This window comes from Chiloscyllium plagiosum, unplaced genomic scaffold (genome assembly GCF_037043375.1).
Source record: "Chiloscyllium plagiosum isolate Xiang-an unplaced genomic scaffold, Cpla_swu_hap1 HiC_scaffold_26, whole genome shotgun sequence".
In the NCBI taxonomy this organism is placed as follows: Eukaryota; Metazoa; Chordata; class Chondrichthyes; order Orectolobiformes; family Hemiscylliidae; genus Chiloscyllium; species Chiloscyllium plagiosum.
Window position 1 is genome coordinate 14,216,947 of NW_028270164.1, and position 144,179 is coordinate 14,361,125.

The 144,179-nt window shown below is 43.2% G+C and overlaps 4 protein-coding genes across 6 annotated transcripts in view; all 4 read left to right on the forward strand.

Moving 5' to 3' along the window:
- Positions 1 to 3,596: 3,596 nt before the first annotated feature.
- Positions 3,597 to 31,210, forward strand: LOC148145086 (uncharacterized). The gene is made up of 6 exons (XM_087973499.1): positions 3,597 to 3,725; positions 9,386 to 9,721; positions 10,023 to 10,059; positions 13,923 to 14,023; positions 18,255 to 18,310; positions 25,829 to 31,210. The coding sequence occupies exons 1-6, from the start codon at positions 3,686 to 3,688 to the stop codon at positions 26,018 to 26,020; spliced, it is 762 nt and encodes a 253-aa protein (XP_087829625.1). The 5' UTR covers positions 3,597 to 3,685; the 3' UTR covers positions 26,021 to 31,210.
- A 229-nt stretch (positions 31,211 to 31,439) lies between these two features.
- On the forward strand, positions 31,440 to 88,270 carry LOC122562928 (CMRF35-like molecule 7). Of its 2 annotated transcripts, XM_043716229.2 has the most exons (7): positions 31,440 to 31,626; positions 48,881 to 49,210; positions 59,873 to 60,196; positions 66,717 to 66,777; positions 80,701 to 80,807; positions 83,083 to 83,138; positions 87,738 to 88,270. In XM_043716229.2, exons 1-7 carry the CDS (start codon positions 31,476 to 31,478, stop codon positions 87,861 to 87,863), a joined length of 1,155 nt encoding a protein of 384 aa, XP_043572164.2. In that variant the 5' UTR covers positions 31,440 to 31,475; the 3' UTR covers positions 87,864 to 88,270. The 2 variants fall into 2 exon arrangements, with proteins under 2 accessions (XP_043572164.2, XP_087829621.1); XM_087973495.1 differs by lacking the exon at positions 48,881 to 49,210 and having other exon boundaries at positions 31,441 to 31,626.
- Positions 88,271 to 119,230: 30,960 nt separating this feature from the next.
- On the forward strand, positions 119,231 to 125,504 carry LOC122563084 (CMRF35-like molecule 5). Its single transcript, XM_043716495.2, has 3 exons — positions 119,231 to 119,420; positions 120,785 to 121,102; positions 125,066 to 125,504. Exons 1-3 carry the CDS (start codon positions 119,378 to 119,380, stop codon positions 125,152 to 125,154), a joined length of 450 nt encoding a protein of 149 aa, XP_043572430.2. The 5' UTR covers positions 119,231 to 119,377; the 3' UTR covers positions 125,155 to 125,504.
- A 6,931-nt stretch (positions 125,505 to 132,435) lies between these two features.
- LOC122563085 (CMRF35-like molecule 5) overlaps positions 132,436 to 144,179 on the forward strand; it is an 18,215-nt gene continuing 6,471 nt past the window's right edge. The window contains exons 1-2 of one of the 2 annotated variants that reach the window (XM_087973500.1): positions 132,436 to 132,730; positions 135,734 to 136,051. In XM_087973500.1, coding sequence (XP_087829626.1) covers positions 132,691 to 132,730; positions 135,734 to 136,051 — 358 coding nt within the window. In that variant the 5' untranslated portion in view covers positions 132,436 to 132,690. The remainder of the gene's footprint in view (positions 132,731 to 135,733; positions 136,052 to 144,179) is intronic. The other variant, XM_087973501.1, reaches the window with a different exon arrangement.

Genomic DNA, 144,179 nt, shown 5'->3' on the forward strand with positions numbered 1-144,179 from the left:
AACAGAGCAATTCAAGGTCATTTTCTAAATAGATTCATTATTACTTTTGCTGTTGACACATTGAAAATTAGTTTTCACTGCCTTGAGCGCTGACTCTGCAGAGCCTACTACAGAGGGGACCCCAAATAGCTGTGGTCTGCTGTGTACTGCACACTCCACTGTGCAACAGGGTCATCTTACAGCAGGAGAAAGTGAGGACTGCAGATGGTGGAGAGTCCTGATGAAGGGCTTATGCCTGAAACATCGAGTCTCCTGCTCCTCAGATGCTGTCTGACCTGCTGTGCTTTTCCAGTACTATCTTTTTTGACTTTGCATTTTACAACAGGGCAAGCACACAGAGCTCCACTCCTCCTCAGATCAGACTGAGTTATGTGAACTTGAGGAGGAAGCCATGAATGTGAATGAGTCCTAGACAAATGTACTGGACTATCAGGGTCAACCTTATATTGGCACGGTTTGCCCAAGAGTGAGGCACAACCACGAACACTACCTCTCTAATGCCTCTCTGGGATGTCGACCTATTCAACCCATTCTATCACACACAACCAAAAGTCTTACTTCTTCCTAAACTGAGGAGATTCCAAATCTCCTGGTTAATTTTTTAAAAACTTTTTTTTGCTATTTTCCCCCCGCACTACTGCCTAACAACGGTAGTGCTTATATTTTCCCCAACATCCATGTTGTGTGTGCGAAGGTTGAGACACGTGAAAGACAACAGGTGTACAAATATTTATTCATTTCCCACCACCAGGAAGAAAGGAGACACCAGAGTGGCTAGTAATAAGCAGTGCCCTTCACATCAAAGGACAATGCTGCGTGATCAAAATGTGAAGGGGAGGGCAGGGAATAAATCAAAATAGAGTTGGTGGGGACCAAAAGTGTCTTATTCCTAACACCAAATCATCTGAGGTACTTTTTATCCAATATCCGCCACCAACAATCATTAGTTTCCAATTAATCAAATTATGTGCAAAGTCTATTGAGGGCAATAACACTAAAGCTGAGGAAGTGAGGGGGAGGATTAGATCAAAATGAAGTTGGAGGGAGAGTTAAAGCACTCCATCCCTGTGGTGCATTAATTGCATAATATTAATATTTCCTATTCAACCTGTTCAGAAATACTATGACTCACCTCTGGAGCAGGTGAGGTATCGTAAACCCAGGTCTCCTGGCTTAGAGGTCGGGACACCATGACATCACCTTTAACCAATTATTTAATATTGATATTTTCTAATCAACTGTTCCGAAATGTTATTACATGCCTCTGGGGCAAGTGGGACTAGAATCCAGGGATTTAGTTAATATTAGCTCTGGCACTTACATTGGTCACTTGTGTCGGCCTCTGTGAGTACAATCAGCTGAGAAAATCTGTAGGCAGGGCATTAGCCAACAGGTAAAGAGAGCTAAATTTGTTTATATTGGAATGCAAGTTTATTCAAATTGGACAAAAGATATTGGATTGCCTTAACTGAAAACTAAATAAATGAAATACTTGAGTTGGAACCCAAGATCAGTGCAGTGTAACGCAGTAACCCAGAAGACAGGAATATTCTGTTCCTGAAAACTGACAATTGGAGTTGCTGAATTTCCTGACTCATCCCTTGCCAGTCCACACAGCCATCTTGTGTGTTTAATATCCTGGTGTAAGAAAGACATGATACCCTGACATAATGCATTTGGTATTAAAACATCTTTGCCCTTGTTTATGTTCTTTTCTCATTTTTTTACCTAAGAACCTGTACTGAAGTATCTGTACCTAGGTAATTTTGTACCTAAGATCTCACTGTAAGTGGCGACTTTCACTGTATTCATGTGAGTACATGTGACAATAAAGCTAATCCAATTCAAAACAACTTGTCATGATATACCAAGTTTGTCACTGTAAAGCTAATAGGAACAAATGTTTTCAGGACCTTCTTTAATCCTATCAGATCTCTCCAGGATAATAATCTTTTTTAAATGTAAAAACCAAACTTCCCCAGAAGCTGGAAATCAGAAACAAAATCAAAAGTTGCTGGAAAACCTCATCAAGTCTGTTTAATTCTGAAGAAGGGTCATTGACCTGAAACGTTAAGTCTGTTTTCTCTCCACAGCTGCGGCCAGGCCTGCTGGGTTTTTCCAGCAATTTCTGATTTTTAAATTTAACTCTTGTGGTTTCATGTATTTAGGAGTTGCCAATTACAACTCTTCACACTGGCTCTGGCCAAAGTTTAACACGGCAAACCTGAGAAGGTCTGGAGCATGAACATGAACATCAAGAGGAATATCTTGGCCTTTGCTTGGGTAAACTTTAATCTGATCAGGTCAGAAATAGGGTTTCTGACTCTGATCAGTACATCTGGACTAATGTGTTATACTGTCTATTGGCCCACCCATCTGCATTCCGCAGATACCATTCCCTCTGTGACTCCACGCTCCCCCCCCCACCAACCCACCCTCCACTCCGGGCACCTGCCCTTGCCACTGCAAGAAGTGCAAAAATTGTGCCCACATCTTCCCCTTCACCTTCGTCCAAGGCTATAAAGGATCCTTCCACATCCAACAGAGATTTACCTGCATTTCCATACACATCATCCACAGTGGCCATTGTTCTCGATGTGGTCTTCTCTACATTGGGGAGAAAGGATGCCAAATTGGGGAATATTTCAGAGAACATCTCTGGGACACATGTGCTAAACAACCCTACCATCCTGTGGCCGAACACTTTAACTCACCACCCCCCCCAACTCTGCCAAGGACATGCCTCATCCACCACTAAACTCTAACCACCTGATGCCTGGAGGAAGAAAGCCTCATCTTCCATCTTGGGACCCTCCAACCACACAGGATCATTGCCAATTTCACCAGTATCTCCCTACAACAACCCCCCACCCCCACCCCTCCCCCCACCCACCCACCACCATTTATCTCTCCTCCTTAGGCCATCTCTATTCCAGATGAAGAATGCATGCTCGAAACGTTGACTGTTCTGCTCCTCGGATGCTGCCTGACTGGCTGTGCTTTTCCAGCACCACACTTTTGACTCTGATTTCCAGCATCTGCAGTCCTCACTTTCTCCTAATAGATACATTTGTCTTACAAACAATATACGCTTAGGCCTTTTCATGATAGATCCACCTTGAGAATCAAGGACATCCTGGAGTAATAGTGTTGCATAAGGCAAGATTTTGTTGACAGAACCTGCTGAGGGAATCAAAGACATGTTGGTTAGCATTTTTCTACACAATAAATCATGATTTAGTTGGGACAGAAAGGCTTTTCTTGTACCTATATGCAACGATTGTAAAATGTGTCTTAAAGAACAATGTCCACAATTTAAATGATTTAACAGCAATTGTAGAGGTTATATGATTTTACCACAGCTTGCAATAGTCATTCTGTCACTAACAATTAAACAGTTGATCCAATTCTTCAAACAACACTAAGAAGGAAAACAATTAGTCTTTTATATAGCATCAGAGTGTTGTACCACGAATGTACTGGTACTTATTTATTCAAACTAGACATTTTGTAAAGTCTGAGGGTGTCATAACTGAAAACTCTCCTTTCAGTCCTCACATGTGGTAATTCTAAGCTCATGAGTGTTAAAGGGAAGGAAATGACTGGTTAGAGAGTTCATTCCAGAAGCAGGGCCACTGAAGTAAAGATTTGAGTGTGGAACGTGGAGCTGTAAAACATTAAAACAATGAGTTTCACCTTCCTCTTGTCCATTGTTTTCCTATCAGGTAAGAAAGTAATGGTGTTTGGATTTTTGGATTTTTGGGACGTTTGGATATATGTAATTAAGTGACTGATAAAGTATGATCAGCAGAAAATGTTGCGACATTGAGAGAGCTGACAATAAATGTATTCTGCTTTCCAAAAGTGGTTTCTTTTTCAAAATCATCAATGATTGTCTTCAGGGAAAAAAGATTACCACATCTCCTATTTTATGTACAAACAATACAATGAAATCTTAGTTTTACGAACTCAAATCTCTGCTTTATAACTTATTTTCTTTTCGTTGATTTAAACCAGGATGAGGTGAATTTTCTGAACGGACAGATTACTGCTTGTGCTGAATTAGTAATAATGCAACTTAAGAAAGGGTTTAAATTCTGTCGTTCAAAGCACTTTATATTGACTGACTTGTGCAATTGGTCATAAGGTTTTAGTTCATTGATCAGTTGACAGATACCAACCAAATTTGAATTAGAGCTTAATGCAAGGAGTTGTTTGAAATCATGATCAATGTAGTGTGAATATTAAGTAAGATATTTCGTATTCATCACTTGAACGTCCAAGTTCCTGTAACATACACCAGAACAAATCAAAGAAATAAAATATCTTGTTATTTTTGAATGTCTGTTAACGACATTGAGATTTTATTCTGGAACATTTGAATAAACTTGCTTGGTGACAATGTTTAACATGGGAATCTGTATTAATGCCTTAACTTATAAATTAATAAAACAGCTTTGTACTCATATTGACTAAAAATCAAATCTGGTGTGCTAAATAGATAGAATGTTACAACTAATTGTTTGCATAAGTTACAAGTCTCTGACTTTTTATCTGTAGCTATTATTGATTTATTTAGCTGAGGTTTAAATTACAATGGATAATAGACCACATTTGTTTATATATTTTAACACTGATAAACAGAGGACTCATTTAGTTCCACTTACATTGTCTTTCTGACTAGAGAATGATTCTATATTCCTCCACTCCTAAAACCACCCCTAACCTAACCCTCCACACCACCACTCCGAAACCAAGGATGGTATTTGAAGACTTTTGCCAGACACAAGAGTTGTTAGTTATGCAAAACAAAACTCCTGCTAGGTAAGTTGTAGGTAAGTTGTAGGTAAGTTGGGAAGCCCCCATCACCAGAAAATATAAAATTAAGAAATGATGCACAGATATATTGCGCCATCCTTTCTCCATTATTCCTAACAATTTCATTTCAATGTGAATGGAATCCATTCTACTAGAGCTAGGGCTCTGCAGAACCAACATAAGTAAAGTTGGGACCATTTCAAGAGCCATTAACATTGAGATTTATGTCAAAACACATAGAAACATTGGTCTATCCTTTAGTTGTAGAAGATTATAACAATATGAAAATTGATGCAAAAATATTGAATAAATTATTCTTTATACATTAAAGCTTTATATATTAAATTATACTGATTGTCTCAATATGTTTGGCTAATAATGTGAACAGATGTCAAAGTTGGTTACAAAAGCAGTTTCACTTCTTGTTTCTTGAACTCAATGGGACAAAATATGAGAATGGCTAAGAAGAAACAAACCGTTCTGTGAATGCACCGCAATCTTATTCCGGTTCATTTAAACTGTGTCCAGACTCATGACAGGCAAAACGTTCTAGGTGCAATCTGTGAGAAGACTATAGTCAGCTACATCTGTCCCAGCTCTGAGTCTCTTGCCTCCCCAGAACCAAGTCACTCATTCTAGAGCTGCCTCTGTTCCATCTCTGCCACTGAATTCTGCATCTGCTGTGTCAGTGCCATGACCTTCTTTGCGGTAAAATAATTCCAGTTCTACTCTTCTACGTGCCTGAAGCTTTAGTGCTGCTCCATTACATCTCAGCAATATAAAGTGCCACATATCAGCTTGTCTGCAAAGATAAGGCCAACGAAATGAAAGTTTGGCAGCACCAGTACTGCGCAGTTGAGTGACATGACATGCAGCAGTGCCAGTGGTGAACAGTCCCTTCTCAGGCTGCAGGCAATGACATGCTAGGGTTCCCCATTGCTCGGCAATTAGACCACTGCTGTTCTTGATCCATGTTAATGATCCAGGGCACAATTTTAAAATGTGCTGATGACACAACATATAGACACACTCAGAATTGTGAAGATGACAGTGATAGACAACAAGAAAGCATTCACAATGGAATGGGCAGGCAGGTGTCATATGAAATTTAATGCAGAAAAGTGTGAAGGGATTTGTTTTGGTATGAGGATTGCAGCGACCATTGTTGACTATGGCAAGATAGGTTGTGGAACTGATTAATAGATGTTACAGAATCCTGGGCTTCACAAATAAATGAATAGTGTACTAAAGCAAGGAAGCTATAGTGAACCCGTTATAAAATATTAGTTCAGAATCAATTGGAGTACCATGTCCAAATCTGGGCACCTCACTTTAGGAAGGCTGCAAAGATATTTGAGGTGGTGCAGAGAAAATGAAAAAGAATAATTCCAAAGATGAATATCTATAGTAATGTGGACATGTTAGTATTGTTGTCTTTTAAGGAGTTTGAGAAGAGATTAGGTAGAGATACAATCAAAAACATGAGGGATGTTAACAGCGTAGCTACAGAAAAACTGAACACTTTGGCACAGGAGTTGAGAAACATAAAGCATCGAATTAATGTGAATGGCAAAAGAACCAAAGGTAACTTGATGTAAAGCTGTTTTACAGCTCAAGTGGTCAGAATCTGGAATGCACTGCCTGAGAACATAAAACAGGCATGTTCAATCATAGCTTTGCCAAAGATCATTACCTGAAAAGAAATGAATTGCTGGACTATAAGGAAAGTGCAGGGGAGTTAAGTGCTGAGTTGCTGCTGCATGGCTCCAGCAGGGAAGCAATGAGCTAAATGGTCTCATTTCGAGCAATGCATTCTATGATTTAGTGAAGGTTCTGAAACCTCACGTTGTAAATCTAAAGTGACAGTGGATTGGAGATCAAGATTTGGAAGGTTAAGAGGATGAACTTTGGGGCCATTTGATTTGCTGCTCCTAGTATATTTTAGAAATATACTGAAGTAACAACAGGATCAATCTCACGTTGAGGGGCTATCATGCACTGAATGATACATCCAATTCACTCGGAATGTTTCTCTATCACAGTAACTCTTCCTTCAACCCTGGGGGCAAACTTTACTCTCTCACCGCTTTACCCATGCATTGTCCCATTCTCAAAATGTATGGGTTTACTGTAATTTACCAAACCATCATCTCCCAGACCGTCCATAACCTCATCACCTCGGGGGATCTCCCATCCACCGCCTCCAACCTCATAGTCCCACAACCCCGCACCTCCCTCTTCTACCTCCTGCCCAAAATCCACAAACCTGACTGCCCCGGCCGACCCATTGTCTCCGCCTGCTCCTGCCCCACCGAACTCATCTCCGCATACCTTGACACCGTCCTGTCCCCCTTAGTCCAAGAACTCCCCACCTACGTTCGGGACACCACCCATGCCCTCCACCTGCTCCATGATTTTCGCTTCCCCGGTCCCCAACGCCTTATTTTCACCATGGACATCCAGTCCCTGTACACCTCCATCCCCCATCACGAAGGACTCAAAGCCCTCCACTTCTTTCTTTCCCGCCGTACCGACCAGTACCCTTCCACAGACACCCTCCTTCGACTGACTGAACTGGTCCTCACCCTGAACAACTTCTCTTTCCAATCCTCCCACTTCCTCCAAACGAAAGGAGTAGCCATGGGCACCCGCATGGGCCCCAGCTATGCCTGCCTCTTCGTAGGATATGTGGAACAATCCATCTTCCGCAACTACACTGGCCCCACCCCCCACCTTTTCCTCCGCTACATCGATGACTGTATCGGCGCCGCCTCGTGCTCCCACGAGGAGGTTGAACAGTTCATCCACTTCACCAACACCTTCCACCCCGACCTCAAATTCACCTGGACAGTCTCAGATTCCTCCCTCCCCTTCCTCAACCTTTCTATTTCTATCTCAGGCGACCGAATCAACACGGACACCTACTACAAACCAACCGACTCCCACAGCTACCTGGACTACACCTCCTCCCATCCTGCCCCCTGTAAAAACGCCATCCCATTCTCCCAATTCCTTCGACTCCGCCGCATCTGCTCCCAGGAGGACCAGTTCCAAAAACGCACATCCCAGATGTCCTCCTTCTTCAAGGACCGCAATTTCCCCCCCGACGTGGTCGACGATGCCCTCCACCGCATCTCTTCCACTTCCCGATCCTCCGCCCTTGAACCCCGCCCCTCCAACCGCCACCAGGACAGAACCCCACTGGTCCTCACCTACCACCCCACTAACCTCCATGTTCAGCGCATCATCCGCCACCATTTCTGCCACCTCCAAACGGACCCCACCACCAAGGATATATTTCCCTCCCCTCCCCTATCAGCATTCCGTAAAGACCATTCCCTCCGTGACTCCCTCGTCAGATCCACACCCCCCAACAACCCAACCTCCACTCCCGGCACCTTCCCCTGCAACCGCAGGAGGTGCAAGACTTGCGCCCACACCTCCCCCCTCACCTCCCTCCAAGGCCCCAAAGGAAACTTCCATATCCGCCACAGATTCACCTGTACCTCCACACATATCATCTATTGCATCCTTTGCACCCGATGTGGCCTCCTCTATATTGGGGAGACAGGCCGCCTACTTGCGGAGCATTTCAGAGAACACCTCTGGGACACCCGGACCAACCAACCCAACCACCCTGTAGCTCAACATTTCAATTCCCCCTCCCACTCCACCAAGGATATGCAGGTCTTTGGACTCCTCCATCGTCAGACCACAGCGAAACGACGGTTGGAGGAAGAACGCCTCATCTTCCGGCTAGGAACCCTCCAACCACAAGGGATGAACTCGGATTTCACCAGTTTCCTCATTTCCCCTCCCCCCAGCCTGTCTCAGTCAAATCCATCAAATTCAGCACCGCCTTCCTAACCTGCAATCTTCTTCCCGACCTCTCCGCCCCCACCCCAGTCTGACCTATCACCCTCACCTTGACCTCTTTCCACCTATCACATTTCCGACGCCCCTCCCCCAAGTCCCTCCTCCCTATCTTTTATCTTAGCCTGCTGGACCAACTTTCCTCATTCCTGAAGAAGGGCTAATGCCCGAAACGTCGATTCTCCTGTTCCCTAGATGCTGCCTGACCTGCTGCGCTTTTCCAGCAACACATTTCCATCTCATTTACTGTAATACAGTCAAGCTTCACACTCCTGCTCCCAAATGTATGTTCCCTGTTGAGATCTCATATGTCTGTGTTGGACATGTTCACAACTCTAGACCCATCAACTTCAAGTAGTCTTAGAGCATGATATTGGATGCCATAATCGAGCCTGTCCTCATAGATTCTAACTTGGTAAGGGCATGGAATGCCCTACCTGCCAATGTAGTTAACTCAGCAGCATTAGGGAGATTTAAACAATCTTTGGATAAGCATATGAACAATGAGGTAGCGACAATGAGGAAGGACAATGAAGGAGACAGCCAGTATGAATGAAGGAGAGGAAAGCCAACAAGGTCATGGAAAAATAATGTGGAACTCAAAAGAGAAGGGTATATCAATGTTAATGTACTTTTGTTTCTGTGATGCGTAAAATATAATGTTTTAAAGTTTACTATGTTTTCACATTTACAGTTACGCACGCTTCAATTAGTGGACCAGGAGATAAAAGTGGACACGTGGGAGCATCTGTCACAATCCAATGCAGTTTTGACACATATTTTCAGAATTATCAGAAGTACTGGTGCAAAGGCTACTACAAGAGAAGCTGTACTGTTTTAGTACAAACTAATGGCCCTGAAAAGAAAAGTCATGATGGCAGAATAAAAATTACAGCTGATAATGCAAAAGGACAACTTACAGTACATATGGACCAGATAACGAAAAGTGATAAAGGATGGTACTGGTGTGGAATAGAGAGACCTAACCTTCTGGATCCATTAACTCCCATACAACTTAAAGTTCTTGAAGGTAAGGCACAAATATGTGTTTATTTGCTGCACATTCAATGACATATTTTTGTTCAGTGTAGGTTTATATAATTTGATGTATAAATTTGTTACATATTTTGCAAAATCTCTGCGATCCTGATTTATCAGTAAAGTTTTAGAATTATAGTTTGGTTAAGAGTCAAATAGGACAACATTACAAAACCATGTACTGCGTTTTGATCGTTCTCATCAAAATTTCATTCACTGTACATGTACCTTGGCACAGATAACGTGAAGCTAATGAATGACCAAATAATACTTTTATACATCATTTTGAACAGGTCGAAAGGATTATACTAAGGACAAGGAAAGACTAAGGTAAATGACCAATTTATTTGAGCAGTGCATCTTGTAGATGGTACAAATAAAAAACATAAATTGCTGGAGAAACTCAGCAGATCTGGCAGCATCTGTGGAGAGAAAGCATAGTTAATGCTCAGACCTGAAACATTAGCTCTATTTTCTGTCCATAGATGCTGCCAGACCAGCTGAGTTTCTCCAGCAATTTCCATTTTAGCTTGTTTCAGACCTCCAGCATCCATAGTTATTTAGCATGTTGCAAGTGGTATACTCTACTGCCAATATGCACTAGTGGTGGAGGGAGGGAATCATTGAGGTTATGGATGAGGTGCCAGTATGCAAGCTGTTTTCTCCTAGATGTGTTGAGACACTGGTGTATTACTTGTGAGATCTGCACCTTTCTAGGCAAATGAGTAATATTCCATCATACTCCTGACTGGTGCCTTGTCCAGGTTAGGTTCTGATCAATGGTAACGCCAAGGAATGATGATAAAATTGATACTACACAAATAGAAGAGATCCCATTTCCAGCAGTTTGAGTTAAATTCATGCACAGCTTCATGAAGGAAAAGACAGTTTTTGTCACTGAACAAAAATCTCTCTGTCCTATAGAATTCCATTGTGTTACATACAGCAATAATGCCTCAGTAATATGTAAGGTAGATTTTAGGTGGTTTTGTGTGCAATGCTGGTTTCAGTATCAATATAATTATGTATGTGTGAGATTAACCATTTTTTCTAGACAGTTTTCTGTTATGTATAGGGTGTAGCAAAGAAAGTGAAATTATGTCTCTTTTCTGTCATAATTTTACAGTTAATTCTACTTCTAAGTTTAGATCTAAATGGAGACAGATGTGACGCCGTACAGAAGAAGGTCACTTGGCCTATTGTCTTTATGTTGTTGACAACTGGTTTTTATCCAACTATCTACACAGTTGCCTCTTTACAATTCTGCATTTCTGATAAAGAACATTGTGTATATATTAGAAATGAAAATAATAAATTGGAATTCAATGTGCAGTGCCAATCCAAGTTTTCAATATGTGCTTCGAATAAACAAAGCTCTTTGCCAGGAGCATGAATTCATTAGAACTATCCCCATTACTACCAGCAACTCAGGAGAGAGGTAAAGTCACCATTGCCTACTACTCAGTCATTAGAAACAGACAGCTGGTGGTGGTTTAACCTGAGGATCACTTTCCCTCAGACAGAGGGAGATAGTGAGAAGGAAAGTCCTTCATGGCAGCCTCAGCCAATGACAGGAATTGAACCCATGCTATTGACATCACTACATTGAAAGACTAGCTGTCCAGTCAGCTGAGCTAAACCAAACAGCATTCCCTAGGACTAAGCAGCAATGTGATTTAACCCATTACAATATCCTCAAATAAGCGCCACTGCATCAAACTAAGTTTGCATTTAAATAGCATCTCTAAAGTAACAAAGTGTCCCAACATCCTTTGAGTCAACATTATCAACCTAAATGTGACTTTGAGGAACATAAAAAAGATATTAGCAGAGATGACCAGGAGTTTAGTCAGAGATATAAATTTTAGAACACATCTTAAAGAAGAAAAGAGAGGTAACAAAGTGAAGAATGCTGAAGAGGGAATTCCTGAGCTTATAGCCTAGGCATCTGAAGGTATGGTCATCAACACTGCAACAACTGAAATTGGAGACCCTCAGCAGCCAGATTATAAAGAATGTAAATACCTTGGAAGAGATATTGCAGAGATATAAAGGTATGATACTATAGAAAGAGTTGAAAATGAGGATGAGTATTTAAAAAGAAACCAGCAAAATAACTTACAGAATTACATATCTTAAAAGTACATTGTTAAGCAATATCTGCTACAATTTTAATTAGGAGCTTTAAGGAAATGTAGCCTTCCCACTGTACTTTTAATTCAGCATTTTAGAAGTCAACCAAACTCTAGAACTGAAAATAAACCGTTTTCCAAAAAACATTTATAATATTCACCATAACTCTCCTTAACAACAGTTTGAAATGGGAAGATAATTTTGTGGTTTAACAGATATGTGTTGATCTCGTATATTCCCCTGGGTTGCTAAGCGATCTAACACTTATGTAATCAATGCTTTCCTCTGCATGGTCTGGGAGTAACCGCATGTACCTGCCAACTGTGATTCACTGCTATTCTGTTTGTACAATGGTTAAGCGACAAAGTAATATAACTTAAAGCTCTTAATTGTCTTACAAATACAGAAGAAAGTCCGTACTGGGGCTTGCCTGATACTTACCAGAATTAGTTAAGTACTGTTCAGTAAATGTACTGTTAGTTTAAATAGTCTGCAAATTATGTTATGTAGCCTGGGATTGAGTTGAGGGACATGGGATTTGCTAGACAAAAGAAAAGCGAGATTCACCACTCTCTACATTTTGACAATCGCACACTGTAATGGTAATGGAGTTACTGAGCAGTTCTAGCATTCAATCTCCATTAGTTACCACTGGTGATGATGAGTGGCAAATCCCAAAGTATTGGGATATTTAACCCTTCCCTTTGAGTTAATGTCAGAAAAGTTAATGATGAGAGCTGCTTAGTAATGCTGCATTTTCCAAACATTACTGAAAACAAACTATTTGTAAAATAGAGGGATTTATTTTCATTGATGTGATTCAGTTTTGTACACACTGAATGATGGGACCAAAAATACACATAAATTTTGGTACATTAAAAAATTTTTATGAAAAGAGTCATGCTGTTTGTCTGAGAATAGACTGGCACTTACTGAGAATAGACTGGCACGAATTTTAATTCATTAGTCATCAGGAAATAATGCAACATAATTAGAATTTTTAAAAATAGGAGTCAAGCGGAAGTAGCAGAAAGGCTGATGGCAGGAATGTTCAACAAGACAAATAGTAGTTTAATGGTTTTTACAAATTGGCATTCATAACAACAACATTTTATATTGATGTAGCACCTTTAATGTAGTAAAGTTGCCATAGTCCCAAAGGACCAGAGGTCTGTTCTCTCGTCAGAGATGACTGATGGTGGTTTAACCTGAGGAGCACCATGCCTCAGGCAAGGGGAGAGATTGAGAATGAGGAGCTTTTATGGTCCCTCATGTGGTATGTAAAATATTTCCAGGCATTTAAGAGGAGTATTATCAGATAAAATGTGACGGAGCCATAGATTGAGATACAAGGCATTATTCATGTATATTATGTGGGTGCAGCTATTTGGACCAGAATTTATTGCCCATCCCTCGTTGTCTTAAAGAAGATAGGGGTGAGCTGCCTTCTTGAACCACTGCAGTTCATGTGCTGTATGAGACCCACAATGTCCATATGGAGGGGATTCCAGATTTTGACCCAGCAACAATGAAGGAAAATGAATGCCTCAGAGGGGAATTATGAAATATAGATTACGTGGCAATCTGAAGGTGAAGAGCAGTAGAGTTACAGAGAATTTTAATATTAAAGCTAAGCTCAATGTTATATTACCAAAGTTAGTTCTAGTGTTAATTACAATTAAGATACTTATTTCACCGGACACAAAGTAAAATAATTCTAAGAATTAAATAATGACAAAATTGAAATAGAAAATGCTGGGAAACACTTAGCAGGTCAGGAAAAAATCAATGGAAAGAGAAACAGAATTAATCTTTCAGGTGATTGAGCTTTCATCAGTTGAAATAACAACAATCTGTTGTTAAACTGAAATAGTTGAACTATTAATACAGTGACATTAGATAATAGTCCACTCCATAACCCTTTGATATCATCTGAAAGATTTAGCAGGTATTGAAAAATGTTGCACTGTTCTATATTATTATCTGTTATGGTATATGTGTGGATGATTACATTTGTCCTTAAACTCATATCATTTCTCTCTGCTTTTACACAAACCAAGACTTTTCCTAACGTTGGGAATAATCTTTGGAATTCTGATGGTAATGTTTCTTGGACTTGTGATCCTAATTGTCAAAAAAATAAGGAAATACAAAGCTGATGGTAAGTGCTAAAATAAAAATCAATTTCCATACAAAATAAACTTGTCTCTCAAACAAACTAAGCAAAAAAAAGTCCTGATGTGGAACAAATTTTAATAATTGTGTCTTGATTTACTATTGAGATCATACCTACATCTGCACTTCAATAGAACGTGCATTTTTGTCAGGACAGAAATCTCCTTGTATTTACACTTCAACCTGGCACCAAGTTCAGTGAAATACAGAGCCAAAAATGACGGTACTTCCTTTATCTCTTTGGAAGAATAGGAACTCTGTTGCAGCGCCCATTCACTACAATATAATGGTGACAGGATTGCCAGTAACATTGTGGCAATTTGTATGTAGTGCATAGCAACATGTTTTGTTTCTTGCTGATAATTCTAAAGTGTTTGGGAGTCATTTTAGCAACACAAGAGGTGATTTTATTTCTTAATTAAAAGGACCACTTGTTTGTATTTTCTTTATTTGTTGTGAGCTGGGAAGCAAAGCCATGGTCCAGTTTGGTACTGGATGAAGAACTGGAACAATTATAATTTCTCAAACAAGTATGAAAAGCCAGATGTATGAATGAGCTATCAAATGACCCTTTTGTAAATAGAACTATCATTATTGAGTCAGCTGATAATAATCACATGCAGAATTGCAATTAAATTATCCAATTGTTATAGTATTGAGTTAGATTCATTTAGAATATTCCTCAATCTCAAAGATGTATAGAAAATGAAAAGAGATTCTGTTTCTACAGCATTCTCAGAACATCCTGAGAAACTTCACAACCATTGAATTGCATATAAAATGTTGTTATTGTAGTTAAGTAGGCCCAGGTATGCAGCAATGTCCTGCAAACTGCAAATTAAACAAATGACCAGCTAACGGCGATAATTATTAAAGAAGTCAGCTCACAAATGTAAATCACACATAGCGGTCATTTGTTGATGACACAAAGTGCTGGAAAAACTCAGCAGATCTGGACCTATTTGTGGAGAAAGAACCAGAGTTAACAATTTGAGTCCAACAAGATTCTTCATCAGAACTCAAATCGTTACAAGGAAGAGTCATGCCAGACTCGAAACATTAACTCTGTTTCTCTCTACATGGATACTTTCCAGACCTACTGAGTTTCTCTAGCACTTTCCGATGGTATTTCAGATGTCTAGCATTTGCAGTGGTCTGCTTCTATATTAATGTATTGACAGCACTATGTTGCCATGGGGCAGCCTTTGAGTTTAATTATTTAATGCTCCAGGTGAAGATTTGGACTGGTGCAATGCGCAATCTAAAGGTTTGCAGTTGGTTAAAGAGAAATTATGTTCTGTCAAATATTCTTCCAACCATCGGAAAGGCTTTAATAAAAAAAAGTATCTTAATTCTTGTACAGGGGGACAACATGAGCAACCCTCCAGTCCTCTGGCACCTCACCTGTATTTAAGGATCCCCCAAAGATGTCTGTCAGGGCCCCAGCTATTTCCTCTCTCACCTCCCTCAGCAATCTGCGATAGATCCCATCCAGTCCTGGGGATTTGTCCACCTTAATAACGTCTCGCATACCCAACACATCTTCCCTACTTATGCCAACGTGATCCAGACTAATCAAACTTGTATCTCTAATTTCAACATTCATCATGTTCCTCTCCTCAATGAACACTGATGCAAAGTAATCATTCAGAATCTCACCCATTCTCTCAGGTTCGACACACAGCCTTCCTTTGTTATCCTTTAGTGGAGCAATCCTTTCTCTAGTTACCCGCTTGCTTCTTATATAAGAATAAAATGCTTTGGGATTCTCCTTAATTCTGCTCGCTAAAGCTATTTCATGACCCCTTTTAGCCCGTTTGATTCCTCATTTAAGACTTGTCCTACTCTTTTGATATTCCAGGTAAAAACAATGACTGCAGATGCTGGAAACCAGATTCTGGATTAGTGGTGCTGGAAGAGCACAGCAGTTCAGGCAGCATCCAAGGAGCTTTGAAATCTTTTAAACAACCTGTTCAGACACACTTCTGGAGCAGGTGGGAAGCTCCTTGGATGCTGCCTGAACTGCTGTGCTCTTCCAGCACCACGAATCCAGAATCTTCTGATATTTCTCCAGGGCCCATTCTGTTCTTAGCTGATTAGACCTTCTGTACACTTGCCTTTTCCTTTTGGCTAGTCGTATGACTTCTTCTGTCATCCAAAGTTCACGAATCTTGCCTTTCCTATCCTTTGCCTTCAACGGGACATGCCTATCTTGCACTATCTTTAACCTATCTTTGAAAGCCTCCCATATATCAAATGTGGACTTCCCTTCAAATAGCTGTGTCCAATCCACATTTCCCAGTTCCTGCCTAATTTTGATATAATTGGCCTTGGCCTAGTTTAGTACTCTTCCCTTAGGACCATTCTCATCTTTGATTATGAAATGTGGAAATGTTTCTTATTGCAGGACTTTTACTTTGATTCTGAAGTGGTGATGGTGCTGTGAACTATTACCGAATTGGCCACATGAATACCCCACAGACATTCTTTGCACTTGTGAGTCTGTTTAAAGTCACATCTTGTGCAACCTAACATGGCCAATGATGTTGATTCCCACTCTTTTGACATTTTGACACTATCTTCCATACAGGATGAATCACTGATGTTTCCTCTCAGTATTAGATAACTTTGGTTTCTGCCTGCATTGCAAATTGGATTGTTTGTTTTAATCTTAAATCCTTCTTGGAATAAAGAAACTCTGATCATTTCTCTTTCCTGACACCAACTACTATATTGTCTCTAATTAATCTATCTTTCAAAATCCTGTTTACATAACATCTTTCCAAAATGTATAAATCTGTTATAAGGTTCCTACTGATTCTCCCAAACATTGAAATCACTGATTAATTTTCTTCAGTCCCATCGTTTTTTGTGTGGGAAAAGTACACATAAATGCTTTAATGAATGCATCAAATTGGGTAGTGCTTTTCTTACGCCATATAAAAATATGGTAACCTTTTGGCATTACTGCGTTGTGTGTAAGACTGAAGCCCAGTCTATTGCACAGAAGCTGTTGCTTCAAGAGGACCCACTTCAGGCCTGCGTGTTTTCCATGTTACCAAATAGCCAAGGTAATAGAAAGCTCTCTATCAGAGCTATCATCCCTACCTACTGTTATAGTTGACTCACCTGGGTGAACGAGAAGGAGAATCGACGTTTCGGGCATAAGCCCTTCTTCAGGAATGAGGAGGGTGTGCCAAGCAGGCTAAGATAAAAGGTAGGGAGGAGGGACTTGGGGGAGGGGCGTTGGGAATGCGATAGGTGGAAGGAGGTTAAGGTGAGGGTGATAGGCCGGAGAGGGGGTGGGGGCAGAGAGGTCGGGAAGAAGATTGCAGGTCAAGAAGGCGGTGCTGAGTTTGAGGGTTGGGACTGAGAAAAGGTGGGGGGAGGGGAAACAAGGAAGCTGGAGAAATCTGCATTCATCCCTTGTGGTTGGAGGGTTCCTAGGCGGAAGATGAGTCGCTCTTCCTCCAGGCGTCATGTTGCCATGGTCTGGCGATGGAGGAGTCCAAGGACCTGCATGTCCTTGGTGGAGTGGGAGGGGGAGTTAAAGTGTTTAGCCACGGGGCGGTTGGGTTGGTTGGTGCGGGTGTCCCAGAGGTGTTCTCTGAAACGTTCTGCAAGTAGGCGGCCTGTCTTCCCAATGTAGAGGAGGCCACATCGGGTGCAGCGGATGCATTAAATGATGTGTGTGGAGGTGCAGGTGAATTTCTGATGGATATTGAAGGATCCCTTGGGGCCTTGGAGGGAAGTGAGGGAGGAGGTGTGGGCCCAAGTTTTGCATTTTTTGCGGTTGCAGGGGAAGGTGCCGGGAGTGGAGGTTGGGTTGGTGGGGGGTGTGTTATTTAGTTTTACATTAGTGAACAGTGATTAAACAGTGAAGCAATATCAGGATTTATTATAAAATTCAATACAACTGCCTGACATACTATTTTACCCAGCAACAAGTAACTAATATAAACCAGTTTTACATTCCAGTTTTCTTATATAATTAATTATGAAACAACGGTTTAATTTTTTTTCTGCAACTTATGAAGTATGTACTCAATACTTTTCCAAAATTGGCTCACTACTCTCGCCTATCCTAATTTTTCATCTAATGTTGAATTAGGAAATCAAAAAGAGCAATTCAGTTTTAAGAAGCAGCATTTAATAAAAGTTGAAAATAGTTCTTCCTTCTGTTTTATTCATGACTTTTATGTTTGCATTTTTTTTAGATAACAGAGAGAAGGAAACAACAATAGAAAATTCTATCCCAAAGTCAAACTCCGTGGTAAGGCTGCAACTTGTTGACAATGCTTTAATACTTGTGTGTTTTAATACTTGTGGAATCCACTGGCCTATGAAGTGATGTATGGACACGATAGATATGCATGCTTTATGTATTCATCTGAAAGTCCTTCAAACCAGATCTTTCAGAAGTCACATTTAGAAACATTTCTACACACAGTCTTTGGGAAAAATTTAGAAATCTCAGCCAACAGCAGTTAATGCTAGTTCAATAGTTTATATTAAATACGAAATTTTGCTAGATTTTTGTTGACCAAAGGAATAAAAGGAGTGACAGCAATGTTGAGTACACAGGGGAAGTTTGCAGATCTAGGCCTGAATTTTACACACATTTTACATGGTAGACGAGTGTGGCCCTTGCCCACATAATGGATTTACCAGTATCCTAATGAAGGGCTTTTGCTGAAACATTGATTTTCCTGCTCCTCGGATGCTGCCTGACCTGCTGTGCTTTTTCAGCACCACTCTGATCTAAACTTTTACCAGTATCAGGGAAGGTACTGCACAAGTTGCTAGTCCAACAGTTGTTCCCTTATTAAATGAAACATATTGATACATTGGAGGCAATTCAGAGAAGGTTCATGAGGATGATCCCCAGGATGGAGGGATTGTCTTATGGCTAAACAGCTTGTGACTTCCAGTCACTGGAGTTGAGAAGAATGAGAGGTGATCTCATTGTAACATATGGGATTCTTAAGGGACTTGACATGGTAAATACTAAGAGAATGATTCCCCTCAGCATAGAATCTCTACAGAGGTGGAGGCCATTCTTCCCATTAAGTTTGCACCTATCCTCCAAAGAGCATCCCACTCAGATCAACGCCACCCACCCTATCCCTGTACCCTATATTTACCATGGTTATTCCACCTAGCCTGCATATCCCTGGACTCTAGGGCAATTTAGCATGACCAATCCACCTAACCAACACATCTTCAGTTCTTTACTACAGGCCCCCCAACACATCTTGTGGGCGGCATGGTGGCACAGTGGTTAGCACTGCTGCCTCACAGCGCCGGAGACCTGGGTTCAATTCCCGCCTCAGGCGACTGACTGTGTGGAGTTTGCATGTTCTCCCCGTGTCTGCGTGGGTTTCCTCCGGGTGCTCCGGTTTCCTCCCACAGTCCAAAGATGTGCAGGTCAGGTGAATTGGCCATGCTAAATTGCCCGTAGTGTTAGGTAAGGGGTAAATGTAGGGGTATGGGTGGGTTGTGCTTCGGCGGGTCGTTGTTGGGCCGAAGGGCCTGTTTCCACACTGTAATGTAATGTAATGTAAATGTAATGTAATCTTTACTACAGGCCCCCCAATAGCAGCAGGGAGATTGAAGAAAGCATAGGTCAGCAGATTTTGGAAAAGTGTGAATGTAGTAGGGTTGTTGTAATGGGTGACTTTAACTTTCCTAATATTGATTGGAACCTCCTTCGAGCAGATGGTTTGGAAGGAGCTATTTTTGTAAGGTGTGTTCAGGAGGGTTTCCTAACTCAGTACGTTGACAGGCCAACGAGGGGAGAGGCCATTTTGGATTTGGTGCTCGGCAATGAGCCAGGGCAGGTGTCAGATCTTGCGGTGGGAGAGCATTTTGATGATAGTGACCACAACTGCCTCACATTCTACATAGCTATGGAGAAGGAGAGAAGCGGGCACAATGGGAGGATATTTAATTGGGGAAAAGGAAACTATGATACTATCAGACATGAGTTGGGAAGCATGGACTGGGAGCAATTGTTCAATGGAAAGGGCACTATAGACATATGGAGACTGTTTAAGGAACAGTTGTTGCGAGTGATGCACAAATGTGTTCCTCTGAGGCAGGAAAGAAGGGGTAAGATAAAGGAACCTTGGATGACGAGAGCAGAGGAGCTTATCATCAAAAGAAAGAAGGCAGCTTACATAAGGTGGAGGAAGCAAGGGTCTTGCTCAGCTCTAGAGGATTACAGGCAGGCAAGGAAGGAGCTCAAAAATGGTCTGAGGAGAGCCAGGAGGGGGCACGAAAAAGGCTTGGCATGAAGGATTAGGAAGAATCCAAAGGCATTTTACATGTATGTGAGGAATAAGAGAATGATCAAAGAAAGAGTAGCGCCAATCAGGGATAGCATAGGGAACTTGTGTATAGAGTCTGAGGAGGTAGGGGAAGTCCTAAATGAGTTTTTTGCTTCTATCTTTACTAAAGAAAAGGATCTTGTAGTGAATGAAACCATTGAGGAGCAGGTAAGCATGCTGGAACGGATAGAGATTGAGGAAGCTGTTGTGTTGAAAATTTTGACAAGCATTAAGATTGACAAGTCACCAGGGCCAGACCAGATTTGTCTTCGGCTGCTTTGGGAACCGAGATATGTGATTGCTTCGCTACTTGCGAAGATCTTTGCATCTTTGCTCTCCACCAGAGTTGTACCTGAGGACTGAAGGGATGCAAATGTAATTCCTCTCTTCAAGAAAGGAAATAGGGAAATCTCCGGCAATTACAGACCAGTCAGTCTCACGCCTGTTGTCTGCAAGGTTTTAGAAAGGATTCTGAGGGATAGGATTTATGACCATCTGGAAGAGCATGGCTTGATTAAAGGCAGTCAGCATGGCTTTGTGAGGGGCAGGTCATGCCTCCCAAATCTTATTGAGTTCTTTGAGGATGTTACTAGACAGGTTGATGAGGGTCGAGCGGTAGATGTGGTGTATATGGACTTCAGTAAGGCATTCGATAAGATTCCCCATGGTAAGCTCGTTCAGAAGGTCAGGAGGAATGGGATACAGGGAAATTTAGCTGTCTGAATACAGAATTGACTGGTCGACAGAAGACAGCGAGTGGTAGTGGAAGGAAAATATTCTGCCTTGAAGTCAGTGGTGAGTGGTGTTCCACAGGGCTCTGTCCTTGGGCCTCTACTGTTTGTAATTTTTATTAATGACTTGGATGAGGGAATTGAAGGATGGGTCAGCAAGTTTGCAGACAACACAAAGGTTGGAGGAGTCGTTGACAGTATAGAGGACTATTGTAGGCTGCAGCGTGACATTGACAGGATGCAGAGATGGGCTGAGAGGTGGCAGATGGAGTTCAACCTGGATAAATGCGAAGTGATGCATTTTGGAAGGTCGAACTTGAAAGTTGAGTACAGGATTAAAGACAGAATTCTTGGCAGTGTGGAGGAACAGCGGGATCTTGGTGTGCAAGTACATAGATCCCTTAAAATTGCCACCCAAGTGGATAGGGTTATTAGGAAAGCATATGGTGTTTTGGCTTTCATTAACAGGGGGATTGAGTTTAAGAGTCATGAGATCTTGTTGCAGCTCTATAAAACTTTGGTTAGACAGCACTTGGAATACTGCGTCCAGTTCTGGTCACCCTATTATAGGAAAGATGTGGATGCTTTGGAGAGGGTTCAGAGGAGGTTTACCAGGATGCTGCCTGGACTGGAGGGCTTATCTTACGAAGAGAGGTTGACTGAGCTCGGACTTTTTTCATTGGAAAAAAGGAAGAGAGGGGACCTAATTGAGCTGTACAAGATAATGAGAGGCATAGATAAACTTCATAGCCAGAAACTTTTTCCCAGGGCAGAAATTGTCAACACGAGAGGTCATAGCTTTAAGCTGTTTGGTGGAAAGTATAGTGGGGATGTCAGAGGTGGGTTCTTTATGCAGAGAGTTGTGAGAGCATGGAATGTGTTGCCAGCAGCAGTTGTGGAAGCGAGATCGTTGGGGATATTTAAGAGACTGCTGGACATGCATATGGTCACAGAAATTTGAGGGTGCATACATGAGGATCAATGGTCGGCACAACATCGTGGGCTGAAGGGCCTGTTCTGTGCTGTACTGTTCTATGTTCTATCTCTGGACTGTGGGAGGAAACTGGAGTTCCCGATGGAAACCCATGCAGACAGGGGCGGACGTGCAAACACCACGCAGTTATCCGAGGCTGGAGTAGAACCCAGATCAATGGCAATGTGAGGCAGCAGTGATAGCCATAGTGCTACTGTCCTGCTGAGAACCAGGGGGCATAGTCACAGAAGAAATGGGGGTGAATTTAAGTCTGAGATCTTCTGTCAGAGGGTTGTGAGTCTTTAGAACTCCTTGGTGCAGAAAGCAGTGGGGGCAGAGTACTTGTGTATATTTAAGGCGAAAATAGATCAGTCGGGGAATCAAGAGCTATGGAGAAAGGGCTGGAAAGTGGATATGAGGAATGTTAGATCAGCAATGATGCTATTGAATGATGGAGCAGGCTCAAATGGCCTCTTCCAATTTCGTCTGGTGTTAAGGTCTTAATAGAGTACCTTAAATGGACAACTGGTAAAAATGTAGTGCAGCCAAAGCAGGAAACTAGGAGCGGTGGGTAGAAAAACAGTAAAAATGACAATAATAGCTGGAAATGAATGTACCAGTCCTACCAGACTTCCATTTGGAAACATGCAACATGCGCTGACTAGTGCACATCACTTACCATTTTCATTAGTCTTTACTTCTAGATGGCAATTAATACCCACTAAAAGGCCTCATCCCATTGCTGTCGAGATTTACCTATTGGATGGGAGAGGTGCACAACAGGGACCAGCTGGCATTTTCTCCCTGGCTGGGTATTGGCAGGCAGAGGGTATCCCTCAAATAAAAGCGAATTACAACAGAAATCTGAAACGGGCACAGATAATGCTGGAGAAACTCAGTATGTCTGGCAACATCTGTCGAGAGAGAAACATTGTTGATGTTTCAAGTGTGTTACAGCTCCTCCTCAGACCCTTACAAGCTCGTGGCGGGGGTGAGGGGGGGCATCCATTCTAATACTGCTTCAGGACTTTCTCTAATGCTGCTCTGGGTCACAAACTGCTGAAAACTCCTGGACACATGGTAGAAATATTATCAGGAAAATACAACTGCTGCTTGTCAACTTACTCCCTTGATATGGAGAGTCCTGCAGGTGGAATGGTGATTTGTAAGAATAATGAAAACTCTATCTCTTCTCCACCTTGGAACTCTCAACTCCAAGATTCCTCCCTCTTTTTTCTGATGCTCATCTATTATGCATGTTTCCAAGCTAGGCCAGATCTAGGTTCTGAAGCTTAGGCCTCTTCTTAGTTGGAAACAACTTTGAAGGGGAGATATATGGCCTGTAAATATGCAACCTGATCAATTGCTAAGATATCTTTATGGAGTCAAACAGTTAAAGCAAGGCCCTTCAACCCATTGAATTCTCATATTTTAAACCGTGAAAGAAGCTATGCCAATTCTTGTCATTCTAATCAAACCTTTGCAACATGTGAGTCAGGAAGGCAAAAACAGGACACGAGATAGCTTTGGCAAATAGAGTTGAGGAGAATCCAAAAAGATTCTAGAAGTACATTAAGGGCAAAAGAGTAACTAAGGAGACAAAAGGCCCCATAAAGATCAAAGTGGCCTCCTATGTGTGGAACCACAGGAGATGGTTGAGATATTTAATGTGCAGAAGGACACGGAAACTGGGAACTTGGGAAAATAAACAGTGATGTCTTGAAAAGTGTTCATATTACAGAAGAGGAGATGCAGGAGGTCGTACAACACACAAAGATAGATAAATTCCTAGGAACCAATCAGGTTTCCCAGAACTTTGTGGGAAGCTAGGGCAGAGATTGCTGGGCCACTTGCTGAGATATTTATATCATCAATATCCATGGGTGAGGTACCCCCAGAAGACTGGAGGTTGACTAATGTGGTGCCATTATTTAAGAAAGGCTGCAAGGAAAAGTTAGGAAACTATAGACCAGTGAGCCTTACATCAATGGTGGGTTAGTTGTTGGAGGTGATTCCAAGGGATAGAATTCACATGCACTTGGAAAGGCAAAGATTGATTAGGGATAGTCATTGTGGCTTTATGTGTGGGAAATCATGTCTCACTAACTTGGTTGAGTTTCTCAAAGAGGGTGACAAAGATGATTGATGAAGGCAAAGCAGTAAACATTGTCTATAGAGTCTTCAGCAAAGTGTTCAATAAGGTTCCACATGGTAGATTGGTAAACAAGGTTAGATCACATGGGATCAGGAGGTGTTATCCAATTGGATACAAAAATGGCTTGAAGGTAGGAGACAGAGGGTGGTGATAGAGGGTTGCTTTTTGGACTGGAAGCTTGTGACCAGCAGTGAGCCATAAAGATTGGTGCTGGCTTCACTGCTTTTTGTCATTTATATATTTGATTTGGATAAGAATATTAAGGTATGGTTCATAAGCTTGCAGATGATATGAAAATAGATGGTGTAATAGACAGTGAAGAAGGTTATCTCAGAGTACAGTTGGGACGTTGATCAGACAGGCCAATGGGCTGAGGTGTGGCAGATGGAATTTAATTTAGATAAATGTGAGGTGTGACATTATGGTAAGGCAAATTCAGGCAGGACTTATACAGCTAATGGTAGGGCCCTAGGGAGTGTTGCCAACCAAGGAGACCCAGGGGTGTAGATGCTTATTTCCTTGAAAGTAGAGTCACAGGTAGACAGGGTGGTGAAGGGGTTGTTTGCCATGCTTGCCCTCATTGGTCATAACATTAGCATAGGAGCTGTGATGTCATGTTGCGGCTGTACAAGACATTGGTGAGGCCGTTTTTTGAAAACCTCATACAACTCTGGTTGCCCTTTAATAAGAAAGATGTTGTTAAAGTTGAGAGGGTGCAGAAAAGATTTATAAGGATGTTGCCAGAAATGGACAGTTTTATTTACAAGGAGAGGATGGGGTTATTTTTCCTGGAGCATCAGGTGCTGAAAGGTAACCATATAGAGGTTTATAAAATCATGACAGGCATGGATAGGATAAATAACCAAAGTCTTTTTCCCAGGGTAGGAGAGTCCAAAACTAGAAGGCATAAGTTTAAGGTCAGAGGGGGAAAGATTTTAAAAAGGATCTGAAGGATTACTTTTTCACGCATAGCGTGGGTGCATGCATGGAATGACCTGTCAAAGGAAATACAATTACAATATTTAAAAGGTATCAGGATGAGTTTATGAATAGGAAGATTTTAAAGGGATATAGGCCAAATGCTGGAAAATGGGCGGAGGTCAGATTGAGATGTCTGATCTGTGCTGACAAGTTGGATGGAAGAGTAGGGTCTGTTTCCATGCTGCATAAATCTATGACTCTATGACTTGAACTCTGACTCCTGGTCCAGAGGCAGGGCGTTACCACTGCACCACAAGATCCTAGCAATGGACAGTAACTGATATTTTCCTCATATGTGGATGCCCAAACTTTAACATGGTTTCTGCCCATTCTTTGTACCAGGGACTCTCTTCATGCAAAGCAACCATGATGGCCACTTGTTCAGGAACCCTTGATATAATAGCAGCACTGAAATGGTTAATATTCTTTCCAAAAACAAAGTTAATAATTAACACAAGGAACAGTTTCCCTGTCTATTTACTGATAAGAGTTTTACAGCGAGCACCTTTTTTAAACTAAAAAAATGCTAATTTATACCTGACCTTTCCATTTATGTGCTTTTATGATGAATTGACTCATTCCTTCACTCTCCTCAACCATATCACAAACACTTTATCTTCAGTTATCAAAGGAGTTGGAAGAAGGAGTTACGTATGCCACGGTGACGATTCAGCCCAATAATCACCCTCAAGAGGACTCTGCTGCTCACGAGAAGGTGAGAACCTCCAACAGTCAGGAAGCAATCAAGCCAGCTGTTGCCGAGCCTCCTGCTTCAGAACCAATAGAGTATTCGACAATTGTATTCAAAAAGTAATGTTCTTTCAACATGACATCTGCAAGCTACTTTCCACCCATTTTCTGAAAAGCGATATTCCTATGAATTGTAAATTGTTCCTTCGGGTATAGTATAAATAGACTTATCATGTCCTATTAGTGCATACTGGAATAATCCCAGGCAATATTCCTGAACTTTTCTGATACTTGCCAATGGCATGAATCCTTCCCCTCAGATGACCTTTGTGCCTCACTATCTACCTTAGTTCCTCAAGTTGGAGGGTTGTTTTGGGTGGGTGGGGAAGTGAGCTAGTGGGTGAGTTGTTGCCCAGGGCAAGGAAGCAGAATATTAAATTTAGAATTGGGAATTTCTGAGCTAATGCTCTTTTCTTTCATTTCTTTTCAAGGAAGCAGTTATTTAAATGAAGTAGGGGCCGTGGGGATAGAAATCTGGAACTATATCTCCCAAAAGGGTATTGAAGTGGAGGTCAATCCAAACACTCACATTTAAGACTGATAGTTTTTTTTATTCAGAAAAGATATAAAGGTGTAATTTTGTCCTGACTCACATGCAGGCAAATGAATATTCTTTGAAATGTTTAACAAGTTAGCATAAAAAGCATTATTGTGAACTGATAATAAATATGGAGAATCAGGTTAGTTCCCTGTAATGTTTTAATCAGGGGAAGTATGGGAAGTTAATGGAGCTAAGATACAGTTCAGCCATGATTCAATTGAATGGCACAGCAGGTTAGAGGGATTAAATGGCCTATCATGTTCCTCTAAACACATAACCATGACCTGTGTGCCTGCTGAATTTAACCAGCAATGTTCCCTCGAAACTGTCTGAGCATATGGCTGCAGAAAAATCTCAACGGGCTACATTCTACATTGAAAAATGAGAGAGAGCCAATGCCAAGACAGTTATCCTCACTCTGGTAAAATGCTGGCCATTTTTTCAAAGCCAGGAGAAAACAAAAAAAAAAGGGCAAGTCCTTCACATTAGTGACGAATGGATGTGTGAACCAGAGATGTTGATGGGATAAACTTATATTCTTATGTCCCATGACTGTCATATTCGAACACATAAAGCACCGGAACAAGGCAAGTTATTGTACACAACTGTAATTTCTTCCTTACTATTCACTACGTAGGGGTAAAATAATACAAAGGTTATCTTTGAAGTTTTTAACAATTCTGTGTGAAGTGGCAATAATTCTTTCTGTAGCAATTCATACAAAATTATTGCTGTCAAACAGCGTTATTCACAATAATTCACTTTTATCATGTAATATCATTAAAACTGCTGCTGGTGCGTGTCTGATTTTATGTAATGCTGATAGCATGTAACAAATGGAGTCCTCTTATCAACGTTACATTTTGTTTTGAAGATACTGAGTGTTGACCATTATTTAACAAAATGCAGCTATGATCAACTTGTGCTTGGCTCTTGTTCCACTCAATAATACTGCATGACCAGAAGTAGTGCTAATGCCATTCCAGAATATTACAGTTGGAACTGACTGATGTTAACTTCACTCTAGAGTAGTGTGATTGGAACTGACTGATATTGAAATCACTCTCGAATGGTGCATTTAGGACTGACTGATGTTGAAACTATTCTCGAGTAGTATAATTGTGATTGACTGATGTTAACTTTACACTAGAATGGTGTAATATGAACTGAGTGATGTTACCATTACTGTAAAAATCACACAACACCAGGATATAGTCCAAAAGGTTAATTCGAAAGTACAAGCTTTCAGACCACAGCTCCTTCCTCATTCCCATTGCCCCACTATAAATTGCTATAAATTTTGTGACTTATGATCCTGGTCCACAGCTACCTGATGCAGGAGTAGTGCTCCAAAACCTTATACCTCCAAATAACCTGTTGGACTACAACCTGGTATTGTGTGATTTTTAACTTTGTCCACCCCAGTCCAACATTGGCACCTCCACATCATGGCTACCATTACTCTAGAGTAGTGCAATCAGGACTGAGTGATGTTATCATTCCTCTAGAATGGTGTACAGAGGAACCTTGATTATTCAAATGTCAATTATCCCAATTTCAGATTATCCAAACAAGAAAATGGGCGGCACGGTGGCACAGTGGTTAGCACTGCTGCCTCACAGCGCCAGAGACCCGGGTTCAATTCCCGCCTCAGGCGACTGACTGTGTGGAGTTTGCACATTCTCTGCGTGGGTTTCCTCTGGGTGCTCCGGTTTCCTCCCACAGTCCAAAGATGTGCAGGTCAGGTGAATTGGCCATGCGAAATTCCCGATAGTGTTAGGTAAGGGGTAAATGTAGGCGTATGGGTGGGTTCCGCTTCGGCGGGTCGGTGTGGACTTGTTGTGCCGAAGGGCCTGTTTCCACACTGTAAGTAATCTAATCTAATCTAATCTCAAGGTCCCAAAGCTTGGGTAAACTGTATTATCCAAACATTCAATTATCCAAACAAAATACTTCCCACCCAAGTTGTTCCGATAATCGAGGGTCCTCTGTAATTGGGACAGAGTTAACCACAGTCTAGAATGGTGTAATATGAACTGAGTGATGTTAACTTTACTCTAGAATGGGACTGAGTGATGATAAAAATCACTCTGGATTACTGAAATTGGGACTAAATTATGTTAACATTACACTCGGTTATTGCAATTGGAACTGACTGATGTTGAATGCACTTTGGATTTGCACAATTAGGACTGACTAATGTTTAACATTACTCATAAATATTTTAACTGGGGCTAAGTAATGTTAAAATCATCTTGATTGCTGAAATTGGGAATCCCACCAAATATCAGAAAAAGAACATTGGATGAATTCCTGTGACAACAGTGAAATTCCAGTATCAATATTGTTGCCACACCAGTGCCATTCCCATTTGTAAAACCTTATTTTAGACTCGATGACATTGATTTTTCTGATATAAAGTTTTGCTCAGTTTGTGCTGTAAATCCACATCTGAATGGGAAAAAATGGATTAATTGACACTTTGATCATAACAGACATCTGTGAGACAAAATCTTGAACATTCATGAAATATTTGTTTTCCTGAACTATTATTTAAAGAATCATAAGAATATGAACTTTGTTAGCGCATTAAGTGACTCAGACAAATAATCTGGATACCTTTAAGGAAATGTTAGACAAATGAATGATGCAAAAAAGGGAATAGAAGCCTGTGTCAATAAGGTGAAATGCAACTAATCAGAGTGGGATGAGATTCACATGGAGTGAAACTGCCTGTTTTGGTTTCTAAACTCTATGCAATACTAACAGATTCATTGGCAAAATCAAAATTCTAATTCGCACATGATTAATTTTTAACATTAAACAATATTTTTCAGATTAGCTTTAAGGTGTAAACCCTGAAAAAATGTAACAAAGTTAAATTTTCTTAACTTATTTAGGATAGAAAATTAATTTCCCCACAATTCAACATCATATACTGTGCATATACATCTGTGTCTATTTATATATTTAAGGCAGAAACCATGAAGGATGAACCAGTTCAGGATTACCTTTGAGTAAGGTTAGTGATTAGTCTTGGCAACAACTGATGAAGATACCAAAGGCTTGAATTTTGCGATAGTAATGCTGGCAAATCTGTCAGCTTTCTGCATCGTTACTGCCTTGAAACTTGCAACAAATTCGGAGTCCACACATGCACAGAGTAACACAGAAATCCAGAAATCATCGCTAATGATTCTATGCTTCTCCATGAGATGTGCTGCTTATCTGCCCCAGTGTATAATCTCTCAGTTATCAGCTAAATGAGATGTTGGCCTCTCTGTAAAAACCTAACTAAGTTACATCTTGTTTTGTGAGAAGTAACTGGGTTTTAAACAAGGGTATTGACATTGTAACTCTTGCTAAACACCATCACTGGCCCTTTTAAAGCCAATTTTAAATTTGTGGAAAGTCAAATTTTCAGTAGACAACAAATAATAGCTTTAAGTTTTATAATAGTGACATTTAAATATCTGTCAAAATCCAATATTAATAATTTATTTCACTGTCTAAACATTTGAAATAAAAATTAAGTGATTTAGTGCTTTTAATTTCCTGGGTTTCTATGTGTGAGAATATATCTATATGATTGGCTGGTCTGACAAAGGGCTTTTGCCCAACACGTCAATTCTCCTGCTCTTTGGATGCTGCCTGACCTGCTGTGCTTTTCCAGCACCACACTCTCGACTCAAATCTCCAGCATCTGCAGTCCTCACTTTCACCATGTCTACTCTGCTTTCTGACACTGCTGTTGCATTCTTGGAGATTCCTTTGACCTGAAGTCATGTTCAACTTGTCTTTGGGAAAGGGGAAGTCCACAATACAAAGCATGGGAATTTTTTCTTAATGGTTAACCAATATCCGGTGGCATTATTTTGCCACTGAATGCAAAATCTAGCCCAATGTCATTAACACGATGTCGCCAACTGGTATAATTGGAGTGTGCCAATATTCAAGAACCCATGGCCTACTGGCAGCTATACGTCACTACTAAATAGAATTTGCTTTTACTTTATTGTCTTGCTGTCAACAATCCTTCACCCTACTGAAGTCAATAATTACTGAGCTGAACTTATTTCAAATCTTACATGTGACTGTAGTATTGCAAAAAATAAACAAGTGTGGTGTCAAGTACACAATCAGCTAGAGGCTGAGAATGAAGTGAATATTCATAATTTATTATCCAGCAATACTAAGGCTGAACATATTCTTCACCTTTAACTCTGATCATTTTAACAGGATGGATAAACAGGAGAATGAGGTGATATGTTAGAAATATGCTATGGGAGATAATGAAGTGTGTGCTATACTGTAAAGTGTTTTGAAGTAATGAAAAATTGTTCCCAGATACATAAACAAAATTAAAGACTGCAACTGTACAAATGGAAGTTTGGAGTTCTGTTTGTTTTGTCAATCTTAAAGCAGAACTGTATACAAATTCAAAGGATTTGCTTAGAAATGTCTTCTATAACAATTTATGACTTTTGAAGTAAGATGGTTAAACTCAACAGACTTAGTAAGGCATAAACAATTTAGCAGATGTATTTACCGAGGTACTAATAGCACATTAATACATTTTTTATTTAAATATATAGTAGGTGAGGGATTGCTAACTCACAGATACCTGTTTCTTTACATATTTGTGTGATGTCTTTATTACTTGTTGAAATTACTGCATTGTTTCTTTATGACATTAAAACTTTACAAACACCTGCTGTGAGTGTGTGCCTTTTAACTTTACCTTCCAAGCATACTGAGATGTAACAGTGATTCAGATTATGCAGGCACTGGATGTGATTGGATCTGTGAAACACGGGCGACAGATGTAACTGAGCAAATATTAGAATATCACCTGATACGACAAAGTCTGAAACCACTAAAAACATAACATGACATTTGCAGCAGTACCTTGTGTAACAGATAACCTTGCAAAGGCTTTTGCGCAACCTATGGCAAACATTTCATTATTGCTAAGTCCATGAATTCTGTCTATCAGATAGGAAGGAGATTACAGTTTCTGATTAAAACCAGACCGCACATAGGGCATTCTGTCCACAATATTGGCCAGACCTTTTCAATCATGAAAATAATTGAATTTATTGTCATCCTAATTGCAGTTTCATTATCAGGTAAGCAAACAAATAGACTGAATCCAAATTGGAGATGTTACTTTATTAAATTTCTGTTTTAAATGCTATTTGGATTTGACAGAACATGTAATGTGTTATTGCCTGTAGCTAAATAGTAATGTGTGCATAAATCTTGATGCTTTCTATAAAGTTTGATTTTCACAATACAGGAAGATATTCAGTAGATGGGAGAATATCATGCATATTAACAATTTGTTGTAGAAATGACAGTAATATTGGAACATTAGTGATTAAGATGTAATGAGAGTTCTCACTCAGAATATTGGGTTAATACAATTGTTAAAATAACTTTGAGAATGTGGTCAGCATTTACCAATTGCAAGTCAAAGACTCATTTCACAGAATTGTCACAGTGCAGATGGGGGCTTTTTTCTGGCTTTCTCGCCAAGGAGTTTATGGTCTATTATCTGTCAGCTTTATTCAGCATGTCACTTAGTTTTTCTGTGAAAAATCTAATTAATGTGGTCATTACAAACTTTCTAAATCAACTACTGTTAAATCAAAAAGCCTTCTCATCTAATTTTTTAATGGTCTCTGCTTTCAAAGATTCTGCTGAATCTTCCCATTTCAGGAGGGATTGTAGGGGTTTTAAATGCAGCAGTTGATATGGTTCCATGGTATTTGACTGCTACGGGAGCAGGAAAATTTGGAATTTGGGTCAGGTTCTTGTTGCTCCAGCTTTTGCCACATGAGTGGAAAGCTCTGAGGGTCATCGGACCCAAAACATTAACTCTGATTTCTCTTCACAGATGCTGCTAGACCCGCTGAGCTTTTCCAGCAATTTCTGTTTTTGTTTGAGAGGAACATTGAAGTTTGTCAGGAGGGGCAGAGCATTGAGCAGATCCTGTACCCGACCCTTCAAAGCGGGCCATCTCAGACGAAGATGTGACTGGTAACATGAACACATCTTTCCCAGCATTTTCCAAGCCCATGACCTCCACTATTTTGGAGGACAAAGACAGCAAAAGCAGGGGAACACCACTACCTGTAAGTTCTTCTCCTAGCCACACATTATTCTGACTTGGAGCAGTATTGCTGTTCCTTCAATGCTTCTGGGTCAAAATCCTGGATGTTCCTTCCTAACTGCTCTGCATGTGTACCCCTGTAGACTGAGGCAGTTCAGGAAGGCAGCTCACCACCACTGTCTCAATAGCAATTAGGGATGGGTAAGCAATGTGCTCCAGCAAGCTATATCTGCATCCCATCAAAGGATAATATAAAGAACCTACTACCGATGCTGCAATGTATTATTTGAAGCAGAGCTGTTTTTCTGGAAGGTAGGGAAGAGAGTCATCTGTTGGCTAAGCTGCTGCAAGGAAAAGTGGGAAAGGAGATTACTCCTCAGATTTTATCTCCTGGGTCCAGGAATGTACTCTGCAGTTCAACAACAATGTCACAGTTTCCAGCCTTTCCTCCAATAAGATACCCCAATTGGGTTGATAGAGACACAACACCCAACTATTCTGTGTAGTGTTGCTGGCCCATGGAATTCCAATGGTATCAAAGATATCACTAACAGGCTTTTGTTACAATGGAGGAAAGAAACTACATATTTTCAGCCCCAGTGATCTGGTACACAACAAATAAATGAAACCATTGGCAGATTATTGATAAATACACAAGCATTTAGCAAATGACAATTAGCAATTTGATTTTAAATTGACCATATGCTTTAATAAAGTTCAAACGTGTGATGCTGGAAAAGAACAGCCGGTCAGGCAGCATCCGAGGAGCAAGAGAGTCAACATTTCGAGCATAAGCTCTTTAACAGGAAACTTGAAATGTCAACTCTCCTGCTCCTCGGATGCTGCTTGACCAGCTGCGCTTTTCCAGCACCACACTTACTGACTCTGACCTCCAGCATCTGCAGTCCTCACTTTCTCTGATATGCTTTAATAGCACAGTCAGAAACTATTACAGCCAACTTTCACACAAAAAAAATGTACTAATAAGGAGCCATTGTCCACAAAGGGCTATAGACATCTCTTTCCATTGGAGAGATAAAATTGGTTATGCATGGTTAGGGCTGAGGAGACTGAAGGAAGACAGAATTGAGATGTATAAAATTATTAGTGGCATTGATGTGGTGGACAGGAAGGAACTTCTCCCCTTGGTAGAAGACCTGGGGCATAAATTTAAGGCATGGAGCAGGAGGTTCAAAGGAAATGTGAGGAATCTTTTTTCACCTAGAGGGTAGCGGGAAGTGAGAACTCACAGCCTGTAAAGGTAGTGGAAACAAAACCCTCATATCATTTAAGAAGTATTTAGATATGCACTTGTGATGCCAAGGCATACAAGACTATGAGCTAAATGGAATAAGAATACTTTATGGCTTGTGCAGACCCAATGAGTTGAAGCAAATTCAGAAATTGCTGAAAAAACTCAGCAGGTATGGCAGCAGGTATGTAGAGAGAAATCAGAGTTAATGTTTTGGTTCTGGTGACACTGCTTCAGAATTGGAGTGGTTCTGAAGAAGGGTTACCAGACTTAAAATGTTGACTCTGCTTTCTCTCCACAGATGCTGCCAGACTTGCTGAGGTTTTCCAGCAAGTTCTGATTTTTTTTTCTCACTTTCAGCATCCACTGTTCTTTGGTGGTTTCTTATTTGATGGGCTGAAAGGTCTTTTTCTGTACTGTAAATCTCTACGACTCTACAAAGTCTTGAACTGCCACAGCCATTACAAGGATTGACAATGTACTGGACTGCATTCTATTCACATGGCCTACTGAGCTAACCTTCATTCCCCACTCATTGAAAACTAGAACTGAAGCTTCCACATGCACTACAACAAACTGCAGGGAAGAGAGCAGGACTCCATTCTGATCATAACTTTGACAGTACATTTTATTAAATTTGGCAACATCATAAATTTTGGATTCATCACCCAACTGTAGTGCCTCGAGAAAATTTCCTTGAGTCTGGCAAACCTCATAGTGATGATCCTCCTACAGTCATGATGCATAGGAAATTCAAGTCATTGTCAATGCATGGCCATTTGTCTGAGACAAGGTGGTACATGACCTCTTGTTTCCATAACTCTTCTTGTAACTGTTGTGGTGTAAAGACAGATTATCAAACTAACTTAGTGAGCTGTTAGAGAGCAAGCTTCAAATAGTGCCTATGTTAGTGGTGGAAAATATGGATATTGAACCCAATGTTAGGGAAAGGCAAAGTCATTATAATCCCATGAGGCTGCTTTCAGGGGGAGACAACTAGTGGTGGGTTAACTTGAAGGTCCCCATGCCTCAGACAAGGGGAGAGGTTGAAGAAGGATAGTCCTTCATGATAACTTGAACCAGTGACAGGTATGAACCCACACTATCTGAAGTACTCTGCACTGAAAACCAACTATCCAGTCAACTGATCTAACTGACCCATGCACGAAGCAAGTTATCCCTTCCGTAGTATGGGGAGATTTCAAAACTAGGAAAGAGGAGAAAGATTTTAAAAAGACTTGAGAGACATTTTTTTTTACACTGAGGGTGTATTGCACGTGGAATGAACTTCCTGAGAAAGTGGTGGATATGGGTACAATTACAACTTTTAAAAGACATTTGGATAAATGTTTGAAAAGGAAAGGCTTGGAGGGATATGGGCCATGAGCAGACAGGTGGGATTAGTTTATGGACTGGTTGGACCAAAGGGTCTGTTTCTGTGCTGTGTGACTCTATGACTCAAGGTCTCCATAATGTCAAGCTTGTTGTGTTACATACCCTTTGAGCAACTAATGACAATTCCATCAGCTTCCTATCAGTCCGTAGAGTGCACAGAGGTCTTGAGGAAGTTAACAAGTGAACTACTTGTGGAATACACTCAGCCTTTGTCCTGCATTGGCGGCCACTCTGTCGAAGTGGATTGTATCGCTCCATTCTAATCAGTTGGATCACACATAGCTGAGTTTGTCAATAAATATGTAAGTTAGCTCGCTGAGCTTGAATGTTTGTTTTCAGATGGGGATGGGTATATGAATAGGAAGGGTTTGGAGGGATATGGGCCGGGTGCTGGCAGGTGGGACTAGATTGGGTTGGGATATCTGGTCGGCATGGACGAGTTGGACCGAAGGGTCTGTTTCCATGCTGTACATCTCTATGACTCAATGACTATGTTTCGTCACCATACTGGGTAACATCATCAGTGAGAGCCTCTGGTGAAGCACTGGTGATATGTCCTGCCTCTCTATTTATAGGTCTTGGTTTCTTAAGATGGGTGATGTCATTTCCAATTCTCATTTTCAAGGGAAGGTAGATAGGGTTAAAATTGATGTGTTTATTGATGGAGTTCTGGTTAGAATGCCATGCCTCTAAGAATTCACGTGCGTGTCAGCACCCATCTTAAGAAACCAAGACCTATAAACAGAGAGGTGGGACATATCACCATAGTTTCACCGGAGTCTCACAGACAGAGTGCAGGAAATCCTCAAGGACGAAGGTGAAGAGCCAGAGGTGGTGATACATGTCGGCACAAATGACGTCGGCAAGAAGAGGAGGAACATACCACAGCGGGACTTCGGAGAACTAGGAAGAAGGCTGAAAAGCAGGACGTCCATGGTGGTTATCTCCGGTTTGCCTCCAGCTCCTCAGGCTGGTGAGGCCAGAAACAGGGAGATAATGGACTTGAACTTGTGGCTGGGGAGCTGGTGCAGGAAGCAAGGATTTAAATTCTTGGATCACTGGGGTATGTTTTGTGGTAAGCATAAATTATACAAGAGAGACGGTTTGCACCTTAATAGGTTAGGGACCAGCATTCTGGCAGGCAGGTTTGCTACTGCAACACAGCTACGTTTAAACTAAGTAGCGGGGGAGGGGAGGGGACAAACTGGATATTTAAGAAGGAAATTGAAGGGAAAGTTAGAACAAGGGAAGTCAAGAAAGACAACGGTATCAATGAGGCAGAAAACTCAGAAAGGGATCATGCTGTAAGGTTGAGTGAAATAGGAGTTAATGGGAAGGGTGAGGGCAGTAACAAATTAAAAATACTATACATGAATGCACGAAGCATTAGAAATAAGATGGATGAGCTTGAGGCTCTTTTGGAAATTGGCAGATACGATATTGTGGGGATAACTGAGAAGTGGCTTCAAGTGGACAGGGCCTGGGAAATGAATATTCAAGGATACACGTGTTATCGTAAGGACAGACTGATGGGCAGAGGGGTTGGGGTGGCCAGGTTGGTAAGGGATGATATTCAGTCCCTTGCGTGGGGGGACCTAGAATCAGGGGATGTAGAGTCAGTTAGGATAGAGCTGAGAAATATGAAGGGTAAAAAGACCCTTTTGGGAGTTACCTAGAGGCCCCCAAAAAGTAGTCTGGATGTCGGATGTAAGTTGAATCAGGAGCTGAAATTGGCCTGTCGCAAAGATGTTACTACAGTTGTTATGGGGGATTTCAACATGCAGGTAGACTGGGAGAATCAGGATGGTATTGGACTTCAAGAAAGAGACTTTGTGGAGTGCCTCCGAGGTGGATTCTTGGAACAGCTGGTGCTGGAGCCGACCAGGGAGAAGGCAATTCTGGATCTGGTATTGTGCATCAGGGACCTCGAAGTGAAGGAGCCATTGGGATGTAATGACCATAATACAATAAGCTTCAATCTGCAATTTGAGAGGGAGAGAGTACAATCGGAAGTGACAATATTTGAATAAAGGGAACTATGGAGCTATGAGGGAGGAGCTGGCCAAAGTTCAATGGTGCAATACCTTAGCAGGGATGACAGTGGAGGAACAATGGCGAATATTTCTGTGTATAATGCAGAAGATGCAGGATCAGTTCATTCCAAAAAGGAAGAAAGAACCTAGGAGGAGGCATGGGTGGCCGTGGCTGACGAGGGAAGTTAAGAAACATATAAAGTTAAAAGAGAAAAAGTATAACATAGCAAAGATAAGTGGGAAAACGGAGGACTGGGAAGCTTTTAAAGAACAACAGAGGATTACTAAGAAGGAAATACACAGAGAAAAAAATGAGATATGAAGGTAAACTGGCCAATAATATAAAGGAGGATAGTAAAAGTTTTTTTAGGTATGTGAAAGGCAAAAAAATGGTTAAGACTAAAATTGGGCCCTTGAAGACAGAAACGGGAATATATTACGGGGAACAAAGAAATGGCAGAAGAATTGAATTGGTACTTCAGATCTGTGTTCACTGGGGAAGACACAAGTAATCTCCCTGAGGTAACAGTGGCTGAAGGACCTGAACTTAAGGGAATTTATATTTGCCATGAATTGGTTTTGGAGAGACTGTTGGGTATGAAGGTTGTTATGTCTCCGGGGCCTGATGGTCTACATCCCAGGGTACTGAAGGAGGTGGCTCGAGAAATCGTGGATGCGTTGGTGATTTTTTCTAGAGTTCGATAGATTCGGGATCAGTTCCTGCGGATTGGAGAGTGGCTAATGTTGTACCACTTTTTAAGAAAGGTGGGAGAGAGAAAGCAGGAAATTATAGACTAGTTAGTCTGACCTCAGAGGTGGGAAAGATGCTGGAGTCAGTTATAAAGGGTGAAATTACGACACATCTAAATAGTAGTAACAGGATAGGACAGAGTCAGCATGGATTTATGAAGGGGGAGTCATGCTTGACTAATCTTCTGGAATTTTTTGAGGATGTAACTCTGAAGATGGATGAGGGAGATCCAGTAGATGTAGTGTACCTGGACTTTCAGAAAGCTTTTGATAAAGTCCCACATAGGAGGTTAGTGAGCAAAATTAGGGCGCATGGTAATGGGGGCAAAGTACTAACTTGGACTGAAAGTTGGTTGGCTGATAGGAAACAAAGAGTAGTGATAAATGGCTCCCTTTCGGAATGGTAGGCAGTGACCAGTGAGGTACCACAGGGATCAGTACTGGGACCGCAGCTTTTTACAATATATGTTAATGGTATAGAAGATGGTATTAGTAATAACATTAGCAAATTTGCTGATGATACTAAGCTGGGTGGCAGGGTGAAATGCGAGGAGGATGTTAGGAGATTACAGGGTGACCTGGACAGGTTAGGTGAGTGGTCAGGTGCATGGCAGATGCAGTTTAATGTGGATAAATGTATGGTTATCCACTTTGGTGGCAAGAACAAGAAGGCAGATTACTACCTAACTGGAATCAATTTAGGTAAAGGGGCAGTACAAAGAAATCTGGTGTTCTTGTACACCAGTCAATGAAGGTAAGCATGCAGGTACAGCAGGTAGTGAAGAAGGCTAATAGCATGCTGGCCTTCATAACAAGAGGGATTGAGTATAGAAGCAAAGAGGTTCTTCTGCAGCCGTACAGGGCCCTGGTGAGACCACACCTGGAGTACTGTGTGCAGTTCTGGTCTCCAAATTTGAGGAAAGACATTCTGGCTATTGAGGGAGTGCAGCGTAGGTTCACGAGGTCAATTCCTGGAATGGCGGGACTACCTTACGCTGAAAGACTGGAGCGACCGGGCTTGTATACCCTTTTGAAGATTGAGAGGGGATATGATTGAGACATATAAGATTATTAAAGAATTGGACACTCAGAGGCAGGAAACATGTTTCAGCTGATGGGTGAGTGCCGAATGGTCTACCCCTTAAAAATACGGGGTAGACCATTTAGGACAGAGATGAGGAGAAACTTCTTCACCCAGAGAGTGGTGGCTGTGTGGAATGCTCTGCCCCGGAGGGCAGTGGAGGCCCAGTCTCTGGATTCATTTAAGAAAGATTTGGATAGAGCTCTCAAGGAGAGTGGAATCAAGGAGATAAGGCAGGAACAGGATACTGATTAAGGATGATCAGCCATGATCATATTGAACGGTGGTGCAGGCTCGAAGGGCAGAATGGCCGACTCCTGCACCTATTGTCTATTGTCTATTGATGTTACCTAGTATGGTGATGAAACATCTGAACACAAACCTTCAAGCTTATTGAGCTAAATTACGTACTTATCATCAACCTTCTCATAAAATGCTGAGTTTGTCAGTGTTAGGGAGGTGGTCAGCACCTTCCTATTGGCGATGCTCCATATGTGGTGCAAATGTTAACCTACTGTTCATTAACACAAACATGAATGTTTCTGAGATGCAGCTTTAGGTATCATAAAAGTGTTGTGAATAAACATTCCCAATGTATGACGAAGAGAAGAGAGACTTATTTCTGACCTTCAGACAGAGACAGGATCATTGGTCAGGATGGTTGGGCCATATATGCTTTCTTGGCAATTCCTCTGGAGTGGGGAAGATGATTGACACAGAGTCCAAGAATAAGAAGAGAGAGAGAGAGATAGAGAGAAAGGAAGAAACAGGGGAGAGAAAGACAGAGGGAACCTGAAAGCAGCAGCATTGTACTAGCAAGATGTACAATAATTCGCCTCTAATTAGCATAACAATTTTCTTTTGTCAAAATTGATTCTGGCCATCGGACAAATTTTCTTTTGTCTATCACTGACTTGTGTTTCCCAAGGAGCACGTGGTACTATATTTTCTGTAATGCTGCCCTGATGCCAAGTTCAGCACCCTGGCTATTCAGCTCTTGTGCTGATGTCTCGGTCTGGGTGTCACAAAGACAGGAGCTGCACATTTATATGGCATTGTAGGCACTCTTGTTACAGCTAACTTGTGAATGCTTTGCAATTTTTATATATATATATATATATATATATATATATAAATTTAACCCCCACACTACCGCCTAACTGCGGTAGTGCTTATTTTTTCCCCAGCACCCATGGTGTGTGTGCGCAGGTGTGAGACACAGTGAGAGACACAAGGTGCACAAATCTTTATTCAACTTCTACCACCAGGAAGAAAGGAAACACCCGAGTGGCCAGTAACAAGCAGGGCCCTTTACATCGAAGGGCAATGCTGTGTGATCAAACAGTGAAGGGAAGGGCAGGGACTAAATCAAAATAGAGTTGGAGGGGGAAATAATGCACTCCACTCTCTGCGGCGCCCACCTCTCCCTGAACAACTCCAGGGTGTTGGTGGACACCGCGTGCTCCTTCACCAAGGACACCCGGGCTCTAACGTAACCGCGGAAGAGGGGCAGGCAGTCGGCCCTAACGACCCCCTCCACGGCCCGCTGCCTGGACCTGTTTATGGCCAGTTTGGCCAGGCCCAGGAGCAGATCCACGAGGAGGTCTTCAGACCTGCCCTCCCTCCTCTGTACCGGGTGCCCGAAGATCAGGAGCATGGGCCTGAAGTGCAACCAAAAGCAGAGGAGGAGGTTTTTGAGAAAATCAAAAAGGGAGTGCAAACGCCCACACCCAATATACACGTGATCCACGGACTCCACAGAACAAGCAGTTGTGCTGAGAGTCCTTGAACCACCGCAATCTACGGTTGCAGGGGACCGCTGCATGCAGCACCCTCCACCCCAGATCCCCGAGAGAAAGGGGGAGGACTCCCGCATAGAGAGCCCTCCACTGGGGATCCCCACCGCCCGGTGGCAAATGGGTATGCCAAGGCGTGTCCGGACGGTGGATGAGGGAGAAGAGGTGGACGGTGTGCAGCAGCAATCTATATCGGGCCCGCCTTTTTACATCCTTAAAAGGGACAAAATGAAAATTCCGGAGACGGCTCAGGTTGTGGGGCACAGGCTCCCGCGGGAAGTACGGGACCTTGGGGCCAATGTGAAATTCCGTCCGGGCTGGGGTGAGCGCGGACGGGATCCCACCGCACACCTGAGCGTCCTCCAACGGGTGCACTACGTCGGGTCCGAGCACCACCGTTTTAAGGCGTCGGATGGCGGTGGCCACGTACCGGACGTCTACCACTGCGCTTTCCAATTTTATCATGGAAAGGGCCAATGAGTTGAAGAATTTACATGAAATTGGATGTTGATTTGATGGATTTTTGTCAAGGAAGAGTTGGGCCAGTTTCTGGTCCATAGGAAATAATAGCTTCTGTACAGACCAATTAGTCCAGGGTAGTCCCTAGCCTGGATTTGATCAGTAAGAGGGCTTGCAGATCAATTATGGTTTTGAGTGTAAAGTAGGAAGTATAAATTGTAAAATTTATGTAATCCCAATGATTTATTTATTTTTATTATTCATTGGGCATTCTACACCATTCCCAGTTATTAATATAGATAGTAAATTATTGAGATCCAAGGACAGATGCTTGTGACACTCCATTAATTAAATCTTTCCAACCTGAAAAAGACTCCTTAATCCTGACTCTCTGCCTTCTGTGTGTTCACCTATCCTCAGTCTATGCTAATACAATATCCCAAGTACCATGTGCTCCCATCATGTGCAATAACCTTTTATGTGGCATCTTTCAGAATGCCTTCTCGATATCCAAATACACTACATCTACTTTCATCGACATCCTCAAAGAACTCTAGCAAATTTGTCAAATGTAGGCTCCCTTTCACAGAATCATGTTAGCTCTGATTAACTGCATTCAATCTTTCTAAAGGTCCTGTTACTGGACAAGACACTGACTGAGGCTCTGCCAAACATAAAACTTAGATCCCCATAATTGTCTCATCCACAGTCACACCCTTCTATCCATGATCACAGACTATATTTGATGTAATTAATCTAACCCTCTCTGTTGTGTTGCAGCATTCATATCTCAGTTCATTGACTCTGAACCAAAGGCCTTGAGCAGCCAACATTTATTGCAGGTAACACCAAGGTGCACCAAAGCCCACCAGTTCCCATATACTACAGCTGCAATACATAAATAGAATAGTTTTGACTGAATAGGTTAACTAATATGAAGGTTAATCCTCAACCTAGAGGGACAGCCTGACGAGAAGACCACCAAAATGTAGACTAAAACGTCAACATGTGTTTAAAACATCTGCAGTCTCCGCTAATAAAACAGAAGATTCTAGAAATGCTCATTAGGTCTGACAGCTTTGGGAAGAGAAGCAGGAATGCTTCCCATTTGGATTTTTAAAAAAAAAATTCCTGAAGTGGGAACTCCACTTCTCTTCTAAAGAAGTTGCCCTAATTTTACTTCAGCATACCAGAATCCACAATATCCTCTTTTCAAGAAGTTAGTATTAGTTAGCATTATTTCCGAGCAGCAGAACACTATAGAATATGCAAATTAAGGCATTTCACATTAAAACCCTTAGAAGAATTCTCCTGCGACATTCACACTCATGGCCATGCTCACTCATGATGAAAGTTGTGTGTTGGATTATTGCATATCATTTATTTGTTGCAGTGGTTGGTACTCACCATGAACAGAAAGGCAAGTGAAATATGTAAGATATTTTGATTTAAAGAAACTGATTAGAGGCTGAGAAAGACTCCCCACGAGCCTCCAGCTGGAAGAAAGGAAAGCGGAAAGTTAGGTTGCCACTTAAACTGCTCTCAGAAACTGGCTCAAAATCTCGAAGAGGTAGCTGTGAGTGAGAAGTCAGTTGTAAGTAATTTTATTTTTTCTAGAATGTGGGCTGGTCATGCATGTTGTGAGAACCACAAATGAGCTGAAGTCATTATAGTTCAACATCTAAAAACAGGTCATAGTCAGTGGCCTGTAGATAATGCTTTTTGCCCTGAGCTTAAACCATTGCGCAAAGGAAATACTTAAATGAAAAGTTGTTCTTTCTCTTCTCTATTTACTCTGATTTTCCATGACGCAACTAAGATTAGATTTTTTTTTAAATGTATAACTCACTGAAAAGAATAGTGAGGGGAACCAACATTTTGAAGAGGGGGCAGACCCAGGCTACTTGTTATCAAATGGAATTTTAAAAAAGTCAATGACCTTTGTGGCCTGTTTAAAGTTCTGATTCATGGTCAGGAAATGGTCTGCCCGGAATTCAATACAAACATTTTGCAAGGTTAACAACAAACACTCTGCAAACAAATGATTTATAAAATCAGCTTTTGTATACAGTATACACACAAATTGTTTGAAATGCTTATTAACTTGTAGAGGTGGGAAATGAGTTGTCATTTATAAGAGCATGTTAGAACACCCTTTACCCACAGAACCTGCTTTATTGTTTTCAAAATTAGAGTTTGTGTTTTATTAATTGTGCTTTTTGATAGGTCATGAGTGACAGACTTACAAAGTGGACTATAAGTTGCTTAGTGGGGAGGAAGTGATAATGCAGTTCTGATGAAGGGTTAATTGACTTGAAAGGTTAATTCTGTTTCTCTCCATAGGTGCTGCCAAATCTGCTGAGTTTCTCCAGCAATTTGTTTTTGTTTCAGTTTTTTTTATTGGTTACAGTGTGACACTGTTACTTCAATGATTTGGATATCAGATCAGTCAGTCGTTTAGAGTGGGATGCAGAATGTAGGATGTACTGAAATGGTAAATTCATAAAGTGGAGTTGATACCTCAAAGCTAGTTGGAAACAATTTGTCTGTCTATTGGTTGAAGATGTCTACGGTCCTTTGTTGACTATAGTTATTTACCAGATATCAGAATGCAAGAATTACCTTTACTCATGCTGCCAATATGTTTACGTCTAGCTCCTCATTCAATAGGAAAGGGTTATGGAGATAGGAGATCCTTGGTGGATTGCCCATGGCAATATCTTGACAAAATCAGATTCTACCTGCTGGGTCTGATTGTTGTCAGCGAAGATCAAAAATTAACAGTTCCTACACTTCCATGCCAATATGATCCAAGCAATCAGCACCTGCTTCTCTTACTGGGTAAATGGTTGTTCCCTTTCTAAATTTAGAAACTTGTCCCAGTCCTTCACTTTCATGTCTCCAATGTTTCACTTTTAAAATTACCAAGCAACTACTTGTACAGTGCTTGCTAATAATTTGTAAGATACTTCTTTGAGATGATAGAATCCCGACACTATGGAAACAGGCCATTGGGTCCAACAAGTCTACATGAGCCTTCCAAAGAGTAACCCACCCAGACCATTCCCCGAAATTTACTCCTGACTAATACACCTAACCTACACATCCCTGAAAACTACAAGCAATTTAGCATGGTCAATTCACCTAACCTGTACATCTTTGGATTGTGGGAAGAAATCGGAGCACCCGGAGGAAACCCGTGCACGCAGAAAGAGAATGTGTAAACTCCACACAGTCACCCGAGGCTGAAATCGAACCCAGGTCTTTGGACTTGAGGCAGTAGTGCGAACCACTGAGCCACCATGCCAACCTTTGCCACTGTGCTGTTCTTATGATTGAAGGGTCTCACAGCTTGGGCAACAAGTGATCGGTAAGCTCACATGAATAATAATGTTCATGAAGCTTGCTGTTAATTGTCCATTAAGTTCAGCAAGGCAGTCATGCATATCACTGCTATGTATATGACAAACACATTTTTCCCTATTTAAAGTGGCATGATGTAGCAAATAGCTGTCAAATAATGGGTAGAATCCTTTGTTTCCTATTGTCAGTGTACAGTTATCCATTAGAATCATAGAATCCATACAGTATGGGAGCAGGCCATTCAGCCCATCAAGTCTGCACTGATCCTTTGTCAAGAATCCCACCCAGACCCATTTCCCCTACCCGTTCCTGTGGCCATGCATTTCCCATAGCTAACCTACCTAACCTGCACATCCCTGAACACTATGGGCCATTTAACATTACCAATCCACCTAACCTGACATCTTTGGATTATGGGAGGAAACGATCAACTAAGTAGTGAGGATTGCAGATGTTGGAGATCAGAGTCAAAAACTGGCACCAGAAAAGCACAACAGGTCAGGCAACAGCTGACAAGCAGGAGTCGATGTTCTCCTGATGAAGAGCTCATGCTTGTATCGTCAACTCTCCTGCTCTGCAGATGCTACCTGATCTGCTATGCTTTTCCAGCACCACACTTTTTGACTGTGGGAGGAAACCAAAGCATGTGGAGGAAACCCACACAGAGAGACACAGGCCTCCTCTCCATTGGGGAGAGAGGCCGCCTACTTGCAGAACGTTTCAGAGAACACCTCTGGGATACCTGCACCAACCAACCCAAGCGCCCTGTGGTTCAACACTTGAACTCACCCTCCGCCAAGGACATGCAGGTCCTTGGCCTCCATCACCAGACCATGGCAACACGACACCTGGAGGAAGAGCGCCTCATCTTCCACCTAAGAACCTCCAACCACAAGGGATGAATGCAGATTTCTCCAGCTTCATTTCCTCTCCCCTCACCCTCAAACTCAGCACCACCTTCTTGACCTGCAATCTTCTGCCCAACCTCTCCGCCCCCACTCCGGCCTATCACCTTAACCTCCTACCACCTATCACACTCCCAACATCCCTCCCAAGTCCCTCCTCCCTACCTTTTATCTTAGTCTGCTTGGCACACCTTCATTCCTGAAGGGCTTATGCCCGAAACATTGTTTCTCCTGCTGCTTGGATGCTGCCTGACCTGCTACGCTTTTCCAGCAACACATTTTTCAGCTCTGATCTCCAACATCTGCAGTCCTCAATTTCTCCCACAGGGAGAATATGCCAATACCCCACACAGTTGCCCAAAGGTGGAATCGTACCTGGATTCCTGATACTGCAAGGCAGCAGTGTTAGCCACTGAGCCACCATGCTACATTACTTGAATGAGATTCATCTATTGTATCATTCTGTTTCTATTTCTCATTGGCTTGACCTGTTTTTGGTTATTTCTCATTGCTGATCACAAATATGCCTGTATACTTCTTACCCTTTTTAGCTTTAATGAAGATGCCACAGCCAAAAATATTCAGCTGCCTTTTTTGTCCACATATGCTCATGAACTGATTGATTATTCCTAACATTTTCACGTGTCTATCATTTTTGGTGAACTTTTGTTTCCTCAAATGTTAACACTTTGCGTCACCTTTGCTGAGCCAATTTCATACCATTCAAGATTAAAGTGGTGCTGGAAAAGCACAGCACGTCAAGGCAGCATCAGAGGAGCAGGAAACTTGACATTTTGGACAAAAGCCCTCCATCAGGGCTTTTGCCCGAAATGTCAATATTCCTCCTTCTTGGATGCTGCCTGACCCACTGTGCTTTTCCAGCACCATTCTAATCTCGACTCTAATCTCCAGCATCTGCAGTACCCATCTCCACCTTTTATACCACTCAGCAAATTACCACTTAAATAAAGGAATTACATATAAGATCAGTAAAGTTTATTCTGTCAGTTTAAGTTTTAGTTTACTTGTGCAACATGATAGATTCTTTATTGGCTAATTGCCTTGGACAGAATGTAGAGAGAGATGGGTTGGTATTGGTTAAAGGAATCCTGGCTCCTGCCTGATGGAATTGGTCCAAAGCCTAATGCCTTTTCTGTGACCTCATGTTTTTGGAGCAGGTCATTGATGAGGAGAGAGTCAGGAGGTTTGACCTCTCTACTGCAGAACACAGCCTGGCGAAGTGGTGGGTGGTTGGATCACTTTAGAAAATCAGGCAAGGTGGTGTTGGGTAAATATTTGAGACCAGCAAGAGCTATCATTCACTACTTCAACTGAAAAACAACTTTTTCAAATCCCCTTTCTTTCATTACTTTGAGTGGGTTGCATCGTAAGACAACAAGACATAGGAGCAGAAGTAGACCATTCAGCCCATCGATTCAGCTCCACATTCAGTGAGATTGTGGCTGATCCTCAACTCCACATTCCTGCCCTTTCCCCCATAATCATTGATTCTATCACTGATTAAAAAGCTGCACATCTCAGCCTTGAATATACTTAATGATCCAGGCTCTACAGCAAAGAATTCCACAGATTCACAACTCTCAGAATAAGGTCCTCCTCATCTCAGAACTAAGTTGGCCACCTCTTACTGAGATTGTGCCTTTTGGTCCTGGAAGGGGGACAGTGCCTCTCCACATCTACCTTCAAGTACCCTAAGAACCTTGCATATATTTCAATAAAGTCATCTTTTAGCTTTCTAAACTCCACTGAGTATAACTGTGACCGACTCAGTTTCTCCCCCCCCCCCCCCCATAAGGCATCCCTTCTATGCTGGAGATCAACTTAATGCGCTTATCTGGATGACCTCCATTACCAGAATCTTTCAGATTAATCCCTTCAGGAAGAGGTGGATGCTGGTATAATTACAATGTTTAAAAGACACTTGGATAAGTACGTGAATAGGAAAAGTTGAGGGATATGAGCCAAGAGCAGGCAGATGGGACTAGTTTAGTTTGGGGATTATGGTTGGACCAAAGGATCTGTTTCCATGCTGTATGACACCATGACTTCATGATTCCTCAAAACCAAGGTAATTGTGTGACAATTGCATCACCTATTGAAAGTCTACAACTGCATGAGGGCCTTAGTGATGTCAAGTTTCTGGCAGTCTCCTAGACCATGCAGTTCAGACCCTGAAAGAAAATGAAGACCACCCACTTGTCAATGGGAGTTGAGACACCAGTGTCCTTTTAATCCAGCAGCCATCTTATCTGCTCAAAAGAAATGGCAATTAGTCCCATTGAATAACTCACATTCACTTTTCAAAACAAAATAGCCACTGAGTTAACTAGTGGGGCAAAGGTGTGTTAATTTTAAAATAATTTTGCTTCTAATTTTCTAAAGGAAAGAAAGGAGATCCTCTGCCTAAATATAACTAAATCAATAAGGCTTTCAAGCTGAACACTGCACAGAAGTAATGTGCAGTGAAACTTGCAAATGATGCATGTGAGTCTGGCTGTTCTTGTGTATCTCGAAACAATGCTCCAGTACAACCATTGTATTCATTTCCAGGTATTAAACAAACTGACCACTTACAAATTCAGCATGTAACCAGATCATTTCAGCCAGACCAGTCAGAGAATTTCCACCATGCCCATTTAATCACACAAGAGGTCTTGTCACACCCACCATAGGTCAGATTATAAAATGTTGTAAATCAATCTGCTAGGATATATTATGTTACACCTCAGTCACAGGTGAGACTTCCTTTATCCTCAGGTTCTGGGCACCACTTGTTATGGCAAGTGTTTAATACCTATCCCTAATTGCCCAGAGGGCAGTTAAGAGTTTTCCAGATCCACAGGAATATGGCTTTATAGTGGGCCAGACCAGGTAAGGATGACAGATTTTCTTCCCTGAAGGACATTAGTCAACCAAATTATTTTTCCAACAATGGAAATTAGACCCTTAATATCCAGATTCATTATTGAATGAACTTTCACCATCTGCCACAGAGGGTCCCTGGAACATGAACAGTTTCTAGATTAACAGTCCAGTGATAATACCACTAGGCTATTGGCTCCATATTAACTTGAATACAGATCTTCAACACAATGATAGGAACATCACCATTGTCCCACAAGATGCTCGAAACCACATACCAAATGGTTGAGACATTACACCAGCAGGTTTTTTTCAAATCTTAACACAGCCCATTTCTTTCTGCCCTGACAGGATCATACGGAGTTATGGCACCAAATGAAGTGAACGGAAGGTTAGGAAGCTCCATCACTATCAACTGCCAGTACAACATAGCAAGGAACAGAGATTCCGAGAAGTATTGGTGTAAGGGAAAGTGGAGATTTTCATGCACTATGTTGGCGTCCACTCAAAGAATGCAGCAGGAAAGACCCAGTAGACTGTTTATTATGGACAATCAAACCAATGGGGTATTTTCAGTAACAATGCAGCAATTATCGCTGGAAGATGCAGGATGGTATTGGTGTGGGATAATAAAGGAGGGCACTGATGAAATGGCTGATGTTAAATTGAATGTTCTCCAAGGTAAGCTGAGTAATTAATAAGAGACCATAGACCATAAGAGACAGGAGCAGAAGTTAGGCCATTCAGCCCATAGAGACTGCTCTGCCATTCAATCATGGCTAATAAGTTTCTCAAGCCCATTCTCCCACTTTCTCCCTGTAACCCTTGAACCCTTTGACACTCAAGAACCTATCTACTTCAGTCTTAAAACATGCTCAATGACCTGGTCTCCACAGCCTTCTGTGGCAATGAATTCCATAGCTTCACCACTCTGGCTGAAGTTTCTCCTTCTCTCCATTCTAAAAGGTCTTCCCTTTGCTCTAAGGCTCCAGCCCATTCATTGACCGTTTATTCACTTCAAGCACATTGTAAGAATTCCAATAACTGAACAATTCATTATTTCAGTTATCGGTTTAAACAGAAAAGGTTCTTACATTTGTTCAATTAAAAAAGGTTTAAAACAAGGATAGAGAATGCTGGAGAAACTCAGCAGGTCTGGTGGCATCTGTGAAGAGAGAAACAGATTCTTCAGAAAGTAAAGGTTCTTTGGACTTCAATTGTATATGCAAGCTAAAATCAATACCCCACACATTTGAATGATGGAGTGGAAAAATCAGATTAAAAGAGTGCTACATGATTAAAGAGCAGATACAGTCAGTAATTACGCAGAGAAAACCTTCCACAGAACTGAACTTTGAAAGATAAACAGGAAACACTGGTGCAGGAATACTGATGCACAAGAATAACAATGTGCATCAAGTTAGAGATGAGTTACAGCAGGAAACATTCAGCCCATCACAAGTACACTGGCTCTCTGAATGAGCAGTTTGTGTAATACCATTCCCTTGCAATCTTCCCACACATTCTTCCTTTCCAGTTAATAATCCAACTCCTTCCTAAAAACCTCAATTGAACCTGGATCCAATGCACTTTCAGGCATCCCATTCCTGTTCTTTCATGGTGTATAAATATTTGTGTCTATCCCCATTGCATTTCTCCCCCCCCCCCCCATTGACCTTAAATCAGTGGCCTGGCATTCTCACCACAAGTGGGACAGATTTTCCTTTATTTACTCTGGACAGTAATTTTGAACACATCTCTCAAATCTCCTGTCTCCACAGAAAAGTTGAGAGTTTAGCTCTATTTAAGTCCATAACTGAAGTTCATGCCTGAAGCCATTTATGACTTTCTGCACTCTGGTACTGCATTCACATAACTGTGGAATAAAGCATATTTATGGTTTGGTGTGGGAAGTGGAGTCAACTAAGCAATGCAATGTAATGTAATTGATGAAAGCTGTCAGAACTTGTGATGTGAAGTAACATATTCCAGACAGCAGCTGGTATCTGCACAAAGTCCAGAGACAAATAGAGGGAAGAATCATATGAAACAGTTTGAGAGAAGTTGGAAATTTGGTCAAATTCTCAAATACAGAGAAAGAACAAAAAAGCAAAAAAACTTTCAAACATACTCATCTGACTTGGCTTGGACATTGGAGAAAGTAAGAACTGCAGATGCTGGAGATTAGAGTCAGAGTGCAGTGCTGGAAAAGCACAGCAGGTCAGACAGCATCCGAGGTGCAGGTGAATCGGTGAAGGGCTTGGGTAACGTTGCTGTCTTGTGTGGACAGGGTAATGTAGACAGCCTTCAGTCCCCATGCTGAAGGTGATATTTCTTGTAAAGGAATAATCAGCTGATAGAGGTTCAATGAGCTGGCAGTTGTTGTGTTGCAAAGTTTTTAAAAGTACAAAATGTAAATAGAAAGTGATGACTAAGAAAAGCCAAAATGGAAACAGGGAAACAGATGTTAGGGAAGTTACTATGAGTAGGTCACATTTAGCTTTGACCTGCCATTTTGTGATTTCCACACGGTTCTTCTTTCCTCTCCCACTAATTTACCAGCTGCAGATTTGTGACTTTATTTTGGTTATAAGTGAAGCAAGAGATAGCCAAGATGGTTTAGTGTTCAAAGCAAGAGTAGTTCTGTAACTGTCCATGAGAAATGGGAACAGGAGTAGACCTTTCAGCCCCTGGAGTCTGTTCTGCCATTCAATAGGATTATGGCTAATCAGATATTCCTTAATCACTTTCCTATCTTTCTCCTACAACCCTTAATTCCCTCAAACCAAGAAATTCTCAACTTTAAGTGTACAGAAGTGCTCTGCTCCCACAGCTGTGGAAAGGAGTTTCCCCAATCCTAAGAGATTCCTCCTTATCTCAGGGGGAAGTTGATATCCCCTTATTCTGCAATGATTCATCTGGTCATAGACTCATGAGGGGAACATCTCAGCATTTACCCTGTCAAGTCCCTTAAGAATCCTATATATTTCAAGGAAGATTTCATCTCTTTCTAAAAGTAGTGAGGAGTGTCCCAAGCTGTTTAGCCTTTGCTCATAAGACAGTCCTTCCATACTAGAGGGTCACCCTAGTGAATCCTCAACTTCATTGAATGAATATCTTTCCTTCAATAAGGGAGGAAAACTGCTCTAGATATGGTCTCACCAGCACCTTGTACAATTGCACTAAGACTTCTCTACTCTTGTATTCCCCATAAATACTGTCTTCCTCGGTGAATTTTAAAAATTGTCAATTCTAGAAATCTGAAAAACAGGAAAGGCTGAAAATAGTCAGCTTCAGCAGCATCTGCAAAAAAGAAATAGTTAACTATTCAGATCTATGGCTTTAGAATTCTGATGGTCAACCTGAAATGAAAAAGGCCATTATCCCATCTCCTTACCTGTACACTGGCTATGGCCAACCAATTCCCTGAATTGAGATTCAGGATCTGTTTTAGAATTTTTTGGTTGCTTATTCCCTGCTTCCCTCACTATTGGCTAACAGCAGTTTTATGGTGTGCAGATGTAGAGTGAAAAACAAATCATAGTAAGACCTGCCAGACCCAGGGACAGTGCAGGTAGTAGACCCAAAAATAGTTAATTACCAAAGTCCTTTTTGGCACACAGTTCAAATGGAGTCTTCAAAATAGGAGTCCACTCCTGAAGGCAGCAAATGCACACCCCACAGGTGTGCAGTCTCCATGGAGTCCTGGCCCAGCCTTGGAAAACCAGGCCCACTCACTGGAATATAGTACATTGTACAGGTGCAGTTAACTCAGGGGTTTGGTCCACTCCTGAAGCAGAAGTCTTCTCCCAAACTCAAGACAGCAAGTGCTCACCTCCCAGTGCACAGGTGTTCAATCTTTAGAGGCCTGGTCTTAGGCCTCCCCACAGGAACAGCTCCTCTGGTAAAAATGTATGTCTTCCACAAGGGCTCAGTCCAAACTGGAAAAGCAGTGAGGATACATACAAAAAGACAGGAGTCCAAGGGCTAAGCCCTACCACAAAATTATCACTACTTTCTCCTTTGAGAAAAGGATAACAGGCTGTAACCAGCCAGTGAAACAATCCCCTAATGAGAACTGAGTTACACCTGAAACTGTGCATCAGGAGTTTGTCCTCACTAAAAAGGAATACCAGTTAAACTGGCAAAATAATTCAGCCAGTTCAGGAATCAAGGTTTCTCCCCTCCAAAAAAAACTGACTATAGCACCAGCCAGCACAGAGTCAGTCTCTGAAACTGAGGGGTCTCTGAATCTCCTGTTTATAATATTTTATTAACCAAGTTACAAAACAATTAAAAACTTACAGCTGTATACAACAGCAGTTTAAGGGAGAGCAAAGCCAGGCCCTGAACCCTACCACTCAGTTTACAGGGAGACGAGGACAAACCTCAAATCCCAGTTTCACATAAAAGACAATGACGTTTGTACATGAGAATACTGTTACATACAAAAGTGCTGACAATACAGACCCAGCAAGCCTGTCCCTCCCACTTTGACCACTCAGTCAGCCCACCCTACACCTTCCAGCTCAGTCCACCCCATGCCCTTTCTAGTTCAGTCCACCCTGACACCTTTTGACCACTAGGACAGCCTGCCCTGGTACCACCCAGTCAGGATGGCCTACCCACCTTCTGGCTTCACTAACCACCCTCAGCACCTTTTGACCACCTCTGGGGCAGCCCACCCCAGTACCTGCCTGGGGTGACAGTGCTGAGGATGGCTACTTGCCTTCTGGCTCTCGGTCTGCCCTTATGTACCATTGGGCTCTTACCCATGCACAATGCACCTCTGGCCAGTGGGCTATCCGGCACACCTTCCAGCCTCTCTAGGACAGCCCATCCCCTTCCCTGGGAAGACAGTGTGCAGGGTAGCCCACAAGCCTTCTGGATCTCAGCCTGCCCCTACGCAACTTCTGGTGCTTTGCTGCTCCAACACCTTTCAACCACCTCTAGGACAGCCTGTCCTGATTACCCTCTCAGGTTGATGCACCTAGAATGGCCTACCCACCATCTGGCTCAGGGAGACTGGCATCAGGGTGGCCTAGCCCTGGGTAGAGAGGACAGCCTACCAACCTGCAGTTTCACAGGATGGCCTACCCACCCTCCAGCTCTTGGGGTGACAGCTTTCATTACGACCCATGAGCCTCCCAGCTCACAGTAAGGCCTGCAAGACCCAGGGACACAAGACAGTGCAGGTGATAGACCCAGGAACCACCACAATACAGTTAATCCACAAGAACAAACCAGAGTCCTTTCTGGTACACAGTCCAAATTCTTCAAAGTATAGAGTCCATTCCCAGAAATGGAGTCCACTCCAGTTTTGAGGTGCATTGTCCAAAATGGAGTCCACTTCTGAAGGCAGCAAATGCACACCCCACAGCACAGGTGTTCAGTCTTCATGGAGTCCTGGCCCAGCCTTGGAAAACCAGGCCCACTCACAGGAACATAGTACAGGTGCAGTTAACTCAGGGGTTTGGTCCACTCCTGAAGGAAAGGTCTTCAGGAAGCTCTAGGATACAGCAAGTGCTCACCTCCCAGTACACACAGGTGTTCAATCTTCAGAGGCCCAGTCCCAGGGCTAGGCCACCCCACAGGAACAGCTCCTCTGGGGAAGTGCATGTCTTCCACAAGGGCTCAGTCCAAACACCAATAAAAAGAAGGCACATACAAAAAACTAGAGTCCAAGGGCTAAGCCCTACCACAAAGCTGGGTGGCAGGGTGAAATGTGATGAGGATGTTAGGAGATTACAGGGTGACCTGGACAAGTTAGGTGAGTGGGCAGATGCAGTTTAATGTGGATAAATGTATGGTTATCCACTTTGGTAGCAACAGGAAGGCAGACTACTACCTCAATGGAATCAATTTATGTAAAGGGGCAGTAGAGAGATCTGGGTGTTCTTGTACACCAGTCAATGAAGGCAAGCATGCAGGTACAGCAGGTAGTGAAAGTGGCTAATAGCATGCTGGCCTTCATAACAAGAGGAATGGAGTATAGAAGCAAAGAGGTGCTTCTGCAGCTGTACCGGGCCCTGGTGAGACCACATCTGGAGTACTGTGTGCAGTTCTGGTCTCCAAATTTGAGAAAAGACATTCCGGCTATTGAGGGAAAGCGTAGGTTCATGAGGTCAATTCCTGGAATGGCAGGATTACCTTACACTGAAAGACTGAAGCGACTGGGCTTGTATACCCTTGAGTTTCGAAGATTGAGAGGGGATCTGATTGAGACGTATAAGATTATGAAAGGATTGGACACTAACAGTAGGAAACATATTTCCACTGACGGGTGAGTGCCGAACCAGAGGGCACAGCTTAAAAATACGGGGTAGACCATTTAGGACAGAGCTCAGGAGAAACTTCACCTAGAGAGTGGTGGCTGTGTGGAATGCTCTGCCCCAGAGGGCAGTGGAGGCCCACTCTGGATTCATTTAAGAAGGAGTTGGATAGAGCTCTCAAAGATAGTGGAATCAAGGGTTATGGAGATAAGGCAGGAACAGGATACTGATTAGGAATGATCAGGCATGATCATATTGAATGGCGGTGCAGGCTCGAAGGGCTGAATGGCCTACTCCTGCACCTATTGTCTATGTCAAAATTAACTTGTCCTTTTCTCAAAGGAGAGAAAAGAGTAACAAAGGCTGTAACCAGCCAGTGAAACCACCACCGCCTAATGAGAACTGAATTACACTTGAAACATTATGTGCATCAGGAGTTTAACAATCAGCCCTCACTAAAAAGAATGCCAGTTACCTGGCTAATTCAGCCAGTCCAGGAACCAGGTTTTCCCCTCCCTAAAAAGGGAAGCAGAAACTAACAGTAACATACTGACTGTAGCCCAGCCAGCATAGAGTCAGTCCCCTAAACTGAGGGGACTCTGAATCTCCTGTTTATAATATTTTATTAAACAAATTAAAAACAGTTAACATTTACAGCTGTTTACCACAGCATTTTTACAAGGGAGAGCAGCAGCAAAGCCAGGCCCCAAACCCTACCATTCAACCAGTTTACAGGAATGGAGGACAAACCACAAATCCCAGTTTCAAATATAAAGAGACAGCAACAATGACCTTTATACATAAGACAATCCAGTTACATAAGTGCAGACAATACAGACCCAGCAAACCCCCATCCCTCCCACCTTCTGGCCACTCTTAGCCTACCCCTACATGCCTTCTGGCTCTCGATCCACCCTATGCCCCTTCCAGTTCTCAGCCTGCCCTAGTACCCACCCAGGGTGGGAGTGGTCAGGATGGCCTACCCACCTTCACTAACCACCCTCAGCACCTTTCAACCACCTCTGGGGCAGCCCACCCCAGTACCTGCCCAGGGTGACATGCTGAGGACAGCTACCCACCTTCTGGCTCTCGGTCTGTCCCTACATACCATTTGTCTCACCCACCCTGATGCACCACTGGCCTATCCTGGCACATCTTCCAGCCACCTCTAGGACAGCTCATCCTTCCCTGGGAAAACAACGTGCAAGGTAGCCCAGACGCCTTCTGGATCTCAGCCCACCCCTACACACCACCTGGTGCTTGGCTGCTCTGACATCTTTCGACCACCTCTAGGACAGCTCTTCCCAATTACCCCTTAGAACAGCTTACCCACCATCTGGCTCTTGGGACAACTGGCATCAGGGTGGCCTACCCACCCTCTGGCTTTCAGGACAGACTACCAACCTTCAGGTTCACAGAATGGCCTACCCACCCTTCAGCTCTCGGGGTGAGCTTTCCGGATGACCCATGAGCCTCCCAGCTCACAGTAAGGCCTGCCAGACCCAGGGACACAAGACAGTGCAGGTGATAGACCCAGGAACCACCACAATACAGTTAATTACCAAAAACAAAGAAAGCCCTTTCTGGTACACAGTCAAAATATCAAGTCCATTTCCAGGAAGAGTCCACTCTAATATACAATGTGCATTGCCAGAAATAGAGTCCATTGCTAAAACAGAGTCCACAACCAAGGGCAGAGTCCACTCCTGAAGGCAGCAAATGCACACCCCACAGGTGTGCAGTCCCCATGGAGTCCTAGCCCAGCCTTGGAAAGCCAGGCCCACTCTGGAACAGTACATTATACAGGTGCAGTTAACATACAGGTTTGGTCCACTCCCAAAGGAAAGGTGTTCTTGCAAACTCCAGGATACAGCAAGTGCCCTCCTCCCAGCACACACAGGTGTTCAATCTTCAGAGGCCCAGTCCCAGGCCTCCCCACAGGAATAGCTCCTCTGCTAGAGTGTCTTCCACAAGAGCTCAGTCCAAACACCAATAAAAAAGTGAAGACATACAAAAAAAGAAAGCTAGAGTCCAAGGGCTTATTATCCTTTTCTCAAAAAGAGTAAAAAGAGAAACATAAAGGCTGTAACCAGCCAGTGAAACAATCCCCTAATGAGAATTGAGCTACACCTGAAACACTATGTGCATCAGGAGTTTAACAAATCAGTCCTCACTAAAAGGAATGCCAGTAAACAAACTGGCTAAATAATTCAGCCAGCTCAGGAACCAGATTTCCACCCCAGAAAAAAGGAAGCCAAAACCAACAGTAACATACTGACTGTAGCCCAACCAACATAGAGTCAGTCCCCAAAACTCTGAATCTCCTGCTTATTTTTTATTTTTTTTTTATTTTATTAAACAAGTTACAAAACAGTTTACAAAAAACATTGACAGCTGTACACAAGACAGCAGTTTTACAAGGGAGGGGAGCAGCAAAGCTAGGCCCCGAACCCTACCGTTCAACCATTTTACAGGGAGAGGAGGACAAACCTCAAATCCCAGTTCCATGTGTGACAAGACAGTGACAATGACATTTATACATTAGACAATACCGTTACATACAAAAGTGCAGACAATACAGACCCAGCAAGCCCCCGCCCCTCCCACCTTCCGACCGCTCTAAGGCAGCCCGCCCCTACCCACCTTCTGGTTCTCGGTCCACCCCATGCCCCTTCCAGTTCTCGGTCCGCCCTGACACCTTTCGACCACCTCTAGGACAGCCCGCCCCAGTACCCGCCCAGGGTGACAGCAGTCAGGACGGCCTACCCACCTTCCGGCTTCACTAACCACCCTCAGCACCTTTCGACCACCTCTGGGGCAGCCCGCCCCGGTACCTGCCCGGGGTGACAGCGCCGAGGACGGCTACCCGCCTTCTGGCTCTCGGTCTGCCCCTAGGTACCATTGGGCTCTCACCCACCTCGTTGCACCTCCGACCAGTGGGCTATCCTGGCACACCTTTCGGCCACCTCTAGGACAGCCCGTCCCCTTCCCTGGGACGACAGCGTGTAGGGTAGCCCACAACCCTTCCGGATGTCAGCCCACCCCTACCTGCCTTCTGGCTCTCGGCTGCTCTGACACCTTTCGACCACCTCTAGGACAGCCCGTCCCGATTACCCCTTATCGGGACGACAGTGCTCAGAACAGCCTACCCACCATCTAGCTCTCGGGGTGACTGGCATCAGGGTGACCTACCCACCCTCCGGCTTTTAGGACAGCCTACCAACCTTCAGATTCACAGCATGGCCTACCCACCCTCCGGCTCTCGGGGTGACAGCTTTCAGGACAACCCATGAGCCTCCCAGCTCACAGCAAGGCCTGCCAGACCCAGGGACACGCAAGACAGTGCGGGTGATAGACCCAGGAAACACCACAATACAGTTAGTTACCCAAAAAAAACTCCCTTCTGGTACACAGTCCAAATTTATACAGTCTTCAAGATATGGAATCCATTTCCAGGAAGAGTCCACTCCAGTATACAATGTGCAATGTCAGAATTAGAGGCCGCTCCAAACTGCAGAATCCGTTGTTAAAAAAACAGTCCACAATCAAGGGCAGAGTCCACTCCTGGAGGCAGCAAATGCACACCCCATAGCACAGATGTTCAGTCTCAACAGAGTCCTGGTCCAGTCTTGGAGAGCCAGGCCCACTCACAAGAACACAGTGCATAGTACAGGTGCAGTTAACTCACAGGGGTTTGGTCCACTCCTGAAGGAAAGGTCTTCTCCCAAACTCCAGGATACAGCAACTGCTCACCTCCCAGCACACATACAGGTGTTCAATCTTCAGAGGCCCAGTCCAGGGCTAGGCCTCCCCACAGGAACAGCTCCTTTGGTAAAATGCATGTCTTCCACAGGACTCAGTCCAAAACACCAATAGAAAGTGAAGACACATACAAAAAAAAACAAAGAAAACTACAGTCCAAGGGCTAAGCCCTACCATAAATTAACATTGTCCTTTTCTCAGAAAGAGGAGAGCGTAACACACAGGCTGTAACCAACCAGTGAAACAACAACCCCCTAATGAGAACTGAGTTACACCTGAAACACATTATGTGCATCAGGAGTTTAACAAATCAGTCCTCACTAAAAGGAATGCCAGTAAACAAACTGGCTAAATAATTCAGCCAGTTCAGGAACCAGATTTCCACCCCAGAAAAAAGGAAGCCAAAACCAACAGTAACATACTGACTGTAGCCCAACCAACATAGAGTCAGTCCCCAAAACTCTGAATCTCCTGCTTATATCAGTCACTCAGTGCTCCCTGATTGGCCCAGGTTAACAACCCCAATCAACCCCAATGAGATCCACCTGGTTCCAATCGCCATAATAACTAACTTGATACCGCACTTAGGTGGTAGTGTGAGGGTTAAAAAAAAGTAAAAAAGAAAAAAAAAGAAAAAAAATTAAACAGAAAAAAAAGGGAAAAAAAATAAATAAAAAATAAACAGGAGAAAACGGATTAAACAGAGGATTTAAATACAGACAACGGATTAACGAACCTTTCTGCTTTGAGATGCCATCTTACTGTTGTTTATTGACTGGCTCCTGTATTCCATCAATGTTGTGTTCCAGTCTGCGATGGGATTCAGCTGACACCAGACTTGGGCACAGTGCCCTCTTGTGTCAGTCTGTCTGTAATTCCAGTGTTCAGTTTGAACATCATACAAGAAAAAAAAAGGAAAAAAAAGAAAGAAAAAAAAATAACTAACTTGATATTTGCATATACTGTCATCTGCTGAGCATTTCCAGGATTTTCTATTTTAGGAAAGAAGTGAACTGTTTTGACCAGAAGCAAAATAAATTATTTAATACTGTGCATAAGATTTTTGTTTAACTGGTAAAGCCAATAAGAACTTGAACAATCTTGGAAAAAAATAATTTTAATCATTGGTGGAACAAAAGGAATGAATGACGGGAATAATTACCTTCAGATAACCAATATGGGAATGATTGGCTATATTACTCACTTCCTGTGCTATAAATTTCCTAGATTCTGCAATACTTGTCACTGTTTTACTAACATGTATTCTGCTTGATGTTAAGTGGTTATATATTGTTCTTTATTCTTGCAGCTGGATTGACTGGGCTAAGACAAGTGTATGGAACTTTAGGAGATGGTGTCACTGTTGAATGCCAGTATCAAGTGCCATATTACAAGAGCCATGGAAAATACCTGTGTAAGGGTTCAGAGAGGAAATCGTGTATTGTGATAGCTAGAACTCAAAAACAGAATGCAAACAGCAGTGGAAGGATATCAGCTGTGGATAACCAGAACAGTGGAGTGTTTGCAGTGACCATTACCCAATTAACGATGGAGGATGAGGGACTCTACTGGTGTGGAATCACAATGTTTGGATATGACAGAATGGATCCTTTACAACTGAACATTTTTGAACGTAAGATACATGTTGAATTCTTCTTATAGAGTCAAAGAGATGTACAGCACGGAAACAGACCCTTCGGTCCAACTCATCCATGCCGATCAGAAATCCTAACCTGATCTAGTTCCATTTGCCAGTATTTGGCCCATATCCCTCTAAACCCTTTCTATTCATATACCCATCCAGATGCCTATTAAATGTTGGAATTGTCCCAGCCTCCACCACATCTTCTGGCAGCTCATTCCATACACGTACCACCCTCTGCTTGAAAAGGGTGCCACTGAAGTCCCTTTTATATCTTTCTCCTCTCACCCTGAAGCTATGCCCTCTCGTTCTGGACTCCCACCCCAGGGAAAAGACCTTGTCTGTTTACCCTATCTGTACCCCTCATAATTTTATAAACCTCTATAAGGTCACCGCTCAGCCTCCAACACTCTAGGAAAGCAGTTTCTACATATGTAAAGTACTAGATATTCTGCTGAGAATAATGGTTGGAACAGATATTATTTGTTTGTAATTAATCTGTTGAGATTTTGTGCCAGAAAATGGATCTACTGGGCTCTGTCTCAGTCACGAGCAAACACCATGTTCTGTCTAGTGAGTCAGGCATGACATAGAAGCAGAGAAAGAGGCCAATGTTCTTCTCCCTACCCCAAGCCTTGGACCCGATAATGCTTTTCTTATCAGCAAAATCTAGGCAGGGTGTGTCCGGAATGCGTAAAATAGCTTCCCAAACATTACATGAGCTATATCTCCACAGAGACTAGCTGTTGATGCAATTTGAGTCTTATAACGCAATGACCGATGAGGAAAGTGCCCCAGTGGCACCAAAGTTCAAAAGGAGAACAAAAAGCCAAACTCATTTATTTCTTTATTAATAGTTTATAAGCTTTGACAGCAAGGTGAGTATTTATTTCCCATCTCACATTGCCCTTGCGAAGCTGGTAGTGAGACACTTCCCTGTAATGTGACAATCCGAATGATATAGGTACACACACAGTGCCATTGGAGAAGGAATTTCAAAGGTTTGATCCAGTGACAGTGAAGGAATTGTGATATAGTTTCAAGTCAGGATGGTGTGTGTTTTCAGTTAAGAGTCAATCACTTCATTGTAGGTCTGGACACATAGGTAGACCAGACCAAGTAAGGAGAGCAGATTTCTTGCCTAAAGGGATATTAGTGATGGGTTTTTACAACAAGGCTACCATTATGCTATCATCCTGACTTGGAATTACATCCTCATTCCTTCGGTGTCACTGGGTCAAATCCTGGAGTTCCTTTCCTCCTGGCATTGTGGGTCAATTTACAGCACATGGATTGTCGCGGTTAAAAGTAGCAGCTCACACTACCTTCTCAAGAGGCTTAGGGCAATAAATACAGGCCAGCCAGCAACCTCCACATCACACAAGTGAAAATGAAGACTGTAAAGATTTCAGATTTCAATACTTGCCGTTGTGGGATTGTGAAGCTATGTCTCCGGCACATCAGGCTTGGTGTCTGGATTATTAATCCAGCAATATTGGCACTACATGAGCACCTCTCCAGTACCACAAAAATTGATTATCTTAAAGATAGAAAAAATGTCCCAAGGTTGTACAGAGGAGCGTAACCATATAAATGTTGGCAGCATACAGATGCTGGAGTGTAATGTCGACACAACTAAAGTAGAAGCAGACTTTGTCACCAAGTTATATATTACAACAAGTGGCTACAGGTTTGATCAGAGGCAGATTTGAAGGAGCATCTGCAAGGGAGAGAGAAAAGTGGAAGGTTTTAAGGGTAGGATTGTAGAGGGTAAGCTCTTGGCAGTTGAGGACACCATTGCCAAAGATGGCGTGGGTATAGCTCTCAGATTTTAGGAAGGAATGAAGCACAATTGCCTGAGAGATGTTCTTTTAAGGCCACTGTTCAGATAACCTGTTAGGACAAATGGGAACATTGCTTACCCTGTTTCATGTGCTGAATGTTTGACACGAAGATACTTGACAAGAGGAGAAGTATTTATTTCTACAATACCTCGCTGTAGTTAGAAGTGTCTCTGCTGATGTAAACAATCTGGCAGATGACTTTACTTCGCAGACTGGCTTAATTGCAATTTTGGACAATCTCATTTCCTTAACTTATCCTCCTCAAAATTACTTTAAAATGGCAAAATGATCAGTACTCTAGTTAGTTTGTAATCAATGTCATTTGGTGTGAATTTTACTTATACACTTGTCTCATATTTAGTATCTAATATCGCTGGGTTCTTCACCCATGCCAGAAGTGTAGCAGAGTGGGATGCAGAGTGACAATGTCTGACTAATGATGTTTCTCCTAAATACTTTATTGCATTTTTTTCTGACGACCTTAGATTAATGGCCCTTATTTGTGGACTTTTCCACAAATGGAAATACTTTCTCCACTTTTATTTGATAAAACACCTTTGTAGTTTGAAAGAAAAATTTGAATTGAGTAAATATTTATGTTAAGTATAGAACAGACTGGGGATTTTTTTTAGCTGAAGGTTTAATACTTAAATTGAATTAATTTCCTTTAAAGTTCAAGCTAACAATCTTATCTATTTTGTCATTACGATCAGGTGTATGATAATGTATAACTGACATGAGGATGTAGGCATTGTCAGATCCTTATGGCTTTAATATAATTTAGCATGAATTCTGCACAGGGAGTCATCACAATCAAATCTGCAATGATTTACAGCTAAATTGTTAATTAATTTGGCACCATTCGCATTTGTCGCTGACACTTTTCAACTGTTTGTTATTTGAAGGATCCACTGAAGTGTACATCAGACATGGTTTCTTCAGTTATCCTGAAGACTATAGAGTAAAAGTAAAATTCAATCTAAATCAAATGCAGGCACAACATTGCTGCAAACCAAATCAAGTATGAACAACATTATCTTTCCAAACTTCTTGCTGGTGATCCCACCATCAAAACAAAAATGATTTTGAAAAGCCGTATTCTCCTTTTTGAGAAATGTGGGCTTAACCACCACCTTCTCAAGAGCAATTAAGGATGGACAACCATAACACCCATATCCTGAGAAAGAATGAATAAAAATGAATATTTGCTCCACCCAATTTTATTTTTTGCTTTTAGTTAATAAATAAAATGTACAAACACAGGGAGAAATCATCCACTAGAGAAGACAAACTTGGAATGTCTCATAATCTGAGGAGCATCCCTGTGAATCACTATGCTAGCAGGCTGTCATAAAAATTCCAGCTGGTTATAATTGACATACCAAAGAGGACAAAGCACTGGTTTTAGTGATTTTGCAATATGACAGGAAATAGAAATAGGAGAAAGTGAGGACTGCAGATGCTGGTGATCAGAGTCAAAAAAGTGTGGCACTGGAAAAGCACAGCAAGTCAGACAGCATCCGAGGTTCAGGAAAGTCAACACTGCAGACATAAATCCTTCGTCAGGCACATTCCTAATGAATGGCTTATCCTTGAAACATCAACTCTCTTGCTCCTTGGATGCTGCCTGACCTGCTGTGATTTTCCAGTGCCACACTATTTGACTCAGGAAATAGAAACAGATATATAACGAGCAATAATTTAATATCAGAATCTGAGCTGCGATAGCGCGTAAATAGGAGGCAATCTAATTTGATCTTATCAAAGTATAAAAGCAATGAAATACAATAAGCACTCAGAATGATCATCGACCTAATTTCAGTCAATCCATGCGCTTCACAAAAATGGTTCAGATGGTAGTCTCACTTGGATAAGAAAATGAATGAAAAAACCACAGACACCATATACCCCTTGGTTTAACTCAGCTGGCTGGACAGTTGGTTTGAGAAGCACTGTAATGCCAACTGTTTGGGTTCAATCCAAACACCAGTTGAGATGATTGCCACGACGGTCTCTACTTTTGAACCTTTCCCCTCGCCTGAGGCCTCAGTTTAAATCACCATCAGTTGTCTCTGTCTCTCTCTGTAATGAAAGACCATCCCTCCAGTCAGGCAGGACTATGGCAACTTGACTTGATACCAAACATGAGGGCCCCACAGGAAGTCAACTAACAGGGCACTGATACCTCAATTTGGAGAGAGGACACTACTGGGTAGACCAAGTGCAGTTGCTAGAATAGTCAGAATTCACAAAAACTAAACAACAGGCTCTGAAAAACAATAGAGACAAAAATCTGTAGATGCTGGAACCCAAGGTAGACAAGCAGGAGACTGGAAGAACACAACAATCCAGGCAGCATCAGGAAGTGGAGGAGTCGACGTTTCAGGTATAATCCTTCTTCCAGACTTCAAAAAACAATAGGCATCCAACAAGTTAATTCCCTTCTGCCTGCTACTTGTTGTTAGATTAAACAACAGTGGGTAATGGGGGATCACGGTTCTTTCAAATACAAAGCTCAGGTACCCACTGGATTGGAACAAAGAACAAAGAAAATTTACAGCCCACGAACAGGCCCTTCAGCCCTCCAAGCCTGGGCCGATCCAAATGTTACTGTCTAAATCTGTTGGTCAATTCCTAAGCATTGTATCCCTCTGCTCCCCATCTACTCATGCATCTGTCCAGACGCATCTTAAATGATTCTGGATTAGTGGTGCTGGAAGAGCACAGCAGTTCAGGCAGCATCCAAGGAGCAGCGAAATCGACGTTTCGGGCAAAAGCCCTTCATCTGGAATAAAGGCAGAGAGCCTGAAGCGTGGAGAATTAAGCTAGAGGAGGGTGGGGGTGGGGAGAAAGTAGCATAGAGTACAATAGGTGAGTGGGGGAGGGGATGAAGGTGATAGGTCAGGGAGGAGAGGGTGGAGTGGATAGGTGAAAAAGAAGATAGGTAGGTAGGACAAGTCCGGACAAGTCATGGGGACAGTGCTGAGCTGGACGTTTGGAACTAGGGTGAGGTGGGGGAAGGGGAAATGAGGAAACTGTTGAAGTCCACATTGATGCCCTGGGGTTGAAGTGTTCCAAGGCGGAAGATGAGGCGTTCTTCCTTCAGGCATCTGGTGGTGAGGGAGCGGTGGTGAAGGAGGCCCAGGTCCTCCATATCCTCGACAGAGTGGGAGGGAGAGTTGAAATGTTGGGCCACAGGGCGGTGTGGTTGATTGGTGCGGGTGTCCCGGAGATGTTCCCTAAAGCGCTCTGCTAGGAGGCGCCCAGTCTCCCCAGTGTAGAGGAGACTGCATCGGGAGCAATGGATACAATAAATGATATTAGTGGATGTGCAGGTAAAACTTTGATGGATGTGGAAGGCTCCTTTAGGGCCTTGGATAGAGGTGAGGGAGGAGGTGTGGGCACAGGTTTTACAGTTCCTGCAGTGGCAGGAGAAGGTGCCAGGATGGGAGGGTGGGTTGTAGGGGGGCGTGGACCTGACCAGGTAGGCACGGAGGGAATGGTTTTTGCGGAAGGCGGAAAGGGGTGGGGAGGGAAATATATCCCTGGTGCTGGGGTCTGTTTGGAGGTGGCGGAAATGTCGACGGATGATTTGGTTTATGCGAAGGTTGGTAGCGTGGAAGGTAAGCACCAGGGGCGTTCTGTCCTTGTTACTGTTGGAGGGGTGGGGTCTGAGGGCGGAGGTGCGGGATGTGGACGAGATGCATTGGAGGGCATCTTTAACCATGTGGGAAGGGTCTCTAAAGAAGGAGGCCATCTGGTGTGTTCTGTGGTGGAACTGGTCCTCCTGGGAGCAGATATGGCGGAGGCAGAGGAATTGGGAATACAGGATGGCATTTTTGCAGGAGGTAGTGTGGGAAGAGATGTAATCCAGGTAGCTGTAGGAGTCAGTGGGTTTGTAAAAAATGTCAGTGTCAAGTCGGTCGTCATTAATGGAGATAGAGAGGTCCAGGAAGGGGACGGAGCGTCTACCACCTCTGCTGGCAATGCATTCCAAATGCCCACCACCCTCTGTGTGAAGTACTTGCCGCGTGTATCCCCCTTAAACTTTCCATCTATCACCGTGAAAGTATGACCTCTCGTTATTGAATCCTTACCCTGGGAAAAGGCTTGTCTCTATCCACCCTGTCTATACCCTTTATGACTTTGTAAACCTCAATCAGGTCTGCCCTCAATCTCCTTTTTTCTAGTGAAAATAAACCGAATCTACTCAACCTCTCGTCATTGCTAGCACCTTCCATACCAAGCAACATCCTCGTAAACCTTCTCTGCACCCGCTCCAAAGCATCCACATCCTTTTGGTAATGTGGCGACCAGAACTGTACACAGTATTCTAAATGCGGCCGAACCAATGTCTTGTACAATTTTAACATGACTTGCCAGCTCTTATACTCAATACCCTGTCCGATGAAGGCAAACATACTATATGCCTTCTTGACCACTCTATCCACCTGTGCAGCAACCTTCAGGGTACAATGGACCTGCACTTCCAGATCTCTCTGCTCATCAACTTTTCCCAAGGCTCTTCCATTCATTGTATAATTCGCTCTATAATTAGACTTGCCTAAATGCATCATCTCGCATTTGGACTAGATGTTGTGTATGGGAAATTTGTAGCTGGAGATCTGCTATTCCACTGTTATTATCTGTTGTTACTGTTTTTACAGCTCTTACAACAACAGCACTGCCTGAAGAATCTCAGATAGGAATGGGCTTCAAAAATGAAAGGTATCTTTATGAATCAATAAATAAGTGAATAAAGTTAATATTGTTTCAATATTTACAGAAGAGCTTTGATATTCTATACTGATGTTATGCTGTTCTAACATAAATGCAATAACTAGCTATTCCTTTTTCACATTGGTTAGGTCTTCATGGAAAATACCTCTTGACACCCTCAAAACAGAGCAGAAGTGTGTACTGCAGATGCTGGAGATTAGAGGCAAGGTTAAAGTGGTGCTGGAAAAGCACAGCAGGTCAGGCAGCATCCGAGGAACAGGAAAATAGATGTTTTTGGCAAAAGCCTGATGAAGGGCTTTAGCACAAAACCTCGATTTTCCTGCTCCTCGGATGTTGCCTGATCAGCTGTGCTTTTCCAGCACCACTCTAATCTTGACCCTCAAAATGGAGCAGAAATGGGATTGAGGAATGCCGGAATTGGCAGGGGAGACGGGCAATAAGTACTGCAAAACTAACAGGGTTTAGTTTTGACGAGGATCTGCCATTGTAATACACTGCGTTTGTTCAGTATCCTGCTGTCTTACAATGCACAATCTAAGTTGATAACACAACATCAGGAGTAGTCCATTCAATCTGCCAAGCCTCCTCCACCTTTCAATTAGATCATAGCTGGTCATCTATCACAACTCTCCTTTCATGCATTATCTCCATATCCCTTCATGTCATGATTTTCCAAAAACTCATTGCCTTTTATCTTGAACTTTCTCAATGATTGATTTTCCCTACTCTTCAAAGTTGAGGATTCCAAAGATTTAGTGCCCTCAAAGTGGAAAAAATTCCTCCTCTTGTCAGTCTCAAATGGCCTATTTGTTATCCTGAGATTATGCCCCCTAGTTTTAGACCCACCAACCAGGGGAAAAACTTTTTCTACATCCACCCTATCTGCCATGGAAAAACTTTGTAAAGTAACTAAGTTGGTAGGTTTTGCTTCAAGCCTCGCATACTCAAATATTCAGCGGTTTCCCCAATGTTAATTTCCTTTTGATGATTTAATATGCTGTGGCTTCCGCTAGGTTGAAACTGTAACACTGAAGTCTATTTTCAGATTGTGGTTTGAAAGAGACAACTTTGTAACCGCAGATTTTCCTTTGCACCCCGCTGTCAACATAAATCTGACCCTTACCTTCCTTTTCAAATCAGATAAACTTTTGAAATGTTATCCTAGGTAACTGATGAAGAAGCCTAAGGGTTTTAAGTCTGCGTCAGTACCATTATACACCACAATAACAAGTTCCGCTTTTTACAAATATTTCTCCAATTGGCACTTAACGCATGGAATGTCATAGAGGTGCAGCCAAAAGTTTGATCTTCATCTGCGAGTGGTGGACTTTAACTTTTTTTTCAAAGCTAAAGATTCCAGAATCCCCATTTAAAAATTAGCTGTTGGTTATGCTTCAAGCAGGGGAAATTGGCTCCCTTTTTAACCAACTCAATGGAAAATAGAGTCATAGAGGTGTACAGCACAGAAACAAACCCTTCAGTCCAACTTGTTCATGCTGACCAGATATCCCAACCCAATCTAGTCCCACCTGCCAGCACCCAGCCCATATCCTTCTAAACCCTTCCTATTCATATACCCGTCCAGAAGCCTTTTAAATGTTGCAATTGCACCAGCCTCCAACACTTCCTCTGGCAGCCCATTCCACAAGCGCACCACCGTCTATGTGAAAAAGTTGCTCCTTAGGTCCCTTTTATATCTTTCCCTTCTCACCCTAATCCTATGCCCTCTAGTTCTGGACTCCCCCATCCCAGGGAAAAAGCCTTGTTTATTTATCCTATCCATGCCCCTCATGATTTTATAACCCTTTATAAGGTCACCTCTCAGCCTCCAACACTCCGGGGAAAACACTCCCAGCGTCTTCAGCCTCTCCCTATAGCTAAAATACTCCAACTCTGGTAACATCCTTGTAATTCTTTTCTGAACCCTTTCAATTTCATAGCATCCTTCCGATAGGAAGGAGACCAGAATTGCACACAATATTCCAAAAGTGGGCCAACCAATGTCCTGTACAACCACAATATGACCTCCCAACTTCTGTACTCAATACTCTAATCAATACAGGAAAGCATACCAAACACCTTCTTCACTATCCTATCTACTTGTGACTCTACTTTCAAGGAGCTATAAGCCTGCACTCCAAGGTCTCTTTGTTCAGCAACACTCCCTAGGACCTTACCATTAAGTGTATAAGTCCCACCAAGATTTGCTTTCCCAAAATGCAGGTTCTCGCATTTATCTAAATTAAACTCCATCTACCACTCCTCAAAGATAATGTTATTGAACAATTATAAAGGACTTTTTTTTAACAAGAGGGGAGAGGCAGTTGGGTTGGTCCCCCCATTGCCACTTCTCAACTGATGAAGACAGATGCATTTTAAAACAAAACTTGTGTTTGTTTTACCCTGAGTGCTGTAGCCATCAAAAACTGTCACAGGTTTTCTTGTAAGTTTTGAAAAAGATAAATGTTTATTCTTCAGCAGCTGAATATATCTGCAAAAAAAAAACCCATTCTCTCACTTATACACAACAGGCGTTCATTCAAGAATATCCCTGGGTCCTGATCAGATGTTTCCCAGAACTTTATGAGAAGCTACGGAAGTGATTGCTGGGCCCCTTGCTGAGATATTTGTATCACCGATAGCCACAGATGACATGCCAGAAGAATGGAGATTGGCTAACATTATGCCATTATATAAGAAAGGCTGGAAGGAAAAGCCAGAGAAATATAGGCCAGTGAGCTTTATGTTAGTGTTGTTGAAGGAGTTGTTGAAGGAGATTCTAAAGGATAGGATTTACATGCATTTGGAAAGGCAAGGGCTAATTAGGGATAGTCATCATATCTTTGTGTGTGGGGAATCATGTCTCATTAAATTGATTGAGTATTTTGAAGAGGTAACAAAGAAGATTGATGAAGGCAGAGTGCTAGACATAGTCTATATGGACTTCAGCAAAGTGACTGACAAGGGTCCACATGGTAGACTAGTTAGTAAGGTTAGATCACATGGGATCCAGGGGAGCGAGGCAATTAAATCAAAATTTACTTGAAGGTAGGAGACAGCAGGTGGTGGTAAAGGATTGTTTTTCAAACTGGAGGCCTGTAACCAGCAGTGTGCCACAAGAATCAGTGGGCTTTTCATCATTTATATAAATAATTTGGATGAGAAAATGGGGTGTGAATATATGAACATGGTTACTAAGTTTGCAAATGACACCATATTTAGTGGCATTGTTGACAACAAAGAAGATTACCTCAAAGTACAACTGGACCTTGATCATATGAGCCAGAGAGTGGCCGACAGAGATTAATTTAAATAAATGCAAGGTGCTACACTTTAGTAAGGCAAACCAAGGCAGGACTTATAAAGTTAATGGTAGGGCCCTGCTGAATAAGGAGGCCTAGGGGTGCAGGTGCATAGATCCTTGAAAGTGAGTTGCAGGTAAATAGGGTGTGAAGAAGGTGTTTGACACACTTTCCTTCAATGGTCAGAAGACTGAGTTTAGGAGTTGGGATGTCATGTTGCAGCTGTACAGGACATTGGTGAAGCTGCTTTGGGAAAATTGCATACCATTCTGGTTGCCCTTCTAGAGTAAAAGATGTTATTAGACTTGAGAGAGTGCACAAACGATTTACAAGGATGTTGCCGGGTTTGAAGGGTTTGAGTTATAGGAAGCAGCTGAATTGGCTAGGGTGACTTTCCTGGAGCATTGAAGACTGAGGGATGACCTTAGAGTCATAGAGCCATAGAAATGTATAGCACGGACACAGACCCTTCGGTCCTACCCATCCATGCTGACCCAGATATCCCAATCCAATCTAGTCCCACCTGCCAGCACCCAGCCCATATCCCTCCAAACCCTTCCTATTCATATACCCATCCAGATGCCTTGTAAATGTTGCGATTGTACCAGCTTCCACCACTTCCTCTGGCAGCTCATGAGGGTATGGACAGGGTGAATAGACAAGGACTTTTTTCCCAGGGCAGGAGAAAAAAAACAAGAGGGCATAGGTTTAATATGAGAAGGGAAAGATTTAAAAAGGACCTGAGGGGCAACTTTTTCATGCAGAGGGTGGTGCGTATATGGAACAAGCTACCAGAGAGAGTGGTGGAGGCTGGTACAAGTACAATATTTAAAGGCATCTGAATGGCTACATGAATAGGAAGGGTTTAGAGGCATATGGGCCACAATCTAGCAAATGATCAGATTGGGTTGTCTGGTCAGCAGGGACGAGTTGGACGAACGTAACTGTTTCCATGCTGCATGACTCTATGATTCCATAAAAGATTTGACGAGACAAGGTAGATGCATTTACGTCTTAACAGCCTGAGGTCTCCATATCACTTGCTTTTCCCAAGATCAAGACTTCAAACGTTGCATGCATATGATTTCTTTCTGGTCTGCTGAAGAATGGAGTCAGGAGATTTAGGAAGACTAATTCATTGTGGGCTAATGCTTGCAGTACCTGCTTTCTCTTGCTCCATCCCAAGGGTTAGTCACTGACGCTGGGAATGGTCAGAGAGTGAGGGTCAGTGTGTTACGGTGGAAATGATCAGAGAATGAGGGTCAGTGTGTGCCCCTGGGAATGGTCAGAGAGTGAGGTTCAGTGTGTGACAGTGGGAATGGTCAAAGAGTGAGGTTCAGTGTGTGACCCTGGGAGTGGTCAGACAGTGAGGGTCAGTGTGTGACCATGGGAATGGTCAGGGAGTGTGGGTCAGTGTGTTACGGTGGAGATGCGCAGAGAATGAGGGTCAGTTTGTAATCCTGGGAATGGTCAGAGAGTGAGTGTCAGTATCTGACCCTGGAAATAGTCAGAGAGAGAGGGTCGGTGTGTGACAGTGGGTATGGTCAGAGAGTGAGGTTCAGTGTGTGACGCTGGGAATGGTTAGAGAATGAGAGTCAGTCACTGACCCTTGTAATGGTCAGAGAGCAAGGGTCAGTGTGTGACCCTGGGAATGGTCAGAGAGTGATGGTAAGTGTGTGACTCTGGGAATGGTCAGAGAGTGAAGGTCAGTGTGTGACCCTGGGAATGGTCAGAGAGTGAAGTTCAGTGTCTGACGCTGTGAATGGTTAGAGAATGAGAGTCAGTCACTGACCCTGGTAATGGTCAGAGAGTGAGGGTCAGTGTGTGACCCTGGGAATGGTCAGAGAGTGAGGATCGGTCACTGACCCTGGGAATTATCAGAAAGTGAGGGTCAGTGTGTGACCCTGGGAATGGTCAGAGAGTGAGGGTCAGACACTGACCCTGGGAATGGTCAGAGAGTGAGGGTCAGTGTGTGACCCTGGGAATGGTCAGAGAGGGAAGGTCACTGTGTGACCCTGGGAATGGTCAGAGAGTGAGGGTCAGTGTGTGACCCTGGGAATGATCAGAGAGTGAGGGTCGGTCACTGACCCTGGGAATGGTCAGAGAGTGAGGGTCAGTCACTGACCCTGGGAATGGTCAGAGAGTGAGGATCAGTTTGTGACGCTGGTAATGGTCAGAGAGTGAGGGTCAGTGAGTGACACTGGGAATGGTTAGAGAGTGAAGGTCAGTCACTGACCCTGTAAATGGTCAGAGAGTGAGGGTCAGTGTGTCACCCTGGGAATGATCAGAGAATGAAGTTCAGTCACTGATCCTGTGAATGGTCAGAGAGTGAGTTTCAGTCACTGATACTGGGAATGGTCAGAGAGTGAGGGTCAGTAATTGACCCTGTGAACGGTCAGAGAGTGAGGGTCAGTCACTGAACCTGGGAATGGTCAGAGAGTGAGGGTCAGTGTGTCAACCTGGGAATGGTCAGAGAGTGAGGATCAGTGTGTGACCCTGGGAATTATCAGAGAGTGAGGGTCAGTGTGTGACTCTGGAAATGGTCAGAGTGAGGGTCACTGTGTGACCTGGGGAATGGTCAGAGGGTGAGAGTCAGTGTGTGATGGTTGGAATGGTCAGAGAGTGAGGGTCAGCCACTGACCCTGGGAATGGTCAGAGTGTGAGCGTCAGTAATTAACCCTAGTAATGGTCAGAGAGTGAGGGTCAGTCACTGACCCTGGGAATGGTGAGAGAGTGAAGGTCAGTCACTGACCCTGGGAATGGTCAGAGAGTGAGGTTCAGCCACTGACCCTGGGAATGGTCAGAGAGTGAGGTCCAGTGTGTGACCCTGGGAATAGTCAGAGAGTGAGGGTCAGTGTGTGACCCTGGGAATGGTTAGAGAATGAAAGTCAGTCACTGACCCTGGTAATGGTCAGAGAGTGAGGGTCAGTGTGTGACCCTGGGAATGGTCAGAGAGTGATGGTAAGTGTGTGACCCTGGTAATGGTCAGAGAGTGAGGGTCAGTGTGTGACCCTGGGAATGGTCAGAGAGTGATGGTAAGTGTGTGACCCTGTGAATGGTCAGAGAGTGAGGGTCAGTCACTGATCCTGGGAATGGTGAGACAGTGAGTGTCAGTGTGTGACCCTGGGAATGTTCAGTGAGTGAGGGTTAGTCACTGACCCAGGGAATGGTCAGAGAGTGAGAGTCAGTGTGTGACCCTGTGAATGGTCAGAGAATGAGAGTCAGTGTGTGACTCTCGGAATGGTCAGAGAGTGAGGGTTGGTCACTGACCCTGGGAATGGTCAGAGAGTGAGGGTCAGTGTGTGATGGTGGGAATGGTCAGAGAATGAGAGTCAGTCACTGACCCTGGGAATGGTGAGAGAGTGAGGGGCAGTGTGTAAACCTGGGAATGGTCAGAGAGTGACGGTCAGTCACCTACCTTGGAAATGGTCAGTCAGTGTGGTTCAGTGCGTGACCCTGTGAGTGGTCAGAGAGTGAGTGTCAGTGTGTGACCTTGGGAGTGGTCAGAGAGTGAGGGTCAGTGTATGACCCTGGGAATGATCAGAAGGTGAGAGTCAGTGTGTGATGGTGGGAATGGTCAGAGAGTGAGGTCCAGTGTGTGACTCTGGGAATGGTCAGAGAGTGAGGTCCAGTGTGTGACTCTGGGAATGGTCAGAGAGTGAGGGTCAGTGTGTGACCCTGGGAATGGTTAGAGAATGAGAGTCAGTCACTGACCCTGGTAATGGTCAGAGAGTGAGGGTCAGTGTGTGACCCTGGGAATGGTCAGAGAGTGATGGTAAGTGTGTGACCCTGTGAATGGTCAGAGAGTGAGGGTCAGTCACTGATCCTGGGAATGGTGAGACAGTGAGTGTCAGTGTGTGACCCTGGGAATGTTCAGAGAATGAGAGTCAGTGTGTGACCCTGGGAATGGTCAGAGAGTGAGGGTCAGTCACTGACACTGTGAATGGTCAGATGGTGAGGGTCACTCACTGACCCTGGGAATGGTGAGAGAGTGAGGGGCAGTGTGTAAACCTGGGAATGGTCAGAGAGTGACGGTCAGTCACCTACCCTGGAAATGGTCAGTCAGTGTGGTTCAGTGCGTGACCCTGTGAGTGGTCAGAGAGTGAGTGTCAGTGTGTGACCTTGGGAGTGGTCAGAGAGTGAGTGTCAGTGTGTGACCTTGGGAGTGGTCAGAGAGTGAGGGTCAGTGTGTGACCCTGGGAATGATCAGAGAGTGAGTGTCAGTCACTGACCTTGGGAATGTACAGAGAGTGAGAGTCAGTGTGTGACCTGGGAATGGTCAGAGAGCGAGGGTCGGTGTGTGACAGTGGGAATGGTCAGTAAGTGAGGGTCAGTCACTGACCCTGGGAATGGTCAGAGAGTAAGGGACTGCGTGTGACCCTGGGAATAGTCAGAGAGTGAGGGTCAGTCACTGACCCTGGGAATGGTCAGAGAGGGAGGGTCAGTCACTGACCCTGGGAATGGCCAGAGAATGAGGGTCAGTGTGTGATGCTGGAAATGGTCAGAGAATGAGGTTCAGTGTGTGACCCTGGGAATGGTCAGAAAGTGAGGGCCGGTGTGTGACCCTGGGACTATTCAGAGAGTGATGGTCAGCGTGTGACTGTGAGAGTTGTCAGAGAGTGAGGGTCAGTGTGTGACCCTGGGAATGGTCAGAGAGTGAGGGTCAGTGTGTGACCCTGGGAATGGTGAGTGAGTGAGGGTCAGTGTGTGACAGTGGGAATGATCAAAGAGTGAGGTTCAGTGTGTGACCCTGGGAGTGGTCAGACATTGAGGGTCAGTGTGTGACCATGGGAATGGTCAGAGAGTGAGGGTCATTATGTGACCCTGGAAATGGCCAGAAAATGAGGGTCAGTGTGTGACCCGGGAATGGTCAGAGAGTGAGGGTCAGTGTGTGACCCTGGGAATGGTCAGAGAGTGAGGGTCAGTGTGTTACGGTGGAAATGCTCAGCGAATGAGGGCCAGTATGAGACCCTGGGAATGGTCAGCGAGTGAGTGTCAGTATGTGACCCTGGGAATGGTCAGAGAGTGAGGGTCGGTGTGTGACAGTGGATATGGTCATAGAGTGAGGTTTGGGGTGTGACCCTCGGAGTGGTCAAAGAGTGAGGGTCAGTATGTGACCCTGGGAATTATCAGAGAGTGAGGGTCAGTCACAGACCCTGGGAATGGTCAGAGAGTGAGGTCCAGTGTGTGACCCTGGGAACGGTCAGACAGTGAGGTTCAGTGTATGACCCTAGGAATGGTCAGAGAGTGAGAGTCAGTCACTGATCATGGGAATGGTGAGAGAGTGAGGATCAGTGTGTGACCCTGGGAATGGTCAGAGAATGAGGGTTGGTGTGTGACCCTGGGAATGGTCAGAGAGTGATGGTAAGTGTGTGACCCTGGAAATGGTCAGAGAGTGAGGGTCAGTCACTGACCCTGGGAATGGCCAGAGAGTGAGGGTCGGTGTCTGACAGTGGGAATGGTCAGAGAATGAGGTTCAGTGTGTGACCCTGGGAATGGTCAGAGAGTGAGCGCCAGTGTGTGACCCTGGGACTATTCAGAGAGTGATGGTCAGTGTGTGACTCTGAGAATGTTCAGAGAGTGAGGGTCAGTGTGTGACTCTGGAAATGGTCAGAGAGTGAGGGTCAGTGTGTTACGGTGGAAATAATCAGAGAATGAGGGTCAGTGTGCGACCCCGGGAATGGTGAGTGAGTGAGGGTCGGTGTGTGACAGTGGGAGTGGTCAGACAGTGAGGGTCAGTGTGCGACCATGGGAATGGTCAGAGAGCGAGGGTCATTATGTGACCCTGGAAATGGTCAGAGAGTGAGGGTCAGTGTGTTACGGTGGAAATGCTCAGACAATGAGGGTCAGTGTGTGACCCTGGGAATGGTCAGCGAGTGAGTGTCAGTATGTGACCCTGGGAATGGTCAGAGAGTAAGGGTCGGTGTGTGACAGTGGATATGGTCAGAGAGTGAGGTTCAGTGTGTGACCTTGGGAGTGGTCAGAGAGTGAGGGTCAGTCACTGACCCTGGGAATTATCTGAGAGTGAGGGTCAGTGTCTGACGATGGGAATGGTCAGAGAGTGAGGGTCACTGTGTGACCCGGGTAATGGTCAGAGAGTGAGAGTCAGTGTGTGATGGTAGGAATGGTTAGAGAGTGAGGGTCAGTCACTGACCCTGTGAATGGTCAGAGAGTGAGGGTCAGTGTGTGACCCTGGGAATGGTGAGTGAGCGAGGGTCGGTGTGTGACAGTGGGAATGGTCAAAGAGTGAGGTTCAGTGTGTGACACAGGGAGTGGTCAGACAGTGAGGGTCAGTGTGTGACCATGGGAATGGTCAGAGAGTGAGGGTCATTATGTGACCCTGGAAATAATCAGAAAATGAGGGTCAGTGTGTGACCCGGGAATGGTCAGCGAGTGAGGGTCAGTGTGTGACCCTGGAAATGGTCAGAGAGTGAGGGTCAGTGTGTTACGGTGGAAATGCTCAGACAATGAGGGTCAGTATGTGACCCTGGGAATCGTCAGCGAGTGAGTGTCAGTATGTGACCCTGGGAATGATCAGAGAGTGAGGGTCGTTGTGTGACAGTGGGTATGGTCAGAGAGTGAGGTTCAGTGTGTGACCTTGGGAGTGGTCAGAGAGTGAGGGTCAGTCACTGACTCTGGGAATGGTCAGAGAGTGAGAGTCAGTGTGAGACCCTGGGAATGGTCAGACAGTGAGGGTCAGTCACTGACCCTGTGAATGGTCAGAGAGTGAGGGTCGGTGTGTGACAGTGGGAATGGTCAGAGAGTGAGGTTCAGTGTGTGACCCTGGGAGTGGTCAGACAGTGAGGGTCAGTGTGTGATCATGGGAATGGTCAGAGAGTGAGGGTCATTATGTGACCCTGGAAATGGTCAAAAAATGAGGGTCAGTGTGTGACCCGGGAATGGTCAGAGAGTGAGGGTCAGTGTGTTACGTTGGAAATGCTCAGAGAATGCGTGTCAGTATGTGACCCTGGGAATGGTCAGAGAGTGAGGGTCGGTGTGTGACAGTGGGAATGGTCAGAGAGTGAGGGTCAGTCACTGACCCTGGGAATGTTCAGAGAGTGAGGGTCAGTGTGTGACCCTGGGAATGGTGCGAGAGTGAGGGTCAATGTGTGACAGTGGGAATGGTCAGCGAGTGAGGGTCAGTATGTGTCCCTGAGAATGGTCAGAGAATGAGGGTCAGTCACTGACCCTGGGAATGGTCATAGAGTGAGGGGCTGTCACTGACCCTGGGAATGGCCAGAGAGTGAGGGTCAATGTGTGACCCTGGGAATGGTGAGAGAGTGAGGCTCGATGTGTGACAGTGGGAATGGTCAGAGATTCTGGGTCAGTATGTGACCCTGGGAATAGTCAGAGAGTGAGTGTCTTTATGTGACCCTGGGAATGGTCAGAGAGTGAGGGTCAATGTGTGACAGTGGGAATGGTCAGCGAGTGAGGGTCAGTATGTGACCCTGGGAATGTGAGAGAGTGAGGGTCAGTCACTGACCCTGGGAATGGTCAGAGAGTGAGAGTCAGTCACTGACCCTGGGAATGGTCAGAGAGTGAGGGTCACTGTGTGACCCTGGGAATGGTCAGAGAGTGAGGGTCAGTGTGTGACCCTGGGACTTGTCAGAGAGTGAGGTTCGGTCACTGACACTGGGAATGGTCAGAGAGTGAGGGTCACTGTTTGACCCTGTGAGTGGTCAGAGAGTGAGGTTCAGTGTGTGACCCTGAAAATGGTCAGAGAGTGAGGATCAGTGTGTGACCCTGGGAATTATCAGAGAGTGAGGATCAGTGTGTGACCCTGGGAATGGTCAGAGAGTGAGGGTCACTGTGTGACCTGGGGAATGGTCAGAGGGTGAGAGTCAGTGTGTGATGGTTGGAATGGTCAGAGAGTGAGGGTCAGCCACTGACCCTGGGAATGGTCAGAGTGTGAGCGTCAGTAATTAACCCTAGTAATGGTCAGAGAGTGAGGGTCAGTCACTGACCCTGGGAATGGTGAGAGAGTGAAGGTCAGTCACTGACCCTGGGAATGGTCAGAGAGTGAGGTTCAGCCACTGACCCTGGGAATGGTCAGAGAGTGAGGTCCAGTGTGTGACCCTGGGAATGGTCAGAGAGTGAGGGTCAGTGTGTGACGCTGGGAATGGTTAGAGAATGAGAATCAGTCACTGACCCTGGTAATGGTCAGAGAGTGAGGGTCAGTGTGTGACCCTGGGAATGGTCAGAGAGTGATGATCAGTGTGTGACCCTGGGACTGGTCAGAGAGTGAGGGTCGGTCACTGACCCTGGGAATGGTCAGAGAGTGAGGGTCAGTCACTGACCCTGGGAATGGTCAGAGAGTGAGGTTCAGTGTGTGACCTTGGAAATGGTCAGAGAGTGAGGATCAGTATGTGACCCTGGGAACGGTCAGAGAGTGAGGGTCACTGTGTGACCCTGGGAATGGTCAGAGAGTGAGGATCAGTGTGCGACCCTGGGAATGGTCAGAGAGTGAGGATCAGTGTGTGACCCTGGGAATGGTCAGAGAGTGAGAGTCAGTCACTTACCCTGGGAATGGTCAGAGAGTGAGGGTCACTGTTTGACCCTGTGAGTGGTCAGAGAGTGAGGTTCAGTGTGTGACCCTGGGAATGGTCAGAGAGTGAGGATCAGTGTGTGACCCTGGGAATGGTCAGAGAGTGAGGATCAGTGTGCGACCCTGGGAATGGTCAGAGAGTGAGGGTCAGTGTGTGACCCTGGGAGTGGTCAGAGAATGAGAGTCAGTGTGTGGCTTTGGGAATGTTCAGAGAGGGAGGGTCGGTGTATGACAGTGGGAATGGTCTGAGAGTGAGGGTCAGTGTGTGACCCTGGGAGTGGTCAGAGAAAGAGGGTTGATGTCTGACCCTGAGCACTGAACAGAATGAATACCAGCCACTTACCCTGGGATTGTCCCTGAATGGTGACTGGCTACTGATTGAAGCCAGTTACTCATCTGATTATTCAACAGCTGGACAGCAATTGTTCATCTTCAATAAATTTGAGATTATAAAACACTTCTGACTCTCTCCAAGCTTCCACCAAGTCCCATTTACCTGTCATCAGATTTAACCTCCTCTGGCAACCTGTCCATTTTATAATTCATATACTTCCTGACCACATTGTCGTTATTTCCATAATCTTGTCCAAGCCTACAACCCTCATAAGACCTCAAAAGGCCTTCAGTTCTGGCACTCTCACATCCTCAGTTTTCATCATATGATCAAATAGGTTGATTAAGAATATCTATAACTACAGGGAAATTGCTCGATATACTTAAAGGCTTCTTTGGTTAATTTCAAAGGCATTTTCTAACTAAATAAGAACAACTCTTCTTATTCCCTAGGAAAGCCAATCGAATCCATTGTCTGCTGTGACATAATGCAAATGTGAATAAAAGTATGAAAATTTACTGCTGTTTTAATTTGTGCAAGGGAATTTAGGGGATAATTTAAAGATTAAAATAATGACACAGAGCTTTTAGAGTTTTGTGGGAGTCATGTACCAGGAAAGGTATGTTTAAGATTAAATATGAGTTTCTGACTGACAGGAGAAGTATTTTCACATCAAGGGTTTTGAGACTGTGGAAAATACTACCAGAAATCAAAACAGAGATCATTTTGACATTTATAAATACGTTGAAGGAGAGGAGAGTTATAAACTCTTTATCTGATTTCTTTTCTCTATGATGGAAAATTCTAACATTTTAAAGTTTAAGTGAAAATAAAAATATTGTGTTTGGAATACGATTCATTTTGAAGATTTACACTAACACAGACTGATGAGGTGGAACTGGCTGTTTCCATCCCTCTGGATGAGACGTAATTCCTTTGTCGAACTGACCTTCATCAGCGTCACAGTGGGTCAGTGGTTAGCACTGCTGCCTCACAGCGCCAGGGACCCGGGTTCCATGTCAGCCTCGGGAGACTGTGTGGAGTTTGCACATTCTCACCGTGTCTGCACGGGTTTCCTTCGGGTGCTCCAGTTTCCTCCCACAATCCAAAGATGTGCAGGTTAGGTGAATTGGCCATACTAAATTGCCCATAGTGTTCAGGGATGTATAGGTTAGGTGCATTGTTCAAGGATAAATATAGGGTAGAGGAATAGGTCTGGGTGTGTTACTCTTCGTAGAGTTGGTGTGGACTTGTTGGGCCGAAGGGCTGTTTCCACACTGTAGGGATTCTACGATTCCTGAAAATCTTCCAACAAATCTTAACTGAGCTGCTGTCGAACACTTTTAGCACAAGTCTGGGTTTCGCTTCCTCAATGAAGGGCAATATAAATTCTCTTTCTCCTGAAGGATCTGAGGCAGGACTCTGTTCCTTCACGGGCCGGAGTCTCTTTCCTTTGTCACTCCAGAAAATGTGCTTTCTTAAATGTCCTTAGCAAAAGCATGTTTTTTTGTCCTGAAGCCTGAGAGTTTCTGTTCATTTTCCACACCTGATCTTTTAACTCTGTTTTCGAAGAGTCCATTTCAGATTCATACTCCATAAGTCCATTCTGAATGAACCTTGTATCATTATGTCTTGCAAATAAGGGAGTCTTGAAAAAGGAAGTCTGTGGTCCTGCTCAGAAAATGAGCTCCAATTTGGAGAAATAAACTCTCTACCGTTCTCTTTCACAGCACGCCAAATTTTTCCATAACAGTGGTACCTGCACTCGGAATTGTGGTTATACTGTCCCTTGTTGTGACTATCTATGCCACAAGATACAGGAAGAAAACTGCAGCTGGTAAGTTAGAGAATTCAGAACCTTCCAATTTCACATTGAAAGGCGAGCTTCTCAGCTTCCAATTGGACAAAGAGAGAGAGGCTAAACATTTCCTCAGAGCTGGTCCCACTAAACTGGCTGAAACTTTGTCAAAAGAGGGAATCTCGAGGTCATGGGGCTGCTGAGATAAATGGCATTAGAATCGTAGTATTATGCAATGCAGACGAAGCTCTTCACCCCCATGGTGTCTGCACTGACACAAAGGAAACTCACAGTCAAATTGACAGTTACAAATTTTACTAAGGTCGCCTTTACACAGCCTTCCAGGTCAAAGTACAGCATTAAGTCAAAGTACAGCATTAAGTCAAAGTACAGCATTAAGTGCTGCCTGCCTTTTCTGTCTGCTGTAAAAGTGTAAAATAAACAATGTATGGCCACTAGTTTGTCACAGGCTCTTGAACAGCCTAAATGCTAGGGTCAATGACTGTAAAGAACAGAGATTAACGCCAATACCAGGTGCAAAGAAAAAGAAAAAACTCACATTCATATAAGAGAAAGTGAGGACTGCAGATGCTGGAGATCAGAGTCAAGAGTGTGGTGCTAGAGTTCAGCCAATTCCTGATGAAGGGCTTATGCCTGAAACATTGATTCTTCTGCTCCTTGGATGCTGCCTGACCTGCTGTGCTTTTCCAGCAACACACTCTTGACTCACATTTATATAGCACCATTTACTCCTGCACATTCCAAAGTGCTTTGCAGCCAATTGTCACAAACGTAGAAAATGTAACAAGCTCCAAAACAAAACCATCTTCAGTGAAGTAGGTTGAGGGTAAGTTATTTGGTGGGACGCTGGGAAACAGTCACACACTCACCTTGGGAATCAGTGAGCCAAAAAGGCAGACGGCGGCCTCAGTCTGTCATCTCATCCACAATGCAAATATTAAACGATGAGCCCCTGCCTCAGTGGTGTATTGGAGTATCAGACAAGGCCTTTGTGTTTGACTTTATAAAGTGGGACTTGAACCTACAACCTACTGCCACAGAGTGTTACCAAATGAGCCACAGCTGACACCTGCAGGAATCTTTAGGGCAGTCACAGTAAAGCTGAACAATGAATGAAAATATGCCTTGACCCCACAGATTTAAATAAAGCCTCAGATAAAGAACAATGTACAATGCAGCAAATACAGGAAGCAAGTATGCAAAGAGCTGGTGTAAATATCATCTTCCAAACAGATCTGGGTGGAAACCTAAATGTGATGATAAGAATGAAATTTAAATACAGTGTTTAGTCGTTACAGACTATGTTTCAATGTTTTATTAACTAAATCAGTGAAATCAGTGCCATGTGTTCAAATCTCACTGCAATCAATAGTTTGACAGATAAGTTCTGCCAAATGAAGTGGTTTCAGATTATTTATGAATTGGAGATGTCGGTGTTGGACTGGGGTGTACAAAGTTAAAAATCACACAACACCAGGTTATAGTCCAACAGGTTTAATTGGAAGCACACTAGCTTTCGGAGCACCGCTCCTTCATCAGGTGGTTGTGGAGGACACAATTGTAAGGCTATAAATTCTGTGCCTTAGAATTGTGTCCTCCTCAACCGCCTGACGAAGGAGCTTCGCTCCGAAAGCTAGTGTGCTTCCAATTAAACCTGTTGGACTATAACCTGGTGTTGTGTGATTTTTAACTCAGATTATTTATATAATCTTTTATATCTTTTCATTTGGCTTCGTTGGCATTGGGGGATTAGTTTGCTCAGTTGACTGGGCAGCTAGCTTATGATCTGGAGTGATACTAATAGCAAGTGTTCAACACTGCACTAACTGAGGTTACTGGGAAGGACTGTCCTTCTCAACGTCTCCCCTCACCTAAGGTTTGTTGAATCTCAGGTTAAAGCACCACTTTCAGTAATGGGAAAGTAAGAACATGATGCCTTTAACTTTATTGGAATTAACTATAGGGTCAACTTTTATAAAACACAGTGGATCGGCTTAAGTTGTAAAGACAGAAATGTTCCATGTTGTGTTTAAAGTAAGTGGATGAATAGGTTTATCAAAATAACACACAGAATGCCATTCACTGGTCTAAATTTGTGTATGCTGACATGAAATATTGCAGAGAACAATTTCTGAACTTGTGTGTCTGAATCTGTTTTGCCAATACCCCTTATAAAAGAATGTTACATTTTAGGGAATATGTCTGTTACAAAATCAAAAGCATCAGGCAGATAATTAAATTATATCGTGGTGGATTTTACAGCACTGAATTCTTAAATCTTTGTCATTCTTAGGTGAGAAAGAGTTAAGACGCACCAGGGAAGATTCGAATCCGGTTTATAATGATATGGTAAGAATTTCATGCAGCACCTGACCTGACATTTCACATTTACCTATCCTCATTTCAAATGCTAGTTTATTTATGGTTAGAAAACTAAGTGAGTTAATCTTCTGGATACACATCAAATTATTGCAGATGTTGGAAGTATGAAATAAAGAGAGAAATCCTTGAAATATTCAGTAGATCTGGCAGCAACTGTGACAGCGAATCAGAGCTCATAGGTGGAATCTTAATGTAGACTAAGTGACGGGAGTGATCATGAGATTCATGGCAGACATAGACAATAAGGCCCATCTCATCATCAGGAACGTCTTGCACCATCTTTCACGCTTCTGGAAAGTTGCAAGACTAGCTTCTCGCCAGGCAGTGGTGAGTTAAGCAGGATTATTGCTTATTGAACACTGTGTTAGAGGTCTAATTAATAGCCTCAGAAGCATTCAGTTTCCTATCTTGCCTAATACTTCAAACAAGCTAGACTTTGAGAGTTCTTCACATGAAGATACCTGATCACTTCAGCTTGCCATTCATTCCAAAGGTCCTCTATATTGGACACTGGCCACTGACCTCTTGAGCATGTTCCAAAGGTATCAGCCTCAGATACCCGATTTTCCACAGACATTGGCATCCAATATGTACCAGCCTCCAAGAACCCTCATGACAAATCTCTGATCCACTGACAGATACTTCTTGCAATCCAACGCTGCACCTTGGGCTGCACCAACAACTATCATTGCAATGTTTCTGCAAGGAAACTTTGTTCTCAAGGGCACACACCTAGCTCATGGACTGCACCAGGATACATCTCCAGGCTCTTCACTTGCTCCCATAGCATTCGCTCACTCTGAACCAACCTGGATGCTCACGATATCCCTACATTGCATTGCTGTGTATTGCCTTCTTACATGCTATCCCCTCAGCCAAAGATACCAGACTCATCTTACGTCTGTCTTGCCTTACCGTTAAGCACAGAAGCAAAGACAAGAAGTTTGTCATGATTGTCAAGCCAAGGGAGGTAGTGTCTGGTCTGGGGGACCTGGCACAGGAAGTCAGGTCCAGCTTCCAATACTAGTCCAGGGACTTGGACACAGTCATTCTGCTGCTCTGGGCAGTGAGAACCAGGATATTCTCCACAGGGAGGGGTGGAGGGCTGAACATCAGGAAGCCCATCAGCCATTTTCAGTCTTCCTGCCGGATTGTGAGCTGTTTTCCTTCTAGAATAAGAAAATGCCATTGCATTAGAGGAAGCAAAAGGGGATGCCACATTTACTACTTCAGCTGCAGGCTGTGTCCTGAATAGGTGATTGGGTCGAGCAGAGGGCATGCTGGGTTACTGGTGTTGGGGGTTGAAGTCAGTGGAAGCACATGACGGAAGCTGTTGCAGACAATACCTAACCTTGACCTCCTATGACCCCTGATATCCCTGCTGTCATCCTCTTGTCCCTTCCTCAATCATATTTTGATCTCAGTCACACTGACCCGAACTTCCTGTGTCAACTCTGCACCCACTGTCCCCATTATCATGACCCTGCTGGAGCTTGAGCTGAATTAGGATTTACACACTAATGTAGCAGTTCACCATACCTTCATCCCCGAAACAAGGGAACTGCTGCCATTGTTAGAAAGTTTATAAAGAATGTGAATAAGCAGTTGAAATGTCCCAATATCTAAGACTATGGGCTAAGTGCTGGAAAGATGCATTTAAATAGGTTGACTTGATGGACAGAAGGACAGTGCTGAATGACTCCAAGCTTGTAAACTTGAGATCTCCTTAAGAGGTGTGAGGACAAGAAGCATTCAAAAGACAAACATTGAGTTGGCTTCAACATCTGATATCCCTGATTGCATCTGCTCAGAAATTGAGTTCATGGGGTTCCAAACTTGACCAGAAGATAGTGAGGACTGCAGATGCTGGAGATCAGAATCAAAGAGTGTGGTGCTGGACATTTCTGATGAAGGGTTTACGCTTGAAACGTCGATTCTCCTGCTCCGTGGATGCTGCCTGGCCGGCTGTGCTTTTCCAGCTCCAAACTCTTCAAACTTGACCAGACCCAATCTTTCCACTTCCTTAAATTCCCAATCAAGTTGAGATGGTTGACTTTTGACCTTATTGTGTGAAATGCTTCTTCGATGTAACTGATCCCTACTCCCCATGTGGGTGAGAGCATCAATGATTAGCAAAGAGCAGTTAGAAAGCCAGTTAGACTATCACATTCATACACTCATACAGAAATAAAAGGCAAAGAGCTAAATCTTGTGATATTTTGGCTAAGTGCCAATCTTGTCGCCTTTCATGGAGGAATTCTATCCATGAGGCCTATGGAATTTTCTCACACTGTCACATCAAACGTAGCTCATTATTTACCTGCTCCCCGCCTATAGGTCCCCCCCCCCCCCCATCCAATGCTAGCCCAATTTCACCACTCAGTGTAGCAATAATGACTGGCTATTACCCAGACATTGCAAGAATGGACTGCCATCCCTGGTCCCAGGTGGCATTTTTGAAAAGATGTTGAGCACCTGGTCAAGAACAGTCCAGAGCTGCCCTGCTTGGTTCATGACATTCATCAAGATATAGTAGAACAGCAGAATTTGGTGCCCCACTTCATTGACAGGGACCTGGAGATCCTGGAAGTTGGGATACTACAGAAGAAGGAAGCTCTTTTTCCGCAAGACTGGTAGAGGTGGGCACAGCTCCAGAGCCTACCTGCCTGGTCCAAATTTGCCACCCAGATCACGATGATCTCAGCCATCCAGAAAATGCCCAGCGCTCTCGGAATAAGGTCAATGGCCTTCTCCACTCTACAAGAGTAAGTGTCACTATCTTCTCTCTGCTACCACACCCACCTCCCACCAAGGCTCACACAGTACCACTATTGCATATCATATCTTCCCTCACTCGTTTTTATCCAGCCCAATTCTCCTACACGGCTAGCTGTACATGCCTCTGAACTATCTATCTACACAAGCAGGCAAAAGTGAGGACTGCAGATGCCGGAGATTAGAGTCGAGAGTGTGGAGCTGGAAAAGCACAGCAGATCAGGCAGCATCAGAGAAGCAGGAAAATCAATGATTCAGGAAAAAGCCCTTCATCAGGAATGGTCGATTTTCCTGCTCCTCGGATGCTGCCTGACCTGCTATGCCTATCTACTCAAGCACTCAGGACACTTTTTCCCCATTGCACCAACACTAACAGCAGTGCCACCCAATTTCATCTCACTCAATCCTTCTCGTTCCAGGAGGGAGCAGCCCACAAGAGGGCAGAAAGAGTCAAGACAGGTGGTGGGCTACCTGACATTTGGCTTCTCAACCCCTATGAGAAGAGGATTCGGATTGTGACTACCCCAAGGGATGAACTGACACTGCACAAACCTGGACTGACATTGGAAGCTGCCCATGACTTATTGTGCCAAGATCCCCTGAATGAAGGGGGTCTCCCTTGACATGACGGAGAACTACTCCCTGTAGACGTTGAGGCATGGCCATACAGTTGAAGCGCAATATCAAGTGCAATTGCTGTGTAGGCTGCAGGCACATGATGCAGGTACGAGATTGACATATTACAGTGCCATACTGTGATGACTGCCTACACTCATGACAAACAGCCTGGCACTAAAAGACAAGGCAGGGCATGGATGCTGTCAGTATCCAGGTAGGCTCAAAGTGATTGAGCACTATGACAGCAAGTGAGAAACCCTGAGGTGCAGTCTCCTCCAATCTGTGAGCTCTGTTCAAAGTATCTTTGCAACGACATTTTAACAATCGGTGCCGGTGCAGTACAAATTGCAGCATGGCATTGCAGCAGAGTACCTTAAGTGGGCCAGAGATGTGCCTTGAAGATGTGGAGAGGCTGACAGTTGTCAGATACTAGTATCTGTGGGTGTGCATGTGGTCGATGCACTGAAGTGTGTCCTTGGGCATTGATGCTGGGTGTCCACTGGTCTGGATCACCCAGGCACTCATTCTGCCTTCCTTGCTGGGAATTCTTGGTCTCTACTTTCCAAGCTGCAGGTGGTGGGATAAGATCCTCATAATGAGCAGTGGGACTTGCAGTTAGTGAGGGTAATAAAGATAAAAATTATGCCGATTCATAGGTTCACGCCGCTCATTAATGAGAATTTCATCTCAATGTCTTGAACTCTGTTGGAAAACATGAGTTAGGATCATGCAATACAGAAGAGGCCGTTTGGCCCATCAAGTCTGCACTAACAAAGCTACACTAAATCTACACTAGTCCCACTTTCCAACATTACGCCATAGCCTTTTTTGCCCTGAATATCACAGAAGGGCTCACTCAACTTCTTTCGTGATTCTCTTAGATTTTTCTTCATTGCCAATGTCATTCAGGGCCCTAGAAGATTCCACCCTCAGTTCAAGTTTCTTATGTTTCAGTTTGATAACCTTTCATTTGGGTTTAATAGTTCTTATGATGTAATGAAAAGTTGTGACTCCTTCACTTAATTATTCCTAACTCTCAAATAAAGTATGAAAGAGAGTAAAACACTAAAGTGTATAAATTAATAGTTCTTTATTAATCACAAATTTTGTATTTTGTTCTATATGAAAGTAGTCGCTACATATTTCAATGACAATTTGTTCATTTCTTAAAAGCCTTTCAGAGATTATGGTGAAGATATCACTTATGACATGGAAACAAGCAAATCCCTCAATTGGACGAAAGACTTTCCTACTTATATTTGTGATAAGCAAAAGTATGAACAGAAGGAGTCTATCTAATTAGCAAGTACTGCTAATTCTGGAGAATGGAATCAATGATCTACAATTGGATTTCAATATTGCTTCTCTCATCAATACTTTAAACTCTCATACTAACATCACAAGAACAGTCTGAAGGTTCCATTTTAATCAATGTTTTCATTCCCATCTGTTGCCTGGGAGATCGGCAAGAAATGTGGCTATTGTTGCTGATGTCATTAACAATCTGTTTCCTTGCAGTCCATCTTCATTTACTGGTAAATCCTTAATTAAAGGGACTAATGTCTATACTCAAATTTCAGCCAGAGAAATACCATATGGACAAATTGTATACTCATCCAGTGATGCTCCGACAATGATTCCTTGGTAAATTGTCTCTCTCTGCTTTTATGAATTCTTTTTATAAAAACATTGTCGTCTTTACCAGATGTATCGTGTCATCAATTATGTGTATTGCATCAACTGTACACACAGCAAATTATTTGCACATCCACTTATACAGTGGCAACAGAGAAAGAAGTTCAACTTGTTAACATATTAGATATTTTACTAATAAACTGTCAACTAAACAATATAAGTTCAAATATTTGGTGATAATCTTCACATAAATGTACATTGAATGTACAGGGATGATATGTGACTCAGAAGGCATGTAAATGAATGCAATTTACATAGCCAGTTATTATTGAATGTTACTGTCTTAAAGTAGACAATCATTGGACTAAAAACAGTGATACAAGAAGGTAAGTTTTCATTAAGCTACCTGTTAATTCACTAAAAATGAAAGCTTCTTCTGAGCTCTAAAACATTGTTTGTTCAAATAACAATGTAAGGTCCATGTTTGTAAGGTCACAAAGAACATGCATGTATTATGATCACAGCTGATGTTATGAGTGGATAAATCAGACATCAGGCTGAAACCCGACTTGATAGATTTTTTTTGTTGGTTTTAACAAGATGATCTTACACTGGAACCTGAACACGCAATGCTGCAGATTTAGTTTTAACAATAAAACATTTTTTATAGAAAGAAATGAAAATACAATAGAATAGGGTGTTATGGTGGCTCAGTAATTAGGACTGCTGCCTCACAACGCCAGGTTCAATTCCCACCTCTGTCTGTGTGGAGTTTACACATTCTCCCAGTGTCTGCGTGGGTTTCCTCCAGGTGCTCCGTTTTCCTCCCACAGTCCAAAGATGTGCAGGTTAGGTGAATTGGCCAAGCTAAATTACCTGTAGTGTTAGGTGCATTAGTCAGGGTAAAAATAGGGGAATGGGTCTAGTTGGGTTGCTCTTCGGAGGATCGGTGTGGACTTGTTGGGCCGAAGGGCTTGTTTCCACACTTTCTCAACCAAAGTATTTAAAGTTAACATGTTTAAGATTTCAAAATACATAGCACAATGCAATCTTATTAATCCGAACTGTATAGAGTTTGACTTAGTTGTGGCCTCAATAATGAGAATTTGATAGCCTCTTCCTTGATTCTTCATACAGCTGAGCTTAGACTTTCTCAGCTTCATGTAATTTCTTCAAGGTTTTAATTGAACACTTCTGGGTTGGAATTTTTAAACTAAACTAACAATTCTGAAATATCTCACTTTCTCAGGTATAACTGTTTCATATATCCAGTTCCAGCCAAGACATCTGAAAACTGACAAAACTGAAGCCCAAAAGCTCTTTTCAAGCTCTGGGTCTTTCCTTTAATCAAAAGAAAACCAATGCCATAATTCACTTGAGAAAGTGTGCCCCAGAGTCCCAGAGTTGTCACAAAAATTAAAGATTAATCAAATAGTCAGATTCACAGAAAACACTGTTATATATAACAAGAATCAATATTTATAATAGTGAATCGATTCTAACCAGAGGCAAACAAAATGATTAATTATCAAAATGTATAACTTACTCGCTAAAACTCTAACCCTGTGTTTAATCCTTCAACACACATCCAGACAGACTCAACAAACAAACAGGCATGGAAGTTAAAAATACAGGAATGAAAACTGGGCAAAAGTAGATCAGTAACATCAATGCACAAGATTCAATGAGATATCCCTTTTGCTTCTTCCAAGACCTTCAGTTCTCCAATCACTTTACTTCCACATCCTTTCACAGGGCATTTGAAGCAGTAATTGTACAATTTTCTGGTCGCTGCTGGGAGGCAACAGCTTTCAGTAACTGATGGGAGAAAATAGCCAGCTTTCTTTCAGGTTTTAGTTACTTAACTGCAAGTTGCTCAGCTCTTTAGCAGCCAATCAGAGAATTATTGTCCTGCTGATGATATCAGGCCCCTCAACAGCTCCCGATTGCACAAACGAATCAGAAATCTGACACTGGATCAAGCTTGCACCAATCCCCCGATGCCATGGCATCTTAGGCATCTACCCTCACTGCTTGAACAAAACAACTGTATAAACACAACTCACAATGAGTTCCATCAACTTGTTTTTAAAAATGCAGCAGCTCTTTCTGCCAATATTGTTTTATAGCCGAATCTTCTTTTCTCATTTTGGTCCTTAATCCCAAATAAAGAAATATAAAATGATGTGTTTTTTACATCAACCTCTCTCCTTCTAAATTGAAACTTAATGTACACTCTTTGCTTTGAAACTCTCCCAATGGAAACAAAAACTCATTGCACACTTGGAATTCTCTGTCTCTTGCGCTGCTTTTAAAATAAATCACCATGGCTTCAGAAATACATATAAGTTAATCCTTAAACCTCAGGCACACAGAAAACCCATAGTTCACAAGTTCAAAATCCAAACTTAAAAATAAATTATTAAAATATAGATATATCACAACATCTTGTAATACATTTGGTATAATATAATATGGTCTTGAAAACAAGTTTACTGAACAATGCCAAGTATTCTATGACTGTTGAAGCTCCCACCTTAATATTCACAATCGTGCTTTAAAGGGGTTTCTTTTTTACTTCACTGCTCCTCCATTATAGAAATAGAAAAAGGCCTGGTGAAAACTTTTAGTCTTCTGTAACAAGCAACTTGTTGATTCAATTTTTTTTTAATCTCATGTACTCTTGAGGTCTTCTGGTGCTGGACCAGAAACTACAGCTCAAATCCCACATCAGGAATTGTTGACTATAAAAGATGCATTTGTTACATGTTCATTTAGGTTGATTGTCTGCCTGGAAATCTTCCCAATACGTCGTCGTTTGAATCTCCTGATTAACCATCCTGCGGAAGGCAATGGCAAACCACTGCAGTAATTTGCCCATAAACATGGATCAATCTACAAAGGTTTCCAGGCTCAAACTTTGAAAAATGAGGACAGGAGAAATGACTGATCTTTAACCAAACAATATTTATCACGCATAGTATATATCTATTTATTCTGTGCCTAGCCTCGAGATGGCTGTGGTACCCAATGATCAGCTCTGATAAACCTAAAATAGTTGAGGATGATTACAAGCATGGAAAAAAGAAATGATTATCCTTTACCAAATATATTCACATTTCCTCTAATAATGAACATGATCTGAGCAACAACCATTTGGTAACATCTGTACCTCATAACCCTCAGTCAATGAGATAACTATCCATAGCATGGCCTCCATACCACTAACACTGCCAAATACCTATCAACATAAACTGGTAGGTTACCTGCTCATACAATAAAAGACCAAATGCTAAGTATGGGTGAAAAGTTAATTATTCCTCAACCGTGGTGGTTCATCAAGTAGTTACAGATTTCAGCAGTCAGGATACTCACAGCTAGCCTGGGTAAACAGAACTGCAACAAACACTAAAGAGGGTCAATGGTCTCCAGGATAGAACAGACTTTTTGAAGTGCCTGTGTCACTTCAAAACCTATTTTTCTTCTTCGAGTAGATTCAGAATGTGATTTATGTGATGAATTTGAGCATTATATCTTGTGGGCGGCACGGTGGCACAGTGGTTAGCACTGCTGCCTCACAGCGCCAGAGACCCGGGTTCAATTCCCGCCTCAGGCGACTGACTCTGTGGAGTTTGCACATTCTCCCCGTGTCTGCGTGGGTTTCCTCCGGGTGCTCCGGTTTCCTCCCACAGTCCAAAGATGTGCAGGTCAGGTGAATTGGCCATGCTAAATTGCCCGTAGTGTTAGGTAAGGGGTAAATGTAGGGGTATGGGTGGGTTGCGCTTCGGCGGGGCGGTGTGGACTTGTTGGGCCGAAGGGCCTGTTTCCACACTGTAAGTAATCTAATCTAATAGAAAGCCACTTTGGCCAGGTTTAAGCAGTTACAGATTTCAGCCACCAACACAAACAGACCAATGGTTAAGTGAATCAAGTGCCAAAGATCTGAGGCAGTGAACTTCATTGACCAGGTCAAGGCTTATTCAATCTGCCATTGACTGCTATTCATTTTGGGAAAAGCAGGAAATGGTTTTGAGGTCAATATTATGAGAGAGGGAGAGGAATGCAAGAGCAGATGGCCTGTGGAGATGGGGGTGCATATTCATGAAGTCCTTAAGATGGCAGGGCAAGGTAACAAGGCAGCTATGAGATCCTTGAGTTTGCAAATAGTATCATTAAATAGGAAACAGGAAGTTGTACTTGAACCTTTCCTAATCACAGATTTTACCTCACTTAAGGGAAGGAAATGGCCTAGTGGTATTATTGCTAGATTATTAATTCAGAACTTAGATAATGTTCTGGGGCACCAGGGTTTGAATCCTAGTCACAGTGGCATTTGAATCCAAAATCTGGACTTAAGCATCTAATAATGTCCATTAGCTGACCAGCTCTGATGAAGAATCATCTAGACTCGAAATGTTAGCTTGCTGTCTCTCCAGGGATGCTGCCCGACCTGCTGTGATTTACAGCATTTTTTGTTTTCAGTATGATTTCCTGAGGTGCTTGGAGTCTGTTAAATTCAACAACATGAGTGTCCGCTGCTTCTTCAGTGAAATTGACTGGAAGGGAAGCCTTTCACATTAAAAGTGAAGAGTTCCAGTCATGGTCAGGTGTGAGGTTACTGTTCATCACACTGTTTCTCAGAGCCTCCTGTCTTTGAATAAGCGGGGATATCAATGTCTCCGCCAACAGTTCACCTGCCTGGCACTTCACTCCCCTCTGCTTTCATCACAGCATGGCAATATGATACGGAGCTCTACCTACTATCTCTGACAAACAGTATGGGGAACAACAAAATGACACTGACACAGCAAGAGGAACTTTCTCCTCTGCTGTAAGACACTTGATAAAGCAAAGGAAAGCTCCAAGAGGGGAGGAACCCAAACCAGGCAGAGGATCATTTTCTTGATGTGTCTGAGCACCAATGTCTCAGGAGGTTCGGCTTATCTCAGCATGTCATTCATAGCCTTCCGCAACACTCCCTTCTTCACACTGGGCCAGATGGGCTACATTGCCAATGGCTGTTAAAATGGCTGTCACTGAAGGAAGACACTCCCCAGCCACCACCTCACTCAGATCCTCAACTCTCCCTGAACCTATGCCTTCTCTTCTGCAAAGGAGAGAAAGTAGAGACAAATGAGGGTTAGGAATGCTGTTTGTGAATAGGAGGGACACTGGCAGAGAAACACAGTAAAATGTGACTACAGAAGGTTGCAGAATGTTGTGAGGTGTGGAGATGAAGTGCCAAGACAGAGAGTAATGTATGAAGCTGTGAGCTGTGCTCTCCTGAGGATGGCTGCTCAGAGAATCCTGGGAAAGACAGAGTGTGGGACTTGACGATTGAAAGTGTTGTGCCACTCATCTTTCCCATCCTCCTGACATCCTGATCTTGGCACATTGTCTCCACACTGGAGGAGCCTCACTTTCACTGCGGACCTCCTTCACTGCTGCTGTCTACAGCTGTTTGGCTGCTATGGTTGTTCTCTTCCTGCCATCCCTGAGAGAGCTGACCTCACTGCAGCTCCTCAGATCTTTGACCAAAATGTCCACATTAGACCTGTGAGCAGCGGGGAGGGAGAAGTGCAATCTTCCCCGGTCTGATTGGAATTCTTATATTTTCTGCAGCCTCACAATCACTCTGAGACCCTCAGGTTCCTTTAATTAGAAATCAACCATTTGAGCCACCCCAACCTGCCTTATTCTCACAAGATATGCTATTTAGAAATACAAATCAACAGAGTGCAGAATGGCTATGGTTACTTTAAGGCATGCATTCGGACATGGCCGAACTATTATTCCCACAATTTTTAGGTACAAAACTTCCAAAAGGACAGGCAAACAGTACAAAAAGGTTTTGCAGCAAAGAAGATGATACAGAGGAAACAAGAATGGGATTGAATTCTGTGACAATAGATGCATTGGTAGTTATCTTCCAAGAATCCTTAGATCCTGGATAAGTCCCAGACTACTGGAAAATTGACAATTAACGCCTTTATTTACAAAGGGAACCATTCGGAGAAAAGATAATTATTAGGCAGTCAGATTAACATATTTTATTGGGAAATTGTTAGAGTCTGTTATAAAGGACTTAAGAGCACATCTAGGAAAACATAAAATGATTAAGTAGAGTCAGTGTGACTTCACAGAAGGGAATGCATACCCAACAATTTATTAGAATTCTTTGAGAAAGTAATAAGCAGGATAGATAAAGGGAATGTAGTGGATACATAATATTAAGAATTTCTGAACGGGTTTGAGAAGATGCCACTCATTAGACTACTTAATAAGAGAGGAGCTTATGGTTGGAAGTTGTATATTAGTATGGATTGAGGATTGTCTAAATAATAGATGTTAGATTTAGGATAAGGAGGGCATTTTTCTGTGCAATTTGTAAGTACTGGAGTGTCATGGAGATTATAATAATTCATAATATATATTAATGACTCGGATTAGAATGTACTATAGCCATTTGTGAATGACACAAAAATAGACATGATGTGGAGGAGCCAGTGTTGAACAGGGCTGGACAAAGTTAAAAGTCACATGGCTATAACTTCTGTGTCTTATCGTCTTATTCTCCACAACCACCTGATGAAGGAGCAGTGTTCCGAAAGCTAGTGCTTCCAAACAAACCTGTTGGACTACAACCTGGTGTTGTTTGATTTTTAAGAAACATAAAGGGGAAGGAAAGTGTTGAGGATGACATATAGAGGACAGTTTAAGAACAAAATCTTGCCAGATGGAATATAATGTATTAAAATGTGAGGTTACACACTTTTTGCTATCAAATTAATTTAATTTCTTACTAAACAGACAACCCTGGTTCCTCTGCCCATTTGCCTTTCCTTTCAATCAGATGTGAATCCTTGGATATTTCACTCCCAGCCCTAGTCCCCTTGCAACCACTTTGTGAAACCCTCAGGAACATTTTGGCATTATTGAGATTATCACTCTACTGTGTGCTTAAACATCTTTTTTCATAAACTGTTAGTTTGGTTTAATTTTTTTTCATTATTTATTTTGTTAATAAACTTCAATTTTATACATACAATCTGCAGCATTACATCCATAAATTTCAGCAAGCGACTGTGTTAATACTATTAAATAAAATATGATCTATGAAGCCAGGTTTCAGTCTGGGATCTAACTTGTCCTGTAGTAACTTGAACTCAGATCATAACATGGACCCAATACAAGACAATCACTTTGCAATCACATCTTCAACTCATTCACACAGGATTAGCTGAAACCAGAATCAATTGCTGCGTTTGGTGCTGTAATCTCTCAGCCCCCCATTCAGTTTCAGTATATTTTGTTGCAATTGCCTCTAAATTTATCTTATTGTGCAACAGTCTAACCCAGTTAATGCAACCATTTCCTTTAATCCTAATCTAGAATGATCTGGTCACTAGCAACACAAGCAATTCAATGTAAAAATTTAATGCTGAGAAACAATGAATTATGACATTTAAGTGGTTCCATTAATGGGAGTGAACTCTGGGGAGAGTAATTTCAAAAACATTCATCAATTTGCGCCTTTATAGTGCCAACATGGAGCTCGACAATGGGACCAACCAGCAGCACAGCAGGAACTACTCAGCCTCCTGTTATAACGGCTCTCACCATGTCTTCCTTCACCATCAGCTCACCCAGGTTCGTCTCTTAAACATTTTTCTGTTGTTAAGATAACCAACCATATACTATCTATGTCCATCTTAACAAAAGAACATATCAAAAAGTTTGATAATCAACATAATTGTAGGTTGATAGTTTTAAAATTAAATACATTTTCAAGAATTGGTTAGAATTCAGAATCAGTAAGATAGAAGTATAATTGTTTCTCTCTATGAATTTTCCTAAAAGACAAATGTAAACACAAACACTGACACAGCTCAGAAAAAGTCAATAATAGATTTCTCTGCAGAGATGGACTTTCTGAAAAAGAAATACTTTGGCCAATTCATTCTTCTTGAAGGCAAATGGAAAGCTGTTGCTAAACCTGTTGCTTTGATGTTCTGGTTTGTGTGGTGAACTAACTAATCATGCATAATTGTCTCTGAAGTCTTGCAAACAGATATTACATAGGAAATCCAATCTTGTAATGTTCTTCTAACCCCTCTTTCAAAAGAACAAACAGCAGTTCACTGACACCTTCGCAAGGGCAACAAGAGATGGGCAATAAAAGCAGGCCAGCCTACAGTTGAAGAGAAAAAAGCTTTCCCCCTGCCCTGAAATAGAGGATTTTCTTTTCTGTACTGGGGATATACAGGCTTGTTATTTGATCTCCGCAGGCATCCTTCCTCCAACTCAAGTTTCTTCTAAGCAGGCCTTGGTACCTGAACCTGATTTACTTTAACTATCTTCAAACCAGTCACTACTCATCCCAGAATACAGCACAACATGCAATTAGCATTATATGTGATTGAAAGGAAAACTTCTTAAAAGAAATCTCCAAGTTCCATAATGAATTTTGATGAACATTTTTAAAGAAATTACTCCAGATATGTTCCCAAGGATAGAAATAAACCCATTTGGTTTTCAGCATGGAGAAATCCATGAATGCTTGTATCTTTGCTGTTCTTGACAACATTTGACTTTGTCCTGCTGCGTACCTGAAGTAAGTTACTTAAACCTTTGCATATTTACATCTTGGCGAAAACAATTGCCAAATCAACTGAATGTAGTTTCCTAAACAACTTGTTATAAGTGGCCATTCCATGTATCACAGTAATCCTGTACACAGTTCAGAACACTAGGAGAAAGTGAGGACTGCAGATGATGGAGATCAGAGTCGAGAGTGTGGTGCTGGAAAAGCACAGCAGGTCAGACAGCATCCGAGGAGCAGGAGAATCAATGTTTCGGGCATGAGCCCTTCATCAGGTAGGGTTGATGAAGGGTTCATGCCTGAAACGTCAACTCACCTGCTCCTCAGATGCTGCCTGACCTACTGTGCTTTTCCAGCACCACACTCTCAAGTTCAGAACATGGTTATTACCTGGTTTGTCATTCTTGAGAGGAGGATTGTTTAGAGTGAACAACATCAATCAGAATTGAAAAAGGAAATCTGGTGTGATAAAAGCTGATGTCATTTTAACACTGGTTATTTAACATACTTACCAGTACCGCTTTAACAAATCTGTTTTTATCAATTGTTAACCCTACCGATATAGTCTGCCAAATAAGGAATTGGGTCGAACTTTGCCTTTGTGATTGCTTTGACATTTTCTTTAATTAACATAAATCTGTTGAACCATCAGCATTAAGTACTAACAGCACTGGGGGACTCCAAATTCTTTGACTGAATTCAGGTGGGTTCTATATCAAGCATCATGTAAACAAATGTTTGAACAAGTAGTAATTGGCAGGTGGCAGACAATTGAGTGCTCAGGCTGTGTACAGATGCACCTTTTGTTAGCAACAAGGAGCTGATTAGTCTATGGACTAGTGACCAGTTGCCAATAACAGATCTTTTTGATCTGCCAACACCTATCAGATTTCTTTTAAGGTAACTCAACAGCTTGAGGCTGTGATCAAGTTACAGAGAGAGACAGATGTGCTCAGTTTTTCCCCAGCTTGGGAGGGTCTCTCTGTTCTCTGCAGTCAAAACTTACTGTGTACCTGAGGAAAACCAATTCATCTTTTTGGCCGCAGTTGTTACACACTGTCATTTTTAGCTGATAGAGATATGTTAAAAACGAAATGATTGTTTTGAGTCTCTTATCGACCAGTGGAAGTATCAGGAGAACTGAAGCAATATGCTGGCTGGCAGAAGAGTCATAAAACATCGCAACAGCAAAGTCCAGGACAAAGACTACAGAACTGTCTTTCTACCCTCTCCACCCTACCCCCTCTACCATGCCTATGCATCTGAATATTACCCTGCTTTCATATCAATTATAAAGCATTTAAGCTCTTGTTTGATCATTATGGAGAATTACTGAGAATTAGGAAATAGGATACATTGCCAACCCCAAGCCGACGCTTGGTTCCGCCTTCTGCCAGACAGCCAAGCTTCTATCCATGCTAGTATCTAGCCTCTAACACCTTACTCAGCAGCCTCCTGTATGGTACATTATCAAAGGCTTTCTGGAAGTCCAGACAGATAACAACCTTGGCTTAACCTGCTCATTACCTCCTCAAAGAATTCTAACAGATTTGCCAAGCATGAACTCCCCTTGGTGAAACCGTGCTGGTTTTGCCCTACTCTGCCATGCACTTCCAAATATTCAGAAATCTCATCCATCACAATGGACTCCAAAACCTTACCATTGACTGAGACCAGGCTAATCGGCCTCTGCATCGGACCCCACTGCATCTGAATGTTTCTGTCCTGTCTGAATCCAGAGTTCCTCATTAGTGCTAACACAGTAATCCAAGCTTTTGTTTGAAGTGACAAAAGTTCTACAATGCAGCACCTTAAACCACCCAAAGTGTTTCAGGCAAGGGAGGGCTGTGGTGCAATGGTGTTGCTCATGATTGCACCATCCAGAGACCCAGGCTCAAGTCACACAATGGTGGATTGAGGGATTTGAACTTTATAAATCTGGACCCTTTAGGGAAGGAAATCTGCTGGCTGACATGTGACTCCAGACTCATAGCAACGTGGTTGATGTACAACTGCCTTTGAAATTCAGAATGTGCTCAACTCAGGGATAATTACAGATGAGCAACATGGAGACCAGTGGCTGCTGCATCTTGCAAAAGAATTTATGAAATAATATTTCAAAATGTAAAATTTAGCACACTATCCATTGTGTGCACTGTATCCAATATCACACCTGATTCAAAAATATGCCCCATCACTTTGTACAGAAGAGACACAAGGGTTAGTTAGGGATAGTCAGCACGGTTTTGTGGTGGGAAAACGTGTCTCTCAAATCTAATTGAGTTTTTTGTGGAAGTAAGCAAAACCATTCAGGTGATAGTAAAATTCCTACAGCCGAAGAACAAGTGAAGGGATGGCCTATAATCTGATTAATTGAGATGGAGAGATAATAACAAAATAATAATAAGTTGGTGCTGGAGACAAACCGAATGACTGGAATAACATGCTAGGTATAAGAATCACATGCCAAGGGTCTCACCAAAGTAATAAGTAACATGTAGCGTTACATGTGACCCCAGCATATTGTTCTATAAAATCTTCCTTACTGTTCTGCTTTGACACAATCACCTTGGTAACTTGTTGTGATCTTTCTACCCTAATTAGCTTTTACAATTTTGGATTAATTGTTACTTTGGTGAAACCCTTAACATGTGACTCTTATACCTAGCACGTTGTTCCAGTCATTTGGTTTGTCTCCAGCACTACCTTATAACATAGAACATTACAGCGCAGTACATGCCCTTTGGCCCTCGATGTTGCGCCGACCTGTGAATCCAATCTGAAGCCCATCTAACCTACTCTATTCCATTCTCTATCCAATGGACCGAAAGGTCTGTTTCTATTCTGTCCATCTCTATGACCCTAAATGCCCATAACATTAGCAAGTCGACAACTGTTACAGATTTTTAAAATTTTTTGTAATTATCGCTCTGCATCAATCAATCAGATTATAGGTCATCCCTTCACTTGTGTCGGGTATTTATTTTTCCCAATAAAAGGAATAACCAGGCACAGGAACTCCACGATGAGTTCTCTGAGATTTTATTGCAGAGGTGCAGCAGTTACATAAATGGTTAACTACTGCAAAGATGTGACAGCTTCATAGATGGCATAGGGTAGCTGCTGCTGTTTAGATGTGAAAAGGCAGCTCTCTCCTGTCCAATCACAGCTCACATTTTATACCCCTGTGGTTTCTGTGCTTTAGGTGTAAATGTATTAGTTCTGTCTATAGCATTATTAATTTCTACAGTAATGTAAATTTCTATAGCAATGTCCATTCCTTTAGCAAGTGAAACTGACCTCTGCGGTTAACCCCTTTTGTTCACTTAAGCACTTTAGCCATTAACCAGAATTGTTCAATGAAGTGTTGCACATCACGCAAACCTAATACTGTGGTTACCTTCTGCTGTTCGCCTAATTGCTTCATCCATTTTAAAGCTCCCATGCTCCTTCTATAATCAGTTTCCCAGTTAGCAATATGAAGCCACTGTTTTCACCCTGTGAGCAGCTGCTAAGAATCGTTATGTTTTAGCAATTCTAAACTGCTATTCTTAACCCTGTAAGTATCTGCTAAGAACCCATTCATGACTAATCAAGTCCCATTATGTTTTCCTGATCTGGTTAAGTCCAATTTAATCCTTTTTTGTTCCTGGGCTTCCACTGAATCCCACAAATTATTATTCAGCTGTTGACACTTTACTCACACCAGCTGACACTCTTGATCACCTGCAGAGACCTATTATTCAGTTTGTCAAAACTCCACTCATACCATTTCTGTGATCTTTTGATCTCTTTGATTATGAAGTTTGTGCCCGGGTGCTCTTTTCACTTCACCTGGCGAAGGGGCAGTGCTCTGAAAGCTTGTGATCTCAAATGAACCTGTTGGACTAGTACCTCATGTCATGTGACTTTTGGCCTTGTCCACCTCAGTCCAACACTGGCACATCCACTTCAAAAAGATTCAGGGCAAGCAATAGACATTGTTCATATGGACTTTAGTAAAGCCCTTGACAGGGCTCCGCATGGTAGATAATTAGTGAAGTTAGATCACATGGGATTCAGGGTGAGCTTGCTAATTGGTTACAAAATTGGCTTTATGGAACGAGACAGAGGGTGATTGTGGAGGGTTGTTTTTCAGACTGGAGAACTGAGATCAGTGGTGTTCCATGGGGATCGGTAGTGGGTCCACTTTTGTTTCTTATTTATATAAGTAATTTGGATGAGAGTATTTGAGGCATGGTTAGTAAGTTTGCGGATGACACCAAGATTGGTGGTGTAGTGAACAGTGAAGAAAGTTATCTAAGATTACAAAGAGATTTTGATTAATTGGGTCAATTGACTGAGGAGTGACAGATGGAATTTAATTTGGATAAATGCAAGGTATTGCATTTTGGTCACAGAGTCATACAGTCACAGAGTCATAGGGTCATACAGTCATAGAGTCGTATAGTCACAGAGTCATACAGTCACAGAGTCATAGGGTCATACAGTCATAGAGTCGTACAGTCATAGAGTCATACAGTCATAGAGTTGTACAGTCATAGAAACGTACAGTCACAGAATCATACAGTCATAGAGTCATACAGTCATAGAGTCGTACAGTCATAGAGTCATACAGTCATAGAGTCGTATAGTCATGGAGTCATACAGTCATAGAGTCATACAGTCATAGAGTCGTACAGCACGGAGACAGGCCCTTTGGCCCAAACTGGTCCATGCCGGCCAAAATTCCCTTTTACGCTAACCCCATTTCTCTGCACTTGGCCCATATCCTTCTAATCCTTTCTTATCCATGTATTTATCCAAATGCCTTTTAAATGTTGTTAATGCACCTGCCTCAACCACTTCAGCTGGTAGCTCATTCCATATGTGTCCCACCCTCTGTGTAAAAAAGTTTCCCCTCAGGTTCTCTTTTATCCTTTCCTCTCTAACCTTACATAAATGCCCTCTAACCTTGATTTCCCAAGGTTAGAAGAAAAAACTCCTAGCTTGCCCAGCCTCTCCCGATGACACAGACCCTTTGAGTGCTGGCAACATCCTCATAAATATCTTCTGAACTCTTTCCAGTTTAATAACATCCTTCCTATAGCAAGGTGACCAAAATTGAACACAATACTCCAAGTGTGGCCTCACCAACGTCCTAAACAACTGCAACATAATTTCCGAACTTTTATAGAGTTCCTGATGAAGGACTTTTACCCGAAACATTGATTCTCCTGCTCCTTGGACGATCCCTGATCTGCTGTGCTTTTCCAGCACCACATTCTCAAGTTCCCAACTTATATAGTCAATACCTTGAATAATGAAGGACAGTGTGCCAAAAGCCTTCTTCACTGTCATTTTCAGAGAACTGTATACCTGAAATCCAAGGTCCCTCTGTTCCACTACACTTCTTAAGATCCTACAATTCACCATGAAATTCCTACCTTGGTTTGGCATTCCAAAATGCAAGATCTCACACTTATCTATATTAAACTCCATTTGCCATTTCTCAACGCACATCCCCAGCTGATCAAGATCCTGCTACAATTTCTGATAACCTTCCTCACTGTCCATGATACTGCCTATTTCAGTGTCATCTGCAAGCTTACTACTCATGCCTTGTACATTCTCATCCAAATCATTGATACAGATAAAAAAACAGCAATGGGCCCAGCACTGAAGCCTGAGGCACTCTAGTCCAACACGCATACTTCCACTATTACCCTCTGCTTCCTACCATCAATCCAATTATATATTAATTGGTAAAACAAACAAGGACAGGACTTACACAATTAATGGTAGAGCCTGTGGTAATGTTATGGAACAGAGAGACCTAGGGGTTCAGGTATATAATTCTTTGAAAGTTGCATCACAGATAGGCAGGGTGTTTAAGAAGACATTTAGCACAATTACCTTCATTGCTCTAACCTTTCAATACAAGAGTTGGGACACCCGAAAGCCATGAAAAAACCAGGGCCTGGGTTTTTAATTCCCACTTTGAGCAAGTGCACATTGGGGGCGTCAAACAGAAAGTGTGTGTGGCCAGGAGGTTCCATTTCCCAGGCCAATCCCAACACCCACAACTTTATCTGCACTTACAAATGGGCAGACGAAGAAAACCAGTGAGAAGGAAGGGAGGAATTCCCCTCCACTGAGCTTCATTCATCTTCCCAACATCAAAGATCAGTGTAAATGGAAAATATTAGTCAATCGTATGGTCAAGAGTCTCTCCATGAAGTACTGGAGAATCTGGCCCCAGAGGTAGTCACAGGCTGACCTTTCAGGATTATTAGAGCAAAAACTCAATGTACACTTTAATGTGTGTGACAGAATCAGTGAATGTGACTCAATACAAGGAACTCAGTGTTGAAAATCAACTTTGAGATTGCAAATTACAAGGGAGGTTGCTATAATAATGAAAGAGGAGTTCTTATTTGATTAAATATTATGTTTTCTGGCATTCACATAGATATCAATAATCATTCATTTTTATATCGCAATCGATTCACATAAATTAGCTGGACCCATGGAGGTTCATGTAGAAGTAGGAGGATCAGTCACTGTCAAGTGTCACCGCCGTCAGAGGAACCATGTGAAAACATGGTATTAAGGTAATTGATACATTTCATGTTCTGTTATTGTTTCTACTGATGATCCACAAAAAAGAAGAGTATCATTGATGATAACAGAACACACGGGATATTTTCAGTAACCATAGACAACCTGATGAGGAACGATACTGGTGTGTCATAGATACACCACTTGCAATCAGCTATGGTGTTTCTGTTGACTTAAGGTTTTTGAAGGTAAGTTGATCATTCACTACTTTCATTATTTTGCCCAAAATTAAACATTGGAAATCAGAGACGCACCTAACTCTGCCCTGACAGTGATCTTGTGATTAATCCTGAGCTCCTCACAGGGGTGGTCACTCATTTACTAAAGTGCCAAAACTGGGGAATACTGGATTTCCAGTGTGAGATTCTTCCTCTCCATTAGAAAGGAAAGAAGGGAAACAGATTAGGAAAACCTGTCCCAATTGGCAAGTCTAAGCTGGCAGCTGTTCTGTTCCTGACCAAAATGTTCTCACTTCAAGTGTTGAGCAGCTGCCAGGGCTAAAGCAGGATCAAACCCCATAGCAATCAGCTGGAGACCTCTCCACAGGAATGGGCACCAGGGCACCATCACACTTTGTTCACCACACCCTACCAAACCCCCAATGGCTCACCAGCCTTCACCCCCCGTTTCTCCTGGATACCCATGGTGCCAGAGTGGAGTCCCGCTCAATCATTACCCTTGTGACAGCTCTGCACACAGCAGGACAGTGGGTGGCATTTTGCCAATGAAGGCTATTAGGGTGTCTGTCTAATTGAGAAGGATGGGACCATGGAGAGAGATGGCCATTCATGAAGCTGCAAGGATGGTTGGAATATACGATCTGAGTCAGAAGCAGCCCCAATAGCAAGGTCAACTGTTGGTGCCCAGATGCCTCCCTATATCTCAGAGCAACTGAAATGGAGTCCACAAGAAGGTGCTGGTGTTTATCTCCGTGGGTTCCCAACACAACGGTTCACCCACCTGAGTCATTTCATTTGATATGGATAGTGAAGTCCCAGACCTGGTCACGTTGTTGGTTAAAATATCTACTGGCTACTCAGGAACCTCCAACTGGTAAAATCCCACAGCAATGGGAAATAATTGGTCTTCCTTCCTGTCAGCTTGCCTGTGATTTTCCAAACTCTCCACCTCCCAGCCCAAATTCAGAAGACTCATAAAATCAAACTCATTGTTACCATGCCAATGCTGTGGAGTCACTGTCTGATCTATTTATATTATTAATGTCATTTATTTTCAGTTGAGGTTTTGGTTTTAATTTGACTGCTGGACAGTTCTGTGAAGCTTTTCCATGAAGCTATTTTCGACCAATGCTCCGGATAAGGGAAGGATTCAGTGAAACTCGATTAAAAATCACCCAACACCAGGTTATAGTCCAACAGGTTTACTTGGAAGTACTAGCTTTCAAAGCGCTGCTTCTTCCTCAGGTGATTGTGGAGAATAAGATCATATAACACAGAATTTATAGCCAAATGAGGACAGTGTCATGGAGATGTGATGATATGCTAACCAATTTTAGATCAAGTCTTTCATCTTTTAGAAGGGGATATGTTGGTTTCTGTTCTTTGACATGTAATTCCCAGAACTTCTTTTAAATGATGCCTGATGAATGTCGGATTCATCAGCTGCACCCACAAGGTGGAGCAAAACATCACCCAATCACAACGCCATGCCATCCAGGCTCTCAAACCAATTGCAACATTGCCATCAAACCAGCAGATAAAGGAGGAGCCATCCTCATTCAGAATAGAACAGATTACTGCATGGAAGCGTGCCGACAACTGAACAACCAGGAACACTACAGGCAACTATCAACTGATCTGACCAAAAACCACACCCATGAAATAGAAACATTGATCAGGACTTTGGATCCAGTCCTTCAGAATTCCCTACGCGCCCTCATCCCACGTACTTATTGCGTCGGCAACTTCTACTGCCTTCCAAACATATACAAAGCCAACACACAAGGACGTCGCCTCGTATCAGGCAATGGGGCCCTGTATGAGAATCTCTCTGGCTATGTTGAAGGTATCTTGAAACCCACTGTACAGGAGACCCCCAGCTTCTGTCATGATGCTACAAATTTCTTACAGAAGCTCAGCGCCCACAGACCAGCAGAATCGCAAACATTCCTCGTCACAATGGAGGAATTCTTTGTCACGTATCAGCACTCTACGCCAGCATTCCCCACAATGGTGGCATCACTGCAACAACCTCATGCTCACTACCAACAACCATCTCTGAGCACTGTGCTACAACTCATCTGCTTCATCTTCGACCACAACATTTTCACCTTTGACAACCAGTTCTTCATCCAGACTCATGGAACAGCCATGGGGATCAAATTTGCACCACAATATGCCAACATTTTTATGCACAGGTTCGAACAAGATTTCTTTTCTGCACAGGACCTCCAACCAATACCATACACCAGATATATTGACAACATTTTCTTCCTCTGGACCCATGGCGAGGAGTCACTGAAACAACAACACAGTGTTATGACAGGGGTAAACCCTGCTGCTTAATTTAAAAACAGCAACACAGAAGAGGTTTGTCCCGTGCAGTATTCTATAAAAATTCGAGAGGCCAAGAACTATTTAAAATAAAAAATAGCAATTTAATTTCTTAAATTATAATAGAGAATAATTACCTAACGACTACTTACAATTCTTTCCTCTAACCTATCTTTTTCCTGCCCTTCTATAATACTAGTCTGATAAAACTCCCAATTATGAGTTACAGAAAAATTCAAGTTTTAAAACCAGCCAGCGGTTGAATCTTCTACCTTATCTTTGTCGGTAGATTGGCTCTCCAGGTCAGTGTTGAGGTTTTTTCTCTGTACAAACTCCTTCTCTAGACAGGTACCTCTCAGAGAGTTCTGACTAACAGTCTACAGTTGTTGGTCTGGTGGCAGTTCTCCTCCCAACTGTTCAATTATACCCCAAAGCATTGGAGTGGCATTAGTGTTTAAGATTGTCAATATACTCAATTCAAACTTGATTCGAATTTGGTATTTTTCAGGGTATAATTTAAACTGATTTGCATAATTCAAATCTGTTTTGTCATTTCCAGGCAACTAGCTACCCCACATGTTACATTGTGCTATATTGAGAACAGTTGGTGCTGTCACTGCGAGCTTTTAATCTCTTAAAGGTATAGTACACCTACATCTTCATAACAACAGTGATATCACTGAGTTTCATCCCACCATCAGACTTATCATGGACTACTCTTTAGTATCTGTCTCATTCTTGGACACAAGCATCTCCATCAAAAATGGGCACCTCAGCACCTCACTCTACCGCAAACTCATGGAGAATCTCATGATGCTACACTTCTCCAACTTCCACCCAAGTCATATTAAAACAGCCATCCTTGAAGAGATGATGCAAAGTTGAGTGTTTTTGAACTCAGGTGTCTAATAGTTCCAGGAAGAAGCTATCTACACTTCCAGTCTAACAGTTAAAATCACTGGTGACATAATTGCATTGAGGTATGAGAGACAGGGACTCCAATAGGAGACCTGTACATGTGGTGTTTTGATGACTGTATAAGATGTGATTTGAGACTGTACAAAGGCTGTTGTTTCTGTTCTCAATTTCGAAAGGAATGTTTTGAGATTCAAGGGGTTATACTTTTATTGCACACTTTAACATCTTTAACAACTACCACACTTATACAAAAGTGGTTAGTAGTTAGCACTGCTGCCTCACAGCACCAGGGTCCTAGGTTCGATTCCCACCTTGGGTGACTGTTTGTGTGGAGTTTGCATATTCTCTCCATGTCTGCGTGAAGTTCCTCCCACAATCCAAAGATGTGCAGGTTAAGTGAATTGCCATGCTAAATTGCCCATAGTGTTAGGTGCATTAGTCAGGAGTGAATATAGGACAGGGGAATGCATCTGGGTGGGTTATTATTCAAAGGATTGTTGGCCAAAGGGCCTGTTTCCATACTTTAGGGAATCTAACCTTTGAGTTTGTACTATAAGCCAACAGTTTGGTTTATTCTATTTCATCCTCATTTACTTTGTTAATAAAACTCTATAGTTTAAACAAAACCTGCAGCATTATTTGCATGTCTTTCAGTGAATGATCACGTCATTAAAATCAGAACAAAACAAAATATGATCTATGAAGCCAGGTTTCAGTCTGAGATCTGACTTGTCCTGTAATAACATGAACTGGGTTCATAGCACAGCCCCATTACCAGTCGATCGCTTTGTGATCACATCTTCAACTCACCCACACAGGACGGGCTAAAACCAGAGCTATTGCTGCATTTGGTGCTGTAATCTCTCAGCCCACATTCATTTTGTTTGCATTTTGTTGCAATTGCCTCTAAATGTATCTTATTGTGCAACAGTTTAACATGCAATCATTTCCTTTAACTTGAATCTGAAATTGCAACACAAGCAATTCAATGTGAAAATTTAATGCTGAGAAACAATTAGTTATGACTTTGAAGTGGTTCCATTAAGGGGAGTGAACTGCCTGAGGAAATTGATTTTAACAACGCTCATCAAGTTGCTCCTTTATAGCACCTACATGGGGCTCGACAATGGGACCAACCAGCAGCACAGCAGGAACTACTCAGCCTCCTGTTACAACGGCTCTCACCATGTCTTCCTCCACCATCAGCTCACCCAGGTGCGTCTCTTAAACTTTGAAATCTTTGCAATACATCTTTACCATACGATGAACACACCCTTGTTAAAATACTGAGGGAGAGGCCAATACAATCTGCAGTAAAGCTCAGGCCATTAGGCACTAGGGAAAAAAGTAGGGCTGGAAAATCAAAAACACAGATAACCCAGTGGTTAGTGATTGAGCTGGACAAGAGAAGGGTTGCAGGCAGGGTCTGTCCATGGCTGTAAATATTTGAGACAAACTCATCATTGTTCTGACAGACTGACTGCCTCAATGCAGAACTCCAGTCAGGGCAAAGAGTGAAAACTTCCAGACCTAGAGGAGGTGAGAGGGTTTAAATTGATTGGGCGAGGGTAAACAGTTCAGATTCTCACTGGCACAGTAAAGAGTTGTGAGGAACTTGTCTAACCCCAAAAGACGAAGCAAATTTCCAAACTACAGACATCAGAAAGTCTAATGTTATCTATTAGTACCTCTGTATAAGCACAGCTCATGAAAAGTAAGTGGTCCTTTCCAATTAATTGTATTTACCATTCGAAAGGTCTCAAGAGGTGGGATGGTAGTGTTCACACCTCTGAGTCACAAGACCAGGTTGAATAGGAAAATATCTATTTGTCAACAGAAAAAGTGTCCCAGGCTCTTAGTATGCAGCTCATTTGATAAGGGTTCGTGTGGGACACTGATAGCATAGCGAAGAGCACATGGAATCCAAGAAAATTCAGCAAATTGAATCCACAATTACTGAGTGGGAGAGATTCTTTTTCTGACTGGAAGTCTGTGTACTGTGAAGTTTAACAGAGGTCAGTGTTGCTGCATTCACTCTTTGTGGTTTATGTAAGTTATACCAATTTGTACGTAGGAGGGTTGATCAGTACGTTTATCAGGTAACAAAAAAATTGGTGAGGTGGTAAATGAGGAGTATGATAGCTTTTGACTAAACCAAGATATTGACAAACTGAGTAGATTGGCTGATTAACGGCAAATCGATAAATGTGAGGTGATGCCCTTGGGCAGGACACATTGAGGCAAGAGAATACATCATGAACAGTAAGACCTTGGGAAGCACAGAGTCAGTTTTGATAGAGATGAGAAGTAATAAAAATAAGAGGCCATTTGTGGGGATAGTTTATATGCCCCTAACTGTAATCACGCTGCAGGTTAGTGTATACAGAATAAACATAATGGGTGCTGGTGAAAGCGATATGACAATAATTGTGGTGATTATTTGACTTCAATATAAATGACTTGGCTGAAAGGACTGAATATATACTTGCTAAATTTACTTATGGTTAGATTCCCTACAGTGCAGAAACCAGCCCTTCGGCCCAACAAGTCCACACCGACCCTCCGAAGAGTAACCCACCCAGACCCATTCCCCTACTCCCGACTAATGCACCTATCACTATAGCAATTTAGCATGGCCAATTCACCTAAGTTGCACATCACTGGACTGTGGGAGGAAACCAGAGCTTCAGGAGGAAACCCACGCAGACACAGGGAGAATGTGCAAACTCCATGCAGACACAGTCCCTGGTGCTGTGAGGCAGCTGTGCTAACCACTGAGCCACTGCGTCCAAAGATGTGATTAGTCTTTAGAGGTGCATTAGTCAGAGGGAAATGGGTCTGAGTGGGTTACTCTTCAGAGGGTCGGCGTGGTCTTGTTGGGCCGAAGGGCCTGTTTTCACATTGTAGGGAATCTAACCTAATGTAGAGATTTGCAGTAAAGTAATTGCTAAGAGGACACAAGAAATATGTATAGGTAGATAGGGATCAGTTCAGTGAGTGGGAAAATCTTTGGCAAAATGTGGAATAACGTGTCTGTATTCTCATTGCAAGGAACAATAGAAAAGCAGCATCATATTCCCATGAAGAACGCTTGCCAGATTCTGACATAAAAAAAGGATTGGGAATGTGCTGGGATATGAATCATGAAGGGCTGGAATGTGAAACCAGCAAGTGATGGTGAACTGATTGTTGTGATTTTTTTGCAATGGAAGTGGAATATAAAATTCAGGATGGTTTGCCTCAGTTGTAAAGGGTATTGCTGAGATCACATTTGGAATTTTGCACATAGATTTCATTTCTCTATTTAATAAATGATACAAATGGGCGACAAGCTGTTCAGAGAAAGTTCACTTCACTGATATCTAACATGAGGAAGTATGGTTATCTCATGGGGAGATGCAGAATAGTTGGGATTCCAAAGAGGAACTTATAGCTTGCTGTATTGTACACTGTCACTCTCCTTCCAAAATGATGGAGCTCAAGGATCTTCCAGCTCAGAGAGTACAATAGAAAGGAGCAATTCTGGATCTTGTATTAACTGAGAGACATTCCCGATATTCTATTGTGTGTTCAAAGCTCAATAACTCTCAATCTGATTACACATTAAACAATCACACTATGCTCACACAATCTACAATACATTCAATGTTTTGTTGGAACACCTTTGGAGGGAGGGGTTCATGAAGTCCTGCACGGCTGTAATAGAAATTTCTTTATTAGCTTCAGGTGGAAATGATTTTAATGTATTAATTATAGTTCTTTGCGTAATCAGAGTCTCATGAAGGAATGGGCTATAATCCTTTGGTTGTTCTTTTCTACTCTGGCAGTTTGGTCTGTTTCAATCACGTGCTACACTCATTTTCAGACGTCCCAGGCACAATGATTTAAACCTTTCTTTCTGACATTTACAAATATTTCCCTTCAGTTCAAAAGCTCAAGCACTTTTAAAGTTGCCTAGAAAAGCAGCAAATAACCCACAAATAAATGATTTATTCATTAACCAGAATGAACCAATGTCGCTATTCTAGTAGTATAATAATGGCTTTTGAAGTTCATGTTATACTTGCCAACAGAATGTTTCATTGGTCTGGAAATTTTTGACTTAAGTTGGAAATTAGACATGGAATGAATCAAATACACAATGGATACAAATTAATTCTTATAGTTTAATTCTTATATGTTAATGGTTAACATACACAGTCTGTGAGATAGAAGTATACATGCTTAACCTTCTAAATATACCCTAACTACAGACATAAACATATTCATACACATACACATATACTCACACTCTGGCAAATAGAAAATAAAACCGATTTCTCTGCAGAAAGACAAACACGTTAGCCAATGGATTACTTAGAGGGAAAAACATAGGATGCTTCAAAGTCTGTTATACTGATGTTCTGGCAAGAGTGTTCAAGTCACTAATCACATATGGTCATGTCAGCTATCTTTTGTGACAGCATTATCAAGAAACACAATTTTCAGCTGACCTTTTCAAAAGCACAACCATGAACTGATACGGAGGCTTTCTGTTCAGAAACTATAGAGTCATTTAGTCATACCCTTCAGTCTATCTAGTCCACATAAAAACATTCTCAAAGTAAACTGATCCCATGGTTTGGCCCATATCCCTTCAAACCTTTCCTATTTATTCACTTATCCAAATATCTTTTACATGTTCCAACTGTACCTGCATTCACAACCTTCTCTGACACTTCACTCCACATGCCAACCACCCCTGAAGTCCTTATTAAGTCTTTCTCCCTCACCTTAAAATATGCTCCCTAATTTTGAACTCCTGCACCATAGAGATAAGACACTTAGTATTCACCTTGTCTATGCACCCCCTCCCCCATGATTTTATAAACTTCTACAAGGTCACCCCTCAACTTCCTACACTCCAGTGAAAGTAATCTCAACCTATCCAACCAATTTTAATAACACACTCTCCATTCCTACCAACACCCTGGTCAATATTTTCAGAACCCTCTCCAGTTTAGTATTGTTATTCCTATAACAGCGTGACCAAAATTGGACACAACATAATCCAGACGAGGCCTAATCAAACTAGACATAGCGTCCCAACTCCTGTACTCAAAGGTTTGAGCAATGAAGGTGGAAAGGTCAGCTGGACAGCTTTATCTTTGTAAGCATTCCTCCAAATTAACTTGTTCTAATCAAGCTTCCCATCACATCAGTTTGTCTTTAACAGGCTTCCCACCAACTAAACCAGATATAATAAACACCTCTCCAAGTCAGTAACTGATCGAAACAGCCCAGCAGGATATACGGCAAAACAAGCCATTACCACCAGTCCTGTTATTTTGTATTAAAAGCAACCACTAATGTCAAGTGTACCATCAATGTCCTATTTTTAAGAAACCACTTTGGGTGTGACCACAAAACTTGAAATACTTGAAACCTTGGAACGTCAAAACAATCTTCAATATAAAGTATCTTCATAACAGCAAGGTGATATTTTATTCTTTATTTACAATCTGAAAAACTTTGTAATGTTTCCACAAAGTGTATGAATTGTTTCTGTTATAAAAAAGTAATTAACGTTTACTTATTGATTCAGGAGCAAGCTGTCATCTGTGCAATTGTCACAAATTATAAGATTCAAGGAAGTGGCACAGTGGTTAGCACTGCTGCCTCACAACACAAGGGTCCCAGGCTCGATTCCAGCCTCGGGTGACTGTCTGTGTGGAGTTTGCACATTCTCCCCGTGTCTGCGTGGATTTGCTCCGGTTTCCTGCCATAGTCCAAAGATGTGCGAGCCAGGTGAATTGGCCAAGCTAAATTGCCCATAGTGTTAGGTGCATTAGTTAGAGGGGAAATGGGTCTGGGTGGGTTACTCTTCAGAGGGTTGGTGTGGACTGGTTAGGCCAAAAGGGCATGTTTCCGTACTGTAGGGAATCTTAAAAAAAAACTGAATCCCAGTTTGCAGTAACTATGTTAAAAAAAAAGTGTTTCATTATGTTTTTGAAATATAATAAAGTAATTGGGTTAATTCCCATAGATATGTGGAGGTGAGATTGGGAGCAAGCAGAGAGTCCCATCATGGAAGTTCCAAATCACAGCCACATTCTGCCTAATTCCAAGTGTCACGTGGACTGATTGCCTGAGAATCAGGAACTGTCCTGCAGCGGTCCAATACATCTCCTCACAGCTACTACTCTCCAAAGCAGGCAACTTCCTGGTCAACCTTTCCTATACCTTCTCCAAAGCCACCACAAACTTCTCGTAGCTGTGGCGACATGAACTGAACACAATATTCCAAATGTGGCCGAATTAAGGTGCTTTACAGCTGCATCATGACATGACAATATTTCTACTCTAAGCTCCAACTGATAAAGACAGGCATGACATAAGCTTTCTTGAGCATTTTAGCCCTTGTGTTGCCACTTTCAGGGAACTCTGGGTGTACGCCTCGATACCTCTGTATGTTAAAGCTTCTTAGGATTCTGCCTTTTACCGTATACTTCCCAATTTCATGAGACATTCCAAAATGCATCACCCCACATTTGTCCAGACTGAATTCCATCAGGCATTTCTCCACCCAAGTCTCCAAGATATCTAGAGTCATAGAGATAAACAACCTGGAAACAGACCCTTCGGTCCAACTCGTCCATGCTGACCAGATGTCCTAACCTAATCTAGTCCCATTTGCCAGCACTTGGTCCATATCCCTTTAAACCCTTCCTAATCATATACCCATTCAAATGCCTCTTAAATGTTGCAATTGTACCAGCCTCCACCCCTGCCTCTGGCAGTTCATTCCATACACGCACCACCCTCTGCATGAAAATGTTGCCCCTTAGTTCTCTTTTATATCTTTCCCCTCTCACCCTAAACCTATGCCCTCTAGTTCTGCACTCCCCCACCCCAGGGAAAAGACTTTGTCTATTTATCTTATCCATGCCCCTCATGATTTTGTAAACCTCTATAAGGTCACCCCTCAGCCTCTGATGCTCCAAGGAAAAATGTCCCAGACTACTCAGCCTCTCCCTATAGCTCAAATATTCCAACCCTGGCAACATCCTTGTAAATCTTTTCTGAACCTTTTCAAGTTTCACAACATCTTTCCGATAGGAAGGAGACCAGAATTGCACGCAATATTCCAACAGTGGCCTAACCAACGTCTCTATGTCCACAACATGACCTCCCAACTCCTGTACACAATACTCTGACCAATAAAGGAAAGCATTCCAAACGCCTTCTTCACTATCCTATCTACCTGCAGCCCTAATTTCAAGGAGCTATGAACCTGCACTCCAAGGTCTTTTGTTCAACAACACTCCCTAGTTCTTTACCATGAAGTGTACAAGTCCTGCTAAGATTTGCTTTCCCAATATGCAGTACATCTTATTTATCTAAGTTAAACTTCATCTGCCGCTCCTCAGCCCATTGGCCAATCTGATAAAGATCCCGTTGTAATCTGAGGTAACATTTTTCGCTGCCCACTACAACTCCAATTTTGGTGTCATCTGCAAACTTACTAACCATACCTCTTATGCTCACATCCAAATCATTTACATAAATGATGAGAAGTCATGAACCCAGCATCAATCCTTGTGGCACTCCACTGATCACAGGCCTCCAGTCTGAAAAAAACCTTCCACCACCACTCTCTATCTTCTACCTTCGATTCACTTCAAATTTCTAGTTCTTCCTGTATTTCATGAGATCTAACCTTGCTAACCAATCTACCATGGGGAACCTTGTCAAACGCTTTACTGAAGTCCATACAGATCATGATCACCTCTCTGCCCACATCTAGCCTCTTTGTTACTTCTTCAAAAAACTCAAGCACATTCATGAGACATGTTTTCCCACGCACAAAGCCATGCTGACTATCTCTAATCAGTCTTAGCCTTTCCAAATATATGTAAATCCTTTCCTTCAGGACCCCCTCCAACAACTTGCCCACCACCGACGTCAGGTTCACTGGCTTCCCATTCCCTGGCTTGTCCTCACCACCTTTCTGAAATAGTGGTACCTCGTTAGCCAATCTCCAGTCTTCCAACACCACACCTGTGACTATTGATGATACAAATATCTCAGCAAAAGGCCCAGCAATCACTTCTCTAGCTTCCCACAGAGCTCTAGGGTACACCTGATCAGGTCCTGGGGATTTATCCCCATTTATGTGTTTCAAGACATCCAGCACTTCCTCCTTTGTAAGATGGACATTATTCAAGATGTCACCTCTATTTCCCTACATTCTATACTTCCCATGTCCTTCTCCACAGTAAACAGTGATGCAAAATACTCGATTAATGTCTCCCCCAACTCCTGTGACTCTACACAAAGGCCGCCTTGCTGATTGTGAGGGCCCTATTCTTTCCCTAGTTACCTTTCGTCCTTGATGTATTTGTATAAGTCCTTTATATTCTTCTTAACCCTATTTGTCAAAGCAATCGCATGTCCCCGTTTAGCCCTCCTGATCTCCCTCTTAAGTATACTCTTGCTGCCTTTATACTCTTCTAAGGATTCACTCGATCTCTCCTGTGTATACCTGATATTTGCTTCCTTCCTTTTCTTAATCAAACCCTCAATTTCACTAGTCACCCAGCATTCCCTTCACTTACCAGCCTTTCCTTTCACCCTGACAGGAATATACTTTCTCTGGACTCTTGTTATCTCATTTCTGAAGGCTTCCCATTTTCCAGCCGCCCCTTTACCTGTGAACATCTGCACCCAATCAGCTTTTGAAAGTTCTTGCCTAATACTATTAAAATGAGCCTTTCTCCAATTTAGAACTTCAATTTTTAAATCTGGTCTATCCTTTTCCATTACTGTTTTAAAACTAATAGAATTATGGTCGCTGGCCCCAAAGTGCTGCCCCACTGACACCTCAGTCACCTGCCCTGCCTTATTTCCCAAGAGTAGGTCAAGTTTGTACCTTCTCTAGTAGATACATCCACATATGGAATCAGAAAACTTTCTTGTACACACTTAACAAATTCCTTTCCATCTAAACTCTTAACACTATGGCAGTCTCGGTCTATGTTTGGCAAGTTAAAATCCCCTATCATAACCACCCTATTATTCTTACAGATACTTGACATCTCCTTACAAATTTGTATCTCAATTTCCTGCTGAATATTCAGGGGTCTATAATACAATCCCAATAAGGAGATTATCGCTTTCTTATTTCTCAATCCTACCCAAATAATTTCCCTGGATGTATCTCCGAAAAACATCCTCCCTGAGTACAGCTGTAATGCTATCCCTTATCAAACCCCCACCCCAGCCCACACCAACAACCCCCCTCCCCCCTTCTCTTGCCCCCCTTTCTGTCCTTCCTGTAGCATTTGTATCCTGGAACTTTAAGCTACCAGTCCTGTCCATTCCTGAGCCACGTTTCTGTAATTGCTCTGATATCCCAGTCCCATGTTCCTAACCATGCCCTGAGTTCATCAGCCTTCCTTGTTAGGCCTTTTGCATTGAAATAAATGCAGTTTAATTTATCCTGATGAAGGGCTTTCACCCGAAACTTTGATTTTCCTGCTCATTGGATTTTACTTGACCTGCTGTGCTTTTCCAGCGCCACACCCTTGAGTTTAATTTATCAGTCTTACCTTGTTCTCTGCTTTGTCCCTGCCTGCCCTGACTATTTGACTCGCTTCTTTTCTCAACTGTACCAGTCTCAGATTGATCTCTTTCCTCACTATCTCCCTGGTCCCATCCCCCCACTTTCTTAGTTTAAATCTTCCTGAGCTGCTCTAGCAAATCTCCCTGCCAGTGTATTATTCCCCTTCCAATTCAGGAGCAATCCGGCCTTCTTGTACAGGTCACTTCTACCCCAGAAGAGATTCCAATGATCCAACAATGTGAATCCTTCTCCCATACACTAGCTCTTCAACCACGCATTCATCTGCTCTATCCTCCTCTCCCTACTCTCACTAGCTCATAGCACCAGGAGTAATCCACATATTACTACCCTCGAGGACCACCTTTTTAAATTCCTGCCAAACTTTCCATATTCTCCCTTCAGCATCTCATCCTTTTCCCAACCTACATTGGTTCTGATGTGTACAATGACTTCCTGCTGGTCCTTCTCCCCCTTGAGGACATTCTGCACCCTCTCTGAGACATCCTTCAAATTGGTGCCAGGGAGACAACACATCATTCTGATTTTTCGCTGCTGGCCGCAGAATCGTCTGTCTATGCCACTGACTAGAGAGTCCCTCAACATAATTGGTGGCTTGGAACCCGACATACCCCTCATTACATTATAGCCAGTCTCAATACCAGAAACTTGGCTGTTCACACTGCATTCCCTTGAGAATCCATCACCCCTTACATTATCCAAAACAGCATACTTGTTTGAAATGGGGATAGTCACAGAAGATTCCTGCACTACCTACCTACCTCTCTTACCTTTCCTGGAGTAAACCCATCAATGTGACTGCATATGTGACTTTTCTCCCTTCTTATAACTGCCGTCCATCACAAACCCTGGCTCTTGTAAATTCGTCATTGCCTGTAACTGTCACTCCAACCATTCCATTCGATCTGACAATGACATTTATTGCAGATATAATCCTCAGCAACACATAAACTCTCCCTAAGCTCCCACATCTGATAAAATGAACATATCACTCTACTAAAGGCCATTTTTGCTCCTTCCAATCTACAGACCCAGAAAATAGCACCGTCTTACTGCTCCCAGCTAACACAATATTTAAGGCTTATATTTCTAACATTTAATCAAGAGACATATCTCAATAAAATATATAATCAAGAAAGAATCCACTCTACTCACTACTGTAGATTTACAGCAAGGTTACACTTAAAATTATACACTTATCTGTTTCTGTGTTGCGACCTCTCTCAAACAGGTTCCTCCAAGATCAAATTCTATTTCGTACTTTATCCTCTGGCAATCTTCGTCATGATCCACAGCTTCCTAATCTTTGCGACATCTGCAAATTTCTGAACAAAAGACCCTCTATGTTCTCCATTAGTCATTTATATGCAGATCAGAGGCAACAGGAGTCCCAACATGGATCCCTGTGGAATATCAGTGGTCACAAATCTCCACTCAGAAAAGCACTTTTCCACTACTAATCTCTGTCTTCTATGACTGAACCAATTCTGTATTCATCTCAACAGCTCATTGCGGATCCCATGTGACAGCACCATCTGTATCAGCCAGTCATGACAGACCTTGTCAAAGGCCTTAGTAAAATCCCTACAAACAACATCCACTGCCATGCCCACATCAATCCTCTTTGTTACTTCCTCAAACAGCTCAGGTTTGTGAGACACAAGTACCCCTGCACAAAGCCATGCTGCCTATCACTAAGAAATCCATATTTTCCAAACGTGCGTAAATCCTGGCCCAAAGAATCTTCACCAATAATTTCCTTGCCACTGATGTAAGCGCACCAGTCTGGAATTTCCCATGTTCTCACCATTTTCGTTTCTTAAACAAAGGAACAACACTAACTATTTTCCTCTAACACCTCTCCTGCCACTAAAACGGATCCAAAAGTTTTGTATCAGGCCTCAGTAACTTCCTCCTTAACTTCCCTCAGTATTCTGGGACAGATACCACCAGGTGTTGGGGGTGTGTCCAACTTAGCATTTTTCCACACACAGCACTTTCTACCTCCTCCATGTTCCTCAATGTATCCAACTGCCATTCCAACCAATCCATATGGTCTGAAAGCAGCTGCAGTTAGACACACTTCCTGAGGATGTTCAAAACTGTCTCTGATTTACCACATTCCGCAGGAGAAATGTCCTACCTCGCTGACGCTTCCACTAATTTACAGGCAATGAGGTGGTCCCCAGTGTTAGATTCTCATCAAAGAATATTAATGCACTATTCTCTAACCAAGTCTATTGTAAATCCCAGTATTGTATGGCTCAAATATTCACTGAAATCCCACTGCTATAAAACATGGTGAGTATTGTTGTGATTTAACCACGACCAAGTAGATCTCATTGACTATGAAATCCCTGATTGGGGCGTTCAACCTGAGCCAAACAGGTAGCCCAGTCTGACAGATATAAACAGGAGATTCTGAAGGTCTCCCTCAGTCCAGAGACTGTCTTTGAGATGGCTAGTCACAGCCCATGTACAGTGCACATGTAAATAAAGGGTAAGTTGGTGACAGGATACCAGGCTCTGTGCAATTATTTCAACAATGAAACTAAAGTTAAGAGAATCACCTGACCACTACTGACCAATCAGGAGCCCTTCTGTCCAAATTGTCCCTTTGCAACGTGTGATGTGACAAAGTACAGCTCCCAAGTCAGCAGCTGTCCCTTCACTGTTATCATGGTGATCCATTCAACAACAACAGTTTTCTTTCTATAAATGTGTTGGAAGGCACCCAGACACTTAATGAGGAACTCAGTTGTTGACCCAAGTTGACCTCATAGATTGTGAAAGAGGAACTGGTCAGTTCAACTGCAATATGAAGCAAGAAGTGGCAGAAAAAACTGGGAGTCAACTGATTCAAATACCTTTCCTGACAGACAATGTCTGAACAGTGAGAATTCACCCACCAGAAACAGCTGGAATGATGAATACAATTATGTTTTTCATTCTTTTCTTTGTGTCAAGTAAGTCTCCTTTCAGATCTCGATCTTTAGTATAATTAAAAAGTTCATTTGCAATCAGAGCTGAGAAAGACCAGAAGTGTTTAAATGTTACAGTCACCAGTTGGTTTGTTAGGGATAAGTTACTGACAAGTTGTTTGGAAAGTTGGTATTGTGGTTGAGGTCAGTCTGCTCCCCCAGCATCACCCGCCTGGTTTTGTTTCTCTCTGTGGGATCCCACTGAACCTGAATGTTTCTGTCCTGTCCCTCAAACCAGAGTTCCTCGTCAGTGCTAACACAGTAACTGCAAGTTTGTCTTTGAAGTAATGAAGGCTCTACAATTGGGCAGCTTAACCCACCCAAAGTCCTTCAGAGAAGGGAGGGCTGTGGTACAATGGGATTGTTCATGGTCACGTCATCCAGAGACCCAGGCTCAAGTCACACAATGGAGGATGGAGAGACCTGAACTTCACAAATCTGGATATCTATCAGACCCTTTAGGGAAGGAAATCTGCCGACTGACATGTCATTGCAGACTCACAGCGATGTGGTTGATGCACGACTGCTTTTGAAATTCAGAATATACTCAGCTCAGGGATAACTAAAGAGGAGAAGCTTGGATGCCAGTGGTAGCCACATGCCAGGGAAAGAATTTATGAAATAATATTTCAAAATGTAAACTTTAGCGCAGCATCCATTGGGTCCACTGAATCCAGTATCATGCCTCCTTCACTCGATGCCCAAGTGCAGACTGAGAAACGATGGCTAATGGTTGAGAAAGCAATTTCAGATTTGATCAAAGAAAATATTTTAAAAAGTCAATATTTTCCCGAATGCCATGAACAAACCAGGGGCTGGGTTTTCCAGTCCCACATTGAGCAAGTGCACAGTGGGGGCATCAAACAGAAAGTGGGTGTGGCCAGGAGGTTCCACTTCCCCCAGGCCCATCCCAACACCCACAACTTTCTCCGCAATAACAAATGGGCAGACTGGGAAAACCAGTGAAAAGGGAGGGAGGAATTCCTCCCCACTGAGCTTCGTTCATCTTCCCTACATCAAAGATCAGTGTAGATAGAGAACATAAATCAGTTGTAAGGTGATAAGTCTCCCCATGAAGCACTGATCGAGGGGAATCTGGCCCCAGAGGTAATCACAGGCTGATCATTCAGGAATATTGGGGCAAAAACTCAATGTACACTATAATGTGTGTGACAGGATCGGTGAATGTGACTCAATACGAGGAACTCAGTATTGAAAATCGAGTTTGGGATCGCAAATTATAAGGGAGATTGCTATAATCATGAAATAGGAGTTCTTATTTGATTAAATATTTCCTGTCCTGATTCTCATACACATATCAATGATCGCTCATTGCTATACTCCAATAGGTTCACATCAATTAACTGGGCCCAAGGAGGTTCGTGGAGAAGTTGGAGGTTCAGTCACTGTCGACTGTCGCTATGATCAGAAATACAATGAGCATAAGAAACAATGGTGTAAGGGTTGTGTCTTCATTACCTGTTCTGTTATTGTTTCGACTGATAATCCACAAAAACAAGGTGTATCATTGACCGATAACAAAACACGCGGGATATTTTCAGTAACCATGGATAACCTGAGGAAGAGTGATGAAGGATTATACTGGTGTGAGATAGAAGTAACTTTGCTAAACATAAGGGATTCCGTCAAATTAAAAGTTTTTGAAGGTAAGATGATCATGTCTTTCTACTCTGTCTACCCTGCCCAAGATTAAACATTTGAAATGAGAGATAACCCTAGCTCTGCTCTGACAGTGACCCCCTGACAAATTCTGAGCTCCCCACAGGGGTGGTCACTCCTTTACTGAAAGTGCCTGAAATCTGGGAATACTTTCCATGGTGACAGGAACCGGGAGAATGTCACACTGTGTACAGCACACAGCCCTGCCAAATCCCCGATGGCTCACCAGCCTTTCTTTCCATTTCTCCCGGGTGACCATGGCTCCAGTGTGGAGTCTGGCTCAGTTAGTACCCTCGTGACAGCTCTGCACACAGCAGGACAGAGGGTGGTCTTTTACACGCAATTATTGAAAAGGATGGGATCACGGATAGTGATGGCCATTTGTGAGGAGAATCAGAATATAAAATCTGAGCCAGAAGCAGCCCCAATAGCAAGGTCAACTATTGCTGCAGGGATATGGTGGTGGGGGGTGCCTCCATGCGTCTCAGAGTGACTGTAATGGAGTGTCCATTGCAAGGCGCTGGTGTTTATCTCAGTGGGTTCCCTACACAACAGTTCACTCTCCTGATGTCATATGATTTCATATGATTTCATACGGATTGTGATGTCCACAAACCTGGTCATGTTGTTGGTTTAAATATCTACTGGTTACTCAGGATCGTGATGCTGGTAATATCCCACAGCAATGGGAAAGTTTTGGTCTTCCTTCCTGTTACCTTGCCTGCGATTTTTCAAACTTCTCCACCTCCCAGCCCAAATCTAGGAGACTCATAAAATCAAACCCATTGTTACCATGCCAATTCCTGTGGTGTCACTGTCTGATCTATTTATATTATTAATATCATTTGTTTTCAGTTTGAGTTTGGGTTTTACTTTGACTTTTGGACAGTCCTGTGAAGTTCTTCCATGAAGCAGGTTGTATAGACCAATGCTCCGGAGAACAGAAGGATGTAGTGGAACCAGGTTACCTCAGAGTAAAGAGTTGGCGGTGTGCATCCCAGACCAATGGCTTTAGGCTAAACCCATGAAGAGATGTTGGAAAGCTGAGTGTTTTTGAACTCAGGTGTCTAATAGCTCCAGGAACAAGCTATCAGCACTTCCAGTCTGTCAGTTAAAATCACTTGTGGCATAATCATATTGAGGTGTGAGAGACAGGGCCTGTGAGAGTAGTGTACAGGTGGTGTTTTAGTGACTGTACAAGGTGTGCTTTGATACTGTATGAAAGCTGTAACTTTTCTTTTCAATTTAAAAAGGAAAGATTTGGGATTCGTGGTTACTGCATACTTTAACCTCTTTCAATTTGTGTTATAAGCAGATAGTTTGGTTTATTCTATTTCATCATCATTTAGTTTGTTAATAAATTTCAACTTACAGTGTAAACAAAATCTGCAGCATTTCAGTGTGTGATCACATCATTAAAATCAAAACAAAATAAATTATGATCTCTGAAGCCAGCTTTCAGTCTGGGATCTGACTTGTCCTGTAATAACATGAACTGGGTTCATAGCACAGCCCCATTGCCAGTCGATCACTTTGTGATCACATCTTCAACTTACCCACACAGGACGGGCTAAAACCAGAGTTATTGCTGCATTTGGTGCTGTAATCTCTCAGCCCACATTCAGTTTGCGTGTATTTTGTTGCACTTGCCTCCAATGTATCTTGTTGTGCGCGGTCTAACCATGCTCATGCAATCACTTCCTTTAACACTAAACTGGAACGATCTGGTCATTTGTAACGCAAACAATTCAATGTGAAAATTTAATGTTAAGAAACAATTAATTATGACATTTTAAGTGGTTCCATTAATGGAAGTAAACTGCATGGGGAAATTGATTTCAACAACTTCATCAAATTGCTCCTTTACAGCGCCGACAGTCCGTGGCTGTAAGTATTCGAGACAAACACGCCATTGTCCTGATAGACTGACTGCGTCAATACAGAACTCCATTCAGAGCAAAAAGTGGAAACTTCCTAACCTGGAGGAGGTGGGAGGAATAGTGAGGGGGTCAAATTGATTGGGCGAGGGTAAACAGTTCAGATTCTCACTGGCAGAATAAAGTGTTGTGAGGAACTTGTCTGACCACAAAAGGTAGGGCAAATCTCACAGTTACCGACATCAGAAAGCTTCAAGTTATCTGTTAGTATCTCAGAAAGTGATCCTTTTCAATTAATTATATTTGCCATTCGGAAGGGTTCAAGCGGTATGGTGGTACAGCCCATACCTCTCAGCCACAAGACCCAAGTTTATTAGGAAAATATCTACTTGTCAACAGAAAAAGTGTTTCAATCTCTTAGCATGCAGCTCATTTGATAAGATTCCATGTGGGAAATTGATAGCACAGGGAAGGGCACATGGAAACCAAGAAAATTCAACAAATTGGATCCACAATTACTGAGTGGGAGAGATTTCTTTTCTGACTGGAAGTCTGTGTACTGTGAAGTTTAACAGAGTTCAGCATTTACTCTTTGTGGCTTATATAAATGATACCAACTTGTATGGAGATCAGAATCCAGAGTCAGTTTTGATAGAGATAAGAAATAAAGAAAAGAGGGCTTTTGTTGGTATAGGTTGTAAGCCCCTAAGTGTAACCACACTACATGTTGGACTATACAGACTAAACATAATGGGCGCCGGTCAAAATGATATGACTATAATTGTGGTGATATTTTACCTTTGATATAGATGACATGGCTGAAGGGACTGAATGTATAATTGCTAAATTTACTCGTGTTTTAAATGATTTGTAGTAAGGTAACTGCAAAGAAGACATAAGGAATACGTATAGGGAGACAGGGATGAGTTCAGTGTACAGGAAAATCTTTGGCAAATAGACTGTCATGTAGAATAATGTGTCTGCATTCCCAATTCAAGGAACAATAGAAAAGCAGCAGCATATTCCCATGGAGAAAGCTTGCCAGATTCTGAGGTTCAGAGAGATTGAGGATGTCCTGGGATATGAATCATGAAAAGTTGGAATATGGAGCCAACAGGTGATTATGAATTGAATGATGTGATTTGTTAGAAAGGAAGTGGAATATATAAGGAGGGATGGTTTGCAACAGTTGTAAGGAATATTGCTGAGACCACAGCTGGATTATTGGATACAGTTTTCATCTCCCTATTTAATAAAAGATACAAATGGGTTACAAGCCATTCAGAGATCGCGAACTCGACTGATACCTATCATGGGGAAGCTCAAAACCTCAAGCACTTTTAAAGTTGCCTGGAAAAGCAGCAAATAACCCATGTGGAAATGATTTAACCAGTGTTAGAACAATGGCTCTTGGGGCTTAGTTTATACTTGTCAAAACAATGCTTGGTTGGTCTGCAGATTTTTGTTTCCCATTGGAAATCTGAGATTGGCTGAATCAAATAAAGTTTTGATCCAAAATAATTGTTTTTAATTTAATTGTTATTTGATAACCATGACCTCATACAAATGTGACATTGAACTGAGGTGTGAGAGGCAGCACCTGAAAGTCTCCTCACTCAGCCACAGTGTGTTCTATTGTACAGTCCGGAACATGAGATGGATTGACATGGCTGTACACGTAGGAAATGGAACCCCACTCCCCCCACCACGACTCCAGGAAAGTTAAACACATTCAGAGGGTAAAGTCAGAAGACATATGACACCAGGTTATAGTCCAACATGTTTATTTGAAATCACAACCGTTCGGAGCCCTGACTCTTCGTCAGGTGACGTGTGACTTCTGACATTATCCACCCCAGTTCAACACTGGCACCTCCCCAACATGGCTACCAATTTCAGAGGAAGAAATTATGGGAAGTAAATCCTTACCATTTAAACAGGCATCTCCACCCACACACTCAGCTGTGGGTTTTGACAAGTATCTCTTGAAATGCCAGACCTTTGAATGATGCTCAATTCATTCACCTTCATCAATTCCAATGCTTTAAGTTCATTTCTTACTCTATTCTCCAGCCAAACAACTAAAGGATCAACTGAAATGTCAGCCACAGAACAAGAATGCAACAGAACTCCACTTGAAGATGGGTCAGAAGATTCATTAAATCATGCAAGAAAGTCCAAAGTATTTCACCATGTATTTAGAAGTTAGTCTGTAATGTTCTGATTATTCACACTTGAATACAATCTGAAAGGCTTTGTAAACAATAGAATTTACTTCTCGATATTTTTATAATTGAGTTTTGGGAGGGCACTGTCTGTCTGAACATTGTACAGCTCACGGCATGGCAGCTCAGTGGTTAGCACTACTACCTCACAGCGTCGAGGACCTGAGTTCAATTCCTGCCTCGGGTACTGACTGTGTGGAGTTTGCACATTTCCCCCGTGTCTGCGTGGGTTTCCTCCGGGCACTCCGGTTTCTTCCCTCAGTCCAAAGATGTGCAGGCCAGGTGAATTGGCCATGTCAAATTGACCATAGTGTTACATGCATTGGTCAGGGAAAATACAGGGTAGGGTAATGGGTGTGGGTGGGTTACTCTTCAGAGGGTTCAGTATGGGCTTGTTGGGCCACAGGGCCTGTTTCCATGCTGTAGGGAATCTAATCTAATAAAAACTGTTAAAATTATTTTACAGTTCCCATGACAACCAATTATCTATATCAATTGAAGATCAATCAAACAGCTTTCTTAATAAACACAATTGTCAGTCTATTATGAACTGAAACTTACTCAATAAAGATGCAATATTATTTCGCTTACACAATCGGTAAGATTGAATAATATAGATCACCTGCCTCCAACACTGACTCCTGGACTCCAGTTGAGTCCCAGTCTCCAGTGACTGAACCTCAGCACAGACCTGACAAGAGGCCTCCCGGCGTGGCATGGTACAGCAACATCCCGGCCTGATGTAACTACCTCCCGGCCTGGTGTAACAATCTCCCAGCCTGGCACAACAACCTCCCGGCCTAGTATAACCACCACCCAGCTTGGCACAGTAACTGCCTGGCCTGGTGTAACCACTTCCTGGCCTAGTGTAACAAACTCCTGGTCTGGGGTAGCAGTTTCCCGGCCTGAAGTAACCACTTCCCAGACTGGTGTAATCACATCCCAGCCTGGCACAGAAATCTCCCGGCCTAGTATAACCATCGCCTGGCCTGGCACAGCAACGTCCTGGCCTGGTGTAACCGCCTCTTGGCTTGGTGTAACGATTTCCTGGCTTGGTGTAGCAGTTTCCTGTCTGGTAATGCGGATATACCAGACTGGTGTAACTGCCTCGCATCCTGGAGTAACTGCCTCCCAGCCTGGTGTAGATGCCTCCCACCCGGGTGTAGCTGCCTCTGAACCTGGGGTAATGGTCTCTCAGCCTGGGGTAACGGTCTCTTGGCCTGGGGTAACGGTCTCTCAACCTTGGGTAAAGGTCTCTCATTCTGGGGTTTCGGTCTCTCGGCCTGGGGTAAAGGGCTTTTGGCCTGGTGTAACTGCCTCTAAGCCTTGTGTAACTGCCTTCCGGCCTGGTGTAGTTGCCTCCCTGGGTTGGCAAAAAACGCCGTGCAGTAGGGCATCCTCAACCCGCTGTAAGGGACTGGAGCAATCTCCCAGACTCATGATCCTCAAGGTGAACATCGGTGTGGTCTGGAGACAGGGTGGACTGGAGGCTAGGGATCAGCTTGTGATGGGTTTGGAAGACCACTGTTCTAGAACTCACTGTTTTCATTGGCGAGAAGAACATTGAGAGGTGACTTAACTGAGACATATAAGATAATCAGAGGGTTAGGTAGGGTGGACTGTGAGAGCCGTTTTCCTCAGATGGTGATGACTAGCACAAGGGGGCATAGATTTAAATAGATGTTGGACAGATGTCGGACAGATGTCAGAGGTAGTTTCTTCACTCAAAGAGTAGTAGGGCGTGGAATGCAATGCCTACAGCAGTAGTAGACTCGCCAACTTTAAGGGCATTTAAATGGTCATTCAGTAGACATATGGACAACAATGCAATAGTGTAGGTTAAATGTGCTTCAGACTGGTTTCACAGAAAGGCGTAACATCAAGGGCCGAAGAGCCTGTACTGTGCTGTAATATTCTATGTTCTAGACTTTTATTCTTGCAATGCTAGACATTTCATTTCTCTATTTTCCAAGATTTTGTAACTAAAGAAGCTGTACCTAGGTACCTTGAACCTAAGATGGTGCTTTAAGGGGCGATGTATAATCTTTTCACTGTAATTATTGAGTATGTGTGACAATAAAGCTAATTCTAATTCTATCAAGCATAAATGCACAACCATCCAAATATCCCCTAACTACAGTCACAAACATATTCACACCCATGCACATATACTCAAACAGATTTCTCTGCAGGGATTTGAGTAATTGAAATACAAACACTTTGGCTAGTGGTTTATTCAAAGGGAAAACCATAGGATGACTCAGAGCCAGTTGTTCTGATGCTCTGGCAAGTATGGTCAAGTTACTATTCACACAAGGACATCTCAGGAGTCTTGTAGTAACAGCATACTCAAGAAATACAATACTCAGAAGATCTTTCAGAAGCACCATCATGTTTCACTATAAACTGATGTAGAGTTTGTTGTTTACAAATGAGAGAGTCACAGCAATGCAGCATGGAAACTGCCCCTTTGGCCCAACTGGTCCATGCTGACCATGTGCCCAAAATAAACAGTCACCCCTACTGCTTCTGGCCAATAGCCCTCCATACCATTTCCATTCATTAATTTATCCAAATGTCTTTTAAATATTATACGTATTCCTGAATCCAACAATTTCTCTGGCAGTCCATTCCACACACAAACCACATACTGTGTAAAAACGTTACCCCTCATCCCTTTTTAAATCTTGTTCCAATCACCTTAAAAATATGCCCCTCATTTTGAAATCCCCACCCATCAAAAAGACCTCTGCTATTCACCTTTTATATGACCCTCATGATTTTATAAACTTTTATAAGGAAACCCCTCAATTTACTACACCCCAGCGAAAAATGTCCCAACCTATCCAGCCTATTATTATAACTCAGATTTTCTTGTCAATTAAAAGGCACTTCAGCTCTTGTTTGAGCAATATAGAACAGTACAGCACAGTACAGATCCTTCGGACACAAGGTTGTACCGAGCATTTATCTTAATCTCAGATCAACCAAACCTACACACCCCTCAATTTACTGCCGTCCATGTACTTGTCCAGCAGTTGCTGCAGTCCGCTGGCAGTGCATTCCACACACCCACCACTCTCTGGTAAAGAACCAACCTCTGACATCTCCCCTATACCTTCCTCCAATCATCTTAACATTATGACCCGTCGTGACAGCCACTTCTGCCCTGGGGAAAAGTCTCTGGCTATCTAGGAGAAAGTGAGGACTGCAGATGCTGGAGATCAGAGCTGAAAATGTGTCGCTGGAAAAGCGCAGCAGGTCAGGCAGCATCCAAGGAGCAGGAGAACCGACGTTTCGGGCATGAGCCTGAAGAAGGGCTTCTGCCCGAAATGTCGATTCTCCTGCTCCTTGGATGCTGCCTGACCTGCTGCACTTTTCCAGCAACACATTTTCGTCTCTGGCTATGTACTCTATCTAAGCTATTCAGTACCTTGTCTACCTCTATCAAATCATGCCTCTATCAAATTATGGACAATCAAACTCTGCAAAGACACGAGGGAAAAAGATACATGGCCAACCCTGGCCTAAACTTACCTCAGTCTTGGCCAACATATGTCATCCTCATAGTCAGAAACTGGGGAAGAATCATCTTCATAGATTGTAGGAATGTTATTCTGGGAGTTAGGGCAGTGATAGACAATGATTTGATTGGATGGTTATATTCCTGCTTTTGAAACATATTTCGCAGAACAAAGAGAAGAAACAATGAACAAAGAACAGTACAGTATAGGTGCAGGCCCTTCGGCCCACCAAGACTGGACTGACATATGATACCTTTTTAAACTACAAACCTGTGGTCTCTTTGCGGTTCACAACCCTCTAGTCGCTGCCTATCCGTATATCTGTCAAGATACCTCCTAAACATTGCTGTTCTATTTGCTTCTATCACCTCCTCTGGCAGCGTATTCCATGGACTTGTGTAAAACACTTGCATCTCATATCTCTTTTAAACTTTCCCCTTTTACCTTCAATCTGTATCCCCTTGTAATTGATATTCCTACTCTGGGGAAAAAATCTCTGAACATCCATTCTGTCCACGCTTCTCATAATTTTGGAAACTTTTATCAGGTCGCCCTTCAGTCTCCAATGTTCAAATGAAAGCAAACCACATTTCTCCAATCTCTCCTCATAGCTAATACCATCCGAACTGAGCAAATCTGTTCTGCAACTTCTCCAAAACCCCCACATCCTTCTGATCGTGTAGTGATCAGAACTGTACACAATATTCCAAAAGTGCCTTCACTGAAGTTCGATCCAGCTGCAACATTCTTGACAATATTTATACTCTGTCCTCTGACCGGTAATGACAAGCAAGCGACATGCATTCCTGACCACCTGGTCCACTTGTGTTGCTACTTTCAGGGAACCCTGGACCTGTATGCTGAGATACCTCTGTATGTTAGAGCATCTAAGCATTCTGCCATTTACCGTATTCTTTCCAATTGCAATACACTTTCCAAAATACATCACATCACACTTGTCTGGATTAAGGTCCATCAGCTATTTCTCCACCCAAGACTCCAGCCTATCTACATCCTCTGGCAATCTCTCTCACAAGCTGCAACTTCATAATCTTCGTGAAACCTGAAAACTTCTAAGTGAGACCTCCTACATTCTCCAGTGAGTATTTTTAAAGGGCAGTGTGGGGTTCCCGAACTATGGGGTTGGAGGCTATGGATGGGAGATTCCCTCAGGTGATGAGGTTGTGGATGGTCCTGGCCCTGACAATCTTCTCCCATAATTTCCTTGCCATTGACCTAAGGCTCACTGGCCTGTAACTTCTTGCATTATCCCTGTTGTTTTTCTTAAACAAAGAGACAACATTGGCTATTCTCCTCTTGGACCTCTACTGTGATTAAAGAGGATCCAACAATTTTCCACAAGGCCCCAGCAATTTCCTCCTACTTCACCCTCTGAGGTAGATCCTGGGGATTTGTCTATCTGAATTTTTTTCCAAATGTCCAATCCTTTCCATCTCCTGCAAGCTCCTCGGTGATTCCAACTGCCAATCCAACCAATCCATGAGGGTCTGACAGGACCTGCAACTGGACACACTTCCTGAAGATGGAGCTATTCAAATTGCCTCTGATTTCCCACATTCTGCAGGAGAAATTTACTACAACGCTGACTTACATTTTTACAATCAAATGTAATCCCAATCAAGAGTATTAAATGCACTATTCCCTAAACAACAGTCCAGGTATTACTCTCAATCCCTCTTGACACAACCACTCGGTCACATCCCACTGCTCTAAAACCTTTCGAGTATTGTCGTGAATGGGACCATGGCCAGGTGGATTTCATTGATAATAAGATCCCTGATTGGGGCTGTTACTTGGCTCAAACAGGGAGCTCCAGCTGGCAAAGAGATTCAGAAGGTTCCCCTCAGTGTGAAGGGACTGGCTTTGAGCTGATTGGACACAGCCCGTGTACAGTGCTCATGTAATTAAAGGGTGATTTGGTGATGGGATACCGGCTTCTGTTACAGATTAAGTTGACAACTTTGGTTCCGGTCTCCATTGCAAAGCAGACTCTACAGTTACCACAGATTGTAGTAGGAGGCTCAGGCCACAGCCGATTGGGGCAGAATTGGTTTAGAAAGATTCACCTTGATTGGCTCAACATTTCTCGAGTAGAAAATGGCTGCCTGAGTGAAGTCCTAAATCAGTACCCAGAGGCTGTTCAGGAACGGTTAGGCACGATCAAAGGGGCAAACGCCAATTTACCAGTTGATAAGGAGGCAATCACAAAACTTTGTAAGGCATGCCCAGTGCCATTTGCCTGACAGGAATCCCCAGTGGCTCAGCAGAGAGGAACACCCGTCAGCATGGACTATCTAGACTTTGGCTGATGCTGAGAACAAATACACCCAGATAGAGAAGGAATGTTGTGATATCATCTTTGATGTGAGAAAGTTACACCAATACCTTTACAGACGTAAATTTGTCATGGTAATGACGCACAAACCCCTGTTAGGGTAATTTCAAGAACACAAGGATGTGCCACCCATAGATTCTGGTCAAATTCAGTGGTGGGCCCTTACTCTCAGTGCGTACCATTACCAGTTGGAACACTGTCCAGAAGGTCAAATGGCAAATTTGAATGTCTTGAGGCCTCCCACTGGCAGATATACCATCGGTGGTGCCTCCCTGGGATAGTCCCTGCTGGTTTTAAACTTCCTGGACATCTTTTTGGTCACCGTCGACGATATCCGACTGTGGACACATAACAATCCTGGCAAACTAAAACAGATGGAGGTAATAGGGAAACAAAAGGGCCTCGAGAACCCAGACTGAAACCTTTCTGGACCCGGTGAGACCAGACCACTGAAGGGTACAGCATGTTCCTATGGGGAGCATGACTGATTATCCCGAGAAAAGATCCCTGCCAGATACTGGCTGAACTCAATCCGGGTCATCCAGGGGTTTCCAAGATGAAGATGTTGGCAAGGCATTATGTCCGATGGTCAGGATTGTTCCCGTGACATACAAAGTTTGGATAAGTGAGGCAATCCTGAACAAATCTGGATCAGCTGAAAGCTGCTAACATGCAAATGGGGCAGGAGCAAAACATACCCAGCCCCTCACACCAGCCAGAAAGGCTGTCAGAAATTGTGGCTTCCTGTCGGGGACCTCAGAGTCCAAGTAGGAAGCAGACTCGATACCATCACAATTGGAAAATGAGGAGGGAACTCTCTCGAGACACTCTGAACACAAGAGATGGGTTATAGCCTCGTACCCATGGCCCATTTTAGTCAGGATCGAGGGTGAAAACATCTCAGGAAGAGAAGCTATAAGAGAAAGGATGGGCCTACATCCCCGGATTTAGAGGGGGAGGAATGTAGAGATTGGTACCGAGACCAAGTGGATCTTATTGATAATGAGATCCTTGATTGGGGTTGTTAGCCTGCACCAATCCAGGAGCCTTGGCTGACAGATATAAACAGGAGATACAAAAGGGCTCCTCAGTCTATGGACTGTCTTGGAGCTGACTGGTCACAGCCTATGTATGTTTACATGTAAATAAAGGGGGGCTTGGTGACAGGATACTGGCCTCTCTACAGTTATTCCAACAATAAAAGCATAATGGGAACTGAAAGTGAGAGAAAGAGAATCAGCTGACCATGATTGACCAATCAGGAGCCCTGCTGTCCAAAATGTCCCTTTGCAATGTGTGATGTGATAAAATGCAGCTCCCAGGTCAGCAGCTGTCCCTTCACTGTTACCGTGGTGAGCGATTCAACAGCGAAGGGTTTCTATCTATGAATGTGTGAGAAAGCACCCAGACACTTAATGAGGAACTCAGGGAGTGACGCAAGGTGATCTCGCAGATTGTTAAAGAGGAACTGGCCAACTGAAACATGAAGCAGGAAGTGACAGATATAACGGGGAGTAAACTAATTCAAACACAGCTCTCCTAACAGACAACATCTGAACAATAAGAATTCACCCACAAGAAACAGCTGGAGTGATGAAAACAATTGGGTTTTTCATTCTTATCTCTGTGTCAAGTAAGTCTCCTTTCAGATCTCGATTTTCAGTATAATTAAAATGTACGTTTTTAAATAAGAGCTGAGAAAGGCCAGTAATGTTTATTGACACAGTGGCCCGTCAGTTTGTGAGGGAGTTAATGAGTAGTTACTGACAAGTTGTTTGGAAAGGTGGTATTGTGGGTGAGGTCAGTCTGTTCCCCAGCATCACCCGCCTGGTTTTGTGTCTCTCTGTGGGATCCCACTGAACCTGAATGTTTCTGTCCTGTCTGAAATCAGAGTTCCTCGTCAGTGCTAACACAGTAACTGCAAGTTTGTCTTTGAAGTAATGAAGGTTGTGCAATAGGGCAGCTTAACCCACCCAAAGTCCTTCAGGGAAGGGAGGGCTGTGGTACAATGGGGTTGTTCATGGTCACGTCATCCAGAGACCCAGGCTCAAGTCACACAATGGTGGATGGAGAGATGTGAACTTCACAAATCTGGATATCTATCGGACCCTTTAGGGAAGGAAATCTGCCGACTGACATGTCATTGCAGACTCACAGCGATGTGGTTGATGTACAACTGCCTTTGAAATTCAGAATGTACTCAGCTCAGGGATAATTACAGATAAACAACTTGGATGCCAGTAGTAGCTACATCCCAGAAAAGGATTTATGAAATGAGTTTCAAAATGTAAAATTTAGCACAGCATCCAATGTGATCACTAAATCCAGTATCATGCCTCCTTCTCTTGGTACCCAAGTGCAGACTGAGAAACGATGGCTAATGGCTGAGAAAGCAATTTCATTTGAAGTCAATGATTATCACCATGAATCATTGACTTCTTGTTATTCAGGACAGAATACCAGAGAGTGGCCCCTCATTCCAAAGGTTCACTTGCAGAGGAATATTGGCTACAGACACTAACAACGTCAACAGCCTGTCTTCTTTTACAAGGAATAATTGAATGGAGGAAAGATTTAAAACATCAATATTTTCCCGAATGCCCTAAACAAACCAGGGGCTGAGTTTTCCCATTCCCACCTTGAGCAAGTGCACATTGGGGCATCAAGTTCCATTTCCCAGGCCCATCCCAATACCCACAACTTTCTCCGCGCTTCCAAATGGACAGACAGAGAAAAACAGTTCAAAGTTTGTGAGAAGATTTGTAGCTCGGGGGCTCGTTGCTGTGGTTCTGTTCGCCGAGCTGGGAATTTGTGTTGCAGACATTTCGTCCCCTGTCTAGGTGACATACTCAGTGCTTGGGAGCCTCCTGTGAAGCGCTTCTGTGATCTCTCCTCCGGCATTTATAGTGGTTTGTCTCTGCCGCTTCCAGTTGTCAGTTCCAGCTGTCCGCTGCAGTGGTCAGTAATTTGGGTCCAGGTCGATGTGTTTGTTGATAGAATCTGTGGATGAGTGCCATGCCTCTAGGAATTCCCTGGCTGTTCTCTGTTTGGCTTGTCCGAAAATAGTAGTGTTGTCCCAGTAGGACCCATGTTGCTTGTCATCTGCGTGTGTGGCTACTAAGGATAGCTGGTCATGTCATTTCGTGGCTAGTTGGTGTTCATGGATATGAATCGTTAGCTGTCTTCCTGTTTGTCCTATGTAGTGTTTTGTGCAGCCATTCCATGGGATTTTGTACACTATGTTGGTTTTACTCATGCTGGGTACTGGGTCCTTTGTCCTGGTGAGTTGTTGTCTGAGAGTGGCTGTTGGTTTGTGTGCTGTTATGAGTCCTAGTGGTCGTAGTAGTCTGGCTGTCAGTTCAGAAATGTTCCTGATGTATGGTAGTGTGGCTAGTCCTTTGGGTTGTGGCATGTCCTCATTATGTTGTCTTTCCCTTAGGCATCTGTTGATGAAATTGCGGGGTTGTCCGTTTTTGGCGAATACATTGTAGAGGTGATATTCTTCCTCTTTTTGCAGTTCTGGTGTACTGCAGTGTGTTGTGGCCCTTTTTGAACAGTGTCTTGATGCAACTTCTTTTGTGTGTGTTGGGGTGGTTGCTTTCGTAGTTCAGGACTTGGTCTGTGTGTGTGGCTTTCCTGTATACCTTTGTGGTGAATTCTCCGTTCGGTGTTCTCTGTACCATCACGTCTAGGAATGGGAGTTGGTTGTCCTTTTCTTCCTCTCTAGTGAAACGGATTCCTGTGAGTGTGGCGTTGATGATCCGGTGTGTTTTTTCTATTTCCGTGTTTTTAATTATTACAAAGGTAATCTTAGTACGACCACTAGGAGTCCTAGTGGCATAGAGTACACTCGGTGAGTGGGGGAGGGGATGAAGGTGATAGGTCGGGGGCGGGGGGAGAGTGGAGTGGATAGGTGGAAAAGAAGATAGGCAGATAGGACAAGTCATGGGGAGAGTGCTGAACTGGAAGTTTGGAACTGGGGTGAGGTTGGGGAAGGGGAAATGAGGAAACTGTTGAAGTCCATATTGATGCCCTGGGGTTGAAGTGTTCCGAGGCGGAAGATGAAGCGTTCTTCCTCCAGGCGTCTGGTGGTGAGGGAGCGGCGGTGAAGGAGCCCAGGACCTCCATGTCCTCGGCAGAGTGGGAGGGGGAGTTGAAATGTTGGGCCACAGGGCGGTGTGGTTGATGTCACCTAGACAGGGGACGAAACGCCTGCAACACAAATTCCCAGCTCGGCGAACAGAACCACGACAGAGAAAAACAGTGAAACAAAGGGAGGAATTTCCCTCCCCTGAGCTTCATTCATCTTCCCAACATCAAAGATCAGTGTAAATGGAAAATATAAATCAATCGTATGGTCACGAGTCTCCCCTTGAAGCACTGACCGAGCAGAATCTGGCCCCATTGGTAATCACAGGCCAACCTTTCACGAATATTGGAACTCAGTGTACACTATCATGTTTGTGACAGAATCGGTGAATCTGATTCAACATAAGGAATTCCGTGTTGAAAATCGAGCTTGAGATCACAAATTACAAGGCTATAATCATGAAATAGGAGGTGTTATTTGATTAAATATTTCCTGTCCTGATTCTCATACACATATCAATGATCGCTCATTGCTATACTCCAATAGGTTCACATCAATTAACTGGGCCCAAGGAGGTTCGTGGAGAAGTTGGAGGTTCAGTCACTGTCGACTGTCGCTATGATCAGAAATACAAGGAGCATAAGAAACAATGGTGTAAGGGTCGTGTCTTCATTACCTGTTCTGTTATTGTTTCGACTGATAATCCACAAAAACAAGGTGTATCATTGACCGATAACAAAACACGCGGGATATTTTCAGTAACCATGGATAACCTGAGGAAGAGTGATGAAGGATTATACTGGTGTGAGATAGAAATAGTTTTGCTAAACATAAGGGATTCCATCAAATTAGAAGTTTTTGAAGGTAAGATGATCATGTCTTTCTACTCTGTCTACCCTGCCCAAGATTAAACATTTGAAATGAGAGATAACCCTAGCTCTGCTCTGACAGTGACCCCCTGACAAATCCTGAGCTCCCCACAGGGGTGGTCACTCTTTTACTGAAAATGCCTGAAATCTGGGAATTCTCTCCATGGGGACGGGCACCGGGAGAATGTCACACTGTGTACAGCACACAGCCCTGCCAAATCCCCGATGGCTCACCAGCCTTTCCTTCCATTTCTCCCGGGTGACCATGGCTCCAGTGTGGAGTCTGGCTCAGTTAGTACCCTCGCGACAGCTTTGCACACAGCAGGACAGAGGGTGGTCTTTTACCCACAAAGGCCATTGGGTCATTGACTTATTGAAAAGGATGGATCACGATTAGTGATGGCCATTCGTGTGTCTGCAAGGAGAGTTAGAATATAAAACCCGAGCCTGAAGCAGCCCCAATAGCAAGGTCAACTATTGCTGCAGAGATATGGTGGTGAGGGGTGCCTCCATACGTCTCAGAGTGACTGTAATGGAGTGTCCACTACAAGGCACTGGTGTTTATCTCAGTGGGTTCCCTACAACACTTCACTCCTGATGTCATATGATTTTGTATGGATTGTGATAACCCAAATTTGATCATGTTGTTAGTTTAAATATCTCCTGGTTACTCAGGATCCTGCTGCTGATAATATCCCACAGTAATGGGAAATTATTGATCTTCCTTCCTGTCACCTTGCCTATGATTTTTCAAACTCTCCACCTCCCATCCCAAATCCAGAAGACTCAAAAGCAAACCCATTCTAATCATGCCAATTCCTGTGGTGTCACTGTCTGATCTATTTATATTATTGATATCATTTGTTTTCAGTTTGAGTTTGGGTTTTACTTTGACTTTTGGACAGTCCTGTGAAGTTCTTCCATGGAGCAGGTTGTATAGACCAATGCTCCGGAGAACAGAAGGATGTCGTGGAACCAGGTTACCTCAGAGTAAAGAGTTGGCGGTGTGCGTCCCAGACCAGTAGCTTTAGGCTAAAACCCTGAAGAGATGTTGGAAAGCTGAGTGTTTTTGAACTCAGGTGTTTAATAGCTCCAGGAACAAGCTATCAGCACTTCCAGTCTGTCAGTTAAAATCACTGGTGACATAATCACATCGAGGTGTGAGAGAGACAGGGACTCTAGCAGGAGGAGTGTACAGGTGGTGTTTTGGTGCCTGTACAAGATGTGCTTTGATACTGTAGAAAAGCTGTTGCTTTTCTTTTCAATTTTAAAAGGAAAGATTTGTCATTCATGGGGTTATATTTCACTGCATGCTTTAACTTTCAATTTGTGTTATAAGCTGATAGTTTGGTTCATTCTATTTCACCTTCATTTGTGTTGAGGAGCCAGTGGTGGACTGAGGTGCACAAAGTTAAAAATCACACAACACCAGGTTATAGTCCAACAGGTTTACTTAGAAGCACTAGCTTTCGAAGTGCTGCTCCTTCTTCAGGTGATTGTGAAGCAGCACTAAATGACACAGAGTTTATAGCAAAAGATTACAGCGTCATGGAAGGAAAATGATATATTTAACAAATCTAAATTGTTGTTAAGTCTTTCATCTTTTACAATGGGTCGCAGGTTTTGGTTCATTAATATGTAGGTCCCACAACATATTTTCAGTCATTTTCTCAACATATGTTAATTTTAATAAAAAGGGTAACATCTAAGCTCAGACAATGCATTAAAGATGTGAGGTTCGAGTCTGTCTGTATCCCGATCTTGAGTCAGACTGGTTCTGTTTCCAAAATGGAATTTACAAAATATTATACGGATTGACTCTGTACAATGACTGCCTTCGGGTTGTGCATTTGTTGAGCAAAATAGAATATTGCTGCAAACATATTTCTGCAAATACAAATTCACCCCATTGACTTATATTAGTGTGCACTTGTAGGAGAGAGAGAGAGTGTGTGTGAATGTGAGTGTGTGTGTGTGTGAGTGTGAGAACACGTGAGAGAGTGTGCTTGCGTGTGTGCAAGCATGGTAGAGTGTGTGTGCATGAGTGTAATGTGGCATTATCCAGTGAGAGAATGCATGTGTGTGTGTATGTATGGGAGAGTGTATGTTTGAGTGAGGATCCGCATAAGTGTGTGAGTATGTAAGAGTATGTGTGTGTGTGAGTGTGGATGAGTGTATAGTGTAGTGCGGTCACCTGTAGTGTGACATCAACCCAAGGTCCCAGTTGGATGGGTACCGAACTTGGCTATCAGCCTCTGCCCGGCCACTTTGCATTGTTGCCTGTCCCAAAGTCCACCTTGGAGGAAGGTCACCCAAAGATTGGCGACCTCTGAAGTATTCCCCAAATGGGAGGGAACACCCCTGTCTGGTGATTGTTGTGTGTTGTCTATTCATCTGTTGTCGTAGCGCCTGATTGGTCTCACCAATGTACCATACCTCGGGGCATCCTTGCCTGCAGTGTATGAGATAGACAACGTTGGCCCATGCCGCATGAGCACCTGCCACGTACATAGTGGATGGTGCCCCCATGTGTAATGGTGGATCCATGTTGACACTCTAACACATCATGCAGTGGTTGCCATGATAGGGTTGTACAGTGTTGTGGTTGACGTTGTCCTGAAGGCCGGGCAGTTTGCTACGAACAATGATCTGTTTCAGATTTGGTAATTTAGATTGGATTAGATTCCCTCTAGTATAGAAACAAGCCAAATCATCCGCCGACATTTCCGCCACCTCCAAAAAGACCCACCACCAGGGATATATTTCCCTCCCCACCCCTTTCCGCCTTCCTCAAAGACCATTCCCTCCATGACTAGCTGGTCAGGTCCACGCCCCCCTACAACCAACCCTCCCATCCTGTCACCTTCCCCTGCCACCGCAGGAACTGTAAAACCTGCGCCCACACCTCCTCCCTCACCTCTATCCAAGGCCCTAAAGGAGCCTTCCACATCCATCTAAGTTTTACTTGCACATCCACTAATATCATTTATTGTATCTGTTGCTCCCGATGCAGTCTCCTCTACACTGGCGAGACTGGGCGCCTCCTAGCAGAGCGCTTTAGGAAACATCTCCGGGACACCCGCACCAATCAACCACACCACCCCGTGGCCCAACATTTCAACTCCCCCTCCCACTCTGCCGAGGACATGGAGGTCCTGGGCCTCCTTCACCACCGCTCCCTCACCACCAGACGCCTGGAGGACGAACGCCTCATCTTCCGCCTCGGGACACTTCAACCCCAGGGCATCAATGTGGACTTCAACAGTTTCCTCATTTCCCCTTCCCCCACCTCACCCTAGTTCCAAACTTCCAGCTCAGCACTCTCCCCATGACTTGTCCAGACTTGTCCTACCTGCCTATCTCCTTTTCCACCTATTCACTCCACCATTTCCTCCCTGACCTATCACCTTCATCCCCTTCCCATTCACCCATTGTACTCTATGCTACTTTCTCCCCACCCCCACCCTCCTCTAGCTTATCTCTCCACGCTTCAGGCTCTCTGCCTTTATTCCTGATGAAGGGCTTTGCCCGAAAACGTCGATTTCGCTGCTCCTTGGATGCTGCCTGAACTGCTGTGCTCTTCCAGCACCACTAATCCAGAATCTAGTTTCCAGCATCTGCAGTCATTGTTTTTACCTTCGGCCCAACAAGTCCACACTGACCCTCCAAAGATTTACCCACCCAGACCCCTTTATTTACCCCTGACTAATGCATCAGCACTATGGGCAATTTTACTTGACCGATTCACCTGATCAGCACATCTTTGGATTATGGGAGGAAATCTACGCAGACATGGGGAGAATGTGCAAACACCACACAAGCAGTCACCCAATGCGCGAATCAAACCTGGGTCCCTGATGCTGTGAGGCAGCAGTGCTAACCACTGAGACACTATGCCGCCCTTGTTTAAAGGCAAGTGGTGGAGACGTAGGGAAGGTCTTGACGATGTGCTCATCCTTATCGATAATGTGTTACAGGCTGCGAAGAACATGGCTCCTGGGAAGTACTGGACAATGAAGGGTACCCTGTATGGTGCAGCTCGTGTCTGTCTCCTGAGGAGGTTATTACAGTTCCTTGCTGTGGCGCATTGGAACTGGTGATCGATAAGTTCAGCATCGTACCCTGTTCTTATGAGAGCATCCTTCAGTTCCTTCAGGTGTCTGACACATTCCTCCTTATCTGAACAGATCCTGTCAATGTGGAGGGCTTGTCCGGGGATGGCTGTTTTAGTATGTCGTGACTGGAAGTTGGAGAAATGTAGCATCGTGAGGTTATCTGTGGATTTGCGGTACAGTGAGTTGCTGAGGTGTACATCCTTGATGGAGATGCATGTGCCCAAGAATGAGACAGATTCTAAAGAGCAGTCACGGTAAGTCTGATGGTGGGATGGAACTCATTGATATCATTGTGTATTTGTTTCAGTGACTCCTCATCATGGATCCAGAGAAAGAAAATGTCTTCAATATAGCTGGTGTATCGTATTGGTTAGAGGTCCTGTGCAGAAAAGGAGTCTTGTTCAAACTTGTACATGAAAATGTTGGCATATTGTGGTGCAAATTTGGTCCCCATGGCTGTTTCGTGTCTCTGCCTTCCGGAGATACACAAAGCAAACACACCAGGACGTCCCATCGTATCACGCAATGGAACCATGTGTGAAAACCTCTCTGGCTATGTCAAACGCATTCTGAAACCCATTGTACAGAGGACCCTGGCTTCTGTCACTGCACTACAGATTTCTTACAGAACCTCACCCACAGACCAGTCAAACCGTGAACATTCCTCATCACAATGGACATTTCAGCTCTCTACACCAGCGTTCCCCATGATGGTGGCATTGTAGCAACAGCCTCAGTACTTAACACCAACAACTGCCAAACTCCGATCACTGTGCTACAACTCATTCGCTTCATCCTAGACCACGACATTTTCACCTTTGACAACCAGTTCTTCATTCAGACACATGGCACAGCCATGGGGACCAAATTTGCACCCCAATATGCCAACATCTTCATGCACAGGTTCAAACAAGACTATTCCTCTATGCAGGACCTCCAACCAACACTACACACCAGATATATTGACCACATTTTCTTCCTCTGGCCCCAAGGCGAAGAGTCACTGAAACAACTACACAGTGATATCAACGAGTTTCATCCCACCATCAGACCTACCATGAACTACTCATTAGGATCTGTCTCATTTTTGGACTAATGCATCTCCATCAAGGATGAGCACCTCAGCACCTCCCTCTACTGCAAACCCACAGATAACCTCACAATGCTACACTTCTCCAGCTTCCACCTGAAACATATTAGAACAGCCATACCCTACAGACAAGTCTATACATATACAGGATCTGTTCAGAAGACGAGGGACGTGATGGGCACCTGAAGGTACTCAGGGATGTCCTCATAAGAACAGGGTATGATGCTCAATGCATCGATCGCCAGTTCCAACAAGCCACAGTGAGAAACCATAATAACCTCCTCAGGAGGCAGACACGGATTGCAACTGATAGGGTACCCTTTGTTGTCCAGTACTTCCCGGGAGCCAGAAAACGACGTCATGTTCTTTGCATCCGACAACACATTATCGATGAGGATGAGCATCTTGCCAAGGCCTTCCTTCCACCTCCATTTCTTGCCTCTAAACAACAATGAAACCTTAAACAGATCATTGTTCACAGCAAACTGCACAGTCTTCAGGACAACATTGACCACAACATCATACAACCCTGTCATGGCAACCACTGCCAAACGTGTCAGTGTCGACAACACAGATATCGCCATTACACATGGGGACACCATCCACCACGTACACAGCAGGTACTCATGTGACTCAGCCAACATTGTCTATCTCATACACTGCAAGGATGCTGTGAGGCATGACACATTGGTGAGACCAAGCAGACGCTACAACAGATGAATGGACATCGCACAACAACCACCAGGCAGGAGTGTTCCTCCCCAGTCGGAGAACACTTCAGCTGTCAGGGATATTCGGCCTCCGATCTTCGCGTGACCATCCTCCAAGGCAGACTTCAGGACATTTTTTTTAATTTCAAAAATATACTTTATTCATAAAATAATTTGATGGTCTGTACAGTTGGTCATGCCATACATATGTAAACATGTACATACAGAGATCAGAATTTATCATTTTTATACAGGTCTGTACATTTTTCAATCATATGCCCATATAATTAGCTGAGGTGTCAGCAGAGCCCAAATGACTGCATGGGCCCCCTGTTCTTCGTTAGGCAGGCAGACTTTACACAGTGGTCTTTCCCCACCGCGCCTTGGCGGCAGCTGCCCCAAGCTTCAGCGCGTACCTCAACACGTAGTCCTGGACCTTGGAATGTGCCAGTCTGCAACACTCAGTCGGGGTCAACTCCTTCAGCTGGAAGATCAGCAGGTTTCGGACCACCCAGAGAGCGTCCTTCACCGAGTTGATGATTCTCCAGGCACAGTTGATGTTCGTCTCGGTGTGCGTCCCGGGGAACAGGCCGTAGAGCACGGAGTCCCGCGTCACGGCGCTGCTGGGGACGAACCTCGACAAACACCACTGCATTCCTCTCCAGACTTCCTCTGCATAGGCACATTCCAGAAGGAGGGGTGTGACAGTCTCGTCCCCCGCCACAGACGCTTCGAGGGCAGCGTGCGGTGCGGCTGAGAGTCCGGGCGTGCATAAAGGATCTCACAGGCAGAGCCCTTCTCACCACCAGTCAAGCCATGTCTTGGTGCTTGTTGGAAAGTTCTGGCGATGAGGCATTCTGCCAAATGGCTTTGACAGTCTGCTCAGGGAACCGCTCGACAGGATCCATCCTCTCCTTTTCCCGAAGGGTCTCAACGACACTACGTGCTGACCACTTCCTGATGGACTTGTGGTCAAAGGTGTTTTTCTTCATAAATTTCTCCACGAAGGACGTGATACGGAACGGTCCAACTACTCGGAGCGTTCCGCGGCAGCGAGGCCAGGCCCATCCTTCGCAACACCCGGGACAGGTAGAACCTCAGTACGTAGTGACACTTGGTGTTTGCGTACCGGGGATCCACGCACAGCTTGATGCAGCCACACACAAAGGTGACCATCAGGGTGAGGGTGGCATTGGGTGTATTTTTTCCCCCGTTGCCCAGATCTTTATACAGTGAGTCCCTTCGGACCCGGTCCATCTTTGACCTCTATATAAACTGGAAGATGGCCCGGGTGACTGCAGCGGCACAGGTTCTGGGAATAGGCCAGACCTGTGCCACGTATAATAGCAATGACAGTGCCTCACACCTGATGACCAGGTTTTTTCCCGCGATGGAGAGCGACCGTAGCTTCTATCTGCCCAGTTTCTGCCTCACTTTGCTGATACGCTCCTCCCGAGACTTGATGCACGCCCCAGCCCCTCCAAACCAAATACCCAGCACCTTCAGGTGGTCGGTGCTGACGGTGAAGGGGATCGAGGATTGGTCGGGCAAGTTCCCGAAGAGCATGGCCTCGCTCTTGCCTCGGTTTACCTTGGCCCCCGAGGCCCGTTCGAACTGGTCACAAATGCACATGAGTCTGCGCACGGACAGCGGATCTGAGCAGAAAACGGCGATGTCATCCATGTACAGGGAGGCCTTAACCTGCAGGCCCCCACTGCCAGGAATAGTCACCCCTCTCAGGCTCGCATCCTTCCTGATGGACTCGGCAAATGGCTCTATGCAGCACACAAACAAGGCAGGAGAGAGGAGGCAGCCCTGCCTGACTCCAGATCTGACTGGGAAGCTATCTGATTCCCACCCGTTGATTGAGACTGCACTGACAATGTTGGTGTAGACCAGTCTGATCCAATTGCAGATTCCCTCCCCAAAGCCCATTTTGGAGAGAACATCTCTCATATACGTGTGTGATATCCTGTCAAAGGCTTTCTCCTGGTCCAGGCTGATCAGGCAGGTGTCCAACCCTCTGTCCTGCACGTAGGCGATCGTATCCCTGAGGAGTGCGAGACTCTCAGCGATCTTCCTGCCCGGCACAGCACAGGTTTGGTCGGGGTGAATCACTGACCCTAGAGCAGACCTGACCCAGTTGGCAATTACCTTTGACAGAATTTTGTAATCTGCATTCTACAGTGAGATTGGTCTCCAATTTTT

Bases quoted from the DNA above. Each gene is read 5' to 3' on its own strand.
- LOC148145086 (XM_087973499.1), top strand. From the start codon at position 3,686: ATGAGTTTCACCTTCCTCTTGTCCATTGTTTTCCTATCAG. The intron at 3,726-9,385 runs GTAAGAAAGTAA...TCACATTTACAG, and splicing joins GTCCATTGTTTTCCTATCAG to TTACGCACGCTTCAATTAGT. The intron at 14,024-18,254 runs GTAAGTGCTAAA...CATTTTTTTTAG, and splicing joins AAGGAAATACAAAGCTGATG to ATAACAGAGAGAAGGAAACA.
- LOC122563084 (XM_043716495.2), top strand. From the start codon at position 119,378: ATGATGAATACAATTATGTTTTTCATTCTTTTCTTTGTGTCAA. The intron at 119,421-120,784 runs GTAAGTCTCCTT...ATACTCCAATAG, and splicing joins CATTCTTTTCTTTGTGTCAA to GTTCACATCAATTAACTGGG. The intron at 121,103-125,065 runs GTAAGATGATCA...TCTATTCTCCAG, and splicing joins CAAATTAAAAGTTTTTGAAG to CCAAACAACTAAAGGATCAA.
- LOC122562928 (XM_043716229.2), top strand. From the start codon at position 31,476: ATGAATTCTGTCTATCAGATAGGAAGGAGATTACAGTTTCTGATTAAA. The intron at 60,197-66,716 runs GTAAGATACATG...CTGTTTTTACAG, and splicing joins ACAACTGAACATTTTTGAAC to CTCTTACAACAACAGCACTG. The intron at 83,139-87,737 runs GTAAGAATTTCA...ATTTCTTAAAAG, and splicing joins ATCCGGTTTATAATGATATG to CCTTTCAGAGATTATGGTGA.